At 36.7% G+C, this 121,896-nt stretch overlaps 16 protein-coding genes and 1 long non-coding RNA gene across 32 annotated transcripts; 7 read left to right on the top strand and 10 right to left on the bottom strand.

The window, feature by feature from the left end:
• Positions 1-531: 531 nt before the first annotated feature.
• On the bottom strand, positions 532-10,246 carry Nipped-B (Nipped-B cohesin loading factor). 2 transcript variants are annotated; one of them, XM_015173356.3, is made up of 24 exons: positions 10,109-10,246; positions 9,540-9,712; positions 9,307-9,478; positions 9,117-9,235; positions 8,885-9,059; positions 8,025-8,631; positions 7,691-7,952; positions 7,459-7,623; positions 7,194-7,372; positions 6,695-7,135; positions 5,427-6,107; positions 5,130-5,358; positions 4,364-4,676; positions 4,079-4,307; positions 3,822-4,016; positions 3,671-3,763; positions 3,109-3,602; positions 2,910-3,058; positions 2,566-2,853; positions 2,273-2,508; positions 2,058-2,215; positions 1,331-1,994; positions 1,054-1,272; positions 532-991 (listed from the first exon to the last, which is right to left on the bottom strand). In XM_015173356.3, the coding sequence occupies exons 2-24, from the start codon at positions 9,604-9,606 to the stop codon at positions 827-829; spliced, it is 6,300 nt and encodes a 2,099-aa protein (XP_015028842.1). In that variant the 5' UTR covers positions 9,607-9,712; positions 10,109-10,246; the 3' UTR covers positions 532-826. The 2 variants fall into 2 exon arrangements, with proteins under 2 accessions (XP_015028842.1, XP_015028841.1); XM_015173355.3 differs by having other exon boundaries at positions 7,691-8,631.
• A 1,287-nt stretch (positions 10,247-11,533) lies between these two features.
• On the top strand, positions 11,534-16,985 carry me31B (ATP-dependent RNA helicase me31b). The gene is made up of 6 exons (XM_002052369.4): positions 11,534-11,694; positions 11,769-11,862; positions 13,725-13,824; positions 14,041-14,419; positions 14,845-15,492; positions 16,700-16,985. The coding sequence occupies exons 2-6, from the start codon at positions 11,813-11,815 to the stop codon at positions 16,900-16,902; spliced, it is 1,380 nt and encodes a 459-aa protein (XP_002052405.1). The 5' UTR covers positions 11,534-11,694; positions 11,769-11,812; the 3' UTR covers positions 16,903-16,985.
• LOC116651727 (uncharacterized) lies at positions 14,197-14,869 on the bottom strand. The gene is made up of 2 exons (XR_004304755.2): positions 14,754-14,869; positions 14,197-14,701 (listed from the first exon to the last, which is right to left on the bottom strand). It is a non-coding gene; the product is annotated as an uncharacterized lncRNA (long non-coding RNA).
• A 1,300-nt stretch (positions 16,986-18,285) lies between the features above and the next one.
• LOC26531295 (zinc finger protein 3) lies at positions 18,286-28,459 on the bottom strand. Of its 4 annotated transcripts, XM_032437999.2 has the most exons (8): positions 27,485-28,459; positions 24,398-24,680; positions 23,990-24,340; positions 23,521-23,590; positions 23,354-23,453; positions 22,845-23,010; positions 19,523-19,606; positions 18,300-18,852 (listed from the first exon to the last, which is right to left on the bottom strand). In XM_032437999.2, the coding sequence occupies exons 1-8, from the start codon at positions 27,668-27,670 to the stop codon at positions 18,647-18,649; spliced, it is 1,446 nt and encodes a 481-aa protein (XP_032293890.1). In that variant the 5' UTR covers positions 27,671-28,459; the 3' UTR covers positions 18,300-18,646. The 4 variants fall into 4 exon arrangements, 2 of the variants coding, with proteins under 2 accessions (XP_070065386.1, XP_032293890.1); XR_011416736.1 differs by lacking the exons at positions 18,300-18,852; positions 24,398-24,680; positions 27,485-28,459 and adding an exon at positions 21,337-21,605 and having other exon boundaries at positions 23,990-24,372; XR_011416735.1 differs by lacking the exons at positions 18,300-18,852; positions 19,523-19,606; positions 24,398-24,680; positions 27,485-28,459 and adding exons at positions 20,635-20,774; positions 21,337-21,605 and having other exon boundaries at positions 23,990-24,372.
• Positions 28,460-29,687: 1,228 nt separating this feature from the next.
• dpr21 (defective proboscis extension response 21) lies at positions 29,688-31,624 on the bottom strand. Its single transcript, XM_015173199.3, has 7 exons — positions 31,458-31,624; positions 31,129-31,355; positions 30,958-31,074; positions 30,663-30,756; positions 30,253-30,380; positions 29,960-30,128; positions 29,688-29,894 (listed from the first exon to the last, which is right to left on the bottom strand). The coding sequence occupies exons 1-7, from the start codon at positions 31,504-31,506 to the stop codon at positions 29,800-29,802; spliced, it is 879 nt and encodes a 292-aa protein (XP_015028685.2). The 5' UTR covers positions 31,507-31,624; the 3' UTR covers positions 29,688-29,799.
• A 4,071-nt stretch (positions 31,625-35,695) lies between these two features.
• ova (ovaries absent) lies at positions 35,696-60,706 on the top strand. Of its 3 annotated transcripts, none has more exons than XM_032437997.2 (5): positions 35,696-35,840; positions 38,791-39,041; positions 39,098-39,295; positions 58,137-58,301; positions 59,393-60,706. In XM_032437997.2, exons 2-5 carry the CDS (start codon positions 38,796-38,798, stop codon positions 60,626-60,628), a joined length of 1,845 nt encoding a protein of 614 aa, XP_032293888.1. In that variant the 5' UTR covers positions 35,696-35,840; positions 38,791-38,795; the 3' UTR covers positions 60,629-60,706. The 3 variants fall into 3 exon arrangements, with proteins under 3 accessions (XP_032293888.1, XP_032293884.1, XP_032293886.1); XM_032437993.2 differs by having other exon boundaries at positions 35,697-35,897; XM_032437995.2 differs by lacking the exon at positions 35,696-35,840 and adding an exon at positions 35,920-36,073.
• A 667-nt stretch (positions 60,707-61,373) lies between these two features.
• Klp31E (kinesin-like protein 31E) lies at positions 61,374-72,611 on the bottom strand. 4 transcript variants are annotated; one of them, XR_011416734.1, is made up of 13 exons: positions 71,418-71,559; positions 69,497-69,566; positions 68,516-68,654; positions 68,048-68,457; positions 67,242-67,812; positions 66,810-67,158; positions 66,610-66,753; positions 66,351-66,542; positions 65,471-65,673; positions 64,392-65,353; positions 61,716-61,827; positions 61,579-61,663; positions 61,374-61,521 (listed from the first exon to the last, which is right to left on the bottom strand). XR_011416734.1 is itself a non-coding variant. In XM_032437991.2 (12 exons), the coding sequence occupies exons 2-12, from the start codon at positions 69,550-69,552 to the stop codon at positions 61,453-61,455; spliced, it is 3,180 nt and encodes a 1,059-aa protein (XP_032293882.1). In that variant the 5' UTR covers positions 69,553-69,566; positions 72,475-72,611; the 3' UTR covers positions 61,374-61,452. The 4 variants fall into 4 exon arrangements, 3 of the variants coding, with proteins under 3 accessions (XP_032293882.1, XP_032293881.1, XP_032293880.1); XM_032437991.2 differs by lacking the exons at positions 61,716-61,827; positions 71,418-71,559 and adding an exon at positions 72,475-72,611; XM_032437990.2 differs by lacking the exons at positions 61,716-61,827; positions 71,418-71,559 and adding an exon at positions 72,450-72,586.
• An 881-nt stretch (positions 72,612-73,492) lies between these two features.
• LOC6627424 (myotrophin) lies at positions 73,493-76,808 on the top strand. Its single transcript, XM_002052373.4, has 4 exons — positions 73,493-73,661; positions 73,719-73,829; positions 74,762-74,845; positions 74,904-76,808. Exons 1-4 carry the CDS (start codon positions 73,578-73,580, stop codon positions 74,994-74,996), a joined length of 372 nt encoding a protein of 123 aa, XP_002052409.1. The 5' UTR covers positions 73,493-73,577; the 3' UTR covers positions 74,997-76,808.
• RpS27A (ribosomal protein S27A) lies at positions 75,852-78,445 on the bottom strand. The gene is made up of 3 exons (XM_002052374.4): positions 78,350-78,445; positions 76,504-76,843; positions 75,852-76,077 (listed from the first exon to the last, which is right to left on the bottom strand). Exons 2-3 carry the CDS (start codon positions 76,822-76,824, stop codon positions 75,928-75,930), a joined length of 471 nt encoding a protein of 156 aa, XP_002052410.1. The 5' UTR covers positions 76,825-76,843; positions 78,350-78,445; the 3' UTR covers positions 75,852-75,927.
• Positions 76,963-78,434, bottom strand: Ip259 (NSA2 ribosome biogenesis factor-like IP259). The gene is made up of 2 exons (XM_002052375.4): positions 78,350-78,434; positions 76,963-77,834 (listed from the first exon to the last, which is right to left on the bottom strand). The coding sequence occupies exon 2, from the start codon at positions 77,806-77,808 to the stop codon at positions 77,029-77,031; it is 780 nt and encodes a 259-aa protein (XP_002052411.1). The 5' UTR covers positions 77,809-77,834; positions 78,350-78,434; the 3' UTR covers positions 76,963-77,028.
• A 704-nt stretch (positions 78,446-79,149) lies between the features above and the next one.
• On the top strand, positions 79,150-80,292 carry LOC6628157 (BLOC-1-related complex subunit 8 homolog). Of its 2 annotated transcripts, none has more exons than XM_002052376.4 (4): positions 79,150-79,288; positions 79,440-79,552; positions 79,618-79,688; positions 79,755-80,292. In XM_002052376.4, exons 2-4 carry the CDS (start codon positions 79,495-79,497, stop codon positions 80,184-80,186), a joined length of 561 nt encoding a protein of 186 aa, XP_002052412.2. In that variant the 5' UTR covers positions 79,150-79,288; positions 79,440-79,494; the 3' UTR covers positions 80,187-80,292. The 2 variants fall into 2 exon arrangements, with proteins under 2 accessions (XP_002052412.2, XP_015028446.1); XM_015172960.3 differs by having other exon boundaries at positions 79,176-79,306.
• A 477-nt stretch (positions 80,293-80,769) lies between these two features.
• On the bottom strand, positions 80,770-83,733 carry LOC6628158 (prolyl endopeptidase). Of its 2 annotated transcripts, none has more exons than XM_002052377.4 (10): positions 83,607-83,733; positions 83,172-83,526; positions 82,845-83,115; positions 82,644-82,786; positions 82,408-82,567; positions 82,191-82,310; positions 82,050-82,130; positions 81,598-81,989; positions 81,265-81,537; positions 80,770-81,196 (listed from the first exon to the last, which is right to left on the bottom strand). In XM_002052377.4, exons 1-10 carry the CDS (start codon positions 83,692-83,694, stop codon positions 80,797-80,799), a joined length of 2,283 nt encoding a protein of 760 aa, XP_002052413.2. In that variant the 5' UTR covers positions 83,695-83,733; the 3' UTR covers positions 80,770-80,796. The 2 variants fall into 2 exon arrangements, with proteins under 2 accessions (XP_002052413.2, XP_070065233.1); XM_070209132.1 differs by having other exon boundaries at positions 83,617-83,703.
• Positions 83,734-85,621: 1,888 nt separating this feature from the next.
• On the bottom strand, positions 85,622-95,537 carry Cnot4 (CCR4-NOT transcription complex subunit 4). 2 transcript variants are annotated; one of them, XM_002052378.3, is made up of 17 exons: positions 95,331-95,537; positions 93,129-93,304; positions 92,958-93,071; positions 91,888-92,037; positions 91,507-91,593; positions 90,717-90,935; positions 90,517-90,661; positions 89,549-90,457; positions 89,048-89,209; positions 88,850-88,885; positions 87,923-88,129; positions 87,098-87,379; positions 86,981-87,042; positions 86,844-86,919; positions 86,311-86,727; positions 85,938-86,093; positions 85,622-85,865 (listed from the first exon to the last, which is right to left on the bottom strand). In XM_002052378.3, the coding sequence occupies exons 2-17, from the start codon at positions 93,234-93,236 to the stop codon at positions 85,723-85,725; spliced, it is 3,273 nt and encodes a 1,090-aa protein (XP_002052414.2). In that variant the 5' UTR covers positions 93,237-93,304; positions 95,331-95,537; the 3' UTR covers positions 85,622-85,722. The 2 variants fall into 2 exon arrangements, with proteins under 2 accessions (XP_002052414.2, XP_015028681.1); XM_015173195.2 differs by lacking the exon at positions 87,923-88,129.
• Positions 95,538-96,611: 1,074 nt separating this feature from the next.
• On the top strand, positions 96,612-99,607 carry Cox10 (Cytochrome c oxidase assembly factor 10). Its single transcript, XM_002052379.4, has 4 exons — positions 96,612-96,783; positions 96,845-97,061; positions 97,120-97,806; positions 99,279-99,607. The coding sequence occupies exons 1-4, from the start codon at positions 96,703-96,705 to the stop codon at positions 99,518-99,520; spliced, it is 1,227 nt and encodes a 408-aa protein (XP_002052415.2). The 5' UTR covers positions 96,612-96,702; the 3' UTR covers positions 99,521-99,607.
• A 1,056-nt stretch (positions 99,608-100,663) lies between these two features.
• LOC6628161 (uncharacterized) lies at positions 100,664-101,344 on the top strand. Its single transcript, XM_002052380.4, has 2 exons — positions 100,664-101,064; positions 101,136-101,344. Exons 1-2 carry the CDS (start codon positions 100,695-100,697, stop codon positions 101,297-101,299), a joined length of 534 nt encoding a protein of 177 aa, XP_002052416.1. The 5' UTR covers positions 100,664-100,694; the 3' UTR covers positions 101,300-101,344.
• Positions 101,345-102,118: 774 nt separating this feature from the next.
• Nin (blastoderm-specific gene 25D) lies at positions 102,119-108,705 on the bottom strand. 4 transcript variants are annotated; one of them, XM_070209130.1, is made up of 8 exons: positions 108,456-108,705; positions 107,677-108,037; positions 107,086-107,321; positions 106,781-107,018; positions 104,256-106,071; positions 102,772-103,195; positions 102,597-102,708; positions 102,119-102,536 (listed from the first exon to the last, which is right to left on the bottom strand). In XM_070209130.1, exons 2-8 carry the CDS (start codon positions 107,966-107,968, stop codon positions 102,280-102,282), a joined length of 3,375 nt encoding a protein of 1,124 aa, XP_070065231.1. In that variant the 5' UTR covers positions 107,969-108,037; positions 108,456-108,705; the 3' UTR covers positions 102,119-102,279. The 4 variants fall into 4 exon arrangements, with proteins under 4 accessions (XP_070065231.1, XP_070065232.1, XP_002052417.1 ...); XM_070209131.1 differs by having other exon boundaries at positions 107,677-108,020; XM_002052381.4 differs by having other exon boundaries at positions 107,677-107,984.
• Positions 108,706-109,134: 429 nt separating this feature from the next.
• Positions 109,135-114,223, top strand: Bub1 (Bub1 kinase). Its single transcript, XM_002052382.4, has 4 exons — positions 109,135-110,372; positions 110,489-110,605; positions 110,661-112,370; positions 112,431-114,223. Exons 1-4 carry the CDS (start codon positions 109,506-109,508, stop codon positions 113,154-113,156), a joined length of 3,420 nt encoding a protein of 1,139 aa, XP_002052418.1. The 5' UTR covers positions 109,135-109,505; the 3' UTR covers positions 113,157-114,223.
• The last annotated feature ends 7,673 nt before the right edge of the window (positions 114,224-121,896 follow it).

The raw sequence follows: 121,896 nt of genomic DNA, 5'->3' as shown, positions 1-121,896 counted from the left end.
GCAACTATGAAATAAAATAATGTACATGATTCGATTTGGCTGAATTATAACCAATGAATGTTATCCTAGTAATGTGCCAGTTGGATTATTTTGATTAATCTATGTGCTTTCGATTAAAAGAAAACAAGAATATATTTTATTAGATTTCCTTGCGACGATTTTTAAGATCGCTATAGAAGGAAACGACAAAAACAAAACACATTTTTTCATAAAATCTCAGCATTGGAAAATGTGTTGCATATTAATATTCATAACAATGACAAAGATTTGGGAAAATTTGAAAAACATAACCCTATAGCAAAATATTCTTTACATCATGACATTGTTATTATATAGCTTTTTACAGTAGGCATCTTTAATAATGGCTGAAACACGACATTATTTTATTACCATTGATTAATTTCGTAGGATATACCGCTTCGGTGGTATTCCGAATCCTTGAATTTGTATAAACCGTGGCTTAAGCTAAGCCCAAACGATCATTATTAATAGATAGCTTCTATATAATTTATAAATCATTATGATACGATATAAAAATATACACAAACTATATTTTATTGTATTGATTTCTCCAACATAACCGATTAAGATAAATTCAGATACTACAAAAGATACTTAGCTTACTTTAGCCGAACAAATGTTAAAATTAGTGATTACTTGCTATTACACATATCTACTTTAAAAAATAAATTATGCTTACATTCATACATATATTATATGCACTAATTAAGATCGTTATAATTTAAGCCTATACTTCAATAGCATTTTATATAATTTCTGTTCCCTTTTATAAAGTATGGTTTAAACAATGAGACAATGATACATTTCACGCATAGTCATCGCCACTGCGCTCATCATCTTCATCAGACGACATCACTTTGCGCCGCTTTTTTTTACTACGTTGTTGGCTCTGCTTACGGGCAAGTAACTTCGCAGGGGATAGTGCTGATTTCGCAGTACGTGAAGCCGGTGTATTGGTACAAGGCGTTTCCTATATAAAACATTTTGGTTTATATTTGATTTGAGAAACAAAAACATGTGTTATAAGCTTACAGCCGTTAATGTGGTTGATGCTTGAATATTGCTTTGAGTACCCGTTGGCATAGAAACTGAATTTGGTTTGTCATTTAACATTTGACTTGGCCTGGTGGAATTGAAAGAGCTATCTCTTTCATCAATGAGTCCGGAATTATTTAGTTTTGACTTTTCTCGAGATTCATCTGCATCAGAATCTGCATCTTCCGGATCCAGTTTAAGCATCAGTTGTTTAAACTAAAATTTATAGGTTATTTAAAATATATACAATTAATCAAAGTTTAAGGTTACATACGTCCAAGTATTTTATTACAAGATCCAATTTTTCGTCACTCGTGAGTTCTCTGGAAAAACAATCAGATTCTGTGCTACTATAGTTTTGGATATGTTGCTTTTTAATCACATCTATTGTTGTTCTTGGATTAAAGTCTGCGACGCTTCTACGTGTCACTGCTTTTTCATATAGCTTTTGCTCAGAAGGCGAATAACGTGATATTTTGCTATCAGTTAGCCCATACATTTCCTTTAAATGTTCTTTTAGTACAAGAAGAAGCATGCACGCCTGTGCAGAAGTTATACACTTTTTGATTTCAGTCATATTTTCAGGCAAGCGACTGAAAAGAACATGCGGGTCGTCTTCATCGTCATCGTCTTCAAGAATGTCACCTCCCTTATCACTTGGTCTCAGATGCTCTTTAAAAGTGGTTAAAAGATGTGTGCCAGCCATTGAGATAAGCAAATCTATTTGATGTATCAGATATAAGGGCTCATCCTGAACCGCATATGGAAAGTACGCGAGATTGTCGGCAATATATAACATTTGCTGTAATGATGTTTTTTTATCATCAAATTGTTTTGTTACTGTTTGAACCAAAGCTCGTCTTTGTGGTTTTGTTGTTCGGAGTAATGTATACAGAAAGTCATTTAAAGCTGTCGTTACTTGATCTGGGCCACGTTTTCTGTAATCGAGTTTTTTTAAACCTTTAATATCAAAATATATTAACTGAACTTGTGTAACTCACGCATAGCCCCGAATTATTTCATTTTTCGCCATGTTGTTTACTTGCAAGATTTCCTGCAGCTTGAAACAAAGTTGAAGGCCGAATTGAACTTTCATATTCACAAAGCCCGAATATGTTTTATCAATGTCTTTAAGCAAGGCATCTGCTCTATGCGCTGACTAAAATTGCAACGTGTTAAATTGATGTATTTTAATTGCATTTTTTTTTGTACTAACCTCAACCTTTAAATCGGTGCTCAAACATATCAAGTATGGTACCATTCTTACGGGATGCACCAATCCTTGGCGCAACACAATTTGTACGACCTTTACTGCCCATAGACGAACTGCGTCGTCACGATTTAGAAAGCAATCAAGTATTTCTTCCAAATAGAGCTGAATGATACGACTTGCCATACCAGACGACACATCATTCATTTCCTTTAAGTCTTCGTGCTTTGATTGCTTTTCCCCTAAGTAGATATATTAAAGAATACGGTAAATATCTCATTTATGATAATTATACTTACATTCTTTCTCTTTGTTATGCATAAACATTTCCGATTCAGTCAAATAAATCCAAATATTACGCATACATATTATTTTTGTTCCGGCATCATTTGAGGATGAGCTAAGTAGATCACAGTAAAATTGCTTAAGCTCTGATCGAGTCAGATAGTCATCGTTCATAACACAGAAGGAGCCAAGTGATATAAGTGCTTGTTTACGAATTTCGTGATTTGAACAACCACAAAAGAACATCAAACACTCAAATACGTTATCGCATATTGAAGCAGGAAGTCCATTAGATGATTCACCTAGGAGTATAATCATTTTAGGTTCGGAACACCTTTACGGGATAATAAAAACTTACCTAAGGCGATGGGGGATTTAAAGTCGAAATATCGCATTAGAATACCAATTGTAAATAGACTTCTCCGAAAGCTAGGTGTGTAAATATTATCTATATTAAACCCGTTTTGTTCAACTTGGTTTCTAGACAGCTCCAGAACGCGGTAAAACCTATAAGTATAGTTTTTAAAGAGGTTTCTATGGAAGTGATTGTTACGTACTTTTGGAAACAGTCGCGGATTAATTTATAGTTCTTCGTTATCTTATTTACAAGCGCTCCCAAACAAGAAACACAGCTGGTAACTTCAGCTTGATTTCGTGAAACAACCAGCAGCATCAGATGCTCTTCTAAAGATGCCAAAAACGATTCACTAGCATTATTAACGAGAGGCACAACCTTTTCCAGAATATCAGCTACAGCACAAATAAATTTAGCTGCAGACGCTGAATGACATTTGATGTTCAGATATGGCTCTATTGTCATCGCGTGTCGAATCAAAAGTTGAGGCCGTACTTTAGCAAGCAGATGAAGTGTAGTTATGCAGCCCAGCATACTCGCATTGTCGGTATCCTCCAATTCAATTAGCCGATCCACAAGACCATCGGCCAATTGCTGGCAAGCCAAGACAATCTCTTGTGGTGGTTCCGTATTTTTCTTAACAATTTCTTGCGTGCTTCCATCAAGCTTTACCATATTCTCTTTTGGTTTGAAAATCTATGTAAAAAATAATAAATTCAATTAAAATTACAAAAAAAAAAACTTTTCAATCATTTGTTACGTACGCTCATTAAAAGACCTTCCAACCATGTTGTGCCCGTGTCATGGGCCGAGTTCACAACATCAATGATTTGATTGATTTTTCGCTGTATACCGTGCTAAATAAAAAAAAAAGTATTCGGTATTAAACAGTTGAAAAAATGATTATGAACAGACCTTGTCATTTTTTACACATGGTGTGAACCACATTTTCATAAATACTTCTGTAACTAGCTTTTGAATGCCCTCTTCATCATTTACGCGACGTATCATTTTTACACAAATTTCAGGTATCTTTTCGAAATCAGGATATTCAATACATATGTCGCGTAAAATTTTTATTACGCGTTTTCTTACGGAAACACCAGTGTCCTGCAAAATAAACATTTTAATATAGAATTGATCTTATTTCTAAATATGCCAAGTTAGTTTACCAATATTCGAGTCGATAGCATATCATAGTATTGATCTATTAATTCTTGATTGCTAAGAACAAATTTTCCAACTAAATCAACTGCAGCTTCCCGAACCGATATTGCTGTATCTAAAAATTTCTGGTTAACACCCATTTGCATATCCTTTCGTTTCAGGACCAGGGGATCTACTTCAACTATATTTGCCAGACATTTCATTGCTCGTGTCCGCACAGCGATAGATGGTTCACTGTACAAAAGATACATTGTTAGATATTGCGAATTGAATAAAAGGAGTGTACTTACTTTACGACTAAAATAATTTTTTTAAGACATCCATCGAACGATTGACTAAATGGCCGTTTGGTAGCTAAATATTGAGCTATCAACTGTGCATTATTATAATCTATATAAGTCTTAATGTGTTGATGACTTTGCTCGCCCATTGAACATGGTTTTATTTTGTTGATCAAGTATTGTTTGCGTTCTTCCAAAACGTTAAAAATTTCAAGATTTAGCTCATAGTCAACAACGTCGACGGAGCGATTTCCATTTTTATTAGAGTCCTCGGGATCATTTTCATCACAGGACCCCGAATCTGATTCGTCTGAATAATCAGCTAAAATGGAAATATGTTAAGATTTTTAAAATTTAATATTATTTATTTTCGCATAATATTTTAAGCCGATAAATTATAAATTTCCCCAAAAACTAACTCAACAGTCTTCCAATCTATTATTTTTGTCATTTTGGGCGACAAAGTATATGTATATATTCCTGATTAGTATTAACAGAAGGAGCTTCAAAAACTCTCAGCTTTAAAGATATAGTCCTTTCCTTAGATCCATTTCTCTATATCATATAGCTGTCATAGTAACGATTGGTCGATACTTAAGTTCTGCATGAAAGACTGTTGCGTTTATTTAGATATTTGGCGCTTTAGAAATAAACCTAATTTAATCAACATCGGACCACTGTATTATATATATACTATGAGAATGATCGGACAAAATTCTTCTTTTATGTAAACACCTTTTTGATTATGACAAGAAATTGGTATTATTTAACTTACCAGTTCGTTGCTTTAAATGAGATTTTGGCTTTTTTGACGCAAAACCTTTTTCGCCTTCCTTTATTCGACGTCGTTGATAGATAACATCCCTGTACCACTGAGCCAGATAAAAATGTCGGGCGTAGTCCCATATTAAGTTTTCCTCTTGTGCATTTACAGCGAGAAAATCGAGAAGAATTTTTTGAAGAAACTCCGTTCTTTGCTCTTCTGGATGAAGCTCGATTTTTGTCTAAAATTTGTTATATTTTTTATTAAATATATATATATATATATGAAAATATTATTTTGAATACATACATTTGTTATTGGCAGGTCACCCTCCTTTTCTTGTTCTGCTTTTATTGATTTTATCATAGAATCAATTATATTTACTTTGCAACGGGACTCTACGGTGTCCTTCCGCAAACGAGCCGCTACAATTCCAAGATAATCCAAGGATACAAGGCGAATACTCTGTTCTATACCCTTATCAGACACGTAACGAACTAACATTGTGCCCAACAATGAAAGCAACAGTTCTGAGGCTGGCCATTCGGGCCTGTTGACAGTAGCCAACAGATCATGAATGAAATTTTCGAAGAGCGGACGAAAGTCAGTTTCGTTCGTGCGCGACTTGCATTTATTCAAAAAAGTCGTTAAAAAGTTACCGCCAATACTAACAGCGACATCGTACTTTTTCAACACAAGGATATCCTGATTAGGCTTTACTATTTGTGAAGCACCGCTTGGTAGATCATCATCAAAAATATGAGTAAATTTGGCATTACCTCTACCGGTATCACAAAGAGAATCCGTCAAAATTGTAGCGCATTGAATTAATTGGAGCACTAGTGCAGTAACCATTTGAATATTTCCCCCATTGTTTGTAAGCTTATATGGCCGAAGATTCTTTTTTGACGAAGGTAAGCGATCAATAGAAGATAATATGTCACCCAAAATACTGTTACGTATTTTATCATATCTTTCCTTTCGAAATATCTAAAATATAAATGTTAAAATATATTAATATGCATAGTTATAAATTAATCGAAAAATGCCCAACTTCTAAAGGACTGACTTTAGGCTTGTAACTTTTGGTTACCCAATTATTTGAGTTCCCAAGATTACAGCTGCGTCAGATACATTCTTCAATCCTTCATTTCCTAATTATGCTAAATGGATATTTTTCTCTAACATAAATCTAGGTCTAACATAAATTTGGAATAAGCTTATGGACAAACTAATTGTTTACACCCTGAACCGATTAAAATGCTCAAAAACAAGTGTTAGCGGTAATAAAAAGATCCGAACATATTACAAATATATTATTATTAATGTTATTTTTGTAATAATAGGTCGGACAATAAACCTTTAGTAGAGTTAGTAGTGGAACTCTTCAGGAGAAACCGTCTCCAAAGATGTAACAGACAGGATCAAGCTCATCTCACTATCTAAGCTATTTTTATTTTTGAACAGCCTGTTTGTTAGTCTGAACGAATGTGTCAAACTGATGTTTGCTTCTACGGCCTTCGCAGATCGGGAAAATTTTTAATTCAAAAGTAATTTTAGTTTAATAGTGTACTTACAGTGGTAACTAGCTCCAGGCAAACAAATTGCAGTGTTTCAATATTGTCTACAAAGAATGGCTCTATAGCGAGCGTCGACAAGGGTAGCACTATGGTATCGACAAATATGCATTTATCGAAGAGAGCCACAAATACCTTTAGAAGCTCAACGACTTTAGAGTAGAAAAGCTGAAGGCTCCGGTGGTGACTTTGATGAGACTTAGTTTTTTTACGTTGACTAGATTTTTTAACACTTTTTACAGTATACACGGGATCGTGCAACGGAAATATAGTTTCACGCAATTGAAACTGAGCAAATTTAATAATGTGTGAAATATTATCCTCTTGCAAAAACTTTAAGTCGCTCACTGTTGAATATATGTTACATATAAGCAAGCACGCATCCATTGCGTTTAATATTTTTTCAATGACTTCATCATCAACTATCTCATCTTCGTCTTCCTACAAGAGATGATCATGTGTTTTAAACTGCCCTAAATTTAGGCTCAAAGCAACATACCGGTCCAGCAGAATAGTTTCTTGCCAAATAAACGTTGCGCATGGCGTAGTTAATAAGAAGTGTTAATTTGTTTTTCGGTATCGAATCCAGTGCTTGTTTGGCCTTTAACTTGGCAACGTCATCACTCATTGTATTAAGAAGTTTTGACGAAATGCACTCTATATTATCATCAACATCCTCTGTAAATACAAATAAAATAAAATAAATCAATTCCTTTTCCATAGAAATATACGTATATTTACAATGCAATTAATTTGACTTGTACCTGAATCGAAGTTTGGGGATTCCGTATCGTCCAGCATTTCAATTATTTGATCCATATTCCTCATAAACTGTTGGTATGTTTGCGATCGGATGACTTCTTCCTTAGTGCTTTTTGGAGTTGACAGCGCCATAATACGTTCAACCCGACGCAGTTTGGGTTTTGAGACTAAAATATGACATACAAATAAAAATATATAAATACAAACAAGAAGTCGGATTTTAATGGAACTTACATATTTGTTCTGGGGGAATATCGCCCAGTGAAATGGCCAATTTTCGTTTTGTACCAGTACGTTTTTCATCTGCTTTAATAACAGTAAATATATCTAATGATGCAGATGATTGTGCAGCATTCGGGTTTGTGGGATCAATTTTAGGAACACCAGACACTCCAACTGAACTGAACTCAGCTGCTAACGACAGGTATTCACTGTCATTGTCTTTGTTAGTAGTAGATTCCTGTAGTAACCCCATATCTCTAGCCAATTCTGGTGACTTTTGTACAAACTTTTTAATACTCTGTTGCATGAGTCGAGCATCTTCAACGCTAAGGCGATTTATACATACCCGAACCTGGGATTTGCCGCTTGAGGATGTTGATGTAGAAGTTGCAGTTGATGTAAGATTCGTATATTGATTAAAATCGTGTAAAAATGTGCTATTATTGTGACCAATCGCTAGTGAGGTTGAAGCGGTGAGAGGCGATTGTGGTTTAGAGTATTGTTGCTGTGATTTTAAAACTTCTTGCTGCTGTGATAGGCTTCCATCGGCTACCTGTTGCCTTTGCAGATTCAACACATTTTGAAAATTTCCTTGTATCGTCGATGTAGTTGTTGTCGGAGCTTGAAATGCGTTCTGATGTAATGTATCTGTTAACTCTGAAAGCTTACTTAATTGCTGTTGGCTAATTGATAATTTCGTGCTCTTGTTGTTTGCCATATTAATGTGGTCTTTAGGCTGTGATTGATAACACGTCTCGGGCTGGTGTCCGTGCTGATTCAATACTTGAATTAGTGACGACTGCTGCTCCTCCGGTATTGCTGTATCTGCTGAAGAAGTTTTCATGCCCTGCACGTATTGTTGTTGTCTTTGAATAAAAACTTCCATGGATTCGTCCTGAAGCCTACATGTTCTATTATCACGCTGATCAGATAATTGACGGGTAACATCGATGCTGAAAGAGAATGAGGTGAGTAAAATTTGAGTGGAATTTACAAAACTATGCAAATATTAAACTAACATATTTCGATTTCATATTTAAAGTATAAGGTAACAAGATGAATTGCATCCGATTGATTATATCAATAAATGACAATATATTTATCAGATATTTTGATCGAATTGTTTTAAAAATTAAGAGCTTTTTAGAGTCGGTTGCTTCTGGCAATTTCATCGACTTCTTATCTATTCTAGCTTTCAATTCCTACCTGATTGATTGCGCTAAACTTTCTTTTGCAGGCGGATGCACACGATGCTCAGCATTTAAATTGTACGATTCTTCACACATATCATTAACATTAACGCCCATGTGCTGGGATTGTGTGGGCCGCTCTTTCTGCAAATGCTCCGTAAGCTGTTGCTGGTACGTGCAATCATTTAACGCTATAAAAAAAAAGAGTTTATTGCTTTGCAAATCATTTCACTTGCACATCAATTTACCGATTCTCCGGGGAGTGTTAAAAACAGTTGGGCGATAGTTATAAATACCCTGAAGCAGTTCAGGATATGTGCTAATATTGGCGCCATGCTGCTGTAGGGTATATTGCGGCTTAAGTTCTCTAAAAGAGAAGTGCAATACAATATAAATAATGCACATATTAGCGATCAAATTATCCATAGCTAAACTTACATATTGTCAGAGTTCGTCTGCTCGATGGCATTCACCAACTGTCTTACTAGATTTTCATCGCGCACAGACAATAAATTATTTGATTCGTTGGCCACCAACGAATGAAACAGAAGCGATTTATTAAAAGATGCGGCACTCTGAAGGCAATCTGAGACAGGTAACTCGCTGAGCACTAAATGGGAAATCGGTTAATATTGATAGACAATTAATGCAGCAATCGCACAAGTACTTACAATCAGATGTGCTGGTTAGGCCAGCTAATGTTGTGATGGGTACACTTGGGATGTCCCGGTCCCCCATTATTATGTGAAAGACAATAATTGTTCTTCAAATTACTAGCATATATAATACATATGACAATATGTAGCTGTAATTTGAGGGTAGATTATATACTTTTCGTCTGAAACTAGGAGTTGTAAAAAGTTAAATTATGCGGTTTTCATAATAAATAAATCTCTTAACAAATACTTAAAAAGAAAGCGGTTATAGACACAGCTTGACTTCTAAATTGTATAGATGTGAACGTACAAACACGATTAATTTCATGTGTATGGGTATATATGAGGTACATAGCTACATATGTATGTATATACATTTAAATACACTTTACATTCATAAGGGAGCCATTAACTATTGTGTCTGGCTGCAACTAAAGTCCATAATAACAATTAAACTTTTTTTATACACAATATATTAATAATATCAAGCAAATTGTAATTCGCTTTAATTTTAGTGTTTGCAGAACTTTTTGCATTATATGTGTGGGATTTATGTATGTCTAGTAAACATTCAATTATTATACCATTTTCACACAATCTCTAGCTGGGCTTGCTCGTTTATATTGAATATAATTTGTGTTTTATTTATGAATTTCCTTCAACTAGCGAGTGTTGAGCCAATATGGCTGACACACATGCTTAAATGGTAAATGCTATGCATATTTAGAGTTTTGTATAAAGAAGCTTTCATTTAAGGGAATAAGTCACTCAAATGAGCTGAAACACAAAATTGTGCAAGATAGCGCCACTAATGTTTTTCGATTACCATCACTAATCAGTTATTATATATTGTACATTGACTTGAGTTGTAAATTGACGTGAAAATTAAAATATAGCAATATACTACAAATTATTACGGATGATACTTAAAATTAAATTTATATTAAATAATACCCCTACATGATAAAGCTTCATTTTTGTAATTGACGAAAAGAAAAATCTCCGAATTGTTCGAGTTGAATATACAATTTACTACAGGTAGATCAGAAAGCAAACCAACAAAAATATTTGCAATAGTTTTCCTGACCCGCAAAAATAATTATCGGATGTCTACAAATCCGCGATAAATTGGCCTTCGAATTTTGCATCTATTCTGATTTCAATACGCATCTTATGCTGGCAAGAAGGTTTGACATGATAAATGTCAGTGCTCAGAAATGATATGCTGTCATATATAACCAAAATTTATAAAGACTTTATTTTTGTTGCAAAAAAATTAAACGTCCGTCAAAAAATTAATTCTTCCTGTGTCTTAATTTTTAAACGATAATTTTTAAACGATAATTTTCATTGCTCAGCGTTTGGCCTCCTGATCAATTGTGCATCATGGTTAAGGTCTTTCTTCATGGTTTGGCCTTTAAATCAATATAATGTATATATCTGGCAACTTGAACTTCTTGAATTTGTAAATTAAAATAATGCTTCTTTTATGTGAGCCTTAGGCAACGAAAGCCTAATCCGATTAAATTTTTAAATTCAGCTGATATTGTGGAGCATCAAAATTAATATTGTACTCTAGGAAACTATTTCTTTGAAAAATTCAGGGTGTTTTGTTCATTGTATTGAATCCAAAATAGCCAACAAACAAATCAATGTGTATATAATCTAAAAAAAGAATGAGTTTAATTAAATGTATATGTTAATTTCCAATTTGTGTACCGATTCCATTGTTTCAAAGTCTATCTGTTTCATTTTGTATGGAACATTTTGTGATAGGAACAACCTACATAAATTTTGAAGAAAAAAAACAACGCATTATCTTTTATTCTCTGCTAAAAGTAATTTAAATATAAAAAAAAACTTAACCTGATAGAGAAAAACCTCGTTGATAATAAACTAAATAGTGAACTTAACTAATCGAACGTGTGAAGTTTTCACATCACTTACAAATATTCACATGTTTTTTTTACCGAATGATTGTTTTCTTGTAATTGGTATTATTGATAAGAAGTTGTAAGGCTGTAAAGGTTTCTACTGCTCATTAGGTTGTATTTGTGATATCTAAGCTGTATATTCAATCTCAATTTGGTATATTCACCGTTAGACTTGGAATAAGTTAAAGCCATAAAAAGAATAATTGCGGAGCTATATTTACTATTTAAAACAACAGGTAAGACCATGACACATACCAGCTTTATAATTCAGATGTGGAAAAAATATATGCATCATTGCTTTAATTTTTAGATCGTCACACAAATACTTCGAATAAAATTAACTAAACTGCAAGGATGATGACAGAGAAAATTGTTCAGGGTCACCCCAGTTTGGTTAACAAAGGGTTTGTACAATTTACATACATATTTCTTAATTTAGATTTTATATTAAAAGAACACGCACCAAATGCACTCATTTCAATATAACTGAGATCATGCCTTTAATGCACATACAAATTGAGTTATGCATTGCATGTGTACATATTTAAGTGCGTATTAATATTACGCCTAGATGTATTTATATAGATTTTCTAAATTTAATGAAAGAAACGTATACAAAATACAAGGGGCAACAGTAAAAAGTAAATTACTGTGTTTGGTGAAGATATCTTGACAGCAGTTTTCTATGCACAGGCATTCTTTTTTTTTTGCCTATAGTAGCAGTATTTGCTTGAAAAACCAATATACGATACCTAATTAAATGTATTTGAACATGTTAATCGCAGAGAATGAAAGACTCATAAACGAACATCTATTTGCTGAAATGTAAATGTTAAGTCGATTTGGCCATGTCGGTATGCACGAGCGAGTAGATCTCGGAAACCATAACAGCTAGAGATTTAGACGTAAGTCATGCTACTTTCGCGTTATACGAGTATGTTTCCGCCCATGTTCCGACGATGTTAAAAAACGCATTGTTAGATGCTTTGTCTTAGGCTCAGGTATTTACACGCATTTGGATGCCCTTTTAAAACCCTCGAAGTTTAATAAAGAACGGACAAAAAATACCCAAGTCTAGAAATCTTTATAAAGGCGTTCCCCCATAGTCCTGGGGAACATGCAGCGCGGCCGCAGCGTAAACTACCCATGTTATGGCTTCGCGGGCTGCGGCGAATCTCCCGGGAGGCACTTCCGAGTAAAGTTATCTTGTTTTGTCTGTTACTCAGCTTGCCCGGCGTGCCTGTTAGAAGAGGGTTCGCTTTTAAAAATGTGGAATGTAAGGCAAGAGAGATCAGGAGAGTGTAAAAGCTATTTGTAGTTGGTCGAAAACAAGATATTAAAATAATATTACATATTTTAATTTGAATACATCTCTCTATATTAAACTGATGAACGTACAATTTTCACCATGTTATTTTATATGATAGATTCGCACGATTTTGGAAATTTTTTTTTGGAGAGATTTGATGCTCAAAAGTTCCGGGTTCAAATTAATTTCCTTCGCTTTCCTCTTTTCACAATATTGCATATTATTTTCAATTCATCCCTGAAGAACTGAATGAATAAGTGTTTCAGTGATTTTGAAAATTCTACCCACAATTGTGGTATTCAAGATTTTTGATAAATTGCAGGTAAATAGATGAAAATTGGCCAACATTTTTGTTAACAATCGGATGGAAAATGCTTTTGGATGAAATAGCACGAACAAAAGATTAGTTTTCGGATTTTTCTAATTTTTATACCCTGAACCCGTGCAAAATAGATAAATGTATTTCTGCAAATGTATGTAACAGACAGAAGAAAGCATCTCCAACCCCGTAAAGTATATATATTCTTGATCAGCATCAATAGCAAAGTCGATCCAGTCATATCCATCTATCTGTCAGTATGTCCGCCCGTCCATCTGTCTGTCCTTATTTATGAACGCAAAGATTTCAAAACTTATGAGCTAGTCCTAATAAACCTGTTTGACCACCAATTTAAGCCACAAATAGATTGCGTACAGGCTCTCAGCAATCTAATGAAAAGTAAAACATACTCTGACTCTGAAAGTAGAATATCGATTGCTGGGAAACAAGGCACGTTACGCGGGCATTAGGAGAGGACCTACGTTTAAAATGCTCTAAATTTAGATGGCTGATGGAGGTCGTTTACACTGGCGCAATTAAGGCAACCTCTGCACATATACTCTGCATATATACCATATAATATTTGTAAAACTACTAAAACACTCATTGATAAATAATCTACTTGCATATTGTTTTAGGATTTTAAGTGATCATCAAATTGCCACTAATTTAAGTGACGACATGGGTTGGAAATCTAAACTGAAGCTTCCCCCAAAGGACAACCGATTCAAAACAACAGTAAGTTTATTTTTAGGTTTAAATAAAATATATTTATAGATAATACGGGTCTATTTAAATTTGCCACTTGCAATAAATTTAAATAGCAGATGGCAATAGATAGTCATATATATAAGATTATACATATTTAAGAAATATTTAAAAATATGTATATTAGTAGATTTTGTTTTTACAATATATTTATATTATATAGAATAATGCGTACGATCTTTTCAGGATGTGACTGATACACGTGGCAACGAATTTGAAGAATTTTGTCTTAAGCGGGAACTTCTCATGGGTATTTTCGAAAAAGGTTGGGAGCGACCATCACCGATTCAAGAAGCTGCTATACCTATTGCCTTAAGCGGAAAAGATGTTTTAGCTCGAGCAAAAAACGGCACTGGAAAAACGGGAGCATATTGCATTCCTGTCCTGGAGCAAATTGACCCCACTAAAGACTATATTCAAGCATTAGTAATGGTCCCTACACGAGAACTGGCTTTGCAGACTTCACAAATATGCATTGAACTTGCTAAGCATCTGGATATTCGAGTAATGGTAACAACAGGAGGAACCATTTTAAAGGATGACATTCTTCGTATATATCAAAAAGGTATTGAGTTTATTTCAATTTATAACAAAGATTATCTCTTAAAGATGGAAATAAAATCGTTTATTAATTTTATGCAAGTTACAATCAAAATTAAAGGCATTGCTAACATTTTATTCAAAGTCCATAATTTTTTGAGAATCAATAGTGGCATTAACCTATTTTGATTTAAATTTCCTTAAAAGTTTTCTATCAACTTCAAGATTGATCATTTCCGTTCGCTGTCCATAAAACCTTGAAACATGCTGCGCGATCTATTCGATTGATCTTTTGAGGCGCTTGATCCTATTGAGGGAATTATTATTATTTTTTTTTTTTGTTTATTTATTTTTATTACAGCTAAAGCACACGAGCTCGTATTATTATTTAAATACATTTGTTAAGATTCAACTTTTCAAGATAATTTAAATTTATTTATTTTATTTCAGTACAATTAATAATTGCAACTCCCGGTCGAATTTTGGATTTAATGGATAAAAAAGTGGCAGATATGTCCCATTGTAAAATATTAGTCTTGGATGAAGCTGATAAGCTGCTTTCATTAGATTTTCAAGGCATGCTGGATCATGTTATATTAAAATTACCCAAGGATCCACAGATATTGCTGTTTTCCGCTACATTTCCATTAACCGTAAAAAACTTTATGGAAAAACATTTGCGTGAACCCTATGAGATAAACCTTATGGAAGAGTTAACATTGAAAGGTGTCACCCAATACTATGCATTTGTACAAGAACGGCAGAAAGTTCACTGCTTAAACACTTTATTTTCAAAACTGCAAATAAATCAATCAATAATATTTTGCAACTCTACGCAACGTGTTGAACTCTTAGCAAAAAAAATAACTGAACTCGGCTATTGCTGTTACTACATTCATGCTAAAATGGCCCAAGCACATAGAAACAGAGTCTTTCACGATTTCCGACAAGGTCTGTGCCGTAATTTGGTTTGCTCTGATTTGTTTACCCGTGGTATAGATGTACAAGCTGTGAATGTCGTAATCAATTTCGATTTTCCACGAATGGCGGAAACATATTTACATCGAATCGGCCGATCTGGTCGGTTTGGTCATTTAGGTAAGTAATTACAATTCTTAAAATATAAAAACATTCCTTTTTAAATATAAGATTATTTTTTTTATATATTTTATTTTAATTATTATGATTTTGTCAAAAAAAAAGTCTACCGCATAGTAGAAGGCATCTCCGGCCACATAAAGTACTTATATGTATTTTAGATTTTAGCCACAACCGTCGCGTCGATATGGCTATGTCCGTCTGTCTGTTTACGTGAACTAGCTGCCCAATTTAATGGTCCGACTAATATTTCTTTTCCTCAATACATTAATCAAAGCTTCGAGCTTTAATATTCTCACATTTTCCGCAGTATCGCAAGAGTAATTCGACAAGCAGAAGATATCCCTACATTATAGTATTTTTTTTATGTTTGAAAAGTGTCGTGTGGGGAACGCAGGGCAATTTCTTCTAAAATTTATGAAAAATTTACTTCTGGCCGGTAATTGACTGAACTGCGACTAACACAAGCCCTTAAGCGGACATTTTTACAGAAGCTTCTTTTTGACCTACAAAGCTTGTATTAGAAAGCGCATTACATATGTGACTTTGTAGCTTGGGTGTCCGAACGTCGGATCAGTCGCCTGTTTAACTCGAGCAGCAATTGTCAATTTTAATATATTTTTTTTTTTTTTTAATTTGTTATTATTTGTGAAGAAAAGTGATTGCAAAGCATGCGTTATCTGTTGTGCACGTAGGTAGGAATAAGGGTCGATAATTCCTGGTAGGATTGGACGGAACAGAGAATTGAAGACGCCAAAACAGAAAATAAGAAACTTTGTCGCCAACAATCAACTTATATAGGAAGACAACACCGAGGATTTTCCTACGGTTGGTTAACGACGGAAGATCAAGAAGAAGAAGCCTGTTGGAGTAGAAGTAGAAATTGCTTCTGAAATGACCTAATACGATCCAGGCTATTGGCAAACTGCGGAGACCAGATGCAATAGCACTATTCAAGGATAGGGAGAACAAGAAAGATGTAGAGAAGATTGGGTAAAAAAGGATCGTTAAACTCCGTAGACCAACCTTTAGTGAATCCAAGTACACCTTTGGTATAACATACTATGTGGTCACATACAGTAAATGGCCATCCATATTGTAAATGTAAGAATTTGCAGACAAACTTCCTCACATCTTTTAAATTTAAGTTGCATTAATATAAATAATATGTACTTATGGGCTCACCACTTAATACTTTTTCTTTTAGGTATCGCCATTAATTTAATTACTTACGAGGATCGATTTGACCTGCATCGTATTGAAAAGGAATTAGGAACGGAAATAAAACCCATACCAAAAGTAATTGACCCAGCACTGTACGTGGCAAATGTCAGTGGATCTTCAGGAGAAACTTGCAACAATAGTGATCTTAATAATTCTACAAATGAAGAAGGCAATGTTAGTAAATAGATAAAAAAGATTAATTTAAAAAATAAAAAGATTTGAAATGTCTAAAACATGGAAACAATAAATGAAAACTAATATTGCAGTAATTGCTTCTTTATACATTTATGGTAAGTATCGTGGATTCTTTCCACCATCAATTTTCCAAGAGTAAAAATAACCCTAAAATTAATTTTTTCTGATTGTCTGATTTTAAAAGCACATTAAATTAATGGATGACCGATTAAAATATTCATTAAATTATAGCAGAACCGACCAGTTTATTCATATATATTCTTGATCAGCATCAACAGCCGAGGCGATCTAGCCATCTCCGCCAGTCTGTCCGTCCGTCCGTATGTCCGTATGTATGAACGCAAGGATATCGGAATTTATAGGAGCTAAGAAATTTGGACTTTGGGTCCTCCTATTGCCCGCGCAAAACGAGTTTCTTTCCGATAAGCGATAATTTACTTTGTTTCTTATATTTCTTGCTTTTGATATTATCGGCAGCGTCGATATATTTTGTTGTTGTGTGGGGCATCGGCCCATTATATAGAGCGCAAAGAAGAATACATTGATTATCGGGATCGAAATAAATAAAATATTCCAATTCCCGTTGTCGAAGATTTTTGGAATATTTAGAAAGCAAAAAATCGTTCCCTGTAATTCATATTAGGCAAGGATTGGATCAATTTGGCAACAAAATCTGAAAACTTTATTCTTGGTCAAAATTTATATTAAAATGGCTCCCCCAAATTGGGCAAAAATTTCCTACTCCCATAACTTGGCATAGTAGGCTCCTAAAGTGCCTCTGATTTGGATAACAGCGGAGAAACAGCACAGAGAGCAATGGAACAATGGAATTGGTCAATTCTTATTCTGTATTAAAAACGGAAGGATAAACAATTAAAAACGAATTATTAATTGGAACGATGGAAAAACTACAAGAAGGAACGAAAAACAACAAAATAATAATTTATTTGTATTTATAATGTATATACATATATATAAATATATATATATATTAGAATATGTCATCTTATGTGGATGTGGATGTGAACGTGACTTGAATCACTAAATTCTTTTCGAGTACAATATTATTAACAATTACCCAAATGTAACGAGTACTTTGCAACGGGTACTTCGTAAACGGGTTCGTCTGGTACCTTCGCTATTTTGTATAACAAACAAAAAAGCGGCAAATTCTTATTTTCAAGGAATGCTATTAGTTGTCAGGTGTGTTTTTTATTTGTGATTCGTCCGATGATTGTGTGCTAACAAACAGATAGTGCGCGGGTCTATGCTGTGCAATTTTGATAGTTTTTTGTTTTTGTTAATTTTTGTTGGAGATCACTTTCAAATATATTTCCATATATTTTATATACATATGTATGCATGTGCATACATATATACCTATAGAGAGGGATGGGGGAGGTATCAAAAAAGTTACATATTTTGATCTGTGTATACTTAGCGCCGGGAGTTCGCCATAAACCACTAAAATAAAGTTCCTTGAAGATTTGATTATTGTCTGTATTTTATCACTAAACGCTGACTCTGTGAGTGCTTTATTTCATTTCAGCTTAGATTAACTATTTTATAAATACATATTTATTAATATATTTATTATAATTTTTTTTAAATAAATAGGGTTTATTTTGTTTAAATAGTTTAGAACATTTTAGTTTTTGGTCACATTATTAATTTAAGGGATTAATAATGAATTTTCATTTAGTTCGAAAGGCTCCTAACAAAAGAGGTTTAAAATTTATTTTTCACTAGACTCTGTTGCACCAATGGAAGAGTCTGCTTCTTCTTCTGTGTCCATACTTTGTTTCGCTGGTAATGCAAATTTCTTTTCATTTTCTGAATCGCCCAAATCTAGACATTTTTCGCATATTTTATTCCGCTGTAAAATAATGCTATTTCCAATAATCGGCTTTTCACATCTAACACATTCATCCTGTAGGTCACCTATAAAGATAAAGAAATATGGAAGAAATATAAGAAATTTTTCATTAAACACGTTGAAAATTGGTGTAATACTAAAGGCATAATAGCTTTGTACAAAGACAGGAGGCAGCATCTCCGACCATATATTATTCAGCATGAAATAACCTAGTCGATAAAGCCATGTCTGCCAAGGATTATTCAGGTCAGCTCGACTTCTTAACGAAACTATGGAAAGTACGCCTCAGTCCGACAAAAACCTGCTTAATTCACCTCGAAAATCGATAAACCAAGTCTACGAACTCATGTGCCTGGGCGTCCACATAAAGACTGCCGTCCAAAGATACAGAGGAAGGATGACCAGGCTGTCTTTTAGGTGCAAGGCAATCATATATGTCCAGATCCAGGCTGTGCTACGCTATACAAATATGGTGCATAGCTGCCCGAAATAAATGACGTATGATACAAGACCTCAAAGATCGTACTCTGTGTCTGGACCCTTACTGCCCGTTCAATATAAGGAACGCATCTCTGCACCGAAACCTAAACGTTGAATTCTTTTCTTAAAATCATCAATTACTAGTGAAGGTTAGTGGTTTTAGATCTACGTCTTAAGAACCCATGGCATTATTTATGATTCAAACATATTAAGCACGACGATAGTTCATTATACATTATTAATATTGCGACTTACCATCGTGGGTCTTCATATGTGCACGCAGGTTGCAGGCCAAGGCAAATTTCTTTTTGCATAATTCACAGCCGTGTGGCTTGTCGCCTGAATATAAAAAAAAAAAAATAACATAAATAAAAATATCTATATGACTTTTTTAGTGTACACCTTAAAGAGACTGGTCAAAATGTCTAATACTTGTCTATTCTTTTCATTTATCATTAAAATAAACAACTAAAAGGGGTAGCCGGTAGTTGCCGACTAGTGGATGCCCTGAACCCTCTAAGCATCGAATATCCTATTATAGAAGCTACAAATCAAATTTATTGAGTCTAGCTTTATTAATTGCTTGGGAAAAAAAACCTCGTGCTGGCGGCTGATCGATGTTCTGAATTCTAAGTATCTAGCTCATGTAGGATGGACTGACAGACAGACGGATACAGCTACTAATGCTCTTTAAGAGGGAAATGGCAAAAATGTCCATTTGCAAATTGATGTGACGGGCAGCACCTAAAACCTGATTTTTAAAAGCAGAGTCGATCTCCGTATGTCCTTCCGATCTCATGTAATTTAATTAAATTATTTATTTTATAAGATACCCCAATGCAATTTAATGCCCCCTCCCTCCTAAGCTCTTAACAACCACCTTTGCTGGAAGAATGAATGAACGGAAAAATTATTCTATATGTTTTTTCTACCCTGATCCTGCAAGAAGGCGGGCGGATGATTGTAGTATGAAACTTAATTATTACCGCTTCGATCAAAGCAATGAGTTTTAAAAGTTTTTCATGCAAGAACCTACTTTTCACCGATCGATCCTATGGCAGCTGTATTATATAGTGTCCGATGTTCATAGAATAGTGAGACAAAAACCTGAAGAGTTTGGTTTTGATATCTTTATAAGAAAAAGGGGTTCTTATAATAATAGACAAAAATTTCGCATATATGTAAGACGCATAGAATATCACGTTTGATCTACATATCATTCTAAGCAAATGAGTTATCCATACAAGAGATTTATTTTAGCTATATTATAGTTTGTCCAATCCCCTCTATGGGGGACATTTTAAGTAACAGGCAGAAGAGAAGAACTCCCATACCCCAAACGGAAACACAACCACTCAATTCTTAAATATTTCTTAGTATTTATTGTAATTGATAAATAGTAAATAAATAAATTGAACATAATTTAATATTATTTACACAAGACACAATACTCTCTCGAAAACAGAATTAGCTAAACATTACATACTAAACACGTTAAAATTGAAATCTGAAAGGATAAGAAAAATATGCATTAACATTATAAAGTTAACCTCCTTTTTCAGATACATATGGTATTCCATATGGGGAAAAATCCATTGTTAATTTTTCTCTGATCAGGTTTTTTTAAATTTTAAAATCTGGTATTTTCCGGAAGAACTTATATTTCCGAGGATTCTTCTCTAATATTTTTATCAGCAAGTAAATGAGCGTTTTTATTTAACCGATTTGCTTTCAGGAGGCAAAAAGCTTTTTATGCCCAAGTAAAGACCAGAAAAGCTAAAAGTACTATATTTGAACATTTTTTTTTTTTAAATTTCACTGCAGAAATTTTTATTGTTTTTTGTATCAGAAAAAATATTGTGGATGTTATGTGATTAATTATGATTCATGCAGAACTCGCGAAGTTGAGCTGGAAACAGACAATAAATAAGCAGACAGAATATAATTGCAAGAGACGCTACTGCGGCTGTTACAATTTTTCTAGCGCGCTCATTTTTGTGTTTTCTTCAATACATGTATATATATACAATTATATATAGCATGCATACCCATAAAAATTTTTCACTTACCATTTTTAAAAGATCGTAGATTTTCCATCGTAAAATGTTTTGAAGGCTGCCGAAGACTTTGATCCGGTGTTGTCTCATTTTTGCCCCATATAATCACTAGAAATGGCTTGCGTACGCTGCAGCAAAAGAACGGGAGAGAGCGTGGAAAGTCTCCCAATTTTTACGCTCTCTTCTGCTTTGCAGCCCCGATCACGACTTCTCACTATTCTCACACAAATTTGAGAACGTTGAAACTTGAGTCAGCTTTGATTTTTCCTGACTTTTTAGGGCTATATTACGTTAAAATATTACTCAAAATGAGTTATCTGACATAACGAATAATGAATTTTTATACTTATTCTAAAATCATTTAGAGATTATACGAGTTATTAAGAAAATCGCCAAAATCGACATGTACCACAGTAGGGGGTGGCGATAGTTATAAAATAATAGCTTTACTTGTCAAATTCATTAAAACATAAAAAATAGGAAATTAATATCGATTTTTATCGCGTGCTAGCAAACGGGAAAAGTTATCAATTATCGGAAACAAACTTGTAGTGCGCGGGCCTTAGGAGAGCCTGCGTTCCAATCTCTAGATCTTATATTTTTTGAGATCGACGCGATCATACATAGGAGCGGCCGGTCAGATAGTCGGACAGACAGACGTACATGGATAAATCGACTCGGTTATTGATGTTGATCAAGAATTTATATATATTTATGCGGTTGCAGATGCTTCCTGTTACATACCCATTTTACCCGTTTTAAGTGCGTTCAGGGTATAACAAGGCTAACTCAACACAAATTGGACTTTAAGTTAACACGTAATATTAAGATACAAACAAGTAAGACGCTCTAGTCGGGAGTTCCCGAGCCAATGGCACTGGGGCGGTTTTCTCCCAAAACGAGTGACAAAATAAAAATGATCTCCAGAATGTATGAATACTGATAGATGAATTGGGCCTTGGGTAAGCGTTGTCAGTTCCTCTATAGGATAAGAGACATCAACATATGACTGTATCATCTGAACTAGGAGCAGCTGAAGCTCATCAAACAGGTAAAGAGCTCAGGTGGCAATTGGCCTGAAGCTGGGGCCTTGCACTCTGCTCTATAGCCCAGTCTTCTTAACGCAGTACATATTAAAGCGCCGATCCGTCCTCTAAACCGAGAAATTTTCGAGAAATCATGATACCATCAAAGATTCGTCGTACTATACAAGCGGATTAGTTTATCAAGGACTACCCGCCACTATCAAAATATGCTGCCAAAGAATCGATCGCTCATAAGATTCTGATGTCTTAACAAATAAAAGATTCCGCAAAATGTTTATGATATCGGACTACTATATCATTTAGCTATAGGAACATCAGCTTTAGTAAGGTATGTCTGCAAGGGTATTTAATCTTTAAGGTTTCGAACTATACATTTCTTCAGGGCAATCTTTTATATATTTTTTGTTCCTTTTCATGCGTAACGAGAATATACTTATGCCAAATATTTTAAAATATACTCTTTATAAAACTTACCACTGTGCAGAAATAAATGATTCTTCAGATTCGTCTGCTTTGAGAAACCGCGGAAACATATTGAGCATTTGAACGGCCATGATCCACTGTGAACGTACTTGTGGGACTTTAGGTCACCAGGAGTTGGAAATGACTTTGCGCATAAATTACACTTATGTGGTTTTTCCTTTTTGAAAAAGCATAAAAATAAACCCATATAGTCATTAAATATTGTTTTGTTATAACTACATTTAATTAAATAAAAATAATGCCAGAAATATTTCCACATCAGATGATCTAAAAGACTTTACACGGACAAAAGTTATCGATTATAGGATCGCACACTGCGCGGGCACTAGGAGGACCTACGTTCAAAATGTAGAATGTACGTTAATAGATACGGAACGCGGAAGGACGGACAGACAGACGGACATAGCTATATATACATTATGGGGTCGGATATGCTTCTTTCTGCATGTTACAGATTTCCACTGGGCTCAGGGTATAAAAAATAGTATTTAAAAAATTACCTTAATATGTGTCATCCTATGGTAATATAAGTTGCTGCTGGCGGTAAACTTTTTTCCGCACACTGGACATTCGTGTGGTTTTTCCCCGGAGTGAATTCTCCTATAATTTTTTTTTTTTTTAAGATTTAAGTTAATTTTTTTGCTGATCATTTTTAATATAGCCGTACCTATGAGTATTCAAAGAGCTGGAAGTACTAAATCCTTTTCCGCAAACCATACAAATATGTGGCTTTTCACCTGTGAAAACCGGGATATAGGTAATAGAAAAAATATTTAGTAAAATGTAAGACTAAATGGCGATTAAGTAATATCTAGTGATTAATAAATTGTACATAATATTCCAAATCACCAATGCATTTATTAAAGGTTAAAACCGGTATGCATGTTCTAAAGCGAATGTTAGCATCAAGATGTGGACCAGATAATTTAAAAGACGTTGCAAATCTAAAAACCCATTAGCATGTTAAAGCTTGTGCCATCGCCTAACTTGTTAACTTTAATTTTATTAAAGCTTATCTTATGACATCGACTCAAAGGTTGTACTATTTTTCTTTCTCTCGGCCTTTCGTTAATGGATATCGCTATACGAAATCTTAGCTAGGTGAATGTGTAATTAATTATAACAAAAAAAAGTACCCGTATGAGTTCTCATATGTCTCTTAAGTAGACTTGGCCGGTCGAAGGCTTTTCTGCAGACTTCACAAGGTAGCAAAGGTCTTTCATTTTTTCCCATGCGTTTTCTTGAACCTCCATATTTGTAACTTTCGATATTGGTTTTTCTTTTAGGAGAGATTGCCGTAAAGTCCTTTATTTCATCCATCGATGTTGATGATGTTGTTGAGTTGTCAGTTGTACTGTCAACCAGTGATAATAAGGATCCAGAAGAATCGCTCAGCACAGACTTTTGTTCATCCTCACTAATCGGCGGAGATAGTGGTAAATTTGGTATTTTATACATTAATGCTAAAGACAAATCAAGAGGACTGTCTGAAAAAGTAAAATACAAATTAGAAACAGATTTTAATTTAGTTTGCAAAGGTATACCTTGTAGAATGGCGTCCATAGCTTTCCTATAAAGGGTCGAACGTACAGTCGAAAATATATTATCTTCCCGACGTTCTGGTATGTAATAAACCACTAATTCCTGATTAATTTTAATTGGCTTAATAACTTCATACAATGGATCCCCTTTAACCATCGAACAAATAAGATTTACATTACGGTCAAACGAGCCCGCGATCTTAAGAAATCGTATCCAATTACAGTGGATCACACACGTTCCATTATTGTATGAAACTTCATGATACAAGCCGTGCCGATGCCTCAGCTGAAATATATAAAAACAAAATATATATTCATATATAACATTTTAAGTAATTTACGCAATTACTACTGGTGGTCTGTTACTTTTCCAAATGCTTTCAAGATTTGGGATAGAAGTGCAAGCTAAGATAGGTTTTTTGGATATTCCACACGCAAGTATGGAAAAATCGTTGCCATTCTCAATCGCCTTCAACAATATTTTCAGAGTTCTGGTTAACTTAGTTTGAAGGGGGTGTTTCATACTTTTCGAAAAAACATCCGTTCTTGGTGAAAATGGAGGTTCTAGACTTGGTGGATTAAGTTTTAAGCATAAATTTAATTTCTAATCAGTGAATAAACCCCCAACCCTCGTGGAAATCGGATGAGATTTGACCAAGCTATGGGAGTCGAAAATTTTGAACCGTAAAATCGGCTTTTATAAGATATTTGGAAAATAGCCGGCCAAAATGTCGAAAATTGATAATTCGATTACTAACGACTTTCTATAAACAACAAATTGTGCAAATATATTTTCTTGAATATCCATGCCCACTGATTAGATCTTTTAACCCATTATAAGAAGGCTCTTCTCGATCTGTTCATATATGTATAAGTTCACATATATATAAATATACTTTTATTAACGTTTATTCTTTGTTGTTGCTGTATCTCATTCAGAAAAGTTTCGGCACAAGCCGAAATTATATTTTCATTGAAATTTATAATTTATATCCAACATCATATTATGTATAAATCACTTTGTATATATTATTAATGTATTGTTTTTTTTATTTTAATAAAAAATAAAGTTTTTGAGCAAAAAGATATATGCATGAACATATATATAATATGAAGAAGACACTAACACAAGCATATATATGATTGCTACGAATTTAATGCTATAATTTTTTTCTAAGAGTCAATAGGGTGATCACTCTCCCATGACGCTGGGAAGTCTTGAAGACGGACTCGAGATATTTTCAAGAAGTTCTCACAGTTTTCTTTAACGCTTCAGCAGTTATTTACGGCAAGCCTGAGAAAAATTCAGTGAGGGGCTGAATCGTTCACACTACATATATACATATGTAAGTATTCAGAAGCATTTCTTTCCAAAACATTTCTGAGGCAACGATGCGTAATACATGTTCTTATAATGTAAACCAAGCTATTGTTCCTTGTGAATATGCTTAGGTCTAGTCGACACCGCAGTTAAAGTTGTTTGTATCTTAAATTGAGATTGGCAAGGGAACCGTCTCACGGTAATTGACAACTACCATATCAATTAAACAGGTGCTGAGCAAATTTGAGTATGTCCTAGCTGGGACACTCATGACTTAAGTCGCTTAGGAAAATACTGTTAAAAATTAAGATTTTCAGATTAAAGAACTTTTCGCAATAAAGGACTTTCTTTAAGAACCTTCTACCAACACCACATGCAACTCGCGTAACGCGCTTGATTTCTTTAGCTTTGCAGAAAAATGTTGATAGCTAAATAATGAAAGATATTTGATATTATAGAAGCTACATATAAGAGATTCGCTCAAAAAACTGGATTTTGATATCGACTTTTATCGATTGCTTAAAAGATCGCTTTTAAAATTAAAATTTTCGCAAGACCATTATAATGTTATATCAAATCATTGTGTGAGTAGCAACAGTAGTCGGATGGTGAATAATGTAATTATATTCTTTATATTAATAAAAACTTCTCACAAAGTTCTTTAAAAATATGTTTGAACCCGATCCGATTCGATTCCTTTACGGTTTTGAGTTAATCACCAATCAGTCTGTCAGGAGAAACAGTTTTATTTAAATATATATGTATGTGTAATGCTGCTCGTGCAAGGAGCTCGTTTGCTTTAGCAGTTATAAAAATAAATTTTAAAAAATTAAAGCGTCCTTAAGTGGGCTTGAGACCGTTACCGACAGCACAGCCTTGTCACAGCCTCGTACTCCACATTCATACCAAGAAGTAAGCTTCAAGAAAAAACAAGTAAGAGACTCTAGTCGCAAATTCTCCACTAGGAGATACCCTGAACCCTTTATTACCAACACCAAATGCAGCAAATAAAAATGATTTATCCAGCAATTTACATTATCGAAGTCGATAAGATTGTATTTATGCGTCAGGAGTAAAGTCGTAATTGTTAGGTTAAAAAACCGATGTCAGATATTACCTACTACTGCTACTGCACAATTAGACGAGCACGCCAGTTAAGATTCATAAAACATATACATACTGCATAATTTTTCGTTTTACGTTTTATGCATCAAGAAGAAAGCTGTTATTTCCTGTTGTGGCCCACTTTTACGAAAAAATAAACGAAGGATGCCGCTCAACACATTTTATTAGTGCAAAATGTATAAAATACAAAAGTAATTTTTTTACAGCCAAATAGCTTTGAATTTAAGTTAAGAGAAATGAAATAATCTTGATTTAATAAAATCAGCTTGGCAGATTTTCAGGGAGAATTATAAAGCTCAAAATTACTCAGTTTTTTTCTATGCATCATGTAAATATAATTTCAGCTAAGATATTGTCAAAATAAACGAGTTTATTCTCGACCGTTAATTAATTAATATAGTTTACCGATCATTCATATATAATGATGGCTTAAACTGAAAGACCGGATACTGATACTAATCAGGATATGTATATTTTATATACAATTGTTTTTAATCAATTTTTATACCTTAGAATATTATAATTGTTTTACAAAAAAAAACACATGTAACAACTCAAAACGCAATTTATTCACAATTTATATTATTAATTCATTACTCTTCTTCAGATAAGTCACTTCCTTTAATAAGAAATAGTACACTTACATCATTTTCATCAGGATATTTTAAGTTTTCTATTTTGTCGGTGCGAATGGTGCCATGAAACGGATAAAATAAAGTTCCTCTTTTGATATTAGTTGTTGCACACACGGTTAAAACAGATTCGATGTTAGTCGGCAAGGATAACTTTGTTAAGGAAAACTCTTTTGGTATTAAAACGCATAATTCCATTTTGGAAAACAGTTTGCATTAGGCTTTTTACAGTAGTCGTGTTATTGTATTTTTATTTTTATTTTTATTTGTATTTGTATTTTAATTTTTATTGTTAACAGTGAATCTCCGCACCCATTTCTTTCAATGCTCAACAAATACTGCGTGATCAGGATCGCTTGAATCGGCCATGACCTTCTTGAAGAAAAACTGCAAACACTTAAAATACCAATACCATTCAGACATAACATACTCAGAAGACACACAAGCATACACATACTAAAAGTCGTCTCGCGGACAAGACCAGCGGCCATCCAGCAAAATTAAGAGTCAGGCTCATTTAACTCAATGCTCCACTACGTTACCAAAACAAGATCAACATTACACAACGCTACGGCTATCAATTGATCTCAAACAAACTCGTCTTGAACGCTCTGGCACGGGCACGAGCACCTGCTCACGTTTGGGCACTGTGGCATATGTGTGTATGTACTACCTTTATTCGTTGCTCGTAGGCATCGTTTGATGTACATACATATGTATTTATGTATTAACAGGTAGCAACTTGACTTCTTCTCCCCAAGAGGAAGACCGTTTTGGCGTCCGTCACCTGTTGCATTGTGAGGTGAGCGAGCGGCTTGTTATCATTACCTCAATATTCTTCAGTCCCTTTAGTTTTTTCTGCTGCTGTTGCCGTTGCCGTTGCATTATTTTGTACTCTTCTTGAGTGGCAATTAGAGTTTTACCTAGGGTATTTTGAATGAATTTCAGTGTGAGCGGCTATTTCTCAGGATCATTGTCAGAACTTGCTTGTGCCTCTTACGTTTTGCACTCTTCCCATCTCTCTCTCTCTCTCTCTCTCTCTCTCTCTCTCTCTCTGGTCATACCTGCAAGTCGACAATAAAAAGTTGCTTACCGAGTTACACTCAACAGATCCACTTCCACTTCTGGACGGAACAGGTGCAGGCACCTGGCCCGCAACTACTACTCCCATTCATAACGTCGATGTCGTAATTTTACTCAAGTCTTAAGACAAAATCCGGTTTCTTAAAGTTGAGTGAAAATGTAGTAAGAATATTTTCTTGTCTGGTCTGTGATATCGGCATCTCTTTCATTGCTTTGGATGACTGAAATAGACACGCCCTCTTATATACTCTATAACCCAGGCAAATGTGAGTATATCGAATAACATATTTTATTCCCACCCTTTTTATACCCTAGAAGAGGTAAACATACTTTTTCATGAAATGTGTAACGCATGAAAAATATATATTTATATATTCTAAATCAGCATTAAACACCAATGATTGTTGATATATGATACCTATATTAATCGTATCGTAATAATATATTATATAGCACTTTACCTTAAATTAAAAAGAAAAACAAGTTGTATGGCAAAATATTCATTCAAGCTTTGCATATACAATGATAAGCGGCGTTCGGCTAGCCGAAGATACACTTAATTCCCTTATATATAATTTACGCTTAGTGGTGATTAAATCTGTCATTACCAAATATTGGAAACAAGAAGATAATGAAGCTAAAAATATGTAAAAAATGTTAAATATATAATATTACAAAAAAGTTCCTAAGAACACATTTTATTATTTACAGTCACGGACTTAAGTATTGGCAAGACTTTTTGCTTTATAATTCTTTCTAGGCAATTTGGCATTAAATGCACCACTTTTTCGGCAACATTTGGTTCAATATCAATTTCCTTTCCTGTAAGCTCAGTCTTCGTGGGAAATGTACGCTTTTTCAGCCTTTTCTCCAGCTCCTTCCATATGTGCTTGATTGGATTGATGCGCGGTGATTAAGAAGGATGTGGAAGAACATGAACCGTATTGTATGCTAATCACATTCGCAAATCAGGCAGTTTTCTTCGGATCATTGGCCTGTGGAACTTCAACATTATTTGATGCCACTAAAATACTGGAATTTTTAAATCTGGATAAAAATAGGATCAGCCTGCATTATCAAAGCTTTCGATGTTAAACAATTCAGTTGCTTGTTTAATAAAGTAAGTCATCGATTTTAGTTTCTTAAATTGGTCACTTATTTATTTATTGTTTTTGATTTTTTGTTTTGATGAGTACTTTGAATAACTATATTTACAAATATAAATAAAATTTTGAGCTTCGAGCTTAAAGATGTGCTAATATTATTAATAATAATATTAAAGCATTCAAACTTAAGCTTCTGATTAAGTTCGCTCCTTGGACTGCTGCCGGGTGATCACCTATATAAAGCAAATACCATGTATATTATTATTATGAGAGTAAATTGTTTACAAAATCGTTTTACCATTTAATATGTGAACGTAAACTGATTTGGAATTAGCGTTTGATGGCAAGCAGGAATACTTGCCAGAATCAGATATTTGAGCACGCTGAATTAGCAGATAAGAAGTCGTTATGTCGCCTTTTTCGGTTATAACAGATACCCCTCCTCTTGGCGAATCATAGTTTATTTCCTGAAAAAGTTAACTCTTCATTAATGTGGAAAATCTTTAGAATTTACTAAACGAGGTCACTTTGTGAGAAGCTCAGAATAAAATAACACTGTGACAATTAATTTGACAATTTGCTTACACTTACCTGATTGTTGTGAGTCCAGTGAACCATAAGTGGGGGGTCAGGAAGATGTTTTACAATACAAGTTAAATTAACTGTAGATCCTAAATCAATATATAATTCTGGAGCTCCAGGAATAGTTGTAATTGGCTCTGTAAAGATAATGTCCTTTTATTTCAATGGAAGTTAATTTAATGGTAATAATTTAAATAATAAGTGAGCTGTAAAAGTGTCAGGTATGCCCACAGTAGCCATGATCCGCACACGGGGAACCGCTGTAAGCTTTATTCGTACCCAATGGAATCACAAATTGAAAAGAGTTTGTTGATTTTTGAAAATGTCTGTCTTACTGTCTGTGTGTTCGCTAGTCTGTTCGTTTTTCAGTTGATTTTATCTATTTTTATCAATAGAAGCTTTAAAATCGAAGAACATACCCACAACAGAGAAGATCATGGTATATCCAACTGGAGGTGTCGTCGATATCTGACATTCGTAAACTCCAGAATCTCTAATTTGTGGATATTTAATCTGAAAAGTAAAAATTATTTAATTATTACAGGTGGTTTAAACGTTACAAACAATTTTATAACAAATAGCGAGAAAATAAAGGATACAAAATCAAAGAAGATAATTTCTATATAGATTTTTATCGATTGTCTGCCATTCATAAAGAAAATTAAATTTTTTATTTGATTTGAAATGAAGCACGATTGTAATGTTTTCACGTACCTGTAATGACCAGTCACCAGTTTGCTTATTATAGATTGCATTAAATCTCTGATCCGAAGTGTAAGTACTTTCAGACACTGTTAAGAGGTGTAAATCCCTGTGTCTTATCCAAGATACCTTTAATTTTCACAACGTTTATTTGAAGTACTTTCGTATTCAATAATAACCCACCGTTTTATTGCCGAGATTTTTGATGCGACAGTTCAGATGTCCTGTTTTACCAACTAGGGATGTCACATTTTTTGTTGCAGTTGTATCAAAATAGGGTCCTCTGTACTTGACTATTGGTTCCTCATTAAAATTGAAACCATTGACTTGCTCTCCCAGCATAAGCATGTCCGTCATATTAATTTTTGACCCATAATGCTCGCGCTGGCATAGTGCTAATCTAGAAAGTACTATAGGCATATTTTTAAACATTTTTGTCTTATTATATCTCATGCATATAAACACAACAAGAACATGAAGAAAAAACTTAATATGCATAATAACTAACTTACAAATATACACAGTATAGAGTACGATGCGAAAGCTTTGCGACTCAATCATTTTATGATATGTGATAAATGTTTTTATCCCGACATTTGATACTTTAATTTTCGTCACGTAAGTTTCTATGAAATTGGTTCAATCTTATTTTACTTTTTCTTCCTCGACATCAGACATGCGCATTGCGAGTAAAGGTAAAGGACTGCATACATAGCATATTTTGAATAAATGTTGGAAAATCCAAGAATATTTTAATTGAATATATGCAAAAATTAATTATATACTAAAAGAGATTTTATCCATTTAAGAGCAAATGAAGCTTCTAGAATAGTATATTAACATATGTATAGCATATATAAATCAAGTATCTTTCTCCAGAGAGAAAGAACCTCTGGCAGAGATATTGATATAGATTAAATAAGTTAATCAATTGGAACTACCACTAATTTAACCCACAATTTTGATCATCAAGATCGGTTAAAACTCAAGCATCTGGATTTTGGTGTTGGTAGAAGAAGTTCGCTATTATTTGCTATACCCTTAGAAGGCAACAACTTCAAGTTCATAAAGAGTATATAATCTCGATCAGCATCAACACCCCAGGTCCGTCTGTCTGTTTACATGCGAACTGGTCTTTTTCTCATGATAGGAACGATCGGTTGAGAATTAAGTTGTGGCATGGCAACATATTCTGTTTTCCAACATGTTTGTATCAAACTCAGCATTTACGAGGCTTACTGTTCGCACATACCTGTAAAGCCATTAGTCAAATGTCTCCAAATACATGAAAGTTATCAAAGGTATAGTTTATAAAAGAATTTGGGGTTTGTTCTACGCAGCTATTTCTGAAAGTTGTCCAACAAACAAGTAAAAGCTTCTAGTCGGGAGCTCTCGACTAGGGAAGACCCTCTTATTTCAACACGAATAGCTCGCGCTACGCGCTATCGTTTGTAGTAATAAAGCAAAATAAAAAAAGTTCCCGTTCGAATTCGCAAGTGACTGCATTACTTGCTGACGACTCTACTCAGCAGCCACTCCAGCCAAAAAAAATAGCTTCCTCAGTAGGACTCGAACTCGTGACAGACCGCACAACTTGCCACTGCCTCTACTCTACAGCCACACCAAAAACTGAGTCATAATGAAAAAAAAAAAAAAAAAAATTAAAATAGCAGCACAGAAAACAATGCAATCGCAATAGCAATGCTGTTGATAGAATTCGAAGCAGACGCGCATAAGTGTGTGTACATGTATACAGAAACCCTTGGAATTAGCGCTAGCTGCCGCAAACATGTGGGCAGGGAAAACACATTTACTTCTGTGTTTCTTAATCGATCTCTATGAGCAGTCGATCTTATTGTATTATAACATGTTCGTGTATTCTAGAAATGCTCATTGCACTTAAATATGTGGCTTATATTGGTGCATAATTTGAATTTCCTTGATATGTAACTATGAGGTAGTTGCGGGGAGGTGGTGATAGCTATAAAATGAAAGATACTTGACATATATATGATATTGATGGAATTTGATTGATGGAATTATGAGTTTCCTGCGTTAATACATCCGACAGATCGACAGACGGACGCACATAGCTAGATTGACTGGGCAGACTGTACTATGACCTGCAGTCTATTATCTATGTTATCTTGCGATACCACTGCACCTACAGCAATGTTATTTACATCAGTAGTTAACTAGAATAGTTTCTCGAAATTCGGAAGAATTAATATCAGATCAGTCAAACTTCATAATTTTAAATTTATGCTAATTTGTACATTGGCTATTTAAACAAAGCTGCGGATAAATTTTCAGTAAAGCCCGCAAAGTCCATGATATTGTTTAGCTTGGGTATGATATTATTTATAGGGAATAACGTTGCGTACCCGCGACTCATTCGCAGGGGGACTCGGTCACCATAGCTTGCTGACAGGTCTATGGAGGATGCTTTGATAGTGCACCCAAGACGTTGAGTTTCCCTCATCGTTGAGGTTAGTCATTTAAGTGCGAGGTGATCCTGATCGACCACCCGATTACCAAGCAGCCCTTCTATATCGTCTGCGTCAGCACTGCACCGAGGCCTAGTCGCGTCACTCTGCAAGGCGAATTTGGCGGAAAAGTCCTGATAAGCTAACACAGGCCAAGTCCTCAATCTGTCCTTAACGCAACATCTCTTCCTGTTCCTCCAACGGAAAACCTCCCCTAAATTCTCGACGTATTGTTCTCTTGTCGCCCCTATCAGCACAATATAGTTTAGGTAGGTTAACGCATTTATCTTCGACCCTATTACCGTGTCCAATGCCAGCTGGAAGGTCGCACATGCTGAATGCAATCCAAATGGCATCGCCCGCCAATGGAACAAATCCCTCCCTGGAGTCGTAAATGCAGTACAACTCCTACTATCGGCTGCCATCGGTTTCTGCCAATACCCGTGCTTTAAATTGAGATTTAGAGATAAATCGGGCGTGATAATTGAGGCTGTGCGCGGACTACGCGACGGCTCGATGGCACCTGCCTGGATCAGCTTATCTACCTCCTCGCCGATTACCTTATGCGAACTGCTGGACTTTTTGGGTAGTACCTTTACTTCAATGACTTGTCATCTTTTAACCGGATCTTACGCTCCGTGAGTGAGTGTGCTAGATGGATCCACGCTGGAAGTAGTAGACAAAGGCCGTGGGGTTAGATGTTGGCCTAGCTGGGATAGTGATCAGCATGCTTAGCATGCCGCGTCGTCAAGAAGCGGCAGTACCTGGTTTTCAACCGTAAGGAGAAAGCAGGAATAGCGCTGTGCAAGAAGAATTCCAAAAATGCTCCCTCAGCTCACTACTCAGGAACCAACGAGCAGCCCTGTCGCAGACTACCTAAACATGCGATGAAGGGCGACACCATACGTAATGGCTCGGTCCTCGAAGTCATCCGGGAATCCAAGGGGGTCGGATTGTCCATCACACCACTTACCATATTTCCAACCTTGTTCCGGAATCTTTGTAAGTGGCTTAACATCCAACTGAGGAGCATAGGGAACGCTACCAAGATTAGCGGGGGTCCATCCTATCTCAGAGTCAACCAATGTTGTTCGGCGGGCTCCCTCCACTGGGATGTCATGAACACTCACTCCATACGTGACAGTTAACCTAGGGGTCGGGATTTGCGGACGCTCGGTCAGCTCAGGCCTGGTTTGGATTTCTCCTACCTACGTTGTGTGCATGGCCGTAATGCTCCTGGTGCGTTGTGGACACCGTTTCTACGGCAAAAAACGGGTCCACATTTTCCCCCGGTGCTCCTAAAGTAAATGAGGGGAGTGGACTTGAAGTTGAAGTGCGTTCTACTGAAAAGTCGCTGGGAACTCACAACAAAGATTTGTGAATGAGGCAGTAAGGCAGTGAACAAATTTGGTTTTACAAACGTAGATGGACTTTTTTACCACTAATACATGTATATCGCCCACCAGCTTGGTGAAACATGTGTCTAATAGTGTATTTAAATTGCGTCTTCACTTAGCCAGAAGAGCAATCACTGATACTGAAACTACCTTTGAACTTTCAGAGGGTCTTGTAAAATCTGTTTTTTCTCATACCTTGTGTTTTATTTATAAAATATTATACAGTTTAGCGCACAAAAAATTACTAACACAAACAGAGACAAAGCTATATTTAAGTAAAAGCAAATAAACTTACAACATTTTTGATAAAATCGCGATTAAGATTCTATCGATACAATTAAAAAAATACACGCATATGAATGTATGCTTGCCAATCATGCAAAATTTTCGGCAGTTTGCCACATAAAATGCATTTCTTCGCAAAATGACAAAATATTTAGAGCAATGTTGATGGTGAATGGGAGGAGGCATAATCCAAACTCTATATATTTTTGATCTGTAGTACTATACGAGATGCTGCCAGTCACTCGCGCTACGCAGTGACTCTAGTCTTTAAAAACTAAGACATATGCACAAAAAATATAACAGATTTGTTTCATTGTCATTTTGTGTTGGTATAACGCAATAATCAAAATTTTCAAAAATAATATATTTCCCAAAGACGTACTTTTCGCAATTGATACGTTCCTGCAGTTTGATATACGTTATATTTATATTGCATGTAGAATATAAAATTAATTTTATCGATTATCGAAGTTGCATTTTGCATTATTGTATTTTTTTGTTCCATTTCCACCATTCCAATTATTCTGCACTACTCATTCCTTGCGCATATTCACAACATAAAAAGTAAATTCAATTGGCATAGTCAAAAACTAAATTTTGGTTCTTCAGCTGTGAACCGTAACTAAAGATTGTCTTCGTAATTCGCAGTTTCAATACATTTTAATATTTAGTAATTTTGTACATTGAACGCTTGGTTTGTAGCCGTGAACTAAATAATAAATCACACGTACATACACAAATTTTTTCAAATACGTGAATAGAAGCGATAATATCTATCCATCATGTAAATATGTATAACTCACCCATAACAAGTTAAACTCAACTACAGGAATGCTATATCTTTTAATCTTTCTGTGTAAATCATATATATGTGGTTTCAATGTTCAATTAACATATGTGTGGTTCAAGTAGTATTCCCAGTCGTTTGTTCTGTTATGGTGCGGGCATAGGCTTCAAAAGGTGTGTTACTTGGGTTCTGAAAAAAAAAATAATGTGCGAGAAATCGTAAACGCAAAATTTAGAGCAGTAAACGCAAGATGCCTGACTGCCACTTTGTGCTTTCTGCTGTCATCGCCGTTTCCAAGCCTTAGAAATCTATTAAAAATTAATTTTCAATCTTTCTGGACAGGATGTTTGTAATGTAATGGAAAGTTTTTTTTTTGTTGAAAGCAATTGGATATCGCATAGGCTTTGAAAAATATAACCTAATATGTATGCGCTATCCATTAAATACTTGTAAAATCAGTGTTGTGAATGGGCCAAATAATTCATGGTTATGATACGGTTTCAAACCTAACCTTAGATCTGCATCAAACTGGTTTCGTGTAGTCCTTTGAATAGAAATTGAGAATATTTTTCATTTATGGGGGCGTGGTTGCAATGTTTCCGACTCGGTTTTAAGTCGCTAAAGTCTACCTGCCAAAAGTGTTGGATATAAATATTTAGCGTTTTCCTTCCACGGGTGGGGAAAGCGAAAATTGTTTAAACTGAAAAGAGGAAGATTAAAATTGCTAAAATTATTATTAGGCGTCAACGCCTGTGAACTACATCATATGAACTGAGCTTGACATAACTTTTAACTATCCCGCGAAGTCCATGGTGCGAGGCATTGGTTCCGGTAGAACGCTGACGTGGTGTCCCGTGACCGTCCTTCAGCGGGCGCATCTGAATGTCAGGTTACGCCTTTCGGTACGTCACAATGACCAGCTGTCTTGTACCGAGTCCGTCCGGTCTTGCGACACTCACATGAAGGCCGTCTTCGATTTTCTGGGATTAAAGTTGTATTGAATCTGCCAGCTCAGTTTGGCGTATGATCTTCAGACGGTGCTATACAAGGTAAATGATGACGTAGAGTAAGAAAACCGCGACCAGTGTGGTGCAGCTGCTCAGGATTGGTCTAGTTAGAAACTTATCTTGTGGTACGGCTCTAGCGTATTAGAAAATGACAAGCTCTACGGACGGCTGAAGGTAGTTAAACCTATTCTGAGTAAAAAGGGTGTAATGTATTTGTGCAAATGTTTGTAACAACCCAATTCCGAACTCATAGTTCAAAAGTATCACTAGCCGAATTGCTCAAGTCAGTCTGTCCGAACGTTGAACGCAAGAATCTCAGAACCTATAGGGCTAGAACGTAGTAGAATTAGTGCCTGCGCGGTACGAGCTTGTTTCCAATACTGCCCCCGTTTCCAAGCAACTGATAAAAATCCATATCGAAATAACTTTAGTCTTAAGAATAGTATACTCGATCTGTAAGTATCTGTAATTGTTTTAGCTATCGCTTAAACTTCGCCTCGCTTAGATGGTGCAGATACGAAAGGCTAAGCACCAAGTTGTGGCAGCTAATGTTCAGCGGCGGACATGATGAATCTTAAGTAGTTTACCAGCGCGTAGCGATCAAATGAGACGATGTTCGTCCCGGCTACTCTAGTTTTGATGTCTTCATCTCATAGCTGTCAGTGGCCGGTCGGTCGGTGTTTGTAGTGACACCATCATCTACCGGATAGAGGTGGCTTAGCTGTGTTTGGAATGAAGAACCTGAGCGCTCGAACCATCCGCTGCTTGCATATAAACTTTAGTCTAGGATACTAAATGATGAAATCTTTAAGATAGATATACTTAACAGCCTAATGTCAGTCGTAGGTCAGCATGGTCCAGTTTACGATATTTAACTTCGAAGGGGTGATTGTAAGCAAAATGTTCCATATTTCAGTGGAAAGCATTCTGTTCCAGGCTAACAAAGTCTCGTTCGATATGCTATGGCTTGCTTCCGAGACTGCAAACGTGAATAGCTGGTGACCTGTGAATACGTTAATGTCTCACCCAATCAAGATAGGGCCAAAGCTTTTCCTAGGTCCTAACCATGGCTAGTTACTCACGCTCGTTAGTTGAAGAAGACTACGGTTGTTTGGCAGCGACTCGTTAAGGTCTGCGAAGTCTTTTTTGTTATCTTCTAACATATTCAAGAAGCTGTTATTTACTGCTGGGATTGCGTCTATTGCCCACTTGTTAATGAGTTCGTCTCCAAATCCTTACGCCATATGTATGGCAGCCTTGACATAAAAAATTGCTGTCGTACTCGGGCTCGCCTTCAGCTTCGAGATCAATGATGGCAGGTGACTTGTTGTATGCCTCCTCAGTTTAACCTTCGCTCAAAGCGATCTTTTATACTCTTTGCCTCCTTGGACCGGTCATGCGGTTCGAGGTGTTCGATCTTTTACTGGGATTCGCGGTAAACTTACTCGATCCGGAAGGATTTTGGTAATAGGTTGTCTGTAATTGGATGTAGATGGGTCTAGATCCATTAACTCAGGCTAGGTGTTGTTACTGGGACTGACGTTTGCCCACCTCATAAAATCCAGGCTTTTCACTTGACAATTCTGAGAGTAGTTTTGCTGTTTCTTTTGCTGCTAGTATTGGTGATGCCTATCCGCGATGATTGCATTTTCTTTTAGGCCCCTAGCGAAGGAATAAGAACTAAATGAAAACGTGTTTCAGCAATTTTGCAAATTTCACCCGTAAATTGGCGGAAAACGATTGTATTAAAATTTTTTGTTCACAGTCAAATCGGTTTCAAACGGACTACGTGCAAGACCGGGTATACCCAGTATATATATATATATATACATATTTCATTATTATTCATTATTATTCATATACATATTTCAATTTATTTTTAGTGGCAATGGACGAGTCTGATAAATCGCAACAAAACATGATATCAAACCTTCCTCTATTGTTTGCAAATGGATATCCAACTTCACTGGAAAAAATTACTGAATCTCAACTAGAAAACTTTATACCGTTTATGGTACAATGCTCTTTGGGACATATAAATTTACCAAAAAAAATAGACTGCAGCGAGCCTGAGTGGTGGCCAGAAAATGCTTCATTTGGCATTCCGCTAAAAAGACCAAAACATTTTGTTGGGGTAAGTTTATATTTAACATGTATTTGTTGCTTGCCTAACCATTTATTTTTTCACAGAATTGGATGGAAAAAATGAAGGAGATTGTAGTTATTTGTTATCAATTTCACAAAAGCCTTTTTTTATTACGGTTTTGCAATGACTTAGCTGCATATGAGCACGCAAGCTTGAGGTTTATCAACAACTACAATTCTACTACATCTCTTTACGATAGACGAAATAACAAATTGTTGGTAACATTTCGAAACGAAAACATGGTACGTTTATTTTTTTAAATTTAAACATTTTAAAGTTGACAAACAATTAAAATATTATGGATCGGACCAAAAAGAAAAGTTATCTTAGGAAAGCGGTAGACTTAATACCATTGAATTATGATTTGTTCCCATAGAGAAAAGAGTTTTGGTTTTCCAAAAACTGTCTGGATTTTTATTCGACATGAATTTCGACCAAAAATGATGTTGCCACATTTTAATGCAGGATTGATAATGAGGCCAAGCCATGAACAAAAAGCCAAACCGACATGAATTTCGACCAAAAATTATGTTGCCACATTTTAATGCAGGATTGATAATGAGGCCAAGCCATGAACAAAAAGCCAAACCTCGTAAAAATCGGATGAGATTTGACCGAGTTATGGGTGTGGGAAGTTTTGATAACGTCTATATAGGATATTTAAGGGTCCCATTTTGACATGAATTTCGACTAAAAATTATGTATCCAGATTTTGATGCAGGATTGATAATGAGGCCAAACCATGAACAAAAAGCCAAACCTCGTAAAAATCGGATGAGATTTGACCGAGCTATGGGTATGGGAAGTTTTGAATACGTCTATATAGGATATTTAAGGGTCCCATTTTGACATGAATTTCGACCAAAAATTATGTATCCAGATTTTGATGCAGGATTGATAATGAGGCCAAACCATGAGCAAAAAACCAAACCTCGTAAAAATCGGATGAGATTTGACCGAGCTATGGGTATGGGAAGTTTTGAATACGTCTATATAGGATATTTAAGGGTACCATTTTGACATGAATTTCGACCAAAAATTATGTTGCCAGATTTTGATGCAGGATTGATAATGAGGCCAAACCATGAACAAAAAGCCAAACCTCGTAAAAATCGGATGCGATTTGACCGAGTTATGGGTGTGGGAAGTTTTGATTACGCCTATATAGGATATTTAAGGGTACCATTTTGACATGAATTTCGACCAAAAATTATGTTGCCAGATTTTGATGCAGGATTGATAATGAGGCCAAACCATGAACAAAAAGCCAAACCTCGTAAAAATCGGATGAGATTTGACCGAGTTATGGGTGTGGGAAGTTTTGATTACGCCTATATAGGATATTTAAGGGTACCATTTTGACATGAATTTCGACCAAAAATTATGTTGCCAGATTTTGATGCAGGATTGATAATGAGGCCAAACCATGAACAAAAAACCAAACCTCGTAAAAATCGGATGAGATTTGACCGAGCTATGGGTATGGGAAGTTTTGAATACGTCTATATAGGATATTTAAGGGTCCCATTTTGACATGAATTTCGACCAAAAATTATGTATCCAGATTTTGATGCAGGATTGATAATGAGGCCAAACCATGAGCAAAGAACCAAACCTCGTAAAAATCGGATGAGATTTGACCGAGCTATGGGTATGGGAAGTTTTGAATACGTCTATATAGGATATTTAAGGGTCCCATTTTGACATGAATTTCGACCAAAAATTATGTATCCAGATTTTGATGCAGGATTGATAATGAGGCCAAACCATGAACAAAAAACCAAACCTCGTAAAAATCGGATGAGATTTGACCGAGTTATGGGTGTGGGTAGTTTTGATTGCGTCTATATAGGATATTTAAGGGTACTATTTTGACATGAATTTCGACCAAAAATTATGTTGCCAGATTTTGATGCAGGATTGATAATGAGGCCAAACCATGAACAAAAAACCAAACCTCGTAAAAATCGGATGAGATTTGACCGAGCTATGGGTATGGGAAGTTTTGAATACGTCTATATAGGATATTTAAGGGTACCATTTTAACATGAATTTCGACCAAAAATTATGTATCCAGATTTTGATGCAGGATTGATAATGAGGCCAAACCATGAACAAAACGCCAAACCTCGTAAAAATCGGATGAGATTTCACCGAGTTATGGGTGTGGGAAGCTTTGAATGCGTCTATATAGGATATTTAAGGGTACCATTTTGACATGAATTTCGACCAAAAGTTATGTTGCCAGATTTTGATGCAGGATTGATAATGAGGCCAAGCCATGAACAAAAAGCCAATCCTCGTAAAAATCGGATGAGATTTGACCGAGTTATGGGTGTGGGAAGTTTTGATTACGCCTATATAGGATATTTAAGGGTACATTTTGACATGAATTTCGACCAAAAATTATGTATCCAGATTTTGATGCAGGATTGATAATGAGGCCAAACCATGAGCAAAGAACCAAACCTCGTAAAAATCGGATGAGATTTGACCGAGCTATGGGTATGGGAAGTTTTGAATACGTCTATATAGGATATTTAAGGGTACCATTTTGACATGAATTTCGACCAAAAATTATGTATCCAGATTTTGATGCAGGATTGATAATGAGGCCAAACCATGAGCAAAAAACCAAACCTCGTAAAAATCGGATGAGATTTGACCGAGTTATGGGTGTGGGAAGTTTTGATTACGCCTATATAGGATATTTAAGGGTACCATTTTGACATGAATTTCGACCAAAAATTATGTTGCCAGATTTTGATGCAGGATTGATAATGAGGCCAAACCATGAACAAAAAACCAAACCTCGTAAAAATCGGATGAGATTTGACCGAGTTATGGGTATGGGAAGTTTTGATAACGTCTATATAGGATATTTAAGGGACCCATTTTGACATGAATTTCGACCAAAAATTATGTATCCAGATTTTGATGCAGGATTGATAATGAGGCCAAACCATGAGCAAAGAACCAAACCTCGTAAAAATCGGATGAGATTTGACCGAGCTATGGGTATGGGAAGTTTTGAATACGTCTATATAGGATATTTAAGGGTCCCATTTTGACATGAATTTCGACCAAAAATTATGTATCCAGATTTTGATGCAGGATTGATAATGAGGCCAAACCATGAGCAAAGAACCAAACCTCGTAAAAATCGGATGAGATTTGACCGAGCTATGGGTATGGGAAGTTTTGAATACGTCTATATAGGATATTTAAGGGTACCATTTTGACATGAATTTCGACCAAAAGTTATGTTGCCAGATTTTGATGCAGGATTGATAATGAGGCCAAGCCATGAACAAAAAGCCAAACCTCGTAAAAATCGGATGAGATTTGACCGAGTTATGGGTGTGGGAAGTTTTGATAACGTCTATATAGGATATTTAAGGGTCCCATTTTGACATGAATTTCGACTAAAAATTATGTATCCAGATTTTGATGCAGGATTGATAATGAGGCCAAACCATGAACAAAAAGCCAAACCTCGTAAAAATCGGATGAGATTTGACCGAGTTATGGGTGTGGGAAGTTTTGATTACGCCTATATAGGATATTTAAGGGTACCATTTTGACATGAATTTCGACCAAAAATTATGTATCCAGATTTTGATGCAGGATTGATAATGAGGCCAAACCATGAGCAAAGAACCAAACCTCGTAAAAATCGGATGAGATTTGACCGAGCTATGGGTATGGGAAGTTTTGAATACGTCTATATAGGATATTTAAGGGTCCCATTTTGACATGAATTTCGACCAAAAATTATGTATCCAGATTTTGATGCAGGATTGATAATGAGGCCAAACCATGAGCAAAAAACCAAACCTCGTAAAAATCGGATGAGATTTGACCGAGCTATGGGTATGGGAAGTTTTGAATACGTCTATATAGGATATTTAAGGGTACCATTTTGACATGAATTTCGACCAAAAATTATGTTGCCAGATTTTGATGCAGGATTGATAATGAGGCCAAACCATGAACAAAAAGCCAAACCTCGTAAAAATCGGATGAGATTTGACCGAGTTATGGGTGTGGGAAGTTTTGATTACGCCTATATAGGATATTTAAGGGTACCATTTTGACATGAATTTCGACCAAAAATTATGTTGCCAGATTTTGATGCAGGATTGATAATGAGGCCAAACCATGAACAAAAAACCAAACCTCGTAAAAATTGGATGAGATTTGACCGAGCTATGGGTATGGGAAGTTTTGAATACGTCTATATAGGATATTTAAGGGTCCCATTTTGACATGAATTTCGACCAAAAATTATGTATCCAGATTTTGATGCAGGATTGATAATGAGGCCAAACCATGAGCAAAGAACCAAACCTCGTAAAAATCGGATGAGATTTGACCGAGCTATGGGTATGGGAAGTTTTGAATACGTCTATATAGGATATTTAAGGGTACCATTTTGACATGAATTTCGACCAAAAATTATGTATCCAGATTTTGATGCAGGATTGATAATGAGGCCAAACCATGAACAAAACGCCAAACCTCGTAAAAATCGGATGAGATTTCACCGAGTTATGGGTGTGGGAAGTTTTGAATGCGTCTATATAGGATATTTAAGGGTACCATTTTGACATGAATTTCGACCAAAAGTTATGTTGCCAGATTTTGATGCAGGATTGATAATGAGGCCAAGCCATGAACAAAAAGCCAAACCTCGTAAAAATCGGATGAGATTTGACCGAGCTATGGGTATGGGAAGTTTTGAATACGTCTATATAGGATATTTAAGGGTACCATTTTGACATGAATTTCGACCAAAAATTATGTTGCTAGATTTTGATGCAGGATTGATAATGAGGCCAAACCATGAACAAAAAGCCAAACCTCGTAAAAATCGGATGAGATTTGACCGAGTTATGGGTGTGGGAAGTTTTGATTACGCCTATATAGGATATTTAAGGGTACCATTTTGACATGAATTTCGACCAAAAATTATGTTGCCAGATTTTGATGCAGGATTGATAATGAGGCCAAACCATGAACAAAAAACCAAACCTCGTAAAAATCGGATGAGATTTGACCGAGCTATGGGTATGGGAAGTTTTGAATACGTCTATATAGGATATTTAAGGGTCCCATTTTGACATGAATTTCGACCAAAAATTATGTATCCAGATTTTGATGCAGGATTGATAATGAGGCCAAACCATGAGCAAAGAACCAAACCTCGTAAAAATCGGATGAGATTTGACCGAGCTATGGGTATGGGAAGTTTTGAATACGTCTATATAGGATATTTAAGGGTACCATTTTGACATGAATTTCGACCAAAAATTATGTATCCAGATTTTGATGCAGGATTGATAATGAGGCCAAACCATGAACAAAAAGCCAAACCTCGTAAAAATCGGATGCGATTTGACCGAGTTATGGGTGTGGGAAGTTTTGATTACGCCTATATAGGATATTTAAGGGTACCATTTTGACATGAATTTCGACCAAAAATTATGTTGCCAGATTTTGATGCAGGATTGATAATGAGGCCAAACCATGAACAAAAAACCAAACCTCGTAAAAAGCGGATGAGATTTGACCGAGCTATGGGTATGGGAAGTTTTGAATACGTCTATATAGGATATTTAAGGGTCCCATTTTGACATGAATTTCGACCAAAAATTATGTATCCAGATTTTGATGCAGGATTGATAATGAGGCCAAACCATGAGCAAAGAACCAAACCTCGTAAAAATCGGATGAGATTTGACCGAGCTATGGGTATGGGAAGTTTTGAATACGTCTATATAGGATATTTAAGGGTACCATTTTGACATGAATTTCGACCAAAAATTATGTATCCAGATTTTGATGCAGGATTGATAATGAGGCCAAACCATGAACAAAACGCCAAACCTCGTAAAAATCGGATGAGATTTCACCGAGTTATGGGTGTGGGAAGTTTTGAATGCGTCTATATAGGATATTTAAGGGTACCATTTTGACATGAATTTCGACCAAAAGTTATGTTGCCAGATTTTGATGCAGGATTGATAATGAGGCCAAGCCATGAACAAAAAGCCAAACCTCGTAAAAATCGGATGAGATTTGACCGAGCTATGGGTATGGGAAGTTTTGAATACGTCTATATAGGATATTTAAGGGTACCATTTTGACATGAATTTCGACCAAAAATTATGTTGCCAGATTTTGATGCAGGATTGATAATGAGGCCAAACCATGAACAAAAAGCCAAACCTCGTAAAAATCGGATGAGATTTGACCGAGTTATGGGTGTGGGAAGTTTTGATTACGCCTATATAGGATATTTAAGGGTACCATTTTGACATGAATTTCGACCAAAAATTATGTTGCCAGATTTTGATGCAGGATTGATAATGAGGCCAAACCATGAACAAAAAACCAAACCTCGTAAAAATCGGATGAGATTTGACCGAGTTATGGGTGTGGGAAGTTTTGATAACGTCTATATAGGATATTTAAGGGTCCCATTTTGACATGAATTTCGACTAAAAATTATGTATCCAGATTTTGATGCAGGATTGATAATGAGGCCAAACCATGAACAAAAAGCCAAACCTCGTAAAAATCGGATGAGATTTGACCGAGTTATGGGTGTGGGAAGTTTTGATTACGCCTATATAGGATATTTAAGGGTACCATTTTGACATGAATTTCGACCAAAAATTATGTTGCCAGATTTTGATGCAGGATTGATAATGAGGCCAAACCATGAACAAAAAACCAAACCTCGTAAAAATCGGATGAGATTTGACCGAGCTATGGGTATGGGAAGTTTTGAATACGTCTATATAGGATATTTAAGGGTCCCATTTTGACATGAATTTCGACCAAAAATTATGTATCCAGATTTTGATGCAGGATTGATAATGAGGCCAAACCATGAGCAAAGAACCAAACCTCGTAAAAATCGGATGAGATTTGACCGAGCTATGGGTATGGGAAGTTTTGAATACGTCTATATAGGATATTTAAGGGTACCATTTTGACATGAATTTCGACCAAAAATTATGTATCCAGATTTTGATGCAGGATTGATAATGAGGCCAAACCATGAACAAAAAGCCAAACCTCGTAAAAATCGGATGCGATTTGACCGAGTTATGGGTGTGGGAAGTTTTGATTACGGCTATATAGGATATTTAAGGGTACCATTTTGACATGAATTTCGACCAAAAATTATGTTGCCAGATTTTGATGCAGGATTGATAATGAGGCCAAACCATGAACAAAAAACCAAACCTCGTAAAAATCGGATGAGATTTGACCGAGCTATGGGTATGGGAAGTTTTGAATACGTCTATATAGGATATTTAAGGGTCCCATTTTGACATGAATTTCGACCAAAAATTATGTATCCAGATTTTGATGCAGGATTGATAATGAGGCCAAACCATGAGCAAAGAACCAAACCTCGTAAAAATCGGATGAGATTTGACCGAGCTATGTGTATGGGAAGTTTTGAATACGTCTATATAGGATATTTAAGGGTACCATTTTGACATGAATTTCGACCAAAAATTATGTATCCAGATTTTGATGCAGGATTGATAATGAGGCCAAACCATGAACAAAACGCCAAACCTCGTAAAAATCGGATGAGATTTCACCGAGTTATGGGTGTGGGAAGTTTTGAATGCGTCTATATAGGATATTTAAGGGTACCATTTTGACATGAATTTCGACCAAAAGTTATGTTGCCAGATTTTGATGCAGGATTGATAATGAGGCCAAGCCATGAACAAAAAGCCAAACCTCGTAAAAATCGGATGAGATTTGACCGAGCTATGGGTATGGGAAGTTTTGAATACGTCTATATAGGATATTTAAGGGTACCATTTTGACATGAATTTCGACCAAAAATTATGTTGCCAGATTTTGATGCAGGATTGATAATGAGGCCAAACCATGAACAAAAAGCCAAACCTCGTAAAAATCGGATGAGATTTGACCGAGTTATGGGTGTGGGAAGTTTTGATTACGCCTATATAGGATATTTAAGGGTACCATTTTGACATGAATTTCGACCAAAAATTATGTTGCCAGATTTTGATGCAGGATTGATAATGAGGCCAAACCATGAACAAAAAACCAAACCTCGTAAAAATCGGATGAGATTTGACCGAGCTATGGGTATGGGAAGTTTTGAATACGTCTATATAGGATATTTAAGGGTCCCATTTTGACATGAATTTCGACCAAAAATTATGTATCCAGATTTTGATGCAGGATTGATAATGAGGCCAAACCATGAGCAAAGAACCAAACCTCGTAAAAATCGGATGAGATTTGACCGAGCTATGGGTATGGGAAGTTTTGAATACGTCTATATAGGATATTTAAGGGTACCATTTTGACATGAATTTCGACCAAAAATTATGTATCCAGATTTTGATGCAGGATTGATAATGAGGCCAAACCATGAACAAAAAGCCAAACCTCGTAAAAATCGGATGCGATTTGACCGAGTTATGGGTGTGGGAAGTTTTGATTACGCCTATATAGGATATTTAAGGGTACCATTTTGACATGAATTTCGACCAAAAATTATGTTGCCAGATTTTGATGCAGGATTGATAATGAGGCCAAACCATGAACAAAAAACCAAACCTCGTAAAAAGCGGATGAGATTTGACCGAGCTATGGGTATGGGAAGTTTTGAATACGTCTATATAGGATATTTAAGGGTCCCATTTTGACATGAATTTCGACCAAAAATTATGTATCCAGATTTTGATGCAGGATTGATAATGAGGCCAAACCATGAGCAAAGAACCAAACCTCGTAAAAATCGGATGAGATTTGACCGAGCTATGGGTATGGGAAGTTTTGAATACGTCTATATAGGATATTTAAGGGTACCATTTTGACATGAATTTCGACCAAAAATTATGTATCCAGATTTTGATGCAGGATTGATAATGAGGCCAAACCATGAACAAAACGCCAAACCTCGTAAAAATCGGATGAGATTTCACCGAGTTATGGGTGTGGGAAGTTTTGAATGCGTCTATATAGGATATTTAAGGGTACCATTTTGACATGAATTTCGACCAAAAGTTATGTTGCCAGATTTTGATGCAGGATTGATAATGAGGCCAAGCCATGAACAAAAAGCCAAACCTCGTAAAAATCGGATGAGATTTGACCGAGCTATGGGTATGGGAAGTTTTGAATACGTCTATATAGGATATTTAAGGGTACCATTTTGACATGAATTTCGACCAAAAATTATGTATCCAGATTTTGATGCAGGATTGATAATGAGGCCAAACCATGAACAAAAAGCCAAACCTCGTAAAAATCGGATGAGATTTGACCGAGTTATGGGTGTGGGAAGTTTTGATTACGCCTATATAGGATATTTAAGGGTACCATTTTGACATGAATTTCGACCAAAAATTATGTTGCCAGATTTTGATGCAGGATTGATAATGAGGCCAAACCATGAACAAAAAACCAAACCTCGTAAAAATCGGATGAGATTTGACCGAGTTATGGGTGTGGGAAGTTTTGATAACGTCTATATAGGATATTTAAGGGTCCCATTTTGACATGAATTTCGACTAAAAATTATGTATCCAGATTTTGATGCAGGATTGATAATGAGGCCAAACCATGAACAAAAAGCCAAACCTCGTAAAAATCGGATGAGATTTGACCGAGTTATGGGTGTGGGAAGTTTTGATTACGCCTATATAGGATATTTAAGGGTACCATTTTGACATGAATTTCGACCAAAAATTATGTTGCCAGATTTTGATGCAGGATTGATAATGAGGCCAAACCATGAACAAAAAACCAAACCTCGTAAAAATCGGATGAGATTTGACCGAGCTATGGGTATGGGAAGTGTTGAATACGTCTATATAGGATATTTAAGGGTCCCATTTTGACATGAATTTCGACCAAAAATTATGTATCCAGATTTTGATGCAGGATTGATAATGAGGCCAAACCATGAGCAAAGAACCAAACCTCGTAAAAATCGGATGAGATTTGACCGAGCTATGGGTATGGGAAGTTTTGAATACGTCTATATAGGATATTTAGGGGTACCATTTTGACATGAATTTCGACCAAAAATTATGTATCCAGATTTTGATGCAGGATTGATAATGAGGCCAAACCATGAACAAAAAGCCAAACCTCGTAAAAATCGGATGCGATTTGACCGAGTTATGGGTGTGGGAAGTTTTGATTACGCCTATATAGGATATTTAAGGGTACCATTTTGACATGAATTTCGACCAAAAATTATGTTGCCAGATTTTGATGCAGGATTGATAATGAGGCCAAACCATGAACAAAAAACCAAACCTCGTAAAAAGCGGATGAGATTTGACCGAGCTATGGGTATGGGAAGTTTTGAATACGTCTATATAGGATATTTAAGGGTCCCATTTTGACATGAATTTCGACCAAAAATTATGTATCCAGATTTTGATGCAGGATTGATAATGAGGCCAAACCATGAGCAAAGAACCAAACCTCGTAAAAATCGGATGAGATTTGACCGAGCTATGGGTATGGGAAGTTTTGAATACGTCTATATAGGATATTTAAGGGTACCATTTTGACATGAATTTCGACCAAAAATTATGTATCCAGATTTTGATGCAGGATTGATAATGAGGCCAAACCATGAACAAAACGCCAAACCTCGTAAAAATCGGATGAGATTTCACCGAGTTATGGGTGTGGGAAGTTTTGAATGCGTCTATATAGGATATTTAAGGGTACCATTTTGACATGAATTTCGACCAAAAGTTATGTTGCCAGATTTTGATGCAGGATTGATAATGAGGCCAAGCCATGAACAAAAAGCCAAACCTCGTAAAAATCGGATGAGATTTGACCGAGCTATGGGTATGGGAAGTTTTGAATACGTCTATATAGGATATTTAAGGGTACCATTTTGACATGAATTTCGACCAAAAATTATGTTGCCAGATTTTGATGCAGGATTGATAATGAGGCCAAACCATGAACAAAAAGCCAAACCTCGTAAAAATCGGATGAGATTTGACCGAGTTATGGGTGTGGGAAGTTTTGATTACGCCTATATAGGATATTTAGGGTACCATTTTGACATGAATTTCGACCAAAAATTATGTTGCCAGATTTTGATGCAGGATTGATAATGAGGCCAAACCATGAACAAAAAACCAAACCTCGTAAAAATCGGATGAGATTTGACCGAGTTATGGGTGTGGGAAGTTTTGATAACGTCTATATAGGATATTTAAGGGTCCCATTTTGACATGAATTTCGACTAAAAATTATGTATCCAGATTTTGATGCAGGATTGATAATGAGGCCAAACCATGAACAAAACGCCAAACCTCGTAAAAATCGGATGAGATTTCACCGAGTTATGGGTGTGGGAAGTTTTGAATGCGTCTATATAGGATATTTAAGGGTACCATTTTGACATGAATTTCGACCAAAAGTTATGTTGCCAGATTTTGATGCAGGATTGATAATGAGGCCAAGCCATGAACAAAAAGCCAAACCTCGTAAAAATCGGATGAGATTTGACCGAGCTATGGGTATGGGAAGTTTTGAATACGTCTATATAGGATATTTAAGGGTCCCATTTTGACATGAATTTCGACCAAAAATTATGTATCCAGATTTTGATGCAGGATTGATAATGAGGCCAAACCATGAGCAAAAAACCAAACCTCGTAAAAATCGGATGAGATTTGACCGAGCTATGGGTATGGGAAGTTTTGAATACGTCTATATAGGATATTTAAGGGTACCATTTTGACATGAATTTCGACCAAAAATTATGTTGCCAGATCTTGATGCAGGATTGATAATGAGGCCAAACCATGAACAAAAAGCCAAACCTCGTAAAAATCGGATGAGATTTGACCGAGTTATGGGTGTGGGAAGTTTTGATTACGCCTATATAGGATATTTAAGGGTACCATTTTGACATGAATTTCGACCAAAAATTATGTTGCCAGATTTTGATGCAGGATTGATAATGAGGCCAAACCATGAACAAAAAACCAAACCTCGTAAAAATCGGATGAGATTTGACCGAGCTATGGGTATGGGAAGTTTTGAATACGTCTATATAGGATATTTAAGGGTCCCATTTTGACATGAATTTCGACCAAAAATTATGTATCCAGATTTTGATGCAGGATTGATAATGAGGCCAAACCATGAGCAAAGAACCAAACCTCGTAAAAATCGGATGAGATTTGACCGAGCTATGGGTATGGGAAGTTTTGAATACGTCTATATAGGATATTTAAGGGTACCATTTTGACATGAATTTCGACCAAAAATTATGTATCCAGATTTTGATGCAGGATTGATAATGAGGCCAAACCATGAACAAAACGCCAAACCTCGTAAAAATCGGATGAGATTTCACCGAGTTATGGGTGTGGGAAGTTTTGAATGCGTCTATATAGGATATTTAAGGGTACCATTTTGACATGAATTTCGACCAAAAGTTATGTTGCCAGATTTTGATGCAGGATTGATAATGAGGCCAAGCCATGAACAAAAAGCCAAACCTCGTAAAAATCGGATGAGATTTGACCGAGCTATGGGTATGGGAAGTTTTGAATACGTCTATATAGGATATTTAAGGGTACCATTTTGACATGAATTTCGACCAAAAATTATGTTGCCAGATTTTGATGCAGGATTGATAATGAGGCCAAACCATGAACAAAAAGCCAAACCTCGTAAAAATCGGATGAGATTTGACCGAGTTATGGGTGTGGGAAGTTTTGATTACGCCTATATAGGATATTTAAGGGTACCATTTTGACATGAATTTCGACCAAAAATTATGTTGCCAGATTTTGATGCAGGATTGATAATGAGGCCAAACCATGAACAAAAAACCAAACCTCGTAAAAATCGGATGAGATTTGACCGAGCTATGGGTATGGGAAGTTTTGAATACGTCTATATAGGATATTTAAGGGTCCCATTTTGACATGAATTTCGACCAAAAATTATGTATCCAGATTTTGATGCAGGATTGATAATGAGGCCAAACCATGAGCAAAGAACCAAACCTCGTAAAAATCGGATGAGATTTGACCGAGCTATGGGTATGGGAAGTTTTGAATACGTCTATATAGGATATTTAAGGGTACCATTTTGACATGAATTTCGACCAAAAATTATGTATCCAGATTTTGATGCAGGATTGATAATGAGGCCAAACCATGAACAAAAAGCCAAACCTCGTAAAAATCGGATGCGATTTGACCGAGTTATGGGTGTGGGAAGTTTTGATTACGCCTATATAGGATATTTAAGGGTACCATTTTGACATGAATTTCGACCAAAAATTATGTTGCCAGATTTTGATGCAGGATTGATAATGAGGCCAAACCATGAACAAAAAACCAAACCTCGTAAAAATCGGATGAGATTTGACCGAGTTATGGGTGTGGGAAGTTTTGATAACGTCTATATAGGATATTTAAGGGTCCCATTTTGACATGAATTTCGACTAAAAATTATGTATCCAGATTTTGATGCAGGATTGATAATGAGGCCAAACCATGAACAAAAAGCCAAACCTCGTAAAAATCGGATGAGATTTGACCGAGTTATGGGTGTGGGAAGTTTTGATTACGCCTATATAGGATATTTAAGGGTACCATTTTGACATGAATTTCGACCAAAAATTATGTATCCAGATTTTGATGCAGGATTGATAATGAGGCCAAACCATGAGCAAAGAACCAAACCTCGTAAAAATCGGATGAGATTTGACCGAGCTATGGGTATGGGAAGTTTTGAATACGTCTATATAGGATATTTAAGGGTCCCATTTTGACATGAATTTCGACCAAAAATTATGTATCCAGATTTTGATGCAGGATTGATAATGAGGCCAAACCATGAGCAAAAAACCAAACCTCGTAAAAATCGGATGAGATTTGACCGAGCTATGGGTATGGGAAGTTTTGAATACGTCTATATAGGATATTTAAGGGTACCATTTTGACATAAATTTCGACCAAAAATTATGTTGCCAGATTTTGATGCAGGATTGATAATGAGGCCAAACCATGAACAAAAAGCCAAACCTCGTAAAAATCGGATGAGATTTGACCGAGTTATGGGTGTGGGAAGTTTTGATTACGCCTATATAGGATATTTAAGGGTACCATTTTGACATGAATTTCGACCAAAAATTATGTTGCCAGATTTTGATGCAGGATTGATAATGAGGCCAAACCATGAGCAAAGAACCAAACCTCGTAAAAATCGGATGAGATTTGACCGAGCTATGGGTATGGGAAGTTTTGAATACGTCTATATAGGATATTTAAGGGTACCATTTTGACATGAATTTCGACCAAAAATTATGTATCCAGATTTTGATGCAGGATTGATAATGAGGCCAAACCATGAACAAAACGCCAAACCTCGTAAAAATCGGATGAGATTTCACCGAGTTATGGGTGTGGGAAGTTTTGAATGCGTCTATATAGGATATTTAAGGGTACCATTTTGACATGAATTTCGACCAAAAGTTATGTTGCCAGATTTTGATGCAGGATTGATAATGAGGCCAAGCCATGAACAAAAAGCCAAACCTCGTAAAAATCGGATGAGATTTGACCGAGCTATGGGTATGGGAAGTTTTGAATACGTCTATATAGGATATTTAAGGGTACCATTTTGACATGAATTTCGACCAAAAATTATGTTGCCAGATTTTGATGCAGGATTGATAATGAGGCCAAACCATGAACAAAAAGCCAAACCTCGTAAAAATCGGATGAGATTTGACCGAGTTATGGGTGTGGGAAGTTTTGATTACGCCTATATAGGATATTTAAGGGTACCATTTTGACATGAATTTCGACCAAAAATTATGTTGCCAGATTTTGATGCAGGATTGATAATGAGGCCAAACCATGAACAAAAAACCAAACCTCGTAAAAATCGGATGAGATTTGACCGAGCTATGGGTATGGGAAGTTTTGAATACGTCTATATAGGATATTTAAGGGTACCATTTTGACATGAATTTCGACCAAAAATTATGTATCCAGATTTTGATGCAGGATTGATAATGAGGCCAAACCATGAACAAAAAGCCAAACCTCGTAAAAATCGGATGCGATTTGACCGAGTTATGGGTGTGGGAAGTTTTGATTACGCCTATATAGGATATTTAAGGGTACCATTTTGACATGAATTTCGACCAAAAATTATGTTGCCAGATTTTGATGCAGGATTGATAATGAGGCCAAACCATGAACAAAAAACCAAACCTCGTAAAAAGCGGATGAGATTTGACCGAGCTATGGGTATGGGAAGTTTTGAATACGTCTATATAGGATATTTAAGGGTCCCATTTTGACATGAATTTCGACCAAAAATTATGTATCCAGATTTTGATGCAGGATTGATAATGAGGCCAAACCATGAGCAAAAAACCAAACCTCGTAAAAATCGGATGAGATTTGACCGAGCTATGGGTATGGGAAGTTTTGAATACGTCTATATAGGATATTTAAGGGTATCATTTTGACATGAATTTCGACCAAAAATTATGTTGCCAGATTTTGATGCAGGATTGATAATGAGGCCAAACCATGAACAAAAAGCCAAACCTCGTAAAAATCGGATGAGATTTGACCGAGTTATGGGTGTGGGAAGTTTTGATTACGCCTATATAGGATATTTAAGGGTACCATTTTGACATGAATTTCGACCAAAACTTATGTTGCCAGATTTTGATGCAGGATTGATAATGAGGCCAAACCATGAACAGAAAGTCAAACCTCGTAAAAATCGGATGAGATTTGACCGAGTTATGGGTGTGGGAAGTTTTGATTACGCCTATATAGGATATTTAAGGGTCCCATTTTGACATGAATTTCGACCAAAAATTATGTTGCCAGATTTTGATGCAGGATTGATAATGAGGCCAAACCATGAACAAAAAACCAAACCTCGTAAAAATCGGATGAGATTTGACCGAGCTATGGGTATGGGAAGTTTTGAATACGTCTATATAGGATATTTAAGGGTCCCATTTTGACATGAATTTCGACCAAAAATTATGTTGCCAGATTTTGATGCAGGATTGATAATGAGGCCAAACCATGAGCAAAGAACCAAACCTCGTAAAAATCGGATGAGATTTGACCGAGCTATGGGTATGGGAAGTTTTGAATACGTCTATATAGGATATTTAAGGGTCCCATTTTGACATGAATTTCGACCAAAAATTATGTATCCAGATTTTGATGCAGGATTGATAATGAGGCCAAACCATGAGCAAAAAACCAAACCCCGTAAAAATCGGATGAGATTTGACCGAGCTATGGGTATGGGAAGTTTTGAATACGTCTATATAGGATATTTAAGGGTCCCATTTTGACATGAATTTCGACCAAAAATTATGTATCCAGATTTTGATGCAGGATTGATAATGAGGCCAAACCATGAACAAAAAACCAAACCTCGTAAAAATCGGATGAGATTTGACCGAGTTATGGGTGTGGGTAGTTTTGATTGCGTCTATATAGGATATTTAAGGGTCCCATTTTGACATGAATTTCGACTAAAAATTATGTATCCAGATTTTGATGCAGGATTGATAATGAGGCCAAACCATGAGCAAAAAACCAAACCTCGTAAAAATCGGATGAGATTTGACCGAGCTATGGGTATGGGAAGTTTTGAATACGTCTACATAGGATATTTAAGGGTACCATTTTAACATGAATTTCGACCAAAAATTATGTATCCAGATTTTAATGCAGGATTGATAATGAGGCCAAGCCATGAACAAAAAGCCAAACCTCGTAAAAATCGGATGAGATTTGACCGAGTTATGGGTGTGGGAAGTTTTGATAACGTCTATATAGGATATTTAAGGGTACCATTTTGACATGAATTTCGACTAAAAATTATGTATCCAGATTTTGATGCAGGATTGATAATGAGGCCAAGCCATGAACAAAAAGCCAAACCTCGTAAAAATCGGATGAGATTTGACCGAGCTATGGGTATGGGAAGTTTTGAATACGTCTATATAGGATATTTAAGGGTCCCATTTTGACATGAATTTCGACCAAAAATTATGTATCCAGATTTTGATGCAGGATTGATAATGAGGCCAGGCCATGAACAAAAAGCCAAACCTCGTAAAAATCGGATGAGATTTGACCCAGATATGGGTGTGGGAATTTTTGATTACGTCTATATAGGATATTTAAGGGTACTATTTTGACATGAATTTACACCAAAAATTATGTTGCCAGATTTTGATGCAGGATTGATAATGAGGCCAAGCCATGAACAAAAAGCCAAACCTCGTAAAAATCGGATGAGATTTGACCGAGTAATGGGTGTGGGAAGTTTTGATTACGCCTATATAGGATATTTAAGGGTCCCATTTTGACATGAATTTCGACCAAAAATTATGTATCCAGATTTTGATGCAGGATTGATAATGAGGCCAAGCCATGAACAAAAAGCCAAACCTCGTAAAAATCGGATGAGATTTGACCGAGCTATGGGTATGGGAAGTTTTGAATACGTCTATATAGGATATTTAAGGGTCCCATTTTGACATGAATTTCGATCAAAAATTATGTATCCAGATTTTGATGCAGGATTGATAATGAGGCCAAGCCATGAACAAAAAGCCAAACCTCGTAAAAATCGGATGAGATTTGACCGAGCTATGGGTATGGGAAGTTTTGAATACGTCTATATAGGATATTTAAGGGTCCCATTTTGACATGAATTTCGATCAAAAATTATGTATCCAGATTTTGATGCAGGATTGATAATGAGGCCAAACCATGAACAAAAAACCAAACCTCGTAAAAATCGGATGAGATTTGACCGAGTTATGGGTATGGGAAGTTTTGATTACGTCTATATAGCAAATTTAAGGGTACCATTTTGACATGAATTTTCGACCAAAAATTATGTTGCGAGATTTTGATGCAGGATTGATAATGAGGCCAAGCCATGAACAAAAAGCCAAACCTCGTAAAAATCGGATGAGATTTGACCGAGTAATGGGTGTGGGAAGTTTTGATTACGCCTATATAGGATATTTAAGGGTCCCATTTTGACATGAATTTCGACCAAAAATTATGTATCCAGATTTTGATGCAGGATTGATAATGAGGCCAAGCCATGAACAAAAAGCCAAACCTCGTAAAAATCGGATGAGATTTGACCGAGCTATGGGTATGGGAAGTTTTGAATACGTCTATATAGGATATTTAAGGGTCCCATTTTGACATGAATTTCGATCAAAAATTATGTATCCAGATTTTGATGCAGGATTGATAATGAGGCCAAACCATGAACAAAAAACCAAACCTCGTAAAAATCGGATGAGATTTGACCGAGTTATGGGTATGGGAAGTTTTGATTACGTCTATATAGCAAATTTAAGGGTACCATTTTGACATGAATTTTCGACCAAAAATTATGTTGCGAGATTTTGATGCAGGATTGATAATGAGGCCAAGCCATGAACAAAAAGCCAAACCTCGTAAAAATCGGATGAGATTTGACCGAGTTATGGGTGTGGGAAGTTTTGATTACGTCTATATAGGATATTTAAGGGTACCATTTTGACATGAATTTCGACCAAAAATTATGTTGCCAGATTTTGATGCAGGATTGATAATGAGACCAAGCCATGAACAAAAAGCCAAACCTCGTAAAAATCGGATGAGATTTGCCAGAGTTATTTTTATTCTCTTCTCTAAAACTATAGAAATTTAAAAATTAGAAAATTCGGTTAAACTCCTACAGTAACCAACCCAATATCTAATGAAGAAGACTTTTATTGTTATCACACTTGCTTGAAAAGTAAATTTAGATACATTTCCGATCGAGTGCGAATCGATTTCGAAACATTTTCATTTCTACTCGATATCGATAGCTAACTACTAGAAGACCTGTTTTTAATTAACTGTGCTTGCTGATATACAATTTAATGTTGAAATAGGCAGCGCCAATTATTTAAAAAATATTTTTTTACCCGAAAAAGCCTAATTAATATATCAATTTACTTAATTGCAGTCATATGATCGACAACATAAAAATAGAAAATGTTTGCTGCTGCACAAAAATAAGACCGATGTGCATGGTGAAGATTCACACTATATGATGGTCGAACCACCTCCGTTCGATATTTATCTTTGCGATAATTGCGATGCCGAGTTATATTCCACAGAAGCAATTTTGGTAAGTTCATTAACTTTTATTTTAGTATATATTTTATATACTTTCAAGCCGCATTTTCTCCAATAAACAGTAAAAAAAAAAAAATTTTTTTTAATTCTATAAAAAATATATATTTAAGATTTGTTGTTGCGGATTAGTTTTCTAAATATTAAATGAAATGATTATTTTCATACTGTTGGAGTTATGAACAAGTAATTAACAAGGAGGTAGTACTTACCTCTGTGTGAAAGTTCTTACGGCGAAGAATTACATTTTGTTGTAATCGGTTTAAATAAGTGAAATAAAGTAAATCAGGAAAATTGGAAAGACAGCCGAGAAGACTCGGACTATTATTGGACTAAGCCAATTAAGAAAGAAGTTCTTACTTTTATCCCGAGGGATCAATCAAATCTGAAATCCGTTTCAATCCTTGCTAAAGTGATATTTACATGGTTTGAGTATAAACTCAAATGGATCAGTCTACTGAAACTGACGACGAATTGCCAAATATATATTATCTGCGAGACAGAATTGCTGAACCATTTCCATGTAGGGTTCGCTTGGCAGGAAGGAGACGTTTAAAATGAGTCAGATTGTTATTCGCTTCAATGAAGTTTATTGCGTAGTCGGACCACATATGGCTGGGTTTCCCACGAATAGCGTTAAAACGTTTATGGACACTCAAAAATTAACGCAGTTGATACGTCCTTGACTACGAACTTTCGCCTCATAGAAGGGGTTCGCAAAAGTCAGCTCCAGTTACTATAAACGCTCGAACGGCTTCCAGAAGCTCCTTTGGGAGACTTGGCATCACAGGCTCTATGAAACTCGGCCTCGTTCTGAAGTATTTCACACATCTATTAACTTTAAAGCACTTATCAATCTAACAACCCATCAACATTGAAACCAATTCGAAATAATGGGATGTTGCAGTTTACAGTCCAGAGAAGAGTGCTGCTATGGCGTTCACCCACCCGGAGGAGTTCACCTACACTAAAAAAAAAAATTGTACTACATCTCCAATGAACCTGCTTTGTCGCAGGACAAAAATCTAAATTTGTGTCACGGGATTATTATCACATAATTTAATTTTTACGTCGTTTTATTTGCAGGAACATGAAAAAATATGTAACATGGAGGATGATGTGATTTTATGCGACTCTCCGGAACCAGACAGCAAAATTGATACTAAAAATGAAAACATTGAATTAAGAAATGCGTTCCTTCTTAATTTTTGTCTTCAATCTAAAGCAACAAATTATAATAATTCAAAAAAAACACAGGGAACTAATTCATATAGTGAAGAATTAGTTACGATGACTTCAAACAGAAATAGACGCATTTCAGCAAGGAGAAATCGAGCAGTACCTTCACTTAACAGATGTTCATTTATCCCAATATCATCTCCAGCTGGACAAAAATTACTATCGTCAATAAAACAGACAATATCTATGGAATATGTATTCGAAAGACAAGAGCGTTTGGACCGGTTTTGCTACACACCATTGTTATTAAAATCAAGTTGCAAGCATAAATTTTTTGAAAAAAAAAATTGTACAAACAACATACACATTACATTCAAAAAAATGCAGGATTTTAGTTCACACATATATGCTTTTCCACGTCGACAGTTTTTGCAACGAAGGGACATCACGCAAAACTTTTTGTTTCTTAATTCTCCTTTGATTAAAAAGTGCCGTCCAATTTCGGTCAGATTGAAAAAACTGACTGACAACATCGGAGATCAATTTCCTATTTCCAATACTAAACTTAATATTAGGTTAACACGCGACACTTCACTTAACTCTCAATGGAGAATTTCGCCCTCAACCGAGGTGGTTGTCGACACAATAGATTTGTGTTCGTCCGATGATGACGATCCATCAAGTGATAGGTCAAAATTTATAAATAGAGATACGCTTACTATAATGTCTTTATCGCATAATAAGGAAGTTGCTGCCAGGCAAAACAATCATATAGGAGAAAGTGAATGGACTTCCCTTGCCGGTTATTCACAATCAACAGGCGATAACTCGCTTAAACCATTAAAGCAATCTGTATACATTTTTTCCAATTATAAGACTAACTCAGTACTGAACACATTTAGTCTTGAGTCGAAAGCTAATAGCTCAGAAAAAGCGCTAAGTCCATCAAGTAATTTTTCACATTCATATAATCAAGAAAATTGTGATTTATCAAAAAGAATAGTGACTGTTCCTGACTGGTGTGCAGCAAGTTCAGAAAAGTCAGGTATCAATCAAACCGACACCATTGATTTTGAAAATCTTTCAACTGTGCAACCCTTTAACTCGTCTGGTAGAGTAATTTCCATTGATTTAACAACGTAGGAATAGCAAGTAAGTTTGATTAAGTAATATAATGTTATTTCATATAATAAACTTTGTAAATATCTAAGTTTTTTCCAACCTAATCTTTTTTAATTGGGCAGGGAAGAGTTTCCCTCTGATTTTGGCTGAAACCAGTTTGCTGGTAGGCTGTAAAAGCATTTGCCTCTTTTACTGTCACTGGCTCAGCTAGATTATAACACTGCCAGTCTACTTTTCGGTTTGAACAGTAGGCTTTCCTGTGTGCGCTGGCTTCTGACCTCGCAGTGGTCTTTGCTTGCGTATGGTTGTTGCGGGTAGACTCAGTTTAGGTTAGGCTTTAGATATTCTTGACTTGTGCTTGAAAATAAGGCTTACGGTGGTTATATAATTGACAACGCCGGGCAATGGACTGCCTACATGGGGGTGCCTCCTGCGCTTAATAACGCGGCCGACCTCTCGGGCTCCGCATCGCGATCGCACCTCGATCAGCCTGGAGTTGAGCACTGTCTCCACGCTGACGAAGGGAGTTCCAAGATCCTTCGGTATGAAAAGTTAATTCCCGACAGGCGGAAGGTACACGTGATGTTAAGGTTGCAAACACCAATCACTATACGTACTTCCAAATATTTACAAAATAACTCCTTAAGAAAGTTTCCCACACTCTACAGGCTGTTAGAAAAACTGTGATGGATGCAATAAATAGAAGCACAGATATTTACGAATCAAACCCGTTATTTAATCAATCTCTACAAAGAAACGCTTCATATACATTTGTACAATGATTTATTTTATTATATAAAGTAAGGTTATTTTAAAATTATACAAATACATTTCTAAGAACCATCTTACTGGAAGGACACTGATCCACTCGCCATAATTACATTCAGTTGGTCAAGATGATGTGGTGTAAGTGTCTGCGTATACAAATCAAAATACAATGTTTGTCATTTAAGCCATAATATAATACGTACTTGGTTAGGTAAGCCTGTTTCTCCAAAAAGGAGGTCGTGTCGTCGTGCAGTACGTCCGCGTACTTTCGGACTTTTATCAGGGCAACTAAAATTGAAATATAAATAAAAAATAACAACAAAACTTCTTGATTACTAACATTCTGAAACATTTTTTAGTAATCCGAGGAATTGCATACTGTTTCGAATAATTGGTTGATTGTTGAGTAAACTTCATTTGTACCTAATAATATCGTGAGCACTCCAAATTTGCTTGCATCATGTAAAAAAAAGTACAATATTCTTTTTTTTTAAACGAGTATTTTACAAATTTATCATTCAATGTGTTGTCTTTTTAATATTTTAATGTTAAAGTCGTTTTATTTGTGGTCTTAGGGCTCTTGATTTTCTTAAGTTGGTTGCGTCATTGAAATGGATTCATACATTTCTTTAAATTATATTTGTAAGTCAACTTGCCAAATTAAGGCTCGTTAGAAAATTGAAGGTCGAAAAGGTAACCTCACACACCTAATCATGCTCAGAGATATATGCTAAACTGTCTATCTCTTGTGACTGCTGACGAACGGCAGGTTCCCTCAGAGGCCACTCAGCAGACTCGCAGGCGCCCTTTCGAATGATCTTTGATCACAGTTAATGGCCACTCTGCTCGTACATTAGGTTGTCGACTCTCCGCTCTGCATTGGTTGGTCCCTCTTTCTTTATGTTTCTGTCCCACATCTGTTTTTTCAACTATGCGGTAGATACCCAGCACGAGGATTCCCCGAATACTCGGTAGGTCATTAGGGATGGTTAGTACCCCCATTGGTTGGGCCCCCGTTTATCTTTCTCTCCCCTACTCGTTTTTCAACCATGCAGTAGATACCCAGCACGAGGAATCCCTGAATACTCGGTGGGTCATTGGGGATGGTTGGTACCCCCAGCAACGACACGACCAACCTCCTGTCCCGGATCTCAGCAAACAATAAATTTTACTCCAGATGTCCCAGGAAAGAGCAAGCTGGGCTGCGGCGAAGCCCAAGAAAAATTCCTTACAGTTGGCGCCCGAATAGAGCCTCCGAGATTGGCGGATTTGGTATATTTCCTCCACACAAGCAAGAAGAAGAATGTTAACATGTAGGCTTACCATGTGGCCATGGTCTTATGATTGGACCTTACCTCATAGGGCATTCAGATAACAGACAGAGCAACAGAGCGGCGACGAAGTAACAGAATCACAACAGTGACGTGGAAGTGACGCACCGTTACAACTCCGCGAGAGAGAGAGAGAAGCAGTGTAGACAGTGAGGCCGCCCGACACCTGTAGTAAGGAAACCGAACAGCGCTGCGAGGGGAGGCTGCGAAGCGAATATAGGAGAGCACCTTAGGAGTGGCGGACAATCTTTGATACGCGATCAATGTAACCAAATCGGAAAGAAGTATTCGCGACATGCGTTAACTAGAAATCTTCGGTAAACTTACGCAACAATTTCGGCATCATACCTGCAGTTAACTGGCTGTTTAATTTATTGTCATACTCTAAGTGACCCCACGTGATTCAGTAATAGGGTCCCCAACGATCGATCCCTCGAAGGATAACAAAGGGAACTTCACTGAACATTCCGAATTCGTGAAACCGAGCAGACCAACAAAGAAACCGTAGGACAACGAGTGATTCCACCGACTGCGTAGATACCGAGAACGCGTCTACTGAATTCTACACAACCTAATCGGGTTGCAACTTACAACCACTAGATCCTGCCGTCGCACATGTTTGAAATCTGTTTCATGAACCCAGTTGGATATCCGGACCATTGACAACGGAGAGGAGATAGCAGCAACGAACGACACGGTTAACCTGGCCATGATTGCAGCCATCGCGACAGGGTCCAACCGGCCGAGGAAGAACAGGTTTCCTAAAACCTGTGCTCCGTCAGCGAGCACAGCCCTAATTTGCTGGGTGCTCTGTACGCGGAGGCGCCGACGGGGTTGGGCGCTCCAAGGGCATATACCGAGTGGTGCAAGGGAATACTCAGCAGAGACAAAGCCACAAAAATAAACTCAGGAGGCGAGATTTGCTGCCCACCCTAGGGACACTGGTATTAGTATGCCAACACAACGTTTCCATGACGGCCGAGGACATCGCGGACAAACTAGTTTAAACATTCGACAATAGAAGATAGGAGAAGAAGAAGACTTAAGAGTCCTCAGCTAGTGACAAAGCGGGCGAATTAGCTGGCGACCTGATTATAAAGCCCAACGACTTAGACTTGGAGCGAGCGAAGAGAGATGAGTTAACAAGCAGCAGGGTTTACGAGAGCAGATATCTATCGTATATCTATGTGTATATCCCCTCTAGAGATAAACTAAGTAAGCAAGCAACAAGATGTTGAGATGTCCGTCTCCACGTGAGTATAACCAACAGGAAAAACAATACACACAAGCCTTGAAAGCAGAAGATGTCAATGCAGTGCTTCCTGTTGGTTCGTCCTTATGAGATTGGAAAATAAATAATAACTAAGTTAATAAAATTGCCTCACATAATTGTCTCGATACAAATGAGAAATACTAAATCCTGATTAAACCGAATGTTGACGGACTGTCAAACAGATTCTGTCTTGCAAGCGAAACCCCGATTAAAAGCAAGGACCAAATATTTCCTAACGTTATTTTTCATAACAGCTCCAAAGATTTTAAAAGAACGGTAATGTTATATACATTCCCTGGCTGTAGAGACCGCTGGCGATAATAATCCAGGCATCGGTTTTAAAAATGTGTATCATTTGGACTAAAACTTATAATTAATACTAAATGAAGGGTTATTAATAACTAGCTCTTACTTTTCAATATCTGTGTTGGATGGCGAACATCTTGTTTCCGGCACTTGATCTTCGATAAAGGATGGTTCTTCGCGCGGAATATCATAAGTTCCGTTGCTGATTAGAGACTTTTGCGACCAGCTGCGATTTAAATTATTTAAGCGAAGCTTGTCATCCATATTTAAAGAATCAAATAAATCCAAAATTTGTTCATTATTGCTGTTTGCCAAAAAAAATTGCAAAATTTGCTGTTGTATGCCACTTTCATGTTGGGCTTCTTTAAGTAAGGCTTCATGTTCTTGCAAACGGTTTTCGATCATTGACGAATTGCACGTAATAAATATTGCGTTGTCTGACAATTTTTGAAGCAAGTATTTTGCTTCTTCCACTGTACTTATTGTGTCTAAGATGCCCTGAATTTTAAACGCATCATTGTGCGCTGGGTCTTTCATATCTTCAAACTCCATAATAGCTTTTTGAACATGTTCTATATTTTCCTGTACATAGCCTATATTTGTTTTTAGATTATCTTCTTCGTTTGAATACTCAGATCCCCCTTCAACATTTTGCGGATCTTTTATTATTTTCAATTCTCGGCAGAGTTGTTCCCTTTCTTTAACAAGGCGTTCCAATTCAGACTCCAATTGACTAATTAATTGCTTGTTTCTGGCCGATTGTATTATAGTGCGAGATAATGTTTCCCAACGATGATGCAAGGAGCGTGTTTGTTCCATTTTGGACGCTGACTGTTTTGCCGTTCTCTGCCATACATGCCCACTGCGTTGGCTTCTGCGCAGTGCGGACACTTCTTCAGTTTTCCTTTTCAATATTTGCTCCTTTGCACTCATTTTGGCTTGTAAAGACAAAACCTCATTCTTTTGCCGTCTCTGCTCCTTACGTAATTGGGCAATTTCTCGCGTTTTTCTTGTATTTTCCTCTCTATGCTGGCTTGTTTGCTCTGATATTTTCTTCATTAACCTTACCTAAAATATTTAAATATTTTTAATAGTTTAATTTGGGATGCAATGGTTATTATTAGTATTATCTTTTTGAATCTTAAACTAGTATGTTTAAATTCTTACATTTAATTGAGTACTTGCCTTACTACATTTTAATTCATTAAGTTCCATTCGCAAGTTTTGCAGTTTTATTTCTTGTGTTTTGAGCTCCTTTTGTTGTCGAATATGTTCTCTTTGTGTCTGTTGCAATCTTTTGAGTTCGCGGTTCATGTCGTTAAGCTTACGCTCATATTCCATTTTAACTGATTTTAAATTGTCTTTTGGTTGATTATTTGAAGAGGAAGCTGCAAAAATATTACGATTTTTCAATATGTTAATAGAATGTTTTAATTTATCGATGGATCCCCACGTTTCTCATTTATCAACAATATTGGTTTCCAGTCTCAGGTTTTATTTGATTAAGTTCGGACTCCTGTTCTTTTTTATATACGACGAGATATTCTCTATAATGTTTAAATCTTGGATCTGAGGAAACCACTACAAATTGTAAGCCCCAACATCCTTCAAGAATTCAGAAATGATTGAAGCTTTTCAGGCAATTCCCAATTGGTGCCCTCCAGGCACCCCCATCCAGCGAATTCAATAAGCAAGCCAGTATAACTGGTCTTCCAGTGCGTATCAGCATTACCAATATAGGAAAAATATAGGATTGCCAGCGCAAACCACTTTAAACGCCATAATATATATAAATGAATGTACAAATGTATGTTTGTATAAAAATGTATGTAAGCATATGCACCAGAATATGATGATCGAATTTGTAAATTTAATTTTTATAGTCCAATTCTACAACCGGGATTCGAGCGTGCGAAAATTGAGGCAAAGGGTAATATTCACGGCAGATAGCATAGTATAGTATATATATTTGATTTAATGTAAAATACAAAAATAATGCAATTCCATTTTTGAATATCTAAGGTATAACAAGATAGTCTGAACAAAGTATCACCTGAAAACTTACCCATATTTGCTAACACCTCATCTCTTTCCTTTTGCGTACTAAAGATTTTCGATGTTAATGCAGTCAGCTTTTCTTCATAGTGTTGCCGCATAACTTGCATTCTCTCTTGAGACAGCTCCAACTGTTCAATTAATTTAGTTTTTATTTCTATATCTGAATTAATTTCATTTAAATCATCTTCCATTTCTTTTTCTGCAAAGAAAAAAATTAAAAACGAAATTTAATACATTCATTTAATATACTCCTAGTTTATTATTACCATTAGGATCACTTTCGCTGTCTGAAAATTCCAGTTCTATTAAATGATTATTTTCATTTGGTATGCCAGGTAATGAGCGAAACATTAAGAGTTCCCGTTCTTTCTCTAAGCCTCTTTTTGCTATGTCTATAATAACGTTCGGATCTGCGAAATATAAACTATGAAATATTTATCACAATAGCGTTTATAAGAATTCTTACCGTCGCGAACTGTTTTATTCGCACGTGGTGAATTTCCTGTCGAATTGTATTTCTTCAACTGTTGACACATGTCTTCCGATTCTAGTAATTTTGCTTGTAATTTTTCAATCTCAATTATATAATTTCCAACCATATTGGCAACTGTCATATCAGAGCCGTCGCCATTTGCCCATTCGTGAGTTTGTTTTTCAAGTTTAAGCTGTGCATTTCGGTCTACTAAGATGTTAATAGTCTCCTGCATTGATTTAAGTCGCTGCTGTAATCGTTTATTATCAGCCAATAACATTGTATTTTCATAAAATGTGTCTGAAATTGACGTATTCCCTTGAGAATCTAACACACGTTTACCCTGAAAAAAAAAAAACAGTATTACAATATGGCATTATTATATTATTATTAGTTCCCAATTGATATTAAACAAGTTGTATTTACCTGTTTATATTCCAAAAGCTCCAATTGCAAGGCTGCGACTTCTCTTCGCAATAACGAAATTGTTCGAGAACTTTGGTCTTGGTTAATCTGAACTTTGTTTTTAATATTGCGGGCTCTATTTGCATACTTCAATGTATTCAATGTTTCCATAAAGTCCCGATCACTTGGAGATATGCAGGCAATCATTAATGTTTGACTATTACCTCCCAAAGAATCTTGTAGAAGTCGTGTTAGCTTTGAGTCTCGATATGGCACATGCGAAGCCTTCTTTGATTTATCTCCCAATGCAGAAATACAATTTCCAAGTGCTAGCAGGCCACAATTAATTGATATTCCCTCGCGGGCACGTTCTCCTGTGGCTAATGTTCGTTTTAAACGTTCCGAACCAGCTAAATCAACAAAATGAAACTTAGACGTCAAAGTTTCAAAGTCGCTATCCACAAAATTTACTTTTGGCTCAACTACATGCTGTCTGCGAACAAATATTGTGAACACTGCATGCGATCGAGAAGATAGATCATTCATTTTAGTTGAAGCAGTTGTTCGGGCTAAGGCGCCTTGCTGGAGAAATCTGTGACAATATAATGGAAATTGTAAGGTGGGAAATACATTTTTTAAAAAGGTTGCAGGGTGAGAGCAATATTTTTAATTTCAATTTTAAAAAACTTGCCGATTCAACGGTGGAAGCTATTCATTGTCTTGATTTGGGTGTAGCAAATCTTATTTTCGAATGAAAAGTTTATCTGATTACAGGAAGCATGAGCAAGTGATTTCTCTGTTCCAAAATTTAGCAATGATCTACTCACTTTAGGGCCTCTTGGGGTTCATTTATAGGTTTAATTGTTGCACCCGCTATATTAATTTCTCCGTTTCCACTTTCATGAATTTTAAAGGTTGAATTTTTATTGAATGGATCTAAAAGATCAATAATATCCTCGTTGTATAGTTCTATAAACTGGACAGCCACACTAAATTGTGAATTTGTGACGGAAACGTCACTATCTTCTGGATGCTGCATTCTTTCAATACCGGCGAATATATGTCGGATTGCGCGAGGTATTATTCCAAGACGATAGTCGCCAGAAGTGGGGTCAAGTCCCGTCCCCATTGTGTATGTCTTCCCAGAGCCAGTTTGACCGTACGCAAGTACTGTAGCGTTATAGCCATGTAAGGTTCCCTCAACCAAACGCTCCACACATTCGGTATATATATCACACTACGAAATAAAGAACATTAAATAAATTGATTTTTTGTGGTTGTTGCTGTAAACGTACCTGATTTGAGTCCACGTCGTATACATAATCAAAGGTAAACGCCTTGTCAGATCCTAAAACGATTTGCTGCTCACCAGGAGTTACGGTTGTGCATATTCGGCACATATCAATTAGCTCCCTTGAATTTTGCGGACGGATTCTGTATAAATCCGAAATATAAAATCAAATTTTGGTTTGAAAAACTAATTACCTTAGCTTACTTTATTCAAAAGGTCCTAAATAATAACGCAGTTTAATGGGAAATACATTTGTTTGATATGCATATATTTCAGTTTTACACTTAACCCCTGCAATTTTCGTTAATATGTGACCATAAAAACCGAATTTATTCAAGCAAATTGAAATTTTAATTCTTCAAACATTCAATGATGCTTTCCTAGAAACTTATTAGTTTTGGGTGCACCCTTTCTGTATAGCTTTGCATCCATCTGTAAGCCACGGCCGGCTATCGGAGCCTGCCGTCTTTCTATTAGGCCATTCCGCTTGAGATAAACACGTTGAATTCTCCCCCAAAGTACAGTTAAGGGAGCCCTAATACAACGTCATTTTTGGTCCCAATATATTATGTTGTCAGTTCAAACAGACATCATAGTATCCTACGATCAGCCTAGGTCGCCGGTAATTTGTTTTTAATTTGTTTATAGATTTATAAACTTCATATTTGATTTAGTTAACACATATATTTAACACTTAGCAGGAATACGCATAATAGTTTTTAATAATTATTAGTATTACTATATGCATTATATTGAAAAATTAAAGTTATACTTCTACTCGATTTTTAAGGTTTTTCTTCTAGATTTAAATTTAAATCTCGGTATAGTTACAATGTAGGAGGCGATGGCCCTAAACCAAAACAAAGGTTAAAAGACTTAAAAAAAGAACCCATTTTTACTATCATTAAGTTATAGAAAAAATCATTTTTGACTTTGTATTTGTTGCTAAACAACCAACACCAAGTTTTGTTTTATTTTTACTCACCGTACTGCAACTCGAACTAAGCAATCCTTATCGGCAGCATCAGCTTCAGTAGCCATGATGGATTGATACACTAAAATATATAGAATTCTATTAATAGTCTGTGGGTATATTGTATTGTCTGTATAACTAATTGTAATAACTATTTGTGTGATATTAATTAATTGAATTAATACAATCAATAAATAAAGTATAGATTCTTTACAAATCTTATAATACTGAGATTGTATGGAACAAAGCCTAAATAATACAGGTATTTTCTACGAACGCACATAAGAATATGTGTGTACGTGTGTTTGTGTATGTATGTATGTATGTGTGTGTGTTAGTGTATGTATGCATATACGAATATATGTATGTATTCATGCATCTTTGTTTTCTAATACCAAACGAAGACCAAGCTTATTTGTCCCTGTGCTGCAAATTTAAATATAACGAATTTCTGCCAAGTGCTCTCCTCCTCGATTCTCAAGAATTCATGTAGGCTCTGCAGATTTTCATGCCCAGCTATTAGTGTGGTGATTTTTTTGTGTTTTTTTTGTTGTTGTTGTTTTTTGTTGTTGTTTTTTTGTTGTTGTTTTTTTGTTGTTGTTTTTTTGTTGTTGTTTTTTTTGTTGTTGTTTTTTTGTTTTTTTTTTTGTATGTGTGTTAATTTGTATGTAGGTACATATGTATTTATGTACATATGAATGTATGTACATATATATATATGTGTGTGTGTGTGTGTACGTGTGTGTGTCTGTATGTGTGTGTGTGTGCCTGTGTGTGTGTGTGTGTGTGTGTGTGTGTGTGTGTGTGTGTGTGTGTGTGTGTGTGTGTGTGTGTGTGTGTGTGTGTGTGTGTGTGTGTGTGTGTGTGTGTGTGTGTGTGTCTGTATGTTTCTATGTATGTATGCGTGTGTGTATGTTTTCACATGCCTGTATGCCTGTTTGCATACACACACGCAAACATGCATTGTCATATATATACACACATGCGCACATACGTATTCAGCATGCATACATACATATGATTGTGCATGTATATATATATATGTGTATATGTATGTATACATGCATATATATACATATATATATATATATATATATATATGCGTGTGTATATGTACATATGTATACATGCAAGCGTGGTATCCGGACATGGTATCATACATGTACGCATGTTGGCATATATATATAAAACAAACCTGCACACATACATACATACAATCAGGCATACATACGCAAATTTAAAACTCGCCCAAACATTTTTTGAATCACGTTTCTACCGAGGAAACTTGTATTCGTGAAAAGTGTGAATTGATTTTCCCTAAGAAGAATGAACCCGAAACGAAACCCACCAAATCTTTGACCCCCATTTTCACCAAGGAGGATTTAAACAAAGATCTTTAATAATTAGATCGGATAGAAAACAACAAAGTTTCATACGTTTTTCGCAATTGTTCCACACATGCGGGTGGAATTTCCCAAAAACCACTCTTTATCACATAATGTAAGTACATTAAAATTTCCTAGTTCTTACGGTTTGGGCTGTGCCTTGATCAGCCAGTCAGTCGGGACAAATAGTTTTATGTATAGAAATAATAATCAGCATAATGAAAAACTTTTCGCTTTATAGCCTTCATCTTTTACACCTTACTCTAATTAGCTGCCAATATTAGGTAGTAGAGAACTTGTTAATAACAAAATATATATACATTTAACAAAAAAAAAAAAATGAAGTGTTCAGGGTATACCCTAGTTGGGAACTACTGACAAGAACCTCGTGTTCCTTTTCTTCCTTATATCGGTTTGTTCAGTTGATTTCTCGGCAGACGAAATAAATTATTTGTTTACATTTTTAAAGTGCTTGCTAGCTTAACAAGGAGAGGGGGTAGCCAAATCTGATGCTGATTGCAAAAAATTCAGGGTACTTCCTTACTTACTTGTTTTAATGGGAAATTGCTTTCTGATGCTTGTCACCAATTTCGAAAAAGATAGCGCTAAGACAGAATACGGTTATTTTGTGACCAGTTATAAAAATCCAATTAATTTTAACTTTGAACAGTGCAAAGCCTTCTCCGTTATATTTTAAACAATTGGGAATGATTTCTTTTTACAGATTTTAAATTTCTTTGTGACAATTTGACAAGTGGATACCGTTTGGTTAACCTCCAGTTAATATATAGATCGATTTTTATCGATTGTATACCGGGCAAGTTGTCGATTATTGAAAATAAAATTCAAATTTCAAGAAATTCAAGTCGAACTCTTATAGGTTCTGAAATCAGCGCGTTTATACGATCGGATAGACGGACATGGGTAGATCGACTCAGCTATTATGCCCTCGGGTACGAGATGCTTCCCTCTGGCTGGTTCATACATTTGCCAAAAAGACAACAATTTACCCTGTTTACACATTTTCAATAGTTTTAAGGTAGATTGCGAATTTCTAAAGGTAGATCGCTGCCTAAGTTATTTACACATTTGGTTGCCCTGCAAATTTCATAATGATTCAACAGTTATTTGGGCTTCAAATGGCTTGTAGGCGTCCATATGTTTGTGTATTTGTGTATGTACAGAAGCTGATGTAGATAGGCGCTGAGTTCAGGGGCATTTCGGATTAAAACACAGTAACCTGTTTAAGTATATGATTAGTAAGTAAGTTTAAATATGTAGGTATGACGTATTTGTTATTGTTTTTATAAATATAAAATGACATCAATCTGTTGATATTGAATTTCATACATTTGTTGTTATTTTGCGATTCAATAAAACAGAAATCACTTCCTTTACATTTATAATAATAATAATATTGCACAAGTATATGTGTGTGTTAAAATGAGCAACAAACAAATGCATATACAACCTATGTAATTAAAAACACTCGACACCTGCTGTTAACAAATAGTTACTCAGCCGTAATTGAATTTCCATGTATATATAAAAGAAATTTCTACAATGCAAATATGACATACCAAACAGAATAAGTATATTTAATACCTGTTACACAAATGTATTAGGTATTCTTTAAAGATCTACAGCTTTTCTGTGTATTTACATTCCTATATGCTCTTTTACAATGGGGCTGCATGTCAGTGATGGGTTGCTCACGAGTAAGTGAACAAAAAAGTGTTGCTCACTGAAATGAACTATCGAGCGTGTTCCGTTCTTATTGTTTTTTTCTTCCAGCTCAGCTGTTCACTGTTGATCAGTTATTCGTCTGTTCACAGTGTTCATGTCGAAAAGTAGTTATTTTAGTCACTGTTTTTTGGGTGTGACTGACAGTGTTGCCATTTATTTAGCAACCAAAATAGCTAGATCTTATTGTAACGACAACGGAAAACAGTCAAATGTTGTACATAAAGCTGAACAAAAAGCTGAAAATGTAGCAGGGTTTTTCTTTAATATTTGTAATAAAAGTAATAGAGCATTCAAATAAAACTAAATTTTAAAATTCTAAATATTTTAAAAACCAAACATAGATGTTATAATTGATTTAATTAAGCTTTATAATAACAATATATCAATTATGTCATCTTTGTTCTCATCCTTATCGTCGTAGGATTTGTCAGCTCCGACTAAATGCAAATTATTTGCCGGAAGTTTATTGTCAAAGCAACACTTTCCATTTTGTTGCAATCTATATTTAAAAACGAGAGTAAAGACACGCAGTTAAGTATTTAGGTATTAATTAAAATGATTATCTTATACATGCAGATGCATTAAGCGTTTCGAAATTTTTGTGTATGCACAACAGTGTCAGCTTCGCTCATTGTGAGTAAGGCTTAGACATATCTATATTAATTTATCATCAAAAAATAAGGGATAAACAAATAATTCGGATTTTTTAAGTCGGAATCCACGCTACTCGCCGTTTTCAATTTATTCCAGCAATAAGACATTCAAAAAAGCCAGATTTCTCGTTAAGAAATCTGAACTGGTTTTGCCTTGTCGCTGTTACTTTTGAAATAAATTACGAGAGTAACTAGTTACTTTTAATAATGGTAACTTTTAAAAGGTTGAATAAACATCGTCCATCCCTACCACCTTTATTTTAGTGATTAGCAATAATAATTTATAATTTTAAATTATATACACAAAACATGAGCGAGGAAAACAATGAAAATATAATCTGGACCATTAAAAATGGAGAATTAGATGCCGTTCAAACAACGTTTAGCAACGATGTGCGTTAAAATATATGTTTATTAATTTTTTGCTCAACAAAATAATATTATTTACAGACGCAGAAAGTTAACACAGAGATCAAAGGGAGATTTCCAATACATTATGCTGCTGATTTCGGCCAGCTAAATGTTCTGAAATATCTTATTAATTTGGGAGCTGATGTAAATGTAAGCATGTAATTTCATTTCATATATTTGAGCATATCGGCATGTTGTAAATGTATGTGTGTACATACATATCGGTTATTTAATGGAAGATCCTCGTAAATCAACAATAGTTTTGTGAAGTCTTAAATTGTTTACAACCTTTAATTGCAAAGAAGAACGTACGTTCTTTTTACAAAGAATTTCAAGTGGCTGCATATACGTACATATATATTCATACGTACATATACGTACGTACATGTGTATGTGTTGATGAAAGTTTGCCGTGAACCGGTATTTTATTTCATATAAAAAATGTCTGCGTGTTGGTAAAGTGTAAAAAGCTGAAAACGTTATTTCATTATAAAAGGGACTAGTTTTGAAAAACCACGACGCTTACTGCGCTGCTTACGCTATGCATGCGCTGCATCCTCGCCTTCCTATGAAGGAAAATTAATTCGTAAATGTGTGAAATTACCTTAGCCCAAGTTTAAGTCTACAATGGAGTTTCCAATTTTTTGTTGTTGAACGGGCTGGATAAGGTTGGAAAGGAACCGACAGATAGACGAATGTGGACTACTTTTTATACCCTTTTTACCCATTTTTAACAACAGCGATACATCCATGACCAACAAATAAGAATGCTCTAGTCGGGAAAGCCCGAAAGAAAGGCAACACATTTCTTTTGACACTAAGCTTCACAGAAATCAGGCCAGCTTGTGGTTTTCGTTGTCAGTTAGACCTGGGAGAATATATCTCACTGCACCCCTTTACCCAGTTTCGGTGGATTAAGGGTGGAATAAAGGTTGTGAAACAATATATTGTCGGAGGAACAGATGCAAGTGATATGGTGTATGCAAGTGATATGATGCATGCAGAGTGCTAAAGCAGCGGAGGATTAGGCCAATAATATCGATAAGAGTATTGTTAAAGATCTGTATCTGCATTTTGAACAGAGAAAAGACAAACATGGGATCACTCCACTTTTGGCGGCCGTTTGGGAAGGACACACAAAATGCGTGGAGTATCTATTGGAAAAAGTATGCTTGATAACGGAATCTATGGAAATATAAAAAAAATATTACATTTATTTTATAGGGTGCAGATAAAAATGGATCCACTCCAAATGGTGAGAGTTATGCCGCAGTAGCAGAAAATGACGAAATCAAGAAACTGCTGTCCAATGTATAAAAATAATTGTAAAACAATTTCAAATTAAAAACATATGAGCATTTTAATATATTAGAAAAGAAACAAGAACATGTAATATTTGTATTTCCATTTAAAAATTGAAGTGCGCCTAAAATTTTGTTGCGATCTCCGTGATGCGGACATCAATTGGCGGTAGTTAAAAGGGCGCCCATAAAATGTTGGTCTCCGATCTGCTATTGTAGCGAGTTGTACTCAGCATGGATGATATCGTAGCATTATTTCTACAGGACTTGGCATGCATGCCAAGCGGCTGCTATCTGGGTGAGCGCAATCACACATGTTTAACGCTGAGAAATTAAACTGGATTAATCTAAAAGAGGAGTTACAAGACAAGAGTGCGTTGCAGTACTTCGTAGCAATGCCAGCTGACTTGATTATGTCAACGGGTTGCAGGTCAAGACGGGAGCAGCTGTATTTATGCTATATTGTACTTCACTGGATGAGTTGCGCGAAAAGCTGCTGAGTTTCGACCAGATTCATCAGAAGCCGCAAAAAGCGGCTGGCAAAGCTTGCGCTTAAGCAGAAGACGGTATCAAGTCAACCAGTCGCATAGATAAGTTGTTTCAACTAGGACACAGAATGGCTGAATGCAAGCTTAGGCTGCTTGGCCAGTGGCCAGAGGGAGACTGTTTTAAGTGTTGGAGCACAGATCAATAGAATTAGGTCTGTAATTCTTTGGTACAGACGCTTAGCCGAAAATCCATTAATCCACAGATTGCTCGTTGGTCACTCGAATTGGAACATTGTGATTATCGCATCGAACATAGACCTGGTAGCAACGCCCAAGGAATTTCAATGCAAGCGAATAAATAAGTTTGAAATTGCAACACAAGGTTTCAGGCTTATTTTAGTTCATATTTATTTCATTTAATTACAGTAGAAATAATTGCCTGATCTAAAGCGCCGGCACTTACTTTTCTTCTGGCTTACTAAACACAAAAGTCAAGTTACATTTGCCACAGTAATGACGATCCTCGTGAGCAGCCATGAAGACACCAGCACCGCAGTTCTCGCCAGGGCACTCGCGTCTCAAACGATGGATCTTACCGTTCTCGTCAACCTGCAATATAAAACAAGAATTTTAGTGTTGACCATGTAATACTCCAATATTTCCAATGCAAGAGTCTCCGGTTATTGGGCGGGCGCCATTCAAACTTACTAACAAATGTCTACTTCAACAGGTAGCACGCCCACCTGTCGAAATAGCACATAAATTATATCTCACAAATCTACCTAACAAATTTAGCAAACAGCTTTAAAATCTCGTAGAGTGGACAACAAAATGTTTCACATCCACAAATAAAGAATTCTAGCTTAATGGCAGCGTCAGCTGGCATGAAAAGAGCCATTTTCTCCTTTTACTTTGTGAAAAAATATAGTTATGCTGGATAGATCAAACACTTAAGAACCTCAAGCTCAAGACCAAGACTCAAGAATTCCAAGAACAGATCGAATCGTAAATCTGTGTTCGTTATTGAAGTTATACCTTGTAGTATTTCAAGACAGCTAGCTTGACCTTCTTCCTCTTGTGCTTAATTTTCTTGGGAGTCGAGTAGTTCTTCTTCTTGCGTTTCTTGGCGCCACCACGCAGGCGGAGCACCAAATGCAAAGTAGACTCTTTCTGGATATTGTAGTCAGAAAGGGTGCGACCATCTTCCAACTGCTTGCCAGCGAAAATTAAACGCTGCTGATCTGGAGGAATTCCTTCTTTGTCCTGGATCTTGGCTTTAACATTCTCGATGGTATCCGACGGTTCGACCTCAAGAGTGATGGTCTTACCCGTGAGGGTTTTTACAAAAATTTGCATCGTACACTCCCGGGGCCAACTGAAAAAGAAACTGAGTAGTTAATATCGCAAAAATAAATCAAATAAACATTAATGATAGGCTTTAATAATAAACTAAATAAATATATAGATACATATATAAAGAACTGTTTTTGTATGTATTGTTTTTATTATTTATTTTTATTAAATGAACCAAGATACAAATAATAGTCATCTTACATATAATCATACAAGTAATACGGCATTCACAACTCCATCGTTTTCCGGATTGTTTGTAACTTGCGCATATTTACCCCAAACAACTTTGCCAGTTTGCGTTACCAAACCCAATTCAGAGATATTTACTTCTATAACCGTGCCCTTGGTCATCACACCCAAAGAGGTGAACATTGGAGAGCTGGGATTCTTTTTAACACCAATTATGGGTAAATGGAAAGTTGCTTTTAATTCTGGATGTGTGACATGCGCCTTCTTCATGCGCAATGCCATCGGCCGAATGAACCGCTCAAATTTCGGCGGTTTTCGCGTAAAGTTCTCACCAACAAAAGTGACTTTTGTTACCATGCGCTTCCAGGCCTTCCGTTTGGTCTTTCCGGTTTTCAGTACCTTAAACACTTCGGCATCGGATTGAGCACGCACTTTTGGTATGGGCACATCCCATTTGCCAGCCTTTTCTTTGCGTTTCTGTTTTATCATATTTGATAAAACCTTTGCCGTTGACTGGATGCCTCTGTCAAGCAGATAATGCGGTAGGGCTCCATCCTCAACCTTTTCTTCTTGTTTTTTAACCTTCTTCTCTTCGTGGGCTTGAATCTTCTTCTTTATTTGTATCTTTTCATTACGGCGCTCCTTGTTAAACAATTTCGCTTTAATGCCACGCAACTTCTGCGCTTTGCGGGCACGTTCCTTCGGAAGTCGCGCTTCCTTCTTGCGCTTGCGTTCTTCATAGTCGAGCCGCCGACCGAACAACTTTCGATGGCGATCCATATACTCATTTTGCGGCATTTTTGATGTACGTTCCTTCCGCCGACCTGCAACGCAAAATGTATTATTAAGTTAATACAATCGGGAAAATATGACACTGTGAATTCTCCGATGAAGATCTTAGATCATATATGCAACTGCATACATATGTGTTATGCATTACATACGCACATATGTATTTTTGATAATCCACAAGTGACATATTGTCCATACCTTACTTACCTTGATTTATAACAATTTATATAAAAATATCAACAAACATTTGAAAAATTCACATACGTATGTGCATCATATGCACATGGCATAAACATTTTCTTTAGCACTTTATCCGCTCGCAATATTACATGTACATACATAACAAATTATAGTCATGTACAATGTGCATGAAATGCACGTTTTTTCATCCGTGTAATTTATAAAAACGTTTACATTTACTTGATGATTCGTGATTAAATATTTAATTTTAATCTAGATTCTAATAATTGTTTTCTCTTTCTTCATAAAAATATTGCAATCACTTAATATTAATACTATAAAACAAATTTTCGAAAAATTTACCCACCTTAGTCTGGCAAACGTACGATAAGAAAGAACCCGACAAACGTGGTGCGGACAGGAAGTGAAAAACTTTAAAAACAAGGTTGCTTATCAATTTTTATCGAATGATTTTTAACTAAAAAATAATCATTTAATAGAATACAAACATATTCTTTTGGTACAGTGAAAAGAAACAGAAATATATATTCTAGTTAAAAAAATATTTACAAAAAAAAAGAATTAAGAATACTTCCATGGTGGAAATGAACGTAAACGATTCGGTGGGCTTCGATTCGAGCTTAAATTCATTTAGGGATTAAAATAAAAAATCATTTGAGACGTGTTTCCCACTTTTCTTAGAGTCCAAGCTTCCTGCGTGATTAATGAGATTTACAAATTTCTTTTTGATAAAGTTTTAAGTTATGCCCCTACATCTTTTCAAAGCTCTGCACAGGAACTTAATAAATACGTGCTTCAGCGATTTGATTATTTCCAGCCAAAACAGTGGTAAATCAGCGAAAAACTATTATATATATTTCATTTCCGCTTTCTAGCTTTTACGGTATGGGCTGGGCATTGATCACCAATCAGTCAGTCAATAAGTCAGTCAGTCAGGCCAAACAGATATATATAGATATTTTCAAAACATAATAAGCGTGTTGAACGTGCCTAAACTAATGCAACCTTAACTAACTAAATAAACAATTTTTTTCGTTAAACGCAGTGGATCGTGAGACTAGCGTTGCCTCCTGAACATTTTTTCGGCATCAATTGCTAACTGAAAACCCTTATCGATATCCCGACTTTTAGTATCGATATTCCTTAAGACTCCTGTCTCAACATATTAATATATTTTATTCGTATCGAGTTGAGCATATATCGCCCATCCCTAATATGTATTGACAATATTTAATTGGAACGAGCTGTTTTACTTTGTGTGATTTTTAAGTGGACTGGCAAATAAGTAATGCATAAATAAAAAGTATGAAAAGTTTCATAATGGTAGCTTCAAAACTATCTGATATAGAAACTTGATACTGATCCTGAATTTACTATAGAAAGGCAGTGAAAGAAAGGCTCACTGTGAACATGCATGCATTTATGTTTATTTTCAGTTGTCACTTTATGGGAAATTATTAGGGCAAAAATTTAAACTATTTTCTTAGACGAATGCGAAAACAGGGAAGAATGGAACAAGGAAGTGATCTCAACTTCAAGGCAAAAAAAAGTAATTTGATTTGTTTAAATATCAACACCATCACATATATTCTTTGTGTGTTTTCGACTTTTTAGCCTCAGAAAAACTGTCTGAAAATGTTCACATATTCGCCAATGACCCATCATTAGCTTTCTTTCGAATTCAGGTTTGTCTTCCTAATTTTCTTTACATAAAACAAAATAAATATTAATTTGTTCAATATGTATTCAAGGAACATATTCGTAAGGTTCTACCTGCTATTATAGAGAAACGAGCCGAAGTTCTCGGCTTGCAAAGCAACTTACAAGGACATTGCTTCGACATGGAATATGGTGTCCAAGCACTCAAATCGATAGAGAAATCTGAAAGCACTTTCTATAATATACAAGAAATTCTGAAGACTTCAATTTTTCTCAAACAACAACTAAAATATGAAGAAAGTAGAAAAAAAACGAAGAAGGAAAGCATCAAAAACTCGGTTTATAAACGATTTTCAGCGCATCTCGCATTAGAGCTTCCAGATTTGCCCGACTTTAGTGGAGTCATGCGCGACACTACCCAGCGTATGGAGACAATAATAGCAACTGGCCAAGGACTTACAAATATTTCAACTACTCAGTCCAATTCGGTCGAGCTTCAAAGGTCTCACACAACATTACATTAGTTATTTCAAGAGAACACGACTTGTTATGCAAATGAAATTCAGCACTTACTAGCTTTGGGAAATAACATATAATATAATATATAATATAACATATATATAATAACAATCTAGCGTATATATCTTCTATGGGAAGAGTCAACATTATATACTCTATATATTAAAAACACACATTCCGCGCATCTGTAAGAGCTATAAAGCTAGCTACAAGAGCTAACATAAGATTTGGTACTCTGTCTTTAGTTTACGTTGCCGCATGTCAGAGCATCGAAATATGCTCTGTGCTAATTTTATTTGTAGCGCCTTGAGAGTTTGCTTTCCCTAGTGAATGTTGAGTAACCCCTTCTATTGATTTATTTTAATATTTTTCCCTGAGCAATCCCAGTTAAGAGCAGTCTTCATTTACATCTCGCATGGATATTTGGTGTGTCTAAGTTGACTTAAAATAATTTTTTAGCTTACCACCAATAGAACAAAAAATGAGAATATTAATACCAGTCAGTTACAAAATGACTTTACTTTTATGTATTCTGTAATATACATGGTAAATGCAAGATATTTAAACAAATTGAAAAGGCAAGATAAATACAATAGTTACCTATATATTTACAAATTATAGATTGATGACATCCATTTTAAGACTTTTATACATAAATGTTAGAATATCAGTAGCTTCTTCAATTCTTTTAGATGTTGGTTTTCCAGCACCGTGACCAGCTTTTTTGTATACACGAAGTAGCAATGGATTTTTCTGAAATTCTGAATTACGCACAGCATCCTGCAATGCAGCTGCAAACTTTAACGAATGCAGTGGACTGACGCGATCGTCGTGATCAGCGGTCAAAATCAGTGTGGATGGATACTCTTTCGATGCACTTTGTGGGGAATGGATATTGTGTAATGGGGAAAACTTATAAAGATTATCAAAGTGTTCCTTGTCCGAGGGATTGCCATAGTCCGAGCACCAAGCGTGACCAATCGTGAATTTATGGAACCGCAACATATCCATTACGCTGTTGGCAATACATTCATTCAATTTCAAATATAATTATTCCAATGTTCTTAAGCACAGAATACTAACCCAACTTGTGCAATGGCTGCGCCAAACAAATCAGGACGTTGATTGATGCATGCGCCAACCAGGAGACCTCCATTAGATCCTCCCTGTATTGCCAAACGGTCTTTTGTGGTAAATTTGTTTTCAATTAAATACTCTGCAGCACATTGAAAGTCGTCGAAGACGTTTTGTTTATTCAGCAAGCGTCCGCCATTGTGCCACTTTTCGCCGTACTCGCCACCACCACGAATGTTAGGATAGGCCAGAACACCATCAAAAGTATCTACAAACATAAGACTATTGTTTTTCGGTTGTGCCTAAAGTTTCTAAAAACCATATATGTATATAGGTACTCACCCTGTAAGCCCAAAGGTGGGCAGCATGCTAATATTAAAGCCACCATAGCCGTAAAGCAGGCATGGTCGGGGCTCACGAACAGCGCGTTTCTTCTGTATTATAAACATTGGCACCTTGGTACCATCTTTGCTAGAATAAAAGATTTGCTCAACGGCATAATTATCCTGTCGAAATCCGTCCAAATTGAGCTTAATTTCCCGAAAGACTTTTGGTGGCTGGTCTGGATATTTAAAATCATAGTGGTAAATTGTTCCGGGGTTTAAGAATGACGCGAAATTGTAAAAAATTTCGGAATATTTTGTTTTGCCAGAGGTCCCAACAATGGTACCAATATCCAAATCAAATTGTCGTATTAGCGCTCCGGTTTGAAGTGAATTAGCTTGCAAAATCGTCTAAAATAAACAAAATCTTTAACCAAAGATATGCGGAATAAATAATAAAAGTTGCCTTACTTTAACATCTCTTATATAACAAAGAAGAAGCTTATCTTCATTGACGCATTTAACCCAGTCCAAGACATCTTTTTCGTGCTCCTTGAAAATGAGTTATACATTATATATATATATTTTTATGCTGACAGTTATTATTCTTACCGGTATGAGGGTCTCCCAATTTTCTTCGGCTGGGTTTTCGAAGTCGATGATGATGACACGATAATTTGGAGCATTCTTGTTTGTGCGGAAATACACCTTTGATCCCACATTAGTCACGTACTGCAAAAACAGAAATTATAGATAGGTAATGGTAAAGGTGAAAGGTTAATACTACATTCTAATGCAGCATATTCAATATATCAATGCATGTACTTACGTCGTAGTCGGACTCAAATTTATCAACAATGATTTTAACATCCAGTTCTGATACGATTGGTTCCCCGGGTTTAAGGTCGGCATAGTATATTATATTATCACGACAGTCTTTAACAATAGCCAGTATCAAATATTTGCCACAATCGGATACGACAGATTGACTAAATACGAATAAGAGAAAATTGGATTGGTGTTAACTAATTTCACAAAATAAATCTGTAATATACAAATCCGTACAAGCGCCATGACGGTTCCTCATTAAACTGAACGACTAATACATCCTTAGACTGACTTTCTCCGACGAGATGATAATAAAGCTTTTGGTTTTCATTTTGCTTGGTTTCCGAACCATCAGTTTTACCATCCTGATCGGGATATCTCTGTTGAATTATGGAGTTATTATTAATCAGTTAAGTTGTGCAGACCTTGTCTACGTACTCCGTAAAAGAAACCCTTATTGTCCTTTGTCCATGAAATTTCCGAAAATTTTACTTTTTCAAGCACTTCGTCGAAATCCTTACCAGTCTCTGTGTTTCGTATGCGAATCTTAATCCAATCAGATCCACTTTCACTAAGCCCATAAGCCATAAATTTCCCATCGTCGGAAAACTCCTTTTGCGAAAGGGCAACCGTTCCGTCCTCAGACAGACTGTTAGGGTCTAGGAATACTTTGCTCTCGCCATGCAGTGAATCTTGCTGATACATTACACTGCAATAATACAAGATGTACATATAAACGTATTCAAATATGAGGCGTTGGGTTACCTTTGATTTTGGAGACCAGTATTCATGAAATAATAATAATATTTTCCATACTGCATGGGGCATCCATATTTCGGATAGTTCCATAATTTTGTAAGCTTATTGTTTATCTTTTTCCATAGTTCACAACTTTCGAGGAACGGTTGGCTTATATTATTTTGATTATTAACATATTCTTGTGTTTCGGGGGCGTCGGGATCCTCAAGCCAACGGTAAACGTCCTTTATCTTTGAGCCATGGAAGTTATCTTCAATAGATAAGTCCTTACGGGCAACGGGATATACGAAATTTTCTTTCATTGATTCTGAGGACTTTTGAGGTACGCCTGACATTCCGATATTTTTTATAATTGGCTTATCTATGTGAAAAAGTAAGGTGAAAACATAATTAGAAGTTCTTATATGTAAAATACTTCAAAATTCTGTGCCTTAAACATACTTTTACTTGCCGTTCCAAGATATAATGCACGAACAAAGATTTTGAGCTGAGGTCGAGATGAAAAATATCGCATTGTAATAATTTGCATAGAGAGGAGATCATTGAATCAGTCACACTACAAATATGTCAAATGACAAACAATCGATATCACTTCACCGATATTTTTTGTTACGTTGACATACTGTTTCTATTTTTCTGTTCCATTTCCATTAGCATCTTAGCAACCACATCCAAAGCAATGAAAGTGAATAAGAAACCTATTTAAATAGCATCGGCAGTTGGTTATTCAGCAGCGATAACGTTTCTGCGCAATGCGATGCGCAATGGAGAGTTCGATTTTGATTGCGGTCAAATCAAAAGATTATTTGACTTGAAAAACTCAAGTTTCATAAAATTAATTGTGCCGAGCCGGAAGATAAAACCTTATAAATTTACTGGGGCCAAGCCGAGAACTTTGTAAACGTTTTCGGGTTAGAAAACTTTAACAAATTTATTACACCAAGAAAAAATAAAAAAATCCCAAATTTAAAATGTATAAAATAAAAGCTAAAAATAAACCAGCAACCTAATAATAGCATGTACAAATTTGACAAATTAAAATCAACCAAAGAAATAAGCAGGCAAGTTCGCTACGAATCTTAACACTGAGGGGTCCAGATTGTGCTACAGCATTTTCCGGTAGAAGCAGCTGCAATAGTATTCCAGCTACACATACGAATTTTGTTTTTGCCAGAAAAAATATCTATATTTCATTATCCAGTACTAACTACATTGCTGGCAATAAAGGGAACGGTCGATTGATCGGTTGGGCCCCTTTTAGTTGATTGTGTGTTTCCCACTATTATCAAAGAACTAAGGCTCCCGCATGTCTGCCTCCAACTCTATCCTTTCCTCCGTAGTTAACTCCGAGGTATCCAGCTGACTTCCCCATAATGCGCAATCGACGCGCCCTTGGCTTTCCATTGAGACTCACCTACCCAAGCCTTTTTCACTTGTCCGATGACCAGTCATTCCTTTTTTCTATTTCGGCCCGACGTGAATGTTCGAACACGTTCGTCACATGGTAGGCCTTTTAAGATTGTTTCTTAATCAATATCCTCATCCATATCCTTGTTCTTATCCTTATTGTTCCTTCCCTGCTTCTCCTGTTCGGCCATCATCGCGCTTCCTCTGGAGTTTCCCAGAGAGTCTTCCCACTGTGGGCACAGAATTTTCATCTTCGCGTACCTGTAACAAAAAATTCTGATCCAACTGTCATAGTTTCGGCAGTCTAGCCAGTATGGCCACTGGCTTCGCTCCTTGCGTATGGCGTGACTTCTGTGCCTGGATATGCTCTGCCCCTGCGACCCATTTTCCCCTTCCCCTCTTTGCACTCTTGGCGCTGCTCATCCATTCAAACCTTACTACAATTTTTTAACCAGTTCCCGGTCTCTCATCGACTTCTGGATAGTAAAGCGAGTTGACACATGAGGTGAATATAACTTTCACTTTTGTTGTCAGATGGTTGTTGCAGCAACCTTAACGTCCATTACACAATGTCTCCGGCTGGAAGTTATCCCCTTTCCGATCTTCTACTCGGAAGTTACGAATTTTGATATTACGCGTTTTGGTGTTTCGGCCCTGTTCGCCGGACCAGCACGATGGTTCTTGGTGGCCCCGGTGCAGAATTGGGCTCTCCAGCATGGCTTACTGCACATCGATGATCCCCTCACAATCTCCATTATGCCCATCCGCACCTTCCCACGGATTGACTTGCAGGGCATATCGTTATGTCTTGTGGGCCTGTGCAATTTGCCGCGTTTGGAAGTTGTGAGGTAAAACTAGCATTTATCAATGGGCGGAAAATGGATATTCCGAGTCGTTAAATAGTACATGGCAATGCGCGCAGCGGCTGGTCTGAAATGGCCGAGTAAGGTCAAGTGCGAATACACGCTTATATTTATATGTTTTAAATATATTTGCAATGCACATATGTATCCGTCTGCACACATTTTAAAGTAAAAAAACAAAAGCTGTTCGATTTGTTATATTCGATTTTTTTCACTATGTTTGTATTACAATAAGTATTTTATAAGTAGTACAGGTAAACCAATCTATAATATTCAGACATTAATTTTTAAACAAATTGGCGGTTTTTTAAGAACTCCAGCATTCCCTGAACATTTGCGTTTACCTGTGTCTGAGATGACGACTGTCCATTGATCATATTATTAGGCACGTTCATACCCGGAAGCACTTGTTGGGATTGATTACCGAAACCTAGCCATCAAAATAAAATATATTAGTTAAAGCCTTAAATATATATAGTACAAAATATATTCCAATTTTTACCTTGTCCGTTTTGCTGGTGATTTTGAGCCAAATGTTGCATAAATAGGTCTTGTTGTTGTTGATGAGGTGGCATTTGAGCTTGATGCGGAAAAGATGAATACTGCCGAAAAGACAAAATAGCTGGATCCATTGCAGTCCAGTCATTGCTACTATATCCTGTTTGTAAAGTACATTTTAAAGATTTTTTTACTCAAACAAATTCAAAGATAATTTAAGACTAGCTAAATAATGATAATAATAGTAATAAGTGGGTATTTATTTATTTAATGGATACAAAATGGTAAAAAAAAAAGGTAAAAACGCCATAGCGAAATATCGATTTTTGCAAAAATTAAGACTTTTATTAATATAGTCTCAACATAACTATGATTACCTTTATTTTGGATGCTAGTTTGGGCGACTTGATGTTGCAAATGGGAGTCACTCATAGGCTGTCCTTGATGTTGGTGCAATGTTGCCAAATGATTGTTCCAGTTAGTTGCCAGTTGGATTTGATGTTGTTGTTCTCCTTGGGTAGCGTTGTTTCCAACCGAGTTGCTTGGCATATTAATAAAAGGAAACAGTTTACTTGAGTGTACTCGTGCTGCACCTTCAAATCCTAAGGTATTCATATGATTAAAACCAGGAGGAGGCATACGGGCGCGCTGCATATTATCAAGAAGTTGCTGATGGGAAGCTTGCGTTTGCTGCTGTAATTTTGGTCCAGCAATTCCATTAATATTCTGTTGAACAACTTCATTTTCCATTAGCTCTGCTAATCCCTTTTGTGTTTCAATAAACGGGTCGAATCCTAACATGGTAAAAGATATATATGATGTTTAGTAACCCATAAATAATATAAACTAGTAGTAATAACTTATATTAGTAGCTCAAAAACGCAGACATAATTTATAATTTAAATATTACCTAGGTCATCGTCCGCTAAAGAGCTTTGTGAAAACCGATTTTGTGGCGAATGTAGGTTTTGTGGTTGGTTTGAAGACTGAAAAACAAATGTTGTTGTTTTATAGAAACTTCGATATATATCAAACTTGTAAGCTTACTGTTTTATCGAAATTTCCCATAAGCCTTTGTTTCTGCATCAGCGATTGTTGGGCCAAAATGCCTGACATTAAAAAATGTTTTTCTTATTTGTCGACATAAACCGAAATTCTAATTACCATTATCAAAAACTGCAGGGTTAGCACGGTTATTTTCCAAAAATATAGCCAATCGATGCGAATCGGAATTACTCAGCAGAGATTGACCATTGATGTACTGTTGGTGTATTTGTTGTTGACTTTTGTGAAAGTCGAAAAACTTTGACATATTTCCGCCGAATATATTATTTACATAGTTAGGATTTTCATCGGGTTGCTGTACGATGTGCTGTGGATGTACTGCTGCATGAATTTGGGTTCTATTCGCTTCATTATCAGCACTATAAAAATGACTTGGAAAATCTGTAAAACAAAAAAGGTTTTTATATAAATTAAATATACTTCTATAATTTTCTAATTGATATATATTCATGTTTCGATTCCTTTCAATAACCAGAAATAACCCCAATAACCTCATGCACTAACGGAGATTTAAAAATATCACTTTTTAAGCCCTTTTTTGATATAAAGATTTTATGCAAACGTATGTAGCAGACATGATCAGCACGCCGAGCTTAGTCGATTTAGCAATGTCCGACTGTTCATTGGAATATACGAAAGTTAGAGAATCATAACAACAATATTTTATTCTCCCAAACCACCATACCAAAAACAAGATCATCATTTTTATCGATATCGGTATATCGTTCGATTTTCAACTTATCGATCAAAATATATTTTACGATGTGGGTTTTTCGCCTGCCAAAATAATGACCTTGCCGCTTCTAATTTATACAAAAGCAACAAGATAAAAAACTAAATGACCTTTACATTTGCCTTAAGTGCTTCTTAAACTTCTTTAAACTAGTGACTCTTTAAATCTTGTACTACGCCAATAAAACCTACCATTGTGAGTGGTATGAGAAATTCCAGCATTATTTGCTAAATTGCTCCTTTTATGTAATTCGTGAATGCGAAGAAATTCTTCCTGCTGTTTTAGTACTTGTTGATGATGATGTTGTTGTTGCATTTGTAGATGCTGCTGATGCAGAACTTGCTCTTCTACTTGCCGGTTGTTGCGCAACATTACATTCTTAAAGGCTTCCTCCCATTCTGGAAAAAAATTGCAATATTTTTGTTTAAACTTTGCTTTAAACTAGGCACAACATATATTTATTTAGTTGATGGCTAAACCGGCTTGAGGTCTAGATTATTTTCTTTCATCCAAAATATTTATATTTCTCCCCGTACATCATTTTCTGGGCTTACTACAAAACATTACATATATTAATAACCTTAATGACTTCGGTGTTTCTTACTCAATCTTGATGAAACTTTTAGCTGTAAATTTTATTGTGCTATAGAATATTCGTATACCCTCTCTTGTTCAAGAAGTTTCATGTTAAGAGCTCCAGCTCTTTAACATACTATCGATTTCTTGGAAACGGGGCAAGATGTCGATTATCGAAAAGAAGTATGAGTAGGAGAGTAGTAGTAGGAGAACCTATAAGTTTTAAGATCCTTGCGTTCATTCATACGGACGACGGACATGGCTAGATCGACTGGGCTATTGATGCTGAAGAATATATATATACTTTGGGTCAGAGGAAGATGCCTATTACATGAATTTGCAAAAATACATTTTACGCTTTTTACCCATTTTTAATGAGTTCAGGCTATAAAACAGCTTATTCATTTGCTAAAACAGGTTTTACAGTCTGCAGAAGTTCCGCAGCGCTGAATGTTATTTTGAGAATTGCAATCAAATTATAAAAATATATATTGAAGTTAATATTTTTTTAAATTGATGTTGTGAATAAAAAACATATTTACCATTTGCGTTCGCTGGATTCTGGTATCCATCAATTCCTGATTTGTCCACGCGGCCATGATGATTGTCATCGATCAAATACGACATAGAAAGAATAAAAGGGTTATTTAAATAATTGCAAGTATTTTAATTTTGAAATCTGTGTATATGAAAGATACTTAATATATTAATAAAAAAAATATATATTCTAAGCATATTACCATTAAGCAAATCTGGCAAATGTGAGTTTGTTACGCTGTTTACTTGAGGCTGCCTTACATCCCCATCTACTTTGTTTCTTAAAAGTAGTGACTGCTGCAATGTGGGAGACGATGAGAAGAAGCTGTTGCTGTCATCAAACATGTTCAATTTGAACAGGGCATCTGAAACATCAAATGTGTAATATAAATTAGTTTTTCAATTTGAATGACCAAACTTAACCAAGGTTGATTTCATTTTCAATAAATTGTATACTGACTGCCCTTATAATTGCCTATAACAAAGTAGCTAAATTTACTTAATATCGTGAAAGATATGCAGAGTATATGTAACCTTTCTTCTGAAATATCATTGAGAATTTTAGTGAAAGCACCAACGCTTCTTAGTCCATTTCATGTTTATATAGCAATATCGAAAACTTTACGACAAAGGCAAACATCATATTTGTCAGTTGACATTATACATAGATTGATAAAACAAATCCGAAACGAATTACAACATACCCGATACATCCTTTGTGCTGTCAGTTTCACCAGTATTTAATATTTCAGTAGCATCTGGACTTTTCTCGTCTTTGTTTTTAACTTTGGAATCACAAATTTTATGAAAGTTAACTGTTTTTGTTGTTGACAGAACGTCATCCGATCCACTTTCCAATTCGATATTTCTATCGATATCAATATCTTTGTGTACATCCTCAGTTGAACCATTGGATTGCGTCTTCAAATTTGCAGGCGAACTTTTTTCACTTGTACTGCTTTCGGATAAGTGATCATCACTGTTTTCACTACTAGTGCTAAGTGAGCGATGTACATTAGATGCCGACCTGTGTGGTAATGAAAACTTTTTGGTACTTTCCTTGAGCTTGATCGTGCCCATATCTTTGCTTGTATTTGGACCATCATCAGGATTTTTCAACTGCCTTTCGACTTCAGCCGAAGTGTTTTGAACTGTTTCCTTACTTTCGCTTTGCTCTTTTGCAAGAGAGGCACGGTTTGAAGAACCCTTTTCCTTGTTACGCTCTGTTTTTGGTCGGTTGCTGGCAGAACCTAATTCTATTTTCGTTGTAGAGGCAACTGGGTCTTCTGTTGAATCTGTTGTTATTGTTGTTGTGTGTGTATTACTCCTGGAATCAGGAATAAAGTTTTCCTTGTTGGATGTATTAGAATTGGCGTACGCATTTGTTTTGCTTTTAGTTTTGTTTTTTTCATGACGGCCTTTATCATTTCGAGACTTTTCCTTTCTACTTTTTCCATTCCCGTTGGAGGCACTTCCTAAAGTTTCCTTGCTATTGATAGGTGAAACTGACAAGCTCGGCCACGACTCTTTTTGCTGTGAATTTACTGAAGTAGAAGTATTTGTAATTGATACTGAAGATGTCGAAGATGATGATGACGACATCGCTACCGAAGCTGCAACAGAAAAAGCTGTTATTGGTCTAGTATTTTTTATAATACAAAAATTGTTTCACCGTTTGCTTTTGAAGTTCCGCTTCCACCTACATTTGCACCATTGGCAGATACCCCAATTCCAGACACATTGTTTACCCCAGAAGTTGCAATTAACACATCATGTAGTCGTTTTTCATAATCTTGATGCTTTCCTTGGTGCATTTCCTATAACGCTCGAATATTAATATGTCTCATTATAAATTTGGTATATTCCATATACCTCCTTGGTAAAACTAGCTTCCGAGTCACCCAACTCATGTAAGTACATACAGTCGCCTTTGGGACATTGTTGATTCTTCATGAAATGGCTGCAGTATTTTGTTGTTCCGAGACTGGTTTTGATTAGCCGCCCATCTATCATTATATTATTTACACTTTGTATAGCTCGCAGTGCATCCGGATTATGTACGTAAGTGACATATGCCGACGCCGAGGGACCCTTTAAATGGATTTTGTGGTGATTAGGTATATTATTTTTATATAAACAAGTAAGGGGCTCTGCTCTGTCAGGAGTAACTAACTAGGGGATATCCTGAACCCTTTTCTACAAACACTAAATGCAGCTCCAACTACGAGCTCGAATACTTTAGGAGTAATAAAATTAAATTAAAAAAAAGAAATTTCCTCAATTAGATTCGAGACAACCGCTATAAAATGAAAAATACTTGATTTATATATACTATTCAAGCAACTAAATGTCAAATTTGGTAATTAGCTCTTAAGCCCTACGAAGTTTTTTTGAAAAAAAAATTGTAGCGGAAGCGGATCTTGTTATCGATTATCGGAAACATAATCGCACTGCGCGGGCTTTAAGAGGACCTACTATCAAAATATCCATCTATAGCTCTTTAAGATTCAGAGATCCTTGCTTGATCCTTGATTTAGGTAGATACTGGATAATATATATGCTTAATGGAATCGAAGATGCTTCTTCTGCCTGATGCATACATTTCCACAACAAATTATACCAATTTTCAATGGGGTTTGGATATAATGACAGTAGCGCTTACCTGTACTCCAGCGTAGGTTGTACTTGGGTTTATTACCACTTTATGAATTTTTCCGTATTTTCCAAAATATTCGTGTTTTTTTAATATCTATTACAGAAGGAAAAAATTAATATGGAAATATTAAAAATATTTTGTTGGTGAATACAAATCTTCTCGGCACGCCGAGAATTAAATTTCCATGTATGCGTTCGTTCGAACGGTAGCCATATTATGTGGTAGACCGATTAGATTCGGTTTTGGGTGAATATATTATGAAATAATAATCCTTTTAAATGCAGTTAATTTTCAAAAGAAAAGCTTTTTGTATATAATATAATTGATGGCTGAGAGATGACTCCATCAACAAAGGAATAACAAATACGCATATTTCTTAATACTTACGTCGGCGTCTGCAAGTCGAGGCGGTAAGCCAACAACAAATACCAAATTTTTTTGAACCACTCGAACGTTTGCTAAGTGTTTCCGATTTTCAGTTATCTTTTGTTTGCGCTGTTGGTCCCTCTGCCGCTTCTGAGACTTAAAGGCAATCATCTAACAAGGTTTTGGTAAAATTAATATTTAATTAATTTAATACTATAAAAATCATTTTACACTTTATATAAACATATAAACTAGCGGGAATGGCAGGGATATGCACGTGCCAAACTTTTTGCTAAAAATTTAATATATATTTCTTTTCCACCGACTTCTCGCCCGAGGAAAATTGTAATCTACCCGAACCATCTAGATCGTTTATATGTACTTTTTTCATTAATTTTGTTAGCAGCATTCTTCACTTCAGCGCTTTGAATTTGGGAAAACCATATTTAATAACTGCTTACAAAGATCTTTGAAATTACCTTGCAGCCAATCTAAAGCTGTCAACTGGAAAAGGTTTAAGCTTCAAGTCCTTGACTTCAAAGGTCCTTATAAGGCCTTATCACTAGTCCTTTACTAGACTCAAGTGTTGTGCGACCCGTGCTAACAATTCGGCTGAGATCTCAGATGCCCTCCCTCCTGGGAGAGATTTTAAAGTCTGGCCAATGCTCATCACATGGGCGACGGTGCAATCGCTTCATAATGGATGATAGCTTCACTTAAAATAGCTACTGAATATCGTCAGCCATAAGTCTTCCACAAATACAGAGAGTTTATCAGACTAAACACAACTAAAACCCACATTCCTGACAAAGAATGTTTGCATGTGTCTCTGGCAACTTGTAATCTAATCTAAGAAAATAGTCGGCAACAAAATGGCCACCAATCTGATCAGTCCAGCTTCAATATAATTTTAGAAGGGAAAATTGTGTTATATATGCGGTGACATGTTCGTTAAATCGTATTAGACTTTTAAATGTTCTGTATTTATGTCAGTCCTGCTCAAACGATTTCTAATAGTTTGTATATTACGCGTCAAATATGAATATAAAGTTATTAATATTATAATATCCCATCAACGAAATATTACTTACTTCTTCTTGCGTAAGGGGTTTAAAATCAGCTGGATTTTCTGGATATTCTTTCCGACATGCTGGGCATAGTTTGTTTTCGTCGGTACGAATTCTGTGCCAACAAAATCGGCAAATCTGTAATTAAAAATGGGCATTTACAGGCCATGTAATCATAAATTAAATAACACTTACTTGGTATCCACAAGTGCATGGAAAAAAAGTCAGATCATCGACTTCCAAGGGTTCCATACACAATGGACACTCAACGGAGTCATCATTACTATTGGCCAGGCCGTTCATTATTTTGTTGGAAATAGTTATACACTTTATACTGATATCCGTTTTAAAAATCAGATGTTTTATAGTAGCTGAAAATGAAAATGTTTAATGTATTAACTATATATATATTAACTAACTAGCTAACTTAGCATACTTTATATTTTATTTATAAAAAGTAAGTATATATAGTTGGACAAAGAACAGTGGATGAAACTTTATGTCAAACTGACTGCTCAGCAATTTATTTAAGAGTAGGAATAATTTATGGGAGCCAAAATCGTGACTATTCTTGTTTTTTATTTGTAACTTTCGCGATAAGAAGACGCAATTGCTACGCTGTATACATCATTCATGATTTTAAGCGATACTCCAGGTGCACCTGATGCTTTAATAGCATGAATATTTTTTTTTCTAAGCAACTCCTTTCCTTTAAGATCGTTTCGTGAACCTGAGAACCTAATTGAATCCAAATCATGGCTAGTCATTAATTTTTAAATAATATTGACAAAAGACAAAATATGAAATCCGATTCTTCTTGATTTTGTGGAAAAGCGGAATGTAATTGATTATACGAAATAAGCCAGATGTGTTATGTCTACTGACAGTTAAACAGACATAGCTCAATTAACTTATTAGTTGATGGGTAAAATATATATGCTTTATAAGGTCGGAGAAGTATATGTCACACACTTGCCCAAAGGCATTTTTATAACATGCAATACAGCCTCTTTACCCATTTGGATGCAAGTAAAGATGATCAAATCTCTCTTGCTCTCTGAGCAGGCAAGCGAGTTTTAGACCCGAAGAAAAATGAAAGTGATACCGGACCTGATCCACATAAAATTAATGACAGTATTTTTAAACTCTTTTAAAGGGTATTAGAGGGGAATAAAGGGATACATCTCCGTACCCACAAAGAATATATAAATTCTTGATCAGTATCAACAGCCGTGTCGATATAGCCAAGTCTGACTGTCTGTTTCTATGCGAACTAGTCTCTAGGTTTTAAAGCTGTCGTCATGAAACTTTGCAGAAGTCCCTCTTTCTGTTGCACGCAGTACATATGAATCGGACCACTATATCGTATAGCTGCCATAGGAACAATCGGTTGAAAAGTAGGTATAAGAGTATAAACAACTTTTTTATTGATCAACTTATTTTGACCAAACTCGGCAATTATTAGTTTTACTATGCTCCTAGTGTATATGCAAAATCCGAACAGAATCGGACCACTATATCATATAGCTGCCATAGGAACGATCGGTCGAATCTTAAGTTGTTGTATTGTCGGTTTTTTGATATCTTGACCAAACTCAACATTTATAAGTTTCACATTTATTATTTGATAACCCTTTGAGTCAATTTCGTAAAATATAGGAATTGGCTTGGATTAAAAAATAATGCTAATCAGCACTTCACCAATTTCATATGCGTTCTGTAACATTTCTGTTAACGTCACTGTTAAGCAACTGTTTAAAATTGCTTCTGCATGAATAGATTATCATTTGATTCCATAACACACATTGTTAATTATATCTGTTTCAGATGGATTGACACCTTGTTAATATGTTAGCAGAATAATTTGTAAATTTATTCAGTGCAAAACATAATCAAAACAGTCTGATATAATGTATTATGCTGCTCATTTACTGATATGCTTGTTGTTGAAATCCAATTGTTATTTTTTTTTATCATTTGGTAGATATACATTTTATTTGTATTTGTTGTCATACAGGTGTAATCAAAGTGTGCAACTGCGGATCGACAAAAGAAACCACTATTATTGCAAAACACAAATCGTCTGAAGTACATAAACACATATGTATGTATGTACATACATATATAAATTGAATTCGATATACATATGTAAGTACACATATTTAACACGTAATACATGCAGACATAATTTCTGTTTTGACAGTGCAAAATAATAATTTTAATGCCTGAAGGTTGCTAGGTATGCATGTATAGTTCATATATGAAGACACAATGAAACAATAGAACTGTCCAAATACTGTTAATGACATACATATATAAAAGCATACATTTGCATGTATGTATGTATGTATGCATATTTTGGTGAATCAAAAGAGAAATACGAAGTTTAATACATACACAAATATTTAAGTATTTGGTCGACGTTTATACAAAGGTGTGTGTAGGTCGCAGTCCTATTGTTTTAGGCCAACAACCATTCTATATACTTATTGTGGTTTTGTAGCTACGAATTTCTTAACGAAATGTTATCCCGAATAGTTTTCAGAAATTGGTCCGATTACCAGGGTTGTGAACGAAACAAAAAGAGAAAAGCAGACAGACTGATAATGAACAAATAGGAAATGTGGTAAATATGTAGAAAATATCGAATGTAAATATATCGATGAATTAACATTGGCTTAGTACGAGTTGCCTTTAAAAATAGAGGTAGTATTGCATTTTTTAATTTGACATAATTAAAGTGTTACTCGGTAAAATGGTGGGTTTGCCAATTATTTTTGTGCTAGATTGCGTCCGCAAGTGATGAAAATAATTTTTTGGTAATTTTGGAATATCGGAAATTTAGGAAATTTAGCTCGCGATATTAGCGAAAAAGGTTGTATAAAATATGTAAGTTTACTGTCTGATCGTTTGGAAACTCGTTTTATAATAATTTAAAGAGAATTTATTTAAAGCGTGCCACGGACAAGGTCGAAGTATACACATGATCATCCTATACAGACATTAGTCGAAATTTCCCACCCCCATAACTCAGCCAAATATCATAATGGTTTTAATTTGGTATCCAAATGTAACAAGATAATTTTTGGTCAAAATTCATGTGTTAATAGTACCCTGAAATATCCTATATAGACATAGGATAAAATTTCCTCCCATATAATTCGGTCAAATCTTATCAGATTTCCACGAGCTTTGGGTCTCTAGTTACGGTACATAGGCTTCCAAATAAATTTGGCATCCAAATTTAATATTTTACTTGATCAAAATTCCTATATAGGTCCAAATTTCCCACCCCCATAGCTCGATTTTCACGAAGTTTGGTATTAGTAAGACAATAACAGCAAAGCCACCGACTCCCGATTGTGTCATTAAATACGGTCACCTTTGTTTTGTCGCTTGTGTATATTTTGGAGTCAGCTGCTTAGTGATGTGCAAATTAATTGAACTCTTGTGCGATTGTTCGTAAAGGCCTACGTATTAAATTACAAAAAGATATTGTGTATCAACCAAATAAATGATCTTGGTATACTGTGGTCGCAATAAACTAAAAAGTTACTTGCATTCTTTTCAACCTTATTATTTTATATGATATTTATTTTCACTGTAACTATTACTTTCTATTAAAGTACACAGTAACTAGTTACTTTTAAATACCTGTTACAATTTGGGTGCTGAGTGCAAATTGCACATATCTAATCCAAGCCCTAAGAATAAGAACTTTAAAATATGATTTAAATACTAAATATTAAGCAGCAAAACAAAATATATAATGTTTCGCGCGTATTATAAAATTAGTTCAATCGAGTGCTTATCAACACACATACTTTCTGCGCAAGTACAATTTTTTCGGGTAAGATATTGGAAATTGTTATGCAACGTGCTGGTACTCAAAATAGTTGTACAATTCTTAGTTTTCGACAATCGCGAGATCTTCGGCGAGTACAAAATTACAGGATGCAAGAAACGTGCCATCATCTAATAACTCTGGTCCCTCCAGCATATTAAATCAACAGAAATCAGAAAATGTAAAAATATCCGTAGAGAAATGTCCATGGATGCCGAGCCCATATGTAGATGATGGCAAAGTTTTTAGTAAATACAAAAAACTTTCCAAGTTTCGTTTGACATGTAAGTTGATTTAAAATGTGTTTTAAAAAGAAAAGAAACTAATACATTTTCCCAACAGCGTTAGTTGTCATAACGACAATGGGCGGATATGCCATGGCACCGGCTGCGTTTGACTTAACTACATTTGCAATGTGCACATTGGGAACAGGCTTGGTTTCAGCAGCGGCAAATGCTATCAACCAATATCATGAAGTTCCCTTCGACTCACAAATGTCGAGGACGAAAAACCGCGTGTTGGTAACTGGCCAAATAACTCCGCTCAAAGCGGTTGGTTTCGCAGTTGTATCAGCGACCTCAGGATTATGTTTATTGTATTTTGGTGTCAACGGGCTAACAGCAGCTTTGGGCGCCGGTAACCTGTTTCTTTACACCTCAATATATACGCCAATGAAGCGAATGAGTATTGCCAACACGTGGATAGGCTCAATTGTTGGAGCAATACCGCCACTGATGGGCTGGGCAGGTTGCACAGGAACTCTGGATGCGGGCGCAATGATTCTTGCCGGAATTCTGTACGCGTGGCAGTTCCCGCACTTCAACGCCCTGTCGTGGAACCTACGTCCGGATTATTCGCGAGCCGGATATCGCATGATGGCTGTTACCAACCCGGGCCTTTGTCGTCGAACTGCACTACGCTATGCATTCGCGATTTGCGGACTGTCTATGGTAGCTCCCCTTGCTGATGTTACTAATTATTGGTTTGCTTTGGAGACGTTGCCTTTAAATGCATACTTTTGTTATCTAGGTAAGTGAAAATTGGTGGCAGAATTTAGTTTCTTATTTTAGATAGGAATAATCAGATTCAGGTGATAAGCTGTATAAATTCGGCCTATTGATAAAACAAATACACTTTCAGATTGTGTCAGATATGCTTTTACTATAATACTAATTAACGGGATAAAATAGTTTGGCCATAACTTTTGGAAAGTCAAACCAGTTTAAAAATGGTTTAAAAAGATTGTAAGCCAATAGTTGAAATGGGAAAGACGAAAGGCAATACCCATAAAATCAAATGTACTTAATCTGCTTATAAATTCTAAAAAAGGGGTTGAATTTTGTACAAAGGAATATAAGTAATATATGTGTGTGTGTTAATGTATGTATGTATGCATGTGTGTGTGTGTGTGTTAGTGTTTGTATGCATATACATATATATGTATGTATTCATGCATCCTTGTTTTCTAATACCAAACGCAGACCAAACTTATTTGTCGCTGTGCTGCAAATTTGAAAATAACGAATTTCTGCCAAGTGCTCTCCTCCTCGATTCTCAAGAATTCAAGTAGGCTCTGCAGATTTTCATGCCCAGCTAGTAGTGTGGTGATTTTTTTTTTGTGTTTTTTTTTTTGAGTGTATGTATGTACAATTATTTGTGTGTGTTGTGTATATATGTATGTATACGCGTGTGTACATATATACGTATGTATGCATGTATGTTCATATGAATAAGTGAACATATGTGTTTATGTATGTACACATGTATATATGTATACATATGTACGTGTGCTTGTACACATGTATGTATGTATGTATACATATGTACGTGTGTATGTACATATGTATGCCTGTTTGCATATTTACAAACAAACATGCATGCATCCATATATGTATATACAAACATGCATACATATTTATGCATCATGCATATATACTTGTATATTTATGTGTATGTGTTTATATGTGAGTATGTACGCATGCATGCATGTATGTAGGTATCCGGACATTTATACATGTACGCATGCATGCTTTTTGGCATATAAACAAAACAAACTTGAATACATGTTTGTACAAACAGGCATATATATGCAGGCATATATATGCAAAGAGTCTTTGAATCGGATTTCTACCGGGGAAGCTTAGATTCAGCGAAAAGTGGGAAATTATTTTTGGTATAGATTTATGGTATGGTATGGTATATATGGGCTATGCGTTCATCGCCAATCAATCAAGTCACTTTTATATATAGGAATAAGCCTTTAATGTAACTATAAGTTGAAATCCAAATTTTATTTATTGTGGGTCAATTTTGCCTCTTCTCTCCCTATACGTTGTCAACATGTTGATTTTTACAAAAAGTCTCAATCATTTTATCAAAAATAAATAGAATATAAAAAAAAAAATTTTTAAACCGCCGGCTTTTCAAAGACTTGTTTAGTTATTAGCTCATACATGTTCTAAATAGAGTATAATTATAAATCTATTGTTTCTTAATTTCAGCTTATGAATTTAAATCCAAATCTGACAGTGGAAGCTCCCGAAAGTTGTTCAGATTTTCATTAATACATTTACCTGCCCTCATGCTACTGTTCCTGGCCAACAAAAAAAATTGGTATTTTAAGGATAATGTGGAAGAAAAGCACGTGAAAAGTGATGACTCTTATGTGTCCCGCTTGACTACCTCGCCATCAGGCAGCCTGGAAAATGTATTACCACTAAAGGTAACAGTTGGTTCAAGTTGATCTTTGATGCTAACTTTATTGTAATTCCTTTAGATGTAATTAGAATATATTTATTCTAACTTAATAAACAAAACTTTTAAAAAGAAACTAATGGTCAATATGTGCTCATAACTTTTAGTTAGTTAAGTTTTCTAATAGTTTGTTTAAGAATATGTAATTTCTTAGTTAGTTAACCTATATGATGTGGCACCCATCTGGCGATTTGGAATAGAAACCTGAGCTCTGGCTTGTCAATTCAACCGCAAAAGAGCGCAGTCTAATGAAATCGCAAAAAGTGCAATCTCTCCGAGGTACAACTCTATTCAGTTTGGCAGAAGCTCCATTTTACGTTCGCAATAGCGTACACTACGGACACTTGAAAATCCCCTGGTTCGAAGACCAAATTCAAGCAGCTGTATACGCCAACAGGTTCGCTAGCAACCTTCGAGTGGCCGGACTAAGGCAAGGTTTCGAATTATTGAAGTTAAGGGCAAGGAGCATAAGTTTGAATATATCCGCCAGCCGCCATGCAACCGGTCATCGACGATCTGTTGCTCAACGCAACTTTACTTCCGCGGCTACGAGGGGAAGAAGAAGAATGAAGTGTGATAAATGTAATCAAGATAATGGCATAACCACTAATTCTCAGACATCGTTGGAAGCCGGCGTTAAACATAACGATATCCCAAACATAAGTTTGCTGTCTGTGAACAATTGGCATTTATTGTTCGAGTGTCTAGACAACCTCTGGCAGATAACGCCCGCGGTATCCATAGAGCGCTGAGGGTAGACTCGACTGTGAATGCGTATTTTCTAACTGTAGCGACGAAATGTTATATTGTTGTCAATTTATTTTTAAAATTAATACTTTTGATGCTTTTTCACAAAACTTTCTATGGCTGCCATTTTGAAAAATGTTAGATTTTGTGAACAGTTTCACATCTTCAATAAATTTAATTTGTTCCCCTGATGGGGGAGGTATCCCAAGGTATAATAATTAATTGATTTTAAGAATTATTAATTAAAAATATGTACAGTGCACATTTTTCTATGTGCTTATGAACAAATTAATAAAAAAATCTGTGAGCCAAGTTCCAAGAATCGGAACCAAGTTCCAAAAATCGAAGCGCTGCTAACTTGACGCACGTACTCAATTACACATCTCTAATAAATAGTAAATAATTATTCTCAAACAATGAAGTCTGGAAAATTAAAAAGAAATTTTTGGCTCACTGCCGAAATCGAATGCATGCTTAATTTAATAAATGAAGTGAGACTGTCACAAGGATCAGCACACACTGCAACAACGCACAATACTTTTACACAAATTGCTAGCAAAATGAAAAGACACGGATTTCCCAACAAATCGCCAACTCAAGTGCGCAGAAAATGGTTTCAGATGAAATCGGCATATCTTTGCTATAAAAAAGGCAATGTGGATCGTCTATTTTTAATACCGGAGAAATTTCGTAGTGTAATTGCACAATTTGTAGAAAATGGTAGTAAAACGCGACGTTCTTCCACGACCACACAACCGACTACTGAACGCAAGCTCCAGCCACAACGTAAAACAAAAAAAAAACATTTTAATTAATTGAAAGTAAAAATTAAAAATATTAATTTTTGTTTATTACAGTAGTTAAACCAAAATCAGCTGTCAGCACATTTTTGGCTCTACTAAAGCAGAATAACAATTTATTGAATGTGGAATTCAACACATTGGAAGCGTCGCTTTTGAGCTATGAGCAAAGGTGCCAAGCAATGCGAGATTACAACATAATGAAATACATGACTTCCTGAGTTAATCGTATGTTGTGCCAATAAATTGATCTTCATATAATGCAATGGCAACACAAATATTTGGTGGCTGCTTTTCAAACAAACTGAAAGGCGGAATATAATGCGACCTTTTCGACGTTTATTAGCTTTTAGGATTTGGCTAGGCAGCAGCTGACAAAACATGTGGGATCTGATAAGGGATGCCTTTGCACAGAGTTGGACTCCATCCGGACCGTCGTCACTTGAATCTGCATTCCAGCTACATTCCAGTCCCTGACCATAATATTGAATATTGCTAAGATTCATTCATATTCATATTGCGAATATTGAAATATCCCACACAGCTGATATCAGCAAAAATATTTAAACTTTTCGTTTTTGGTTTTATAAAATAGTTTAATGTTTTGTTCGTACATTAACAAGCACAGATCATAACATACAATTAAGGTGTACATCGAGCATTTACAAATTAATTGGTTCGTAAATATGTTAATACATAAATATTTGACAAAACGATTGCATATTAACTAAATTAATATGCAAAATAAATACATATTTTACGATAATAGCATTACAAGTCTAGTTACTTTGACGTCTTTTTTTTTTTTACTTGAATACCATTGAAATAACAATATATATGCGAATGGTAAACTTTGATATTTTTAACCAATTTAAAATGTTATCTATATTATTTCGTTAACTATATCAATTGATTTATACGTTCAACAATGTATATACCAAATATGAAGTTCAATTAGTAGATTTATGATATAAAAATCGGTACAGTCGATTGTTCCGTTCTGCTTCTTTAGGTGCTCTGCAGCAAAAAACATTTAGTCATATCGAGAACATATATAATTATATATATGTGTGAATACAAACAAGAAAATATCATGTAAATACTCTGAAGAATATCACTGCATTAATGTTGCCTAGTGTATTGGTACATATTATCGTATTACTTCGATGTGTCTTTTCATTTAATCTCTGGTGCGTTTCTCCTACGGAATTCCAGATGGATCGCTTAAGGCAGGCACATGGTGCTGTTTCTGTTGCTGTTGATGAATGAGATTAACGCGTGCTCTCTGCTGCTCGAGTCGCTGAACATTAGCGGTCAAATGCGAATTCTCCACATACAAATCCTTCACAAGAATATCGGCGTTCTGAAGACGCTGCGTCTGATCGGCAATCAGGACAGCCTGTGCTTCAATACGACCGTGCAACTCGTTGAGATCCACTTGATGCTGTCGCCAGGATTCTATGGATTAAATTTATGGCAATTAATCAGTCAATAGTAAGAATTGCTTGTTACACTTACGCTGCATCAGAGTCTCGGTATATTTCTGCTGTTGCTTAACCACATTCTGTAAATGACGATTCCGCAGCTCTAGCTGATTAAGTCGCTGCTGAAGCGTCGGATGTGTTGTTCGCTGTTTAAGAATAAAAAGGAGCAGTTTAAATAAAAGATAATGCCTTATTATCAACGATCTTACCGCATATGCTTTCTGAAGAACAGGACGTGCTTCCTGCAACTGTTGCAATTCCATGACCAAACCGTCACGTTGCAGACTCAGATCCTTTATCTGCTCCTTGAGTGAAAGCTCAAAGAACTTAAGACGTTTCAGTTCCTCCTTCAGAGCACTTGGACTACTGCACTTTTCATGACTGAAGCAAGACGCTTTGCTGGTGGACACAACGCTGTGCGAATCAAAGCTCTTGTTCGATGCAGTTGATGAGGTCTCACTATCCGCGATTTCGCCTTCCGACGAACATTTGGGCTTGCAAATGGGCGCCGGCGTACAAACACTTGTTGACGAAGTATATTTTGTATCACTGTTTGTGGGTGATTGGCCCGAGGATAAAGTGCCTCGAGGCGTGGTACTAAATATGGATGTCGTCGACGTAGTAAGATTGTTTCTAAAACAAAGGATTTATTTAGTGTTTAAAAATTGGTAAGCTAATGATGGAAAACTAAACTAAACCGTTCGACAGCACACATCACAAGAGCAAAAACAATAAGCTTTAGATCAATAAACCCGTACATTTGTATGTATAACGTAAAATTATCTATAATCTCGCTTTAAAAGTTCGGCCTTGTGTACAAATTAAATACCTAAAAATGCGTAGACCAATAAGTTCTCAGACCGCAGTAAACGAACCCATTGAAAATGGGTAAAAAGGGTCTAATATATTTGCGCAAAATGGCAGGCAGAAGGTATCATCTGCGAACCCATAAAGTATATATTGATCAGCATCAATAACCGAGTCCATCTAGCCATGATGTCCGTCTGTCTTTCCTATCTCAGAACCTAGTCGATTAAAACCCAATAAATGGGAGTTCCCTCCAAACTTATGATATATTTCCAAAAAAAAAAAAAAAAAAAAAAAAACGGAGAGAAAACAAACAAAAATTCTTTTTAATTTTATTAGCAAATATTAAAACTGATCTGGGCATGCTATACAAGATCTTTGTTGTTTAAAATAGTGCTTCTAGCTTTTATAATATCTGAAAACCAAGCTTATAGAGACCTAGGATATAATTAAATGGGTTGGAGTTAATTCCATTTGCCTTTGACAATTTGTTTCAGGCCATTTACCTATTTTCTGAACACAAACTAAAGTAAATTTCTGTTTTAAATAAATATTTCTCTAATTTATCTGAAATATATTTGTCAATCGAACTCAATTAATAATTACACATATGTGTACTCTAATGATATAAAAAAATAAGAACTATTAATTGACTTTTATTATGTTGATAATAAAATGTTAAACTATTTCATAGAGTAGCTTAATATGAATTTGACAAAAGTTCGAATCGAAGTGTTATCTAATTTATTTAACGTGTGAAAACCACATCCACTCATCCACTTATATATTAATAATTAAATAAGATCAGAACATTATAACGACGCGACACATAAACACATATACATACATAGAAAAGCAGGACTGGCAAGAGCCGCGCTGTACTTACCGGCTGGTTAATTTGTGGCTAGGAGACTCGCACAGGAGTGTCAGGACCTTGGGAGTGCTTTCTCCGTTAGCAGCATCGAACGATTTAAGTGGTTCCTGGATTGTGCTTTGGTGCCACAGGTAGCTGATGGGCGAACTGGCTGGCCTTTGACTAGACTGTGCAGTTATCTGATCGAGTACGTCCGGATTGAGCTCACATGCGCCAGTTAATATTTCTACGCTCTCGCCTAGGCGTGTACGCAAGTCTTCCACCTCACTCTGTAATGCGCTTATTTGGAGAGACTTTTCTTCTAGCATGCGAATTGAGTTATTCCGCAGATTCGTGGCCTCCGCTTCGAGCTCAACGTATTGCTGTTCCAGCATATCGCGCTCATCAATTGGCGACAGCCGGCCATCTTTGCTAAACTGTTCCTCATACTCGCGCACCTTTTCCATCAGCTCGGTGAACTTTTTGTCGCTTTCCAGCTGCTCATCTTCATAAAGTTGGCGCTCCTTGTCAAACATTTGCCGTTCCTCGCTTAGTTTGGTTTGCCAGTAATCCTCGCAATCCTCGTAAGCGCGCTGCATTTGCTCCAAACTGTTTTCTAGCTCCTTGCAGCGTGTCTCCGGCGTGGTGGCACGACTATTGCTATCGCTTTTAGCAGTGTCGGCAGCCTTTGAGGTTGCCGCCTGTAGCTTTAGTTCCAACTGCTCGACGGTCAGCCGCAGAGCAGCAAGCTCCTCTTCGTGACTTTTACAGCATTGCAGTTCAGAGTTAAGCGCCAACCAATCGCTGCTGTTGTCACTGGACTCGCCTACTTCCGAACACTTGCGCTGTTTTCCCAGACGCGGACTTTCGCCAAGTACGTGCGTCTTGCTGGGCGAATCGCCTCGTCGCTTGGTGGCCAATCCGACGCTAACAGCCTCCAGTTCTTCACATTCGGCAGAGTCCGCAGCTGAGGCAATCACACCAACAGTTGCAGCATCCTTTTTTCTTGACTTTGTACGAGCCAGATCAACATACAAGTTCTCAATTTCCATTGTTAACTCATCGGTCTTGTCACGTAACTGTGCGTTCTCCGTTTTCAATGCTGCCATTTGCTCCATAACGACCAAAATCTCATCATCCTCTGAAGTCTTATCTCTGCCGTTGCCAGCATGTTCACTGTTTTCCAATTTAATAACTGGCTCACACTTAGCCAGCTCATGATTCAGCTTAATGTTCTGCTCCAGTACCTCAGTCATTTGCAGGTGGACCTTCTGCTGTTCCAACTCGAGCTCAGTATTTTCAGCCCGCACCAGCTCTAGCTCAGTCTTCAGCTTGATCTCCTCTTGCTCGAGGCTTCTAATCTGAGCTTCCAGTCTCGCAGTCATGCTGGTCCAATGGTCGCGATCGCTTGTAATGCGCTGAGTTAAATCACGCACCATACTTGCGTGTCTCTGCTCCAGTTGATGGACTTCCTGCTTGCAGTTGTCCTCCAAAATTGCATGTCTTTCATCCACCTCGGCGGCCAACATCGCCACTCGCTGATTGGCTGCCTTATTATCAGATCGAAGCTTAAGATTTTCCTCATGCTGTTGACGATATGCCTGTCGCAGCGATCCCAGCTCTAAGGTTTGGAGCGCCACCAGAGCACGCAACACATTTGCATGTGCATCTAGCTCAAGTCCGCGTATCTCTTCTTCCAGGACTTTGGTCAGCTGCTGTAGGTTCACCTCGTCCTCGTCGAAGCCCAGAGCGTGCAACAGACCTACACTATTAACTATATTTGCCATTTCCCAGGTGTCAACGATAACTTGCGCGCTAATTTTTTCCAAATGATGTGGGGTCATTAGATCTGTAAAGCATGAGCCGAAAATTAGCATTGTTAAGCCACAGAAAATTTATATACCATAAAATACAATGAAAGGTGTACGACAAACAATTAGGAAATTAATTCAAATAAACGATTTTCAAATTATTAATCAACATATTGTTGACTGAATTTTACAATTATTTAAGTTATTTATATTTCGATTGACAGCAAAGGAAATCAAATTTATGTGCAGTATTTAAACAACGAAAATGTCAACGATTGTTTAAAAGTTTGTAAAAATTACAAAAATGCAATGCTGAATTATTTGTACAATATTTTTAGAAACTAATTTTGGGCTTTCTTTATCCTGGTTTGCATTAGCCATTAGCCATTAAGCCACTTCATTGCATTGTTTCTAATTAAGTTAAGAAACGAAAGAGTTTACTCTTATTTAAATAGGTTGCTAAAACCAAGATTTATATTAATCTATTGACTTTAAAATATGTTTACCAAATTGTAGATAGTCATTGGGTTTTCCTGAATAGTATGAAAATATCCCTAGTACAACATTGAATTAAGTATGCCCAATGCTTGTCCAATGCATCCAAAGGCAAAGCAAATTAGTCTTTAATATATAGTATATATAATTATGATTAACTAATTGTGGTGGATCTTAGCTAAAGCTGATGTGTTGTACCGAAATTGGAAAAACCAGAGAAAAATGTAAGCCAAGTGAATAAGTGGCACTTACCTAGCGACTCGACGCTGCTGCACTCTTTTGTTGCCTCTCTGAGATTTCTTTTGGTGCTGCTTTTGTCGACTTGCGCACCGACTGTCGTGCTCGCCGTTGTTGTTGTGCTGATCATTTTGGATTGCAGATTCTTGCGTGCTGGTAGCGAGGCGCAGCGCTTGAGCTTGCTGCCGCTGTAGTAGATTGAGTGCAGGAACCGGCTGCCAGGCAGATCACTTTGTGACGACGATCGTTGCACCTAAAAAGTTAGTTAAAAAACAGCAATTGATTATGGCGAAAATTAACAACGAGCCGCTGCAGCTCACCTGGACGATGTGCGCGTTAAAACCGTTAAGACTTTGCTGCTGATCCTCATCTGTATTATCCGAGTCCGTAACGGGTAATTCGTCGAGGCCAATCTGATGGGGCCGTGAGCGGCGGCCATACTTCTTGGTGCCCACGATAAGCTTGGGCGAAACCTCACGATCAGACGCCTCGCCCTCCGGCGGGCTCTCCTTGTATGTGTTGGCGGGTGATTCGTCACTTATCACCAAAGAACGCTCTGCAAAAGAAAAGCTCATTAGTAATTGGCTTTAGATATGCTCGACGAATTTCGCTGTACCAAAACGAGCAGCTAGTTTTTCAATAATGGGATCAAAAAAGCCCGAGCACTGTTTGTAATACAATCGTGTGCCCATATTGTATCGTGAGGAGGATCTAATTGCAACTGTTGGACAAACACACAGCGGAGCACTCTTAAATGCACAATGCCCGTTGTTAGCTTTACCTAAGCCGCTGGCAGGACACAATAACAGGCAGGTATCCCGGTTTTACCCCTCATAAAAGCTGATGAATTGCAACTCCTGTTTTATTATCTACAGCTGACACTCGAGTTTAGGTAAAAAATCGGGCCTTACCTTTAAGTCCAGATGGTGTGCTTAATCCGGGACGCGCTGTTGAGCCGTCGAACTCTGTGCCCAAGAAATTAAGCAGAGCTACCTTGAATTGCTCAAACGAAACACCCAGCTTGGAGCTACCACTGGCGGTCAGATTAGAGATCAGCGCCGATCCCTGATCACGCAGCTGCAGCAGCTGGCAGAGGCGCGTCAGCGAAACTTCGTCCAGCAGGCCGCTCTTGCGTTGCGATGTCTCGCAGCTTTGGAACATCTGGTAAAGTTTCTGCTCGTACGGATCGGCCGACACCTCCATTATCTACGGGCTAAGTCTATATCCGTCAAATGTATAGATACCATAATTAGTACTAGGAAAGAGAGTTATCTTTGACATAACAAGATTGAAATATATTAAAGCATATTGCAATATATTTTAACACCAAGCCAAGAAGTTATATGAAATGTTCCGCCAATATTCGAAGCTCACATTTATAACATATCTATAATTTCGATTAATATTCAAAGCTCATCCACATAACGTTAAGATAAAGTGCTCAGTCAAAATCCAAATCTTATTCGATAGCCTTTGCCTCTTATTTGCCAGAGGAAATATATGTACATATATGTTATGTACATATGTCAGCAAACGGATTGAAACATTGAGAGCCCGAAATATTGAACCGAATGGAAGGCCATAAATGTCATGATTAAGTACATATGATGAATCCTTCGATGTGTGGTACATTTCATATACATTCTGCCTGATTATTAGAATAATTATATAAAGTAAAACGTATTTGTACACTGTGTTCAGGTGAAATCGATAAAAGGCTACTAGTTTGTAGTTGTTGTTGATGTAGCCACGGCTTTTGGTTTGTTGCTCGGTTTTAACATTGGGTGTTGTTGTTGATAAGTTTAGATCGGTAATATGCACATGAAAATACACAAAATCATTCGATTGCACAGTCAATAATAAACCACTAGATGCGTAATGGTTAAATTGGTAAAAACATAATGTATTATAAACGAGCACAGTGGCGGAGTAATGGGGTCTGGTGGCAATTTATCGATATATTTGTTCTTTTGGAGTTGCCTGACGTAACGCATTCTCATTTGCTCATATGTGATAAATGTTTTCTTATGGGAAAACGTATGGGCCATATTTTTCATATTAGACAAAAATGTGACATTCAGAAAAAAATGTATGACAGATGGCCAGTGGAATTAGACATATTTAACACAGTTCCAAGGATATCAAGTCTCTAAAATATTGTTTGGAAAATCAAAAATCAAGTAGTACACAGTTGAACAGCGATCTTATAGACTTGCATTCAATTCTAGCACTGTTTCCTGGATTTGTGTTATTGATGTAGATCATATATATTAATTGTTTAAAATTTGCTTGTTTTTGTTTGTTTTTCAACACCGTCATGGAACTTATCGAAATCCAAGTTGGGAGCACCCCTGTTTTACTTGAAATACAAATAACACTGCACTGTTGCTCTTCGTGTTATCGATTAGCCACCACAAAAATAGTAGCGATAGCTTATCAGCAACACAGCGACATAAAAAAACATTAGAATAAGACTTAATTTTTTTTTTGTAATTCCTGAAAGCTATTGAGTGTAAAAGCAATAATATGTTTATTTTAAAACCGACAGCAACAAAGTGTTAGCATTCAATATTAATTGTCGTTGAAACACATTGTCTCAATCATCGCCACGGCCTTGATCAAAGAGCCGTGTAAATAAATTGGATTTATTACGAAACTTGGATTTACGAATGCAAACGCTTTCAAAACTTCGCTAAGGTTTGGCTCTCATTCTGGCTCCACACCGATCAACAGGATCAGAATGGCCATGCATTCATATATGCGGGCCAACCCGAATCAAACTCAAACAAGCAGTGCAAACGAGAACTTGAGTGCGGATGAGGTGAACGACTTCCTAAAGGACAAACAGGCATGGGAGCACGCAATATCGCTCTACCAGGGACCCGATCCGCTCGATCACTGGTACAATTACATATGCTGGTACGAAAACCATGCACATAGCGATCCCGAACTTAAGTTCCGCGAGACGCTCGAACGATGCCTCACAGTTTACGAGCACAACGACTATTATAGGCAGGATGTGCGTCTTGTGCGCCTCTGGCTTAAATACATTGCAATGCAGACGGACCAGCTGCGTTTCTATCAGGTTCTATTTCAGCGTGGCACCGGTCGCCAGGTGGCCGCATTCTATATTGGCTGGGCCAGTTACTACGAGGCGCACGAACAGTTCAAGGACGCTGAAGCAGTATTCAATCTGGCGTTCCAAGAAAAAGCGCACAGCAATGCTGAGCTGCAAAACGCCCACGCCAAGTTCACATATGTGCGCTCATTGTTTTTCCAGCAGCAACAAGTGCAGCAGCAGCAACAGCATCAACATCAGCACCAGACAGCGTCTCACGATGCACTGCAGCAGCTGACCACATACACGCAAACCCATCACCTACAGCAAGAGCATCATCAGCAGCAGCAGCAGCAGCAACAAGATCATCACCAGCAACAGCCAGCCTACCCGAATCCTGCGCCATCCACACCATTGAGGTCTCATCATGTTCGCCAAGATAACTTTCATCAATATCAGCAGCATCCGCAGGAGCTTACATATCTCGCCCATGCACAAGAACACCAGCAGCAAGCCCAGTCACAGGCTCACTACCAGCATCAAGAACAGGTAATATTTGAAAGTGACCTCTCAGTGAGGGGATTTGCAAGAAACTAATTTCCAAATCCACATTTGATCCCTTATTTTCCCATTTGATATAAACAAAGTGCATACTCTTTTTCCAGCCGACTCCTTCAGCACCAGCGCGCTTCGGCCAACAGTTGCATCATCCCGCATTTGAAGCTGCACAGAACCAATCGCTCGCCCACTCGCACTATTCGCCCATGTTGCACCAGAATCGGGTAAGCTCCACTTAGATATTGGCGTACTGCTTACTGACTACTGCCCAATTTTTAGACTCCCTCAAATACATACCTCGGACCACAGCTTCAGGAACAGGCGGCGGTCACCGGAAGTCCTAGCGAGGGGCAACCGCAGCAGCAGCAGGAGTCCTTGACGGAAGTTGGAGGTGTGCGCTTGCCCCGAAATTTTCATGCTTACGGGCGGAACAACCACGAGACGTGGAAGCCAGCACTGACTCTAGAAGAGCCGGACGACCCATCACGCGTCTGTCACTATGCGAAACAAATGGTGTACCCAGCCGGCGTGGGCATCGAGTACAGTCCTGAAGAGCTGTTGGCGCGCAAGTACACGGATCTGCTGAAGCAGCGGAAACAATTGGCGCAGGCGCAAGCGCCGCAACAGCCACTCAATATCAAAGCACAAGAGCAGACCCAAAAAGAACCCACTTATCAAGATGGGCAGCAACAGGATCTCTCCGAATCCTATCAAAAGGAGACATCCTATTGCATGACGGCAATGGCTGGAGCTAAACAAGCGAATTCTGAAGTTGGCGGTGATGAGGAAGGGGAGGAGGATAACCAACCAGAGCAATCAGACGAAGAAGAAGAGTCCGATGAGGAGGGTTCCGATCAACAGGACAACGATGCAGATGCGGAGCCGGCGAAGCAGGTTTACTCCAATGGCGTGGACGTGGAAATGAACTTTAAAGCACAGACGACCTTTGAGCAACAGAATCGCTCTATAAAGATGAAATTTAAAAAGGAACGCACGCTAGAGTGTAGCCCATATAGTGCCTATACAATCGAAAGCATTTACCATCAGCATCAAGAGTTGCCTTCACCAGCGGCACCAACAGCCGAACCTATGCGCAAGTTTGCTACCTCGTCCAAGACCTTGCAAGACTATAGTGGAGCTACGACAATGCAGCGCCAGCGAAACGAAAGCCATCATTTCCACCCGTATATTCTGGGCCACACCTCCACACCAAAAAGCACAGCAAATGAGAGCAGGCGTGCGCGCGCCAAGGCGAAACAGGGCAACAAGTTTCAGGCTGAACTGTGCAGCAACAGTAACTCATCCTGCTCAGTGGTGGACCAGTTGGCAAATGGTGTTGAGCCTGGCGTTGTCCATGCCGATTTTGAAGCTGCCTCTGCACCAATACACAACGCTACCTTCAATGACAATGCCAACTTCTCGTTCTCCAGTGCCGGTGGCCTGGACAATTCGAATGGCTCGCTGGCGCTGGCTGTGGATAGACTTAATTTTCGTGAAGCCACACATGTTGCTGGTGTTGGCAATAAATCGCTGCCTGCGCACAATAATAACAACCACATGCCTGTACAGAGCACAACACTGGCGGACTTTTCCACATTTCAGGAAAACTCATATTTTGCCACGCAACACGATGCAGAGGCACAGGAGCGCCGTCTGTCAAAAGCGCTGGAGACAATTGCCCGTCACCTGGGCAAAGAGGCAATCGATCCGTTCAACAGCGAGCTCTGCCGCGCCTTTTTGGCTAAACTCAATTTTCCTGGCGACAACGATGCCCATGCCAGCTATAAAGTAGTGCAAACACCGCTGCCGAAAATCTCCAACACGCGCAACCTCAGCGTCCTGGAAGGCGTGCAGTTCAACATTGATAAAGAGGTGGGTCGCGGATCCTATGGCTCCGTCTACAAGGCAACTGACACGCGCACCGGTAACGTTGTGGCGCTCAAGTACCAGAAGCCGCCAAATACTTGGGAGATCTATATATGCGATCAGGTGAATATTCCGACTTGTCAATCAAATACTTTATTTGCTGATGTGTAATTTTTGTTAAAGGTGCTGAGACGCATACGGGATCCGGACGTGCTGCCAGGACTTATGGACATATCGACTGCGATTATAGCACCGAATGCCAGCCTTATTGCCACTGAGTTCTCGCCTTTCGGTTCGCTGCTGGACATTAATAATAAAATACGTCAGGCCACCACAAAAGTGATGCACGAGTCTCTGGTCATGCACTTCTCATCGCAGATCTGCAATATTGTGGACCATTTGCATCGACAGCACATCATTCATGCGGACATTAAGCCCGACAACTTTCTGCTAATGCGCGTACCAAGTGTGGAGAATGCCGAACCTTCGCTGCGTCTGATTGATTTTGGATGCGCCATCGATATGTCGCTGTTTCCCGACGCCGAGCACACCAAGTTTCGCAAGGTGGTGCAAACGGACGGTTTTACATGCATCGAAATGCAGGAGGGACGCTCCTGGTCTTATGAAACAGATCTTTTTTGTATTGCCAGCACGGTGCACGTCATGCTCTTTGGCGAGTATATGCAGCCGCAGAAACGAGCCGCCGGTTGGGAGATACGTCAAAAGTTGCCGCGCTATTTAAAGAAGCACGTGTGGTCCAAGTTCTTCTGCGATCTGCTCAATATGCAAGCCGACAAGTTGCCGCAGCTGCAGCAAATGCGCAAAATCTTTGATGAGGAATGTTGCCGAATGGACTCGGAACTGCAGAAACAAATACGCACCCTCTCTAACATTCTGCATCGGCGATAACCAACGCCAGTGTCATAAAATTCGTTATCCATTGCAAGTTATTGAACTATTTTTTTGTTTGTTTGTTGCATTACCAATTGGATCTTCTGTTCGTTCGAGATAAGCAAAAGTGTCACCTGCCAAGTCATACAAAAACAAAAAAAGAAGCAAATGTTTGCTTTTATTCGATTTTCTCTATAGCATTTAACACCTGTCATCTTTTGGTTGTCTAATTGCTAACACGATTCTAGGTAAAACTTCAATTACCTTCATTGATTAACAATTACAATTAACATTTGTAAACAAACCTTTTCAGAATTGAAAATCTTTTTATTTCAATGTACAAGCTCATATATTGTAACCAACTAAGCTTGCGTGCACTAAAATTTATCTATATTTAAAAAACTATGGTTTTATATAGATTTAAAAAAAAAACTCACACACACACACACACACACACAAAATATCATTTGTATATCCCAAGCATTAAGCAAATTTATATTCGAACAACCAAAACTATGCCAAAAGATTAATAATTAACATGTTTGAATATAATTGTTTTCAAATTCCTGTGCAACAATACTATATTAATTTATAATTAGTTTAAATTCGAGCCCTTCATAAATATCCGGCAAAATACGTACTGAATTGAACATGGAATACACTATAAAAAAAAAAAAAATTATTATTTATAAAACGTACTTAGAAAGATCATAAACAAAGCAGCCCAATTCAATTCTCCGGCGTTAATTTAGTTTCATTTCCGATTTTTTTTTTACGAAAAACTGGTAAGTTTCAGTTTCTGAAACACTAGTCAATTATGAGAAAGAAAAAAAAACGCCAAGCAAAAACAATTGATTTATTAATTCAAAGCGAACTAACCATTATTCAATTTTGACCACAATTTTAAGTAAACAATAGAAATGGCTTTTCACTTGAGCATTTTCGCCTGAAAAAAAACACTTTTACGGACCACCAAATAGATGATTTTTGATTTATATTAAGTACTTAAGTATTTACATGTAAATATATACAATGAAAATGTTCGTGCAAATAAGATTGAATAAAGAATAAGCTAAAAAGAGTAATGTAATAATTTTGTATGTACAGGAGACAGCAGAAAACAAAAGAAAACAAAAAAAAAAAAACAAAGAAAAAAAAAATTAAATGTCTAATGAAATGTAAGCAAATCAAATATATAATATTAAGTAAAAAGAAGAAGAACTTTACAAATTAGAAAATATATTTAAAAAATGTTAAATAAAAACAACAATCCACGTGCGAAGTGTCATAATCGCGGCTATTCGACCCCCAACTCAAGAATTCGCGTACTCTTATACTTGTGCTCTTATACTTACACTAGAACTAACATAATTATCATACATTATATAAGTAAAAGTATAAGTTCGTTTGGCTTTTGCTGAGCGAAAAGCCACTCGGTTTGGCGAGGCGATGGAAGAGCCAAATGCCACACTAAACAACTCGCGTCAAATTACAATAGATGCAACATCCATCGTCTGAGTGTTAACATTGTTGTGTGCTAGAAACCATGAGGTATATATATTCCTGATCAGCATCAATGGCCGAGCCGATCTCACAAGGATCTCCGAACCTATAAGAGCTGGAAATTAGAAATTTGAAATGTAGATTCTCCGCGCGCGCGTAGGAGTTTGTTTCCGATAATCGATAAACTGTCCCGTTTCTAAGTTATCGATCAGTCGTTAACGAAATCTTGTTTCTGTGCAAATCTCTTAGGTTTTAAGAGCTAGAGTCAGCAAATCTGACATCTAGCATTTGGAATAGTATATACTTATATCAAGTATCTTTCGGGAGTGTCCGACTAAGAAAACCACAGTTATAAACCTATTTAAAGGGCAGTATATACATTTACTAGCAAAATTTGATAACATATATGAGCTACAGACTTCTGACGGATGCCGAACAAGAACATATCTATTGTAAATTTGCACAAAAGTCAAGTGAGTATACCCTTTAAGACATTTTCAATGAGTATTAAAAGAGAAAATGATCGTCGCAGTCTATTTTTGCAAATGAAATGCAAATGTCAGTTAAACAAAAACGGCAAACAAAATTCACAATTTGGCCCGCTTCGAAATTGTCAAGTAGGTGCCACAAAGCGCGGCGTGCAGCAGGCAGCAGGCAGCACGACAGCCGCAGCGTGCAGCAATAGTGTGGCAATAATGCTGCGCTTGACCCACTTTTCCTTTTTGCCAACAGGCAGGCAACGGTAAACAATTTCCACCCAGCTAGCGACTGGAAAAAGTTGCAGCTTTTCATGCAGCACACACACACACACACACACACACAGTGTTGCGCAGCGACACAAAGTCAAAGTCGACGCCGGTCTCTAACGACGTCGTCGTCGCCGCCGCCGCCGCTGCCGTCGCAGTTGCCCACGTTGCTCGGTTGCAGTTGCATTCGTATTCGCATTCGCATTCGCATTCGACTCTCGCCAAGTGAAAGTAAAGTGGGACAAATGTAATTATTATTGCTTCTAGTAACCGTAACCGAGTTAGAAGCCCCGATTGCGGTTGGAAAGTTGGCAACAACGTCGACGCCGACGTCGACATTAGCTTTTACACAATATTTTATTCAATCAAATTGCAAAGAGAAAATTGCAGCAAATGCTTGCAGCGGCTGCCGCTGCGGCTGCGGCTGCAGCAACTGCAACAGGCAAATAATGCAACACGTAAACTTTCTATTTTTTGTGTGTCGGCTGCGACGTCAACTCTGATTGCAACTGCAGCACACACACACACACACACACACACACACACGCACACACACATATTTGTGAGTATGTCTAAGTATTGGTGTTGCATGCATAAATTAATACATATGTGTGTCCCAGTTTGCGGCACGTTGGCGATTTGCTTTATGAGTTTGAGTGACAAATTAGGTTGCGCCGAATTCAATTGCGATTCGAAAGTAAAGTAGTACGCATATCGATCTCAAGTTAAAGGGAGTTCATATATTGTTTTAAACAAAACTAACGACATCAATCTAATCTTTTTGCACAGCGAAAACTTTGTGTATTCCCATTGAAGAGGACTAAAAAGGGTATATCTTCGATCCCATGAAGTATGTATATATAGTCCGTCCGTCTATCTGTCCGTCCGTCTGTTTATTTATATAAGCGAATCGATCTCAGATCTATAAAAGCTAGCGTACGATTTAAACGTAGGTTCTCCTAGATAATCAAGAACTAATCGATATTGAAATACTGCAAATCTTTTGAGGATTGAAGAGAGTCTCCAATCACATGTAGCTTCTAGAATAGTTCATACAAATCGAATAGGTACAGGGTATTCCGGGCATACAGTTATTATTCGACAGGTGGAAAATGAGTGGAACATTTTCTTTTACACTTATGCCTCAATATCGAGTTGTCTATTGCTGCTGATAGACAATTTAATTGAAATGAGGCTAGAGCTGCCTTCTTCTGGCTATTACACATATTTACAAAAACAATTTTCAAATGTCATGGCCAACTTGGCTCGGTTGCCATTTTCCCCTTATTCCGTATTTGTGCTTGTGGAATATGCAACAACTGTACTGCTAAAAATGATCAGCAAAGCGAAAATTGGAAAATAATTAGGTAATTTCAAGTTAAGAAAGTAGAGTAAAACAGGAGGCTCTAGTCGGGAGTTGCCGGCTAGTAGATACCCTAAACCCTATCCTATTACCTACTTAAACAAACAAAAACAGTTCCCTCAATAGGACTCGAACTTGTAACCGACAGCGATAACAACAATAGAACCCTTATGGAGAAAAAAACGAATTAAAATAGCAGCAACAATCGCAAATTCTTGAAGTTTGCGCTAGCTGCCGGAAACAAGTGGACAGCCAAAACACGTTGTCCTTAATAAATTTTGTGTTTCTTAACCGATGTTTCTTATCGATTATCAGAAACAAACTTGGAGGATCTACATTCCAATTCTCAGCCGATTTCGGATGTTTATCTGACGGGAGTAAATGAATGGAAACCTTTCTATTTTGTTTTTCATTCGATTCAATGCCTTATATTAACAGAAAAAACTGTTCAGTACAAAGATGATAAGAAATAAGAAGTCAGTGGAAGATTGTTAGTTAGAAGAACTCAATGCAGAAAATCAAGAATTTGTTGCTGGCTTTTCGTGTTCTGCGACAATTTTACACGTGCATATTGTGCATAGGTAAGGACTAGGGATACGCTTTCAAGCGTAAAGTCTCGTTCTCTAAAGTATTATCGCTGTCGTGACGTGGCACGGTTCGTCGGCCCTCAGAGTTACAACGACTCAGAGGACACTGGCCGCGCCGCGTCTTCGTCTGATGAACCGCACTCAGACCACGCAAGGTTGTTTCCGTCGACGAGCCAACCACCTAAAAGCGAAAGGTTATTTTAACAAAAATGTCTGGGCTAAGTCTAATAACCTTTCCCTTCCACCGAACAGGGCCAGACGCCGCGCACATCCAGAACAACGACAAGGACAAGGACAACACCCCATCAAATAGAGGGTAGAGACTGAGACTGAGACAGAGACAGAGACGGAGACAGGGCGCCAGCGCATCTTGCTGCCCTACCCAGGCAAGCTTTGTGCGTGCGTGTGTGTGTGTGTGTGTGTGTGTAAAGTATGCATGTAAGTGTGCATAAAACTAATAAAATTTTCAGCCAGCACACATGCACACATACATATACACATTTACATTTAGTCGCATTTCTTGTGCCCTGGTCACGATCGAAAATGTATATAACAGTCAGCAGAAAGCATCTCCGCATATATTCTTGATCTGCAGCAATCAGGCGCGTCTTTATTAAATTCTATTAATTTCTGGTCTGGCAGTCGAGCAAGTAAACATTTTCCTATTGTTTGAAATATATATAAAAATTGACTAATTCAAGTAGAAGACGTTTTATGTGGTGTCCCTTAGTCGGGCACTCCCGACAAAAGACTGTATGCTTGACACCGTGGTTGCAAATACAACAACAAATCCAAAGACAATTATTTATAAATATACAAATTGAGTTTTTGTGTTTGATTTTGCGTTTGCAGAGCAACCCGATGCGGTTAGTACAAACGCTCAGAACTGTTATAAAAGCTCACAGTTACTTTTCGTCTCCTTATCTTATTACCCAATGACAAGCAGGCAGGCAGGCAGGCAGAAGTTCAAATGAAGAGAGCAAGAGAGAACGGGGCATGTACATTGGTTCCAAATGGAAGCTAATATAAAAGTTCATAACAATCGTAACCTTAATATAGGCATGTATTTACGTAGAGATATGTCTGGAAATATGTTTAAGGTTATTATTATTATTATTATTATTGCGTATTTACTATATCAACCCATATAAATGCTGTTTTGCTCCACTGTGAAGTGGTCGATGGCTCGCCGCCAGCCAAATGTCATTGCTCCCCGCTGGCAGGCTTAACCTTGAAAGTTTAGCTGCCAAGGCAATAACAAAGAAAAGGACGAACAAGAAACAGCAGCACAGAGAGAGCAAGCGAGATAGCAAGCAAGGCATTGGAACAGAGAAAGTTTCAACAGGACAAAAGTACACAAGCAGCCGTTAGCCTTTTTTTTCCGCCAGACTTACAGTTAGGTTAAGTTCATTCATTTTATACGCATCGCGCATTAAGTTAAAGACTAACAGAACCTGCCAGAAAAATGAAATTATAATCTTCACATATGAGAAGCACACAAGAAGGCATTTTCAGATAATTTTTTAGCATTGTAAAATGTTTATATTGATATTAATCATTATATAAACATTATATAATTATTTTGCATAATTAACTTATACCCTGGTTCCATTGAATACTGGTATAAGGAGTATACCATTGCTTGCAGACATTAACCATACGACATGTTGTATGTTGCATGGTTGGTGTTGCAACAGAAATCTCCTACACCCTTATTTTTGATCAAGTCGACGAGCTGAACGAATGCGCCGATCTCGAAATCTTTATATATATATATTAACTAGAAATATTTTGTCCAACCTATTTGATGGTAAGAAACAAACGTGCATAGAAAAAGAATGTAAAGCAAACAAATGTCAACTGAATATTGGGTCGAATCTCTAAGACAGAAACTAAACATAGCATACCAATTGACTTGGCCAAAAAAGAGAAAGTGGACCTCCGTTAAAGATCACTAAGCGCAAAACGTTCAGATGGGGACACAAACAACAAGAGCAACATAAAAAAAAAAAAAAAACAACAAATTACGAACAGCATAAAGCAACGGGCCAAATAATGGAACTAGGTCGGTTGCGCTGCGCCTCTTGCAACCCAACCGAGTTTGTTCGAACATGTTCGATGCGGCCTGAGTCTGACACTGCAGTTGCATCCAACCCCACAGCCCGCTCGCACATACATACAAACATACTTATCGCCGGGCTTTCGAAACGACGCTCTTCGTGCTCAGAACACGAGCGTGTTGTGATCGCAGGAAGCGGCAGTATAAGTTTTACTGCGACTGAGTTAGTTACAATTTAAAGACGGATTTTTGATTGATTCAATGGAATTGAATAGAATTTCAAACAATATTGACTATACCAATGCATGTATGAATTTCCATTTGTTTTTATGTATGTACGTATATATGTCATCTATCAAAATTATCAACTGCAGTAGAAGATACAAATAACTGGTAAGAACGTTGCTTAACGTTATAAATTTATACAATTTATAGATAATTACATATATTTATATATATATACCATATGTAAATGCGCTTCCTTAGTTTATAGCTTACACATACATACATGTATGTGTGTATGTACGAATTCCGGGTTTTGAGCAAGGCTTTAAGAGCCAGATTCAAGAAAGTTGAAATTTAGCTAAATTTGTATCTTGGGCACAAGAATAGCTGCTGTAGAGCATTTTATCAAGATAGGCTGCGAAACAGAAGCCAGCGCAAAGCGCAAGAATGTTAAATTTAAATGTGTACATGGGGTTTTTTTCTCTCTCTTCATTCTATTAATAGAATTGCAATTCCGATTGTATGGCATGCTGGACTGTGTGTACATATGTACTGCAATTTTAGTACATTTCCCTTTCATAAAAATACAAGTGTTCGAATTTTTAAATTAATAATGATATGACACATTTCTCATTCAAGAATGTTATACATATGTTAGTTTAGACAGCCGCACACTGTTATACGGAACTAATCCTTCGTATTCTAATTGGAGATTTCTGACAATTCACCTCAGTTACGGGTGGTAAAAAAAAACTTTCATAAAAACCCTGCAAATGAGCTTTAACCCGCTTTCGTGGGGAATTTGCCGAAATTTCACCACAAGCTCAATTCGGTAATTATTGCTTGCGATCTTTGAGGATCTTCCGATCTTTTGTCAGTCAGTAAATTTCATACTAAATAGGGAATAATTAAGATATGCAAAACTACGTATACATACGTACATATATATTTATATAACTATGCAAATCGGAAGGATTGATTGTGCTGGCAGAACGAAACAATCTTAAGGTCTTGCGTCAGAGCATTTGCAATGTTGTGTGGGGTCAGGCCAATTCGAATGCGAATACAAAATTAATACATATGCAGATGTGCACATACAAAAATGCGTGTATGTGTGCAGTTACGTGCGGTTACTTCACACACACACGCCCATTAAAGTTCTTACCAGCACATATGCATGTATGTATGTATGTGTGTGTGTATGTTGCTATGCGGGTGTTTGTGTGCAAGATCTGCCTACCATAACTAAGAAGCGAATGAATTAACGTACGCACACAGCTAAAGCTGCAGTTGTTGCTTTAGTTCGCATTTATAACTTCACATTCGGTGGCATCTGGTCGTACATAGCTACATACATACAATACATATACATATAGATACGTACATGTCTGCTTTGCCATGCATACACACATACATACATATCTGTTTCACCACATTCAGTTGCTGGCAGAGCGGACGATCGGCAGCAGGTTCAAGGCCAACGCCAGAAAGGTTCGAAATGCCCATGGTGCGTCTGTATGAGTGTGTGAAGAGACACGGCATTAAAAAAGGAATAACTATAAGTATGCATTATGTATGTACCTATGCATGTGTGTGTGTCTACCACGCCCCATTATTTGTATGTAAAAGGGAAATTTATTGCTGGTCAACAACACCGTTTAGTGGCGCTTATGTAATACGATCCCAAATGGGGGCGCTGATAAAGAGACGGTATACACATGCATACATATACATACATACATATAAATAAATATACATATGTATGTACATTCATACAATATTATGTACGCAATGTAAATAATTGCATACATGCATATGAAACGTGAGTGTGTGAGAGGACTACATTCTATATTACATAAAGCAACAAGAGACTACAATAAGAACAGACAGCGATACAAATGCAGTCTGAACGATAATTCTGCTCTCAGAAGTTCGGTCGAAAAATGTTCTCTTTTTTGCAAGCACGAAAGGCGCAGCCATTGTTGCCTATGCTATGTGAGCGTGCGAGTGTGTCTGTGTGTGTGTTCGGTTTGTTTTGTGTGATCGCAGAGTTAATGCACTCCAAAGAGAAGTTCAAGGCTGAGCAAATCAGTCGCTCACTCAGTTTGTTCATTTTCATGGCGTCAATAAATATGTTGTATATGTATGCGCGCACATACAGACAGGCCAGACCGAGAACACTGATACACATTTATATACATATATGTATGCATGTACATACATACATACATATGTATTTTCAGTAAGATCATTTTAGCTGCAGCACAAACAACTA

Source organism: Drosophila virilis, chromosome 4 (genome assembly GCF_030788295.1).
Source record: "Drosophila virilis strain 15010-1051.87 chromosome 4, Dvir_AGI_RSII-ME, whole genome shotgun sequence".
NCBI lineage: Eukaryota > Metazoa > Arthropoda > Insecta > Diptera > Drosophilidae > Drosophila > Drosophila virilis.
This window is presented reverse-complemented; position numbering and strand designations above follow the sequence as displayed.

Bases quoted from the DNA above. Each gene is read 5' to 3' on its own strand.
- Nipped-B (XM_015173355.3), bottom strand. From the start codon at position 9,606: ATGGGGGACCGGGACATCCCAAGTGTACCCATCACAACATTAGCTGGC. The intron at 7,624-7,690 runs GTAAGTTCCATT...GTCATATTTTAG, and splicing joins TATTCCCCCAGAACAAATAT to TCTCAAAACCCAAACTGCGT. The intron at 1,995-2,057 runs GTGAGTTACACA...ACTCGATTACAG, and splicing joins GAAATAATTCGGGGCTATGC to AAAACGTGGCCCAGATCAAG.
- me31B (XM_002052369.4), top strand. From the start codon at position 11,813: ATGATGACAGAGAAAATTGTTCAGGGTCACCCCAGTTTGGTTAACAAA. The intron at 11,863-13,724 runs GTTTGTACAATT...ATATTGTTTTAG, and splicing joins CCCAGTTTGGTTAACAAAGG to GATTTTAAGTGATCATCAAA. The intron at 15,493-16,699 runs GTAAGTAATTAC...TTTTTCTTTTAG, and splicing joins TGGTCGGTTTGGTCATTTAG to GTATCGCCATTAATTTAATT.
- LOC26531295 (XM_032437999.2), bottom strand. From the start codon at position 27,670: ATGGAATTATGCGTTTTAATACCAAAAGAGTTTTCCTTAACAAAGTTA. The intron at 24,341-24,397 runs GTATACCTTTGC...TTACTTTTTCAG, and splicing joins TATGGACGCCATTCTACAAG to ACAGTCCTCTTGATTTGTCT. The intron at 23,011-23,353 runs GTAATTTTTTAA...TTTTTCAAAAAG, and splicing joins ATAGGATGACACATATTAAG to GAAAAACCACATAAGTGTAA.
- dpr21 (XM_015173199.3), bottom strand. From the start codon at position 31,506: ATGATTGAGTCGCAAAGCTTTCGCATCGTACTCTATACTGTGTATATT. The intron at 31,075-31,128 runs GTGGGTTATTAT...TGAAAATTAAAG, and splicing joins AAAATCTCGGCAATAAAACG to GTATCTTGGATAAGACACAG. The intron at 30,757-30,957 runs GTACGTGAAAAC...TTTACTTTTCAG, and splicing joins CTGGTGACTGGTCATTACAG to ATTAAATATCCACAAATTAG.
- ova (XM_032437997.2), top strand. From the start codon at position 38,796: ATGGACGAGTCTGATAAATCGCAACAAAACATGATATCAAACCTTCCT. The intron at 39,042-39,097 runs GTAAGTTTATAT...ATTTTTTCACAG, and splicing joins GACCAAAACATTTTGTTGGG to AATTGGATGGAAAAAATGAA. The intron at 39,296-58,136 runs GTACGTTTATTT...ACTTAATTGCAG, and splicing joins CATTTCGAAACGAAAACATG to TCATATGATCGACAACATAA.
- Klp31E (XM_032437989.2), bottom strand. The intron at 66,543-66,609 runs GTAATAATAAAC...TTTTCTTTGCAG, and splicing joins CAGCGAAAGTGATCCTAATG to AAAAAGAAATGGAAGATGAT. The intron at 61,664-64,391 runs GTAAGAGCTAGT...TTTCAATTTTAG, and splicing joins TCCAACACAGATATTGAAAA to TTGCCCTGATAAAAGTCCGA.
- LOC6627424 (XM_002052373.4), top strand. From the start codon at position 73,578: ATGAGCGAGGAAAACAATGAAAATATAATCTGGACCATTAAAAATGGA. The intron at 73,662-73,718 runs GTGCGTTAAAAT...TATTATTTACAG, and splicing joins AAACAACGTTTAGCAACGAT to ACGCAGAAAGTTAACACAGA. The intron at 74,846-74,903 runs GTATGCTTGATA...TTTATTTTATAG, and splicing joins TGGAGTATCTATTGGAAAAA to GGTGCAGATAAAAATGGATC.
- RpS27A (XM_002052374.4), bottom strand. From the start codon at position 76,824: ATGCAAATTTTTGTAAAAACCCTCACGGGTAAGACCATCACTCTTGAG. The intron at 76,078-76,503 runs GTATAACTTCAA...TTTATATTGCAG, and splicing joins CTGTCTTGAAATACTACAAG to GTTGACGAGAACGGTAAGAT.
- Ip259 (XM_002052375.4), bottom strand. From the start codon at position 77,808: ATGCCGCAAAATGAGTATATGGATCGCCATCGAAAGTTGTTCGGTCGG.
- LOC6628157 (XM_002052376.4), top strand. From the start codon at position 79,495: ATGCGAAAACAGGGAAGAATGGAACAAGGAAGTGATCTCAACTTCAAG. The intron at 79,553-79,617 runs GTAATTTGATTT...TCGACTTTTTAG, and splicing joins CAACTTCAAGGCAAAAAAAA to CCTCAGAAAAACTGTCTGAA. The intron at 79,689-79,754 runs GTTTGTCTTCCT...TATGTATTCAAG, and splicing joins TAGCTTTCTTTCGAATTCAG to GAACATATTCGTAAGGTTCT.
- LOC6628158 (XM_002052377.4), bottom strand. From the start codon at position 83,694: ATGCAAATTATTACAATGCGATATTTTTCATCTCGACCTCAGCTCAAA. The intron at 83,527-83,606 runs GTATGTTTAAGG...TTTTTCACATAG, and splicing joins TCTTGGAACGGCAAGTAAAA to ATAAGCCAATTATAAAAAAT. The intron at 81,538-81,597 runs GTGAGTACCTAT...GAAAAACAATAG, and splicing joins CCCACCTTTGGGCTTACAGG to TCTTATGTTTGTAGATACTT.
- Cnot4 (XM_002052378.3), bottom strand. From the start codon at position 93,236: ATGAACGGCCTGGCCAATAGTAATGATGACTCCGTTGAGTGTCCATTG. The intron at 90,936-91,506 runs GTAAGCGCTACT...ATCCATTTAAAG, and splicing joins CAACCTACGCTGGAGTACAG to GGTCCCTCGGCGTCGGCATA. The intron at 89,210-89,548 runs GTATGTTGTAAT...TTGATGTTTCAG, and splicing joins CAGCACAAAGGATGTATCGG to ATGCCCTGTTCAAATTGAAC.
- Cox10 (XM_002052379.4), top strand. From the start codon at position 96,703: ATGTTTCGCGCGTATTATAAAATTAGTTCAATCGAGTGCTTATCAACA. The intron at 96,784-96,844 runs GTAAGATATTGG...TACAATTCTTAG, and splicing joins CGCAAGTACAATTTTTTCGG to TTTTCGACAATCGCGAGATC. The intron at 97,062-97,119 runs GTAAGTTGATTT...TTTTCCCAACAG, and splicing joins TTCCAAGTTTCGTTTGACAT to CGTTAGTTGTCATAACGACA.
- LOC6628161 (XM_002052380.4), top strand. From the start codon at position 100,695: ATGAAGTCTGGAAAATTAAAAAGAAATTTTTGGCTCACTGCCGAAATC. The intron at 101,065-101,135 runs GTAAAACAAAAA...TGTTTATTACAG, and splicing joins ACGCAAGCTCCAGCCACAAC to TAGTTAAACCAAAATCAGCT.
- Nin (XM_070209130.1), bottom strand. From the start codon at position 107,968: ATGGAGGTGTCGGCCGATCCGTACGAGCAGAAACTTTACCAGATGTTC. The intron at 107,019-107,085 runs GTGAGCTGCAGC...CTAACTTTTTAG, and splicing joins TTAACGCGCACATCGTCCAG to GTGCAACGATCGTCGTCACA. The intron at 103,196-104,255 runs GTAAGTACAGCG...CCTTTGTTTTAG, and splicing joins AGCCACAAATTAACCAGCCG to AAACAATCTTACTACGTCGA.
- Bub1 (XM_002052382.4), top strand. From the start codon at position 109,506: ATGGCCATGCATTCATATATGCGGGCCAACCCGAATCAAACTCAAACA. The intron at 110,373-110,488 runs GTAATATTTGAA...CTCTTTTTCCAG, and splicing joins ACTACCAGCATCAAGAACAG to CCGACTCCTTCAGCACCAGC. The intron at 110,606-110,660 runs GTAAGCTCCACT...CCCAATTTTTAG, and splicing joins CCATGTTGCACCAGAATCGG to ACTCCCTCAAATACATACCT.